Source organism: Hippopotamus amphibius, chromosome 1 (genome assembly GCF_030028045.1).
Source record: "Hippopotamus amphibius kiboko isolate mHipAmp2 chromosome 1, mHipAmp2.hap2, whole genome shotgun sequence".
Lineage (NCBI taxonomy): Eukaryota > Metazoa > Chordata > Mammalia > Artiodactyla > Hippopotamidae > Hippopotamus > Hippopotamus amphibius.
The window spans coordinates 6,783,308-6,925,284 of record NC_080186.1 but is presented as its reverse complement, the minus strand read 5'-3'; the positions used below and the strand labels follow the sequence as shown (position 1 = coordinate 6,925,284).

Genomic DNA, 141,977 nt, shown 5'->3' with positions numbered 1-141,977 from the left:
TCTTGAATCAGACCTGCTGATTTACGCAGGCCGGCTGAGAGCTGCCCAGATGCCCAGTGCCTGCTCTACAGCCAGGCTGTCCCAGAGAGGGGCCGGGGGATGCTCTGAGCAGGCCTAATTCTCCCCCATCTGCCCCTGGGGTGAAGGAGGAAGCGGTCCGGGGGAGGTGGAGAGGCAAGGAGGGTTACTCTGAGGAATTCCCTTTCCTGGCAACCTGCAGAGCTGGGAGTAGGGGTCCGTCCCCCTCCCCACATCTATAAACTTAAAACACTGTTAACGTGCATTGTGCTCTGGTCTGAGACAGAGCAAACAGCTAGGAGTCTAGACTCTTCTGCTCTTTTTATGGGTCTCCCCACACTGACTTCTCTGTCAGGTTCTCGCTATGCCTCGGTTTACTGATTATAACTAGAAGGATGATAGTAGCCCTCATGTTAATAGGGTTGATATAGAGGTTCTTATTTTTAATTAATTAATTTATTTATTTATTTATTTATTGGCTGTGTTAGGTCTTCGTTGCTGCACGCGGGCTTTCTCTAGTTGTGGAGAGTGGGAGCTACTCTTCCTTGTGGTGCACGGGCTCCTCATTGCCGTGGCTTCTCTTGTTGCGGAGCACAGGCTCTAGGCGTGTGGGCTTCAGTAGCTGTGGCACAAGGGCTCAATAGCTGTGGTTCACGGGCTCTAGAGCTCAGGCTCAGCAGTTGTGGCACAAGGGCTTAGTTGCTCCGCGGCATGTGGGATCTTCCTGGACCAGGACTCGAACCCATGTCCCCTGCATTGGCGGGTGGATTCTTAACCACTGTGCCACCAGGGAAGTCCTGAGGTAGTTCTATTTAAGCCAAGTGTTGCCTTTATCTTATCATAAATTTTATTCTTTTCTTTTGGGGTGGGGGGCTTGCCACGCCGCTTGTGGGATCTTAGTTCCCCGACCAGGGATCGAACCTGGGCCCCCAGCAGTGGAAGCACAGAGTCCTAACCACTGGACCACCAGGGAATAGATTTTACTCTAATACTAGTTATTAAAAACTTGTATCACCCCATTAAAAAATCTGGCTGCTTAAATATATATGAAAATGGCTACATCCAGACAATGGAATATTACTCAGCACTAAAAAGAAATGAACTATCAAGACATGCAAAGACATGGAGGAAACGTAAATGCATTACTAAGTGAAAGAGGCCAATCTGAAAAGGCTATATGATTCCAACTATAGAACTTTCTGGAAAAGGTAAGATTATGGGGACAGCAAGAAGATCAGTGGTTGCCAGGGGCTGGGGGCAGGGAGGGATGAATAGGGGAGCATAGAGGATTTTTAGGCCGTGAAAATGCTTTGTGTGAGACTACCACCGTGGATACACGTCCTTATGCATTTGTCAAAATCTGTAGAATATACAAAACACAGAGGGAACCCTAATGTGACGTATGGACTTTGGGTGACAATGAGGAGTCAGTGCAGGCTTGTTGAGTGTCACAAATGTACTGCTCTGGTGGGGGCTGTGCATGTGGGGGGAGGGGGTAGATGGGCGATCTCTGTACTTTCCACTCAATTTTGCTATATATCTAAAACTGCTCTAAAAAATAAAGTCTATGAAAATATATGTATATACTTGAAAATGGTTAATAGAGAGGCCTGGGTATATTTATTTTGAGAAGTCCAGCCCATTTCATTCCCAACGTCTGCCAACAAGTTCTTCCTCCATATTTGAAATGGATGTCATGTCCGGTGCGGGCAGAACACCCCCAATATCCTTCCATAAAGACATTTATTCAGGCGGCCTCACCTTCCTCCGTGCCCATCTCCCTCCATGCCGCTGTGCGGCTCCCGGTGCCTGCCCCGTGCACAGAGAACATTGCCAGGTCAGCAGTATACACCGTCCCTCAGACACAAGGAGTATTATTTAGTCTACAAACTCTCAAAGGAAATATCTGCTTGCACGTGAAAAATCTCTGGAATTTCTCTGTTCCTCTCTCAGTCCAACATCCCTGTATCTGTGAAACCGCCACGAAAAGCTTCTATACACACAAGTGGTGCCTTGTTCTGGGGCTGACTACCTCAGGCCCAGTTTCAGCACACTTCTGTCCTCACCCGTGTCACTCCAAGATGCTCCTGCCCCTCTGAGACTGGCTGTGCCCAGGAGGAAGAGGAGGAGGGAGGAGGGAGGACGGAGGAGGGAGAGGAGAAGGAGGAGGAAGATGAAGAGGAGGAGGAGGGAGAGGAGGAGGAGGAGGGAGGGAGGAGGAGGAGGGAGGGAGGAGGAGGAGGATGAAGATGAGGAGGGGGAGGAAGGAGGGATGAGGGAGGAAGGAGGGAGGGAAGAGGGAGGATGGAGTTGGAAGGAAGGAGAGGAGGACCCTCTGAAGATCAGAAGTGAGAAGTCTTACACGACTGGGGAAATATTGGAACAAAATCCACAGCCTTAAACCCCCGGTCCTTGAGTATCCGAGCCTCACCACTTTTCACTCCATAATTAAGGGGAAGATTAAGGGGACCTAAATGATGGTAAAGACTCTGGGCTCGGGTCCTGACACCCAGCTCATCCTCTGTCTTCGATTGCTGGTGCCGCAGATCCCTCCATTTCCTGCTCCCCTCCACTTCTAAATTCTCCTCTTCTTGAGTGTCCCCTGTCCCCCCACAGGCAACTGGTGTCGAAGGATCTGGAGTTTATTTAGATGAGGAGCCCTGGATCCCAGGGGCACCTGAGCCTTACTAGACGGGCTGTGAAGGATAAGTGCTGGGTGTCTGCCTTCGCCTCCTCTCTCACACAAAGCCAGGGAAACACGGCTTCCTCCCCTTCTCTGGCCGCTCTCCACCCCTCACCCTCCAGCACTGTCTCCAGGGCTGTGTTTGTCTCCATCTGAGCCCGGCTCCGGCAGCACAAGATCACAGCTTCCCAGCTCCTTTTATAAATGTCCTTGTCTTCACGCCTTTGGGTTGCGTTAAATCCAGCAGGTTGGGTTAAACCAGACTAGCGTGGAAAAGGGAAGGTGGAAAAAAATATCCGAGGGAGAGAGGGTATCCTTTGGAAAACAAGAAATAGTCAAGTACCAGGTGTGAACGTTTTAAATAGAAACCTGCTTATACTGCACAACAACAGCTGACCCTCAGAGGTCCTGGTTCTTCTCAGAAGACTAACATTTAACTTCCAGACGGTTCCGGAACAGTCTCACCATCACATGAGCACATGACAGCAAACGCCCAGTGGCCTGTCCTGTCTGTGCATCTCAGATTCCTGGTTCTAAGTTACAGGCTAAACCTCTCACATTCCGACACACACACAAGGACTCCGTTTTTCAAAATGCAGTCATACATGGGAATTTTATGACATCAAACCCTTAAAAATGTGGAAACTTCGGTTTCAAAATACTTCATAGGGGAAAATAATAAACCTCTTGATTTGCAATTTCTTTGCTCTGCTTATGGTTCATTTCTGAAACTGTGACTAGCTCAGGGCTTGGAAGGCATAATCGAGTATTCATATATGCCCGGGCTTGGCACTGCAGACCGCGCTCTCTGATCTGGAAATATTTTCCCTTCAGACAGGAATAGAGAGGTTACTTTGGGGTCACTTCCAATCTCACAAAAGGCTTTTCAAAAGGGAGGAAAGAAAAAAAGTTCTGATTTGTTGCGAGAAACCAATGAGCTTTCAAATGATCGAGATGCGGTGAGCCTCAGGGGCTGCAAACCTCTGGGGTGGGGAGGGGGTGAGAAAGGCAGGCTTACAGTGGGGCGGGAAGGGATGGAGGCCCCGCTTCCTCCAGGTGTCCTTTACACAGACTTTCCAGCAGGGCTGCTGGCTGCTGTGGGCTCTGTCCCCCTCCTGCGGCTGGGGCATCAGTTCCCCCGATCTCTCTGGAAATCTTGTGTAACAGTGGCGGCGGCGGTGGTGGCGGTCGCCTGCATGTGGCTGCCTCGCCCACCAGTCCCAGAGCTCTCTGCTAACAACCGGGGAGGTGACAACACGTCCCATGCATTTCCTCCTCAGGAGCTCATAAAAAGCAGGCCCGGTTGGCCCTGGCAGAGCAAACACCTGTGTTCCTAAATAGTAGAAAGTTCTGCCTTTCCTCTGGAATGAGCCCCCTTTCCTGTGTCTGTTAGGAGAGCAGAATATACAGAATCAAGGGGGCCGTGAGGGAGATGGAGAGAGAGCCAAGTATTTGCCCAGCTCCTCAAATCTCTGCGGGGAATCAGGAGACACACAGCTTCTTTCAGCTTATAGGACCTACCGAGTTCCTTAAAGGAGAGTCAATGCCTCAATCATTGGACAAACTTTTGCAAAAGAATTCAGTGTCTAGACTGGTGCCTGGTGTGCAGGGGACACTCAATAAGTAAATATGAGGGTGAGGGCTTCCTAGGTGGCTCAGTGGTTGAGAATCTGCCTGCCAATGCAGGGGACATGGGTTCGATCCCTGCTCCAGGAAGATCCCACATTCCATGGAGCAACTAAGCCCGTGCACCACAACTATTGAGCCTGCACTTTAGAGCCTGTGAGCCACAACTATTGAGCCCATGTGCTGCAACTACTGAAGCCCACGCACCTAGAGCCTGAGCTCCGCAACAAGAGAAGCCACAGCAATAAGGAGCCCGTGCATCACAACGACGAGTAGCTCCCACTCACCACAACTAAAGAAAGCCCGCGCACAGCAAAAAAGACCCAACACAGCCAATAAGATAAATAAATAAATAAATAAATAAATAAATAAATTTTGATAAATAAGTAAATAAATATGAGGGTGAGTCACAAATTATCCGCATTCCGGTTATATTAAAACTTCTATAAATTCTACAGCCAGAGTGCGGATAATTTGTGACTCACCCTGGTCTTTCAGGGTGGATACGCTGAGCCCTGTTACAGGTACAGGGCTGCGACAGTGGCCAAAAGAGTCAAAAAGCCCTGCCCGCATGGAGCTGGTGTTCCAATGGGGAGGCAGGTGGAGAACAGACAGGTCGTGGGGGCTGTCTGACACGGGAATGAAAGCTCCCGGGATGATCAAGTGTGGAAGGAGGACGCACATGGGAAGGTCTGTGGAGGAGGGCGGTTGGGAAGGTCTCGCTGGCCAGCAGGCATGTGGATGAAGACCTAAAGCATGGGACTGAAGGAGCCACGTGGACGACCTGGAGAGAGTGTTCCAGGCAGAGCAATCAGCGCACGCCAAGGCCCTGAGGTGCACGTATGTCTGGCGCGTTCAAGCATCAGCACGGCAGCCAGGGTGGCTGAAGCTGAGTGGACAGGAAGCCGGTGTGGTGAGGCCAGAGTGAATGAAGGAGTGAACTTTATTTAGGATCTCAACTTCAAAAACTTCCAGAAGCGTATTCAAGGGAAAAGATCATTTAGATTAGGAGGTGACATGACCGTGACCGTGACAGATAAAAAGGGCAAAGGAAGACAGCAAGTCACGGGGCTTTGGGTCACAGGGGCAGGTGGACGGAGCATCTTGGGGCTGAGACAGGTTGTGCTCTTGAGGGAGCACGTCAGGCAAGTGATCTGAATCCGACTTGACTCGAGCAGGCTCTTTAGACCCTTTGGTGGGCAGAGATGTTCTGAAATCTCCAGTGGCCATTGGACCGACCCTTTGGATGGGAGAGACAGTGGAGTCTTTATCCTAAAACACCCTCTGCTGAGGTCCAAGGAAGAGAGAGCTCACCTCTTCACATGTGGGACTGTGGCTCCTCCACGCTGTTCTCTCACATCTATGTTAGCAGCCACTCATCTCGTTGTCCTGTTAGGAGGTGAGAACGTGGGTCGTAGCACATACTCTGCCTTGTCAATATTGAGAAAGAGGAAGCTTCCTTGTTGGATCTGCCTTTCCCTCCAGCTCCTAAACCACCTCCTACTCCAGATCCCCACCCCCCAACCCCAGGTTTTAAGTGAAACTGTCTCAGCACATGATTCCCATGACCATTGTGGAATCCGAACCAAATTGCTATCTCTAAGCTTCCTATGACCTTATCTTGCTGAGATGAAGACATCCCCCCCAGAGCTGAGAAAGAGCCGCTTCAGACGCGGACCCCGCGCTTCAGACGCGGACCCCGCGCTTCATCGCTGCTGCCGTCACAAGGCTGTGGCTCAGGACACAGGGGAGCAGATCAATGACACTGAAGACCCCGCTGCTTCTGCAGTCGTCTGGAGCTGAGCCAGGCCCTGCCGTGGGCGTCACCTCTCCTCTCTGTCCTCAGCAGTTTTCCCGATCACCTCTGTGAACTTCGGGGATGTCACTCTGTAAACGAGTGTTTGGAGCCCTTGTGAGCTTTTGTTCTTGTTTTCACCAGTGTGGGGAGTTGGCCCAGAGGACGCTCTGGCCTGCGGGACATGGTTACCTCTGGAGGTGGCTTCCAAGGTATTCTGAGTCACTCTCACGCCATACAAGTGGAATCATCCTGGAATAAATAATTTTAAAAACCTACCCGGTTTCCTGGCAGTTCTGAAACTCACAAGGGGTGAGATGTTGCAACACCAGGGGGGCAGGTTGAAGAGTGAACCACGGGGCTGTGGGAAACTTGGACGTGATCTCATCGCGCCCAGGCTGCAGCCCGGGCTCCATCTGCTCCTATGGGGAACTGTCAGCAGAGCAGGGAGGGGAGCCAAGCCCCAGAAAATGTCAGAGAGAGTGGCTAATGTGGGTGAGCTGGGGGAAGGTGGCCCTGACATCCACAGTCAGATGCGAGTGGGAGCGCTGTCTGCTGACCAGCAGCTCTGGTTGCTTTGCTGAAACCCCAGCTGTGCTGGGAACTGACCTCATTCATGAAGTAAACACTGAATCAGATACCAGCAGGCCTAACCCCGGGTAAGTGGAAACAACATGGACATTTCCATAATTATGAAGCTGCCAATTGGATCTGGCGAGAGCAGCTCTCAATATGTCAATCGGAGTGAGTTCATTACCTGCTCTTGCCAACTTCATCAGAAGCCAGTTTGCCTCGTTGCGGTTGAAATTATTTGTATGAAAATGCTTTCCTTACATTTTAGTTTTTATATCCCAAATCATGTCCTGGAAAGCAGCGTCGTCTAGCAACTGGAAGACAATATTGGGAATCTGCCGATTGGCGCCCAGTCCTGGCCAGGTCTGCAGCCCTTCCTTCCCCTGTGCCAGCAGTCACTGCGCTCAGAATCCTGTTTCTGGAAGGCGGGGGCTGTGGAGTGAGGCCCCATCTCACAATTGGGCTTGGTTGCAATCCTGGGTCCTGGGGTTTGTGTGTCCCACGTCATGGTCACACTCACCGTCGGTTTACGCCGCCCACTTGGGATTCCGCAGAGCCTGTGCACCCACCCGACAGGTTATTCACGCCAGACTCCCCGTTTCCACCTGGCTCCTCCTTCCTGAAAAGGAAGCTCATTCAGGGGGTGAAAGTGTTGGTTTGTTCCTCCACAGCAGTTGAGACCACTGTTTGCAAGACATTCACAATTTGGGGGAGAAATAACTTTCACTAGCTATTCCATTTTTGTCCTGGTTTACTTATCTCTCCCGACTTGGGGAGCTGGACTGCCTGAGTCCTAAGCCCAGCTCTGCCCCTTCAGGGATGGGTGACCTCGGGCAGGTCGCTTTAACTCTGTTCTGTGTCTCCATCTCATCAGCTGTGAAAAAAAACAAGCGAAAGCAGCACCAACCCTTCAGGGGTGCTGTCAGGATTAAAGGGGAAGCACTTAGGACAGTGCTTGCTGCACACACAGGAGCGCTAAGTGCCAGCCTTTATCACCATTCTTATGCTTATTATTCATCTGATTGAGCAAGAACACACAGCAAGGGATGGCCATTTTTGCGTAAGTAAGTAGTAAATTTACAAGGTGAAAAGCAAAAACTACATTGCAGACATGGCTGTAAGAAGTCAGGTGGCCAGAGTTAGGATTGACTCATTATGTCACTTAAATCAGTGACCTAATTTCTCTTTTAGTTTCTTTATCTGTGACATGGGGGTGTTTACCATTCCTTCCTTAGGATAGTCTTGTCTGATTTCCGACACTGAAGTAACTCAAAAAGAAGTGCCATCGTGTGTCCTCATTTCATTTAGAGGTGATTCAGTTGATGCCTGTTTTCTTCGTTACGCCTGGAGCTGGATAACCAGAGGCCCCTCTCCCAGACCCACTGGGGCTGTTCCTTCAGCCAATGACAAGGTCAGCTGGCAAATGTTGGCCTCACAGAGACCCTTTCCCTTCAAACTATGCTGTTCTACCTGCTTCCTTGTCAAAACTGTCCAAGTTATTTATTTTTTTTTAACTTTTTAAAATAAATTTATTTATTTATTGAATTTATTTTTTTATTGGCTGTGTTGGGTCTTCGTTGCTGCACACGGGCTTTCTCTAGTTGCAGCAAGCAGGGGCTACTCTTCATTGTGGTGCACAGGCTCCTCATTGTGGTGGCTTCTCTTGTTGCGGAGCACGGGCTCTAGGTGCGTAGGTTTCAGTAGTTGTGGCACTCGGGCTCAGCAGTTGTGGCTCACAGGCTCTAGAGCACAGGCTCAGTAGCTGTGGTGCATGGGCTTAGTTGTTCCACGGCATGTGGGATCTTCCTGGGGGAGGGCTGGAACCCGTGTCCCCTGCATTGGCAGGCACATTCTTCACTACTGCGCCATCTAGGAAGTCCTGTCCAAGTTATTTCTTAACCTTCCTCATATACCCTGGACCTTCTGCCCTCGCTGGGAACAGAGGAGAGAATCCAGTGACTTGCTCCTTCAAGATGTGAAAGAAAACTGAACCAGGGCGGCAGAATGGACACATCTCACCAGGGAGCACGGAACACTTCCGATGCTCAGAGTGCTTTGAGGAATCATGGAGAATAGAGGCAAATGTCCCAAATTGAAAAATTACAAATTGGATAAATGGAAGGCCAATGAGCTTAGTGTTGATCCCGGGCAAAATTCTGGAGCAGATAATCACATGAATGGTTGACCAGTTTTAGATATGGCAAACAGCGGGTCAATGTTGATAAATGAAGGAGTGTCTTTCATTAGATTAATAAACCTGGTGAGCACTTTGCCAGAGAGTGATGACATATATATATATAGCTATTTCGTTTTTTTTTTCTTCTGGGCTGCACTGTGTGGCATGCATGGTCTTAGTTCCCTTCCAGGGATCAAATCAAACCTGTGCTGCCGGCAGTGCGGAGTCTTAATCATTGGACTGCCAGGGAAGTCATCCCAGAGTGATGGCTTTTGACAACTGTTTGAAAGTTTCTCATGAAATCTTTACAGACAGAACAATGACAAAAAGGCCACTAGAGCCTGAAGGGACAATAGATCACCATGTGTCACATCTCCCTTCAAGGAAACACCACTTGCTCAAGACCACACAGCTAATTAGTGTCCAGGCTGGAGTCTGTGCCTGGCCCTTGTCCCAGGTGAAGGCTCCACCAATCGGCCATGGCTCCCGGACGTGGTCGGGTGGCATCCTAACAGCGCATGGGACAGTGTCTTCCCAGGGCATTCTCCGGTGGCCTGCCAAACAGTTCTACCCTTGGCCCTAATTCTTTAACATTCTATGAACAACTTGGATGAAGCCAAAGATAACTGCTTATCAACCGTGCAAATAACACCAGGCTGTGTGGGAAGGCCAATATGTTGGAATCACAGGATCAGGATCCAAATTATCTCAACAGGAAGGAATGATTGGTGGAATCCAGCAAGATAAAATGTAGCTGGAATACATGTGAGCTCCTGCGGCTAGCTCCAAACTTGATTGCAAAAGTATAGGATGTGGTTGGAAAACATGTCCAGCTTCACCCGTAATCAAAGAAATGCAAATTAAAGTGATCATGAGATAATCACTCTCCCCAATCAGATTGGCAATGATTAAAAGAATGAAAACTCCCCAGTTTGGTGACGAGGGTGTGGGGAAATAGGTCCTCTTGTAAACCGATCGTGGCCGTATGGACAAAAATCACCCTTTCTGGAGGGTAATCTGGAAACACAGAGCAAAAACTATCAAATGTACCATTTGTCCCAGCAGTTTTGCTTATAGAAATGTATCCAAGACAGTTATGTTAAGATTTATGTACAAGGATATTCATAAAATTACTGTTAAGAAAAGAACACTTTTTTTGGGGGGGGGGGGAGGAGGTGTTTGGCTTGGGGACAGAAGACTTGGAGGCCTCAGAAGGGTACCACACAGCTATTGTCAAATACTTGACACTATAAAGAGGAAGGATCATGGTCTGTGTAGCTCCTCAAGGCCAGACCAGGACTTACAAGAGATAGATGTGACCTCATATTACAAAGCAGATTCTAACAGTTCATTCTGCCCCAAATTAGAATGGGCTGCCCTGTAGATTCCCAGGCACTAGCAGATGGAACTCTGTCCAGGTGTCACGGTGGACAGTTATTGCTCTTTAGCCACTGGGATGAAACGCTCTTCTTGGTTCCCTCCAACGCAAAGAGGCAATGAGTTTCTGGTGCATGAAGTCATCAAAGGGTAGACTCGCCACTCAAGTTGAAGGTGGGAGGGAAGTGACACTGGGTTTCGCTTCCTGATGTGAATTCTAGGAATGCAATGAGAACATGCCCCCCGCCCCACCCCGCTCCCTATCATTACTGACAGCCTGTGGGAGATGACCACCCCCCTTCACCCCAGATCTTTTAGGACTACCTGCTGTGTATCCATTCCCCAAAGGGAAAACCTAAGGGAAGTTTTAGCCGGACCTGAAAAAAATAATAGATGAGAGCTCCTTCTCACCAAATCATTTCCACTGTATTTTGGCTTCCAGGAGACAGACCTAGGGGGTAAGCGTTCGACTGCTCTTTCTACACCTTTTCTCTTTTTGTGTTAGTTTCATCTAAAACTTTCAGTTTTAATCACATATCGCATCTAAGCCGTATTATATCCAGCGCCCCCCAATGCGGAGATTCCATTCTTTTGGATACTTCTCCTTGGTGTGCTTGTGTGTTGGTGCTTCAGTTTATGAAGCCCCTGCCTGGTCTCTTTTTCATCAGTCTCCACATCAACTGTGTCGGGGGGCAGGGCATTATTAAAAACACTCACAGTTAACCCTTTATTGAGCCCCTGAGTGAGACACTCACCACCCCACAACCCTGGCGCCGGGGACAGCCTCCCCCCACCCATTGTGGTCAGAGGAATCTTTTCCTATGACAACACCTATCACATCACCAACCACAGGCCTAGGCGGCCTCCAGGGCCCTGTGTGGGCTGCTCCCCCAAAACCCCAGCATGTCTCCTACCAAGACCGCTCACTCGGAGCTCAAGCCACATGCGTCTGTCATTTCTTGCAGGTGCCACACCTCTTCCAGCTGTGGGGTTTCTGCATATATTCTTCCTTCTCCCTGGGGTTCCCCTTGCCCCATCTCTCCTTGCTATGCCTCCTTTGGATCTTAATTAATGCCATGAGCTGAATGGCTCCCCCTTACCCCACCCCCTGCCACATCAGACATTGAAGTTCTAACCCCGAGGACCTCTGAACGTGACTGCATTTGGAGATACAGCCTCTAACGAGGTTATTAAGTATTTTAAAATGAGGTCATGAGGGTGGGCCCTAATCTGATCTGGCTGGAGTCTTCCTAAGAAGAGATTAGGGCATCTGGAGAGACACCAGGGTTGCAAGTGCACACAGAAAAGACCACGTGAGGATGCAGGGAGAAGGCAGCCCTCTGTGAGCCAAGGAGAAAGGCCTCAGGAGGAACCAAACCTGTTAGCACCTTGATCTTGGACTTCCAGCCTCCAGAACTGTGAGAAAATAAATGTCTGTTATTTAAGCCACCTGTCCTGTGGTACTTTGTTGCCGCAGCCCCGAGCTGACTAATACAGCTAAGAAGCCACTCCCTCTGACAGAGGCTCCCCACCCCTCCCCCTTCAGCACTATATTGCTTTTCCTCTAAACTGTCACACTTAACACAGTTGGAGAAGTCACTTATTTGGGGGACTACAGGGATATTGTCTGTATCCCTTCCTGAGGATCTAGACTCCAGGGCAGTGAGGAAATGTGCATTTAGGGTCTCCATACAGTTCCCAGCAACTAGCACAGTGCTTGCTGGTAGGTGTTCCATATTGTTGAATGAAAGACTGAAGTATTATTTTGCTGACATTGAAAATGAGGAAATTGAGGCTCAGTTAAACCTCCTAAAGGTCTCAAAGCAGCTCAACGGCAAAGGGGGACTGGAACGCAAGCCCCTAAAGCTCTGGCTCGTAACCACTACGGATGGTGAAATGCATACGTTCTCTCAGCAGATACTCCCTGAGTTCCTATCACTTGCAGGCTTCTGTCTAGGAATTGGGGATGCAGCCATGACAAAACAAAATCTTTGCCTTCATGTGGAGAGGGATGTCAAATAAGATAAAGAAGTAAGTTATATGGTATACTGGGAGGTGACAAATGCCATGAAACCCAATGGGCATGTGGGATTACGGAGTCAGATTTGTAACTTAAAATCAGAGGTTAGAGAAGGTCTTTCTGAGTGAAGAATGTTTAAGTCAAGCCTATATGGAGGTGAAAGAGGGAGCCTTGGGGCTATTTGAGGACAAGGTCCATGTAGAGGGAAAAACAAGCTCAGTGTTCTGGGGGCAGAAGGAAGCCTGGCAAAGGGACCTACGTGGCTGGAGTAAAGGAAGTAAGGGAATCGAAGCTAGGAGAGGCGGCTCAGCAAGCTTCCAGGAGCCAGGTGGTGGAGGACATGTCTGGTCATGGTTAACCTTTGGCTTCTACTTGAGTGAGAGGGGAGTCTTTGGAAGGTTTTGTACAAAAAGAGCCACAGGGTACGACTTTTAACAGAATTACTCAGGCTGTTGTTATGTGAACACAGACTGAGGAAGAGAGGGGTAAAGGTAGAATCTGGGAGAACAGTTTGGAATCAATTGCAATAACCCATTTACAATAATTCGTGAGAGATGAGGGGCTGGGTCTAAGATGGTGTCAGTGGACGTAGGATCCTGGGTATACTTTAAAGAGAAAGCCAATAGGATTTGCGGACAGATTGGATGTGGGATTCAGAACACAAGGTTTGGAGCCTGAGAAGCTAGGACAGAGGTTCTATTCTCTGAGATGAGGAAGAGTATGGATGAAGCACCTTTTGGTGGAGAAGCTCAGGAGTTCCCTTGGGACATGATGAGTGTGAGCAGCTGACTAGGTATCCAAGTTCTGATGCCAAATAGGTAGTTGTATATTTAAGTATTGAGGTTCAGGGGAGAGGCTCTCATCAGCTTATAGATGGCCTTTAAAGTCATGAAATACATGAGGTCACCAACGTATATTAAACGAAGAGAGGTTGATCTAAGGATCCAGTCCTGCGGGCACTGCTACACTGAAAGGTCAGGGGAATGAGGGAGAACCGGCAACTGAGACTGAGAAGGAGGAGAAACCTGAGGGTGTGCAGTCCTGCAGGGCAAGTGAAGAACGTGTTTATCAGAGGAGAGCAGGCGAGAAGAGGACAGGAAGAAACTGAGTGTGCACGGAGAAGGTTCAACAAAGAGCGGGGAGAGCTGGAGACAGAGACTATAGGCTCCCTTTCAAGGAGCTCTGATACTCAGAGAAAGGGAGGAAGAGATGAGGTGTGAGCTGGAGGGAGAAGTGGAGTCAAGGAAAGGGTTTCTTGGGACTTCCCTGGCGGTCCAGTGGCTACCAACCTGCTTCCAATGCAAGGGACATGGGTTCAGTTCCTGGTGGGGATCCCACATGCTCGGGGAAACTACTGGGACAACTACTGAGCCCTTGTGCTCTGGAGCCTGGGCACTACAAACTAGAGAGAAGCCCCCCGCACCACAAACGGCAACTAAGACCCCAAAGAAATACATAAATAAAAATAAGGAAAGTGTTTCTTACGAAGGAAGAAATAATATAGTTACATGCTTATGGGAAAGACCTCGCCGAGAAGAAATTGAGGCTCAAAAAGGTTAGTTTACCCCTAGGACTGTCTTCTGGTCCAGACTCTTCTTCCCATTCCCTACGTTAAGTGATAAATTTAAGCCTTATCGGGGCTTCCTGCCCCACGCAGAATGGGATCTAGAGCAGTTTGAATTTTTACTTTACTTGGACCAGAGGTACATCCGAAATGTAGTACCGTAAGTTAAGAAGCCTCTCAAACAGAATTTCGGGCTCTGACCCTAACTTCCGAGGCTCCTGGAAATCGTCGGGCAGAACGGCGCGAAGGTATCCGAGTTGCCAGGGGAACCCGCAGAGACCGTCCCACAGCGCCTCCCGCGCGCTTTCGGAAACCTCACCAAAGTCAGATGACCAGCTCTCCTCCAATCCCGTCTCGGGGGCGGGAGCGACGCCCCGTCTCCACAGCAACACCTTTGTCAGTCGGAGCCCGGGCCTTCGGCACCGTGGGAGGCGCACTCGGATGACGTCACGCACCCGCGGCGCTCGCATGACGTCAGCCCCAGCTCAGAAGTGGGCTCTGCGGATCGGCAGGTATGAAAACGAGCGCTGCTTCGGACACTGCGCATGTGTCATCTCAGGTCGGCGCATGTGTGGCTCTCAAACACCAACTCGTGAGCGAGCGCAGTTGAGGTCTGGGTGCTCTCGTTGCTGTTCCTTTAATTTTGGCCAGAGAAATCGTCAGAGATGCTGTCGTTCCATCTGGCTTTCTCAGAGCTTAAGGGCAGATATCCGAGAATCAGTTTGTCTCGCCTCTTACCTCTCCTGGTGCGTTCCATCCATAATGCCACCTACAAAGTCTGAAAATTCTAGTTGAATTCCCAAATTGTGTCGCCACAAGCTTCCTCTAGCAGGCCATCTCCTTTTTCAGCCAATGCTCGTGAGGTCAGCAAGCAAACTTTGTAGCACTAGTTGTAAAGTGAGGGTAACCAGACTTTGACGGAAGGCCTGAGAAGTTCCCTGAGTCAAGTGTTTGAAGTTTTAAGGACTTGCGACTTCTGTTGACAGCTTGTAGTTCTTTCTCCTTTCTTTCAGATTTTTATCCAGGATCCAAGCAGTCAGCCTGACTAAGGAAATGACCTCCAGGTAAATGAAGTGTCACTGCTCTGGGCCTTAGGAAGCACACACTGGTTCTGAGCCCTGGGGATGCGGTGGTGAGGCCAGCCCCTACCATCCGTGACAGCTTATTTCATTGATTCATTCAAGAAACAGTAACTGAACACCAGGTGTGTGTGGGGCGTGATTGCTGTTCACTGAAAGAATGAAGTGAGATCCAGGACATATGGTGCAGCCAGGAGTCAGATTTGATCTTGAACTGTGGCCCTGCTCCTTCCTGCAGAATGCTCTTGGGTGAGCTATGAACCCCTTCTGCACCTCAATTTCATGATTTGTAAAAATCAGCACAATCCTACCTTCTAAAGATGACAGACATGAGAGTTACACCTCGTGTTATGGTTTTGCGGGGCGGGGGACGCTTTTCTTTCCACATCTCACATTTCTTCCCTTCTCTGTGCCTGTCTTTCTGAGGCCCTACACAGAGGACAACACCACTAGTGGGAAAACAGCTCCCTGACCAGCACACAGCCTCAGAGGTCATCCACAGATTCTCCTCAAATTGTTTTAAAAGCAGCTTTCATCCAGATGCTGCTTTTTGTGGGTCTGTAGGCTGAGGCCAAGTTAGATTTAAGCAGACCCACCTCATCCCCAGACAAGTTCCTCTAAAACCACTCAAATCCAAAAGGAAAAAAAAATCCTTTTCTTGAAGTGCGTGGTGACTTGAAGCTAGGTGTTGGAGGGTAGCCTGTGGGGGTGGGTCATATCCTAGGTCACTGTCTGCAGAGGGATGAGGCACCATAAGGGTTGGGGAGCGGGTGTCTGGCTCCCTTGTCACCACAAGGCCTGTGGTTTCCAACCCTGTCTGCATCCCTGTCCCACTAAACATCAGAGGGAGAGAAAACAGACATGCACACAGGCGGACACACACACACGCACACACACACAGACCCAGACTTGCACAGCCTTCAGAGGAAGTGGAGCACCAGATGTTCTGGGTTTCCTGTTCGATGCTTCCACAGCTGGTCGGGTCTGTGGTTGTGGTTTGTCTGTCTCGGGCTCATGTGAGAGACAAAAGCTGGGCTGACGGGAAACCTCCCCCCGCCCCAGCTCTAACTGATCGGTCACACGGAAACCTGGCAGGTCAGACATTTCCTGAAACACCCAGAGCCTGGATTCTCCCAGGAGGGAGAGCAACCCCCTAGTCCTGCAAAGCAACCCCCGGGCTGATGGTCGGCCCTCACAGTTCCTGGGAACAATAGAAATCTCTCCAAATATACTATTAATATAGACCTGCATCCCTGCTGAATAGAAATGAAGCTGAGGTTGGGTTGCCACGGTCGCTAAGCTGGTGCCTGGCGTAAAGCAGCCATTCAAACACACTCGGCACACGGAGGAATGAATGTGGAGCGGGGAACTTCATCTTCAGGGGTTGGACCTAAAGCCCCGGCTCACCATCACTTCTCATAAGTGGCTCTGGATTCAAACTGGCAGAGGTTTGAGGCAGCTCTGTGCTACTGATTCGCTGCAAGTCATTTAACCTCTCTAGGCCCACTTTCCTCCTCTGTAAAATGGAGACAGTAATATCTGTTTCACGAAATCGTGAGGCCCAGTGAGACACATGGATTCCCTTGATATGCAGTCTTGCCCATAGTAACTGCTCAATAGATGCTGGTTCCCTTTTCTGCTTGCAACACTGCAGTTTATCTAAGGAGATGCTCTAAAAAAGAAAAAGAAAACAACAACCAAAACATTGTTCCCAGGACACTGCGTGGTGGGGCGGCAGAGCAAAAGTGCTGGTATTTGTGTCGGTGGCCATTGTGGGGGGGATGCTGGGTGGAGGGGCTGGGGCCATCCTGGGGTCTCCAGGCTGTGGAAGGGAGCACCAGGGTCTTCCTCTGGGTGTGGAGTAGGGTGGTGGAGGGGAGAACAGGCAGAGCGCTCCTTCACCCCTTTGCTGGGTAGTGATATTAATAATTATGCCTGTGATGCAGTCTGCATTTTGGATGTGGGCAACAGGGACCCCTGCCCCGAGCCCCAGCCTTCAACAGGCTCCACTCCAGCCCTCCTCCAGCTGCATCCCTCCCTTCAAGATGAGGCTTCCACAGCTAAGTGTAGCCATCAGGGTCATCACCTCTTTTTTGTTTTTTTGTGGTTTTTTTGGCTGCACTTCACAGCATGTGGGATCTTAGTTCCTCGGCCGACTAGGGATCGAACCCATGCTCCCTGCATTGGGAGCATGGAGTCTTAACCATTGGACCACCAGGGAAGTCCCCAGGGTCATTGCCTCTGAAGCCTGACCAACTAGTTTCAGATGTTGACTCTGACACTTATGAGCTCCGCAGCCTTGGGCAAGTTACTTCACCTCTCTGTGCTTCTGTTGCCTCATTTATAAACTGTGTAAAGCAACAACCCCATCATAGGGTAGTTGTGATGTTTAAGTGAGTTAATATATGTAAATCACTTAGACCGGCTGCTGGTAGTTGGTAAGGGATGGATAAACGTTGTCTCTTATAAATGCGCAAATGCATTTGATTCTTTCAACAGCCTAACTACAGGTAGGTTCTTTGAGTAGTTCCATTTCACAGATGAGGAAACTGAAGCTCAGAGAGATGAAGTAACTCTTGCAAATTCAACCAGGTAGTGAATAGTAAGGCTGAGACTTTACTCCAGTACTCTCCGACTCTTTCTACTGCGTGAGGTTTTAGTCATCTTCTGCAGGTGCATTTTTTCTCCTCCTCTGAGTCCTCCTTCCACCCCCACCGCATAAGGCTCGGCCTCTTCCTGCTGTCCAGGACCTCCCCGCCTGCAGCCTCCAGCTGGATGCATGCTTTCAGACAAAGGTCTTGTTTCCCTCAAAAACTTACCTTGCAGAGTGACGTCTTACAGACGGTTGTTCCTAGCTGGGCATAATCTAGGTTAATTCATGAGAAAGTCTCAAGTGTTTCTAGGACTACTTCTATTTGAACTCAAAGAAAGGGCTCTTTGGGGAGAATTTCACAAAGAGCAGTCTGGTAGGGGAGACATTTTGTTGTTGTCGTTGTTGTTTAATAATTCATATATATACCATACAATTCACATTTATTTATTTATTGGCTGCACGCCGTGGCATGTGGGATCTTCCCTGACCAGGGATCGAACCCACACTCCCTGCAGTGGACATGTGGAGCCTAACCACTGGACCACCAGGAAAGTCCTGTTGTTTTAGTTGGGGTGGTGGTCATTTGCTGCACCCCTCAAATCCCACCTTTCTGGTGGTGGTTTCGTCTGATGGAAGAGGCAGCACAGATGTGATGTGGTGTAAAGGTTCTTAGACTTCCCGAGCATCATTATTGCCCGGGGAGCTTTGGAAGTGCATATTCCCAGGCCCCATCTGAGTCTATGAGCTACATTTTGAGAAATACTGGTGCTGTGGCAAGAGGCACAGCCCTAGGTTCAAGTTCCTTAATTAGCTTTGTGACCTCAGGAGGACATTAACTCCCTCTGAGTTTCAGTGTTCTCATCTTTAAAATAGGAATTAAGCCAATCCCATCCTCCTCATGGGGGATCACCAGTGAAAGTACTTCATTTCCTGTTCAGTGAGAGAATGTGAAGATGCCCGTCTCTATGCTCGTCTTCAACCAAGTGCAGGAGAGAAATTCAAAGGAAGGCGTAGACCCAGGCCCATGCCTCAGAGAAGTTCCTTAAATCTTTGGTGAGACAGGGAACCATGGGCCCCTGAATGGAAGCAACCTTTGGGTGAAGGCTGTTGGCCAGAAGGGGAGGAAGGATGGTTTTCCCCTCTTGCATGCTGGGCTCTCCCAGTGAACCACATGGCAAAGTCCACCAGAGCTTGAATCAGTCAGGGCCTGCCAGGTAATGCTGCAGTTAGAAACCAGCCCTGGCTCTCAGTGGCCGGACACAACAAGGGTTTGATCGCGCTGAACATCAGCAGGCAGTTCTGCTCCACCGACCCACTCAGGGACCCAGGTGGGCAGAAGCTCCATCATCTTGTAGCTGTACCACCTGGAACACAAGGTTTCCACAGTCAGAGTGGTTGGGAAAGAGAAACTAGAGGTCGGGGCCTGGGCTTTTCACTGCCTCAGCCTGGCAATGACACACATCACTTCCGCTCAGTTTCATCAGCCGAAACTAGTCACACAGCACAGCTGGGAAAGGCAGGGGAGCAAATGGCATCTTTGGGGAGCACCATTGTTTCTGCTGCAGGGTACTTCCTGTGTAGAGAAGGGAGATCTGAAAACTCCTGCCCCAGATTTCCAGCGGGGGCAAAGGGACTGATGTCTCTCAGAGAGAAAAGGAAAGAAGATTTCTCTGTTGAGTGGCTCCTGCAACCTATGTGCTGAGGAGCTCAGCTTTCCTGTCTGGTAGAGCTGAGTTTTATTTGTTTGAGAATGTGGTTGTTGGTTTTTTTTTTTTTTTTCTCTTCTTCCTTTTTCTCATTCTTGCCTACCCTCAAAACATGGGAAGAGAAGCCGTCTGCCTCAAACAGCCAGCAGTCTGGCCCGGCTCCCTTGGCTGGAGGGGAGCCATCTCCCAGCAGGCCAAGAAATACCCCGGAGCTCCCAGGGTCCTGTGGGCACTAGGGGGGAGGCTGACACAGCCTAGCGGCAGTGTGCCCGGCCGCCAGCCCCACCCTCAGTCCGAGTGCTCTGCGCAGAGCACAGCCGAAAGCAACCCAAATATCTTCGGAAATGGAGAACGCTGGACTGGAACCCAGCAATTTGGAGCAGCAGTTTTTCTGGAGCTCGTAGCTGGGGAATTTGCCTTAAGAAATCTCTCATTCCTAGAGTGTCGGTGGATTAAATGGCACTTATTTGTTTAACCTCAAATCAAGCCACAGCCCCCATTTCTGGGCTGCTTTGAAAGGGTTGTTTTAAAATAGCTGAACAAGCTGAAAATCATGGCTCTGGTCTCTGGAACGGCTTTGCAGAAAGTGGCGGGCTCAGAAAGTTCCTGAATTTTCTGTAGAATGCGACTGGCAGTTGGGGGGGGGGGGTAGGGTGGAGAACAAAGCCTAGACCCTTCTCCTGCACATTGGCTGGACTGTTTCTGCGGCGGGGTCAGCCTTGGCCTGGTCAGTGTTCTTTTGAGGATTTTGGGTGGGAGGAAACCCTGGAAGATTCCTTTCTGAAATCTGCTCTAGGCAGCTTTGCATGAGTGAAGTGGAGTGTTTCTGTTGTTGCTGTCAGACCAGCCTCTACTTCCCCTCTTTTGGCAACAGAATGCGTCTTTCCCAGGAGAACCTGTTTCATTGGTTTAGGAGGGCCGACTTGGTGGTGTTGTGTGTTTATCAGCGGGCTCCGAGAGTGGAGTGGGGAAGCCCTGATTCCTATAGTTTGCCAGTTTCCATGGGGTGAATACAGGCACACCTCCTCTTATTGAGCTTTGCTTTGTTGCACTTAGATACTGTGTTGCTATACTTTTTTTTTTTTTTAACAAATTGAAGTTTTGTGGCAACCTGGTGTTGTCAGAAGATGGTTAGTATTTTTTGGCAGTACAAGATTTTAAAATTAAGCTCTGTACATTGTTTTTAAAGACATAATGCTATTGCACCTGTAATAGACTACAGTATAATGCAAACAACTTTTATATGCATAGGGAAGCCAAAAAATCACGTGACCCACTGTATTGTGATATTTGCTATATTGCGGTGGTCTGGAACCCAACCTGCCTGTACTCCCACCATGGCCAGTTTCAAGCTACAAACATCACTGAACCTTCACAGCACATCGCTGGTGCTGCTTCTGCCCCATCCAGGGATGCACACGTGACCCAGAGGCACCTGTCAGAGTCCTTAGGGCTCTCAGAGAAGACCATTTCTTTACCTTGGCATTGATAAAGAGATAGGATGTTATTCCGGGGCTTTCAGCAGCCATCTTGCCAGCCACAGGGAAAGAATTTCTTAGAGAGCAAGTGAGCAAAGGGACACTCATGATGTAACTTGAACTCCTGAATCCAGCTGTACCTGAAGCTGGTATATTCCTGAATGTTCCAGTTACACAAATCAATATTCCCCTTTCTTTGCCCAGGTAGTGTGAGTTGAGTTCCTGCCAGAAGAATGCCATGAATAATACAAATGGGCCACCCCTAGCCAATTAAATAGATTTGGTTTTTATCTTGGTGGTAGTGTTTTCACAGGCATATTCATCTGCTAAAACTCATTGAATTGTATACTTAAAGTGGATGCAGCTTACTGTAAGTAAATTATACCTCAATTAAGATGTTAAAAATTTTTTAAAGATTGGGGGGGGAGTGTGTATGTGTGGTGGGCAGGAGTGGCTTTCTCATATCTAATTCTGCCGGGCAAAGGCTCAGATAGGAACAGAAGATGAAACTAGAAGGATGGTTCCACTACTCACATCAACCAGTTCCTGCTTCCACCTGTGGTGTGATTTCTATCCACCCACCTGTTTACCATCTGGGACCTCTTGGCGAAGAAACGGATCAAGGAAGGGTGGAAGGAAACAGCCCTCTCGGAAATAGGAGAAGCACAGCTGACGCTGGGTGTTATCTCCCCCCGAAAGCCCTGGAAACCAGCCGAGTCACTGTGATCCTTCACCCAGTGACCACAGCCTTACAGAGCAGCAACGCTGACCAAAGCAAACGGGCAGCCCAGCGGAGCCTGGCCTGCTGTTCCTTTGAGAGGGAGTTGAAACAGGCCTGGTATGGACTCACCCTCCCTTTTCATCTCTGGGATGTGGGAGACGGTGGGCTCCAGGTTGCAAAGAAGGGGAAAGCCTGGGTCAGGCCTCGTGCTCAGATCCCACCGTTGGGTCCTGACGCGGGGCTGTGAGGCTGCTGTCCGCGCCTGGGAGCTTGGGACAACGCCTCATTTCCTACACTCGGAGCTGAGAAGTCATGTCCGTGGCAGCAGCTACTGCTACTTGTTTCCTGGGAGACATGTGAGTGCCCACCCTGTGCCCGGCTTTACAAGCACGAGCTGATTGCACTTTCCAAATCCTAGAGGCACGTTCTCTGACGATCGCCATTATATGGATGAGGAAGCCGATGCTCAGAGAGGTTAAGTAGCTTGCTGGGGTCACACAGCTAAGAAGAGACATTGCTGGGCCTCAAACTCAAGTCTGTCTGGTCCCAAACCTGGCTTTCATGCTGTACAGAGTGCAAACCAGAGTGAACGGTGTTTGTCTTTCTCACCTGCTGGCACCGAATTCATAATAAGCAGCCCCACATGAGGTGAGCTATCCAGGCATTCAAATGTCTGCCGCCAGTGCAGCGCACCCGGGGCACCATGGCCGGGGTAGAGTTTCCGTAGCCCTGGCACGGATACCCACTGCAGCCCACAGGAAGGTCCTGGGGAGATCGCTGGGGGCAGAGCTGGGCTTCCTAGCTGCCATGGGCCAGATCAGCCTGCGGCGGGCTCACGGCTCTGCAGGAGTGGCTGGGCGCTCCTGCTGTCCCTGGCTGTGGGCATCTCTCCAAGTGTGGCAGGAGCGCTATTCCAGGACAGGCCGAAGGACTTAGCCTAGTCTGCCCCAACATGTGCATCTCAGATGACCATGGGCCCCAGAGAGAGGGAGGGCAGAGCCAACGAGAGCTCCACAGCCATCCGGGGCTTCTGGCAGGATGGACACAGGTGTGGCCCGAGTGCTCGGTTCACACTGGTCACGCCCGTTTCTGGTCTCTTGACGCTCCCATTGGAATCACCTCCTTCCCCACTGCAGCCCTCATCTGCAGAGAGACTGCTCCAAGGAAAGGATTCTCTTGGGCTGCAATTTTGGCCAGGTTCCAGGGAGCTAGCTTAGTCTGATTGGGTGGTGAGGATGGACAGCCATGAGGGGGGAGGGGGAGGAGGTCATGGGAAGAAGCTGCAGGTGTGGAGGGAGGAGGAGGACGGGAGAAGAGGAGGGGATGGGTGCAAGGTGGCAAGGCGGTTGGGGGGTGGGATGTGGACAGAGAGGACAGGGAAAGATGGAGCGGAAAGGGGCCCTGAGGCCAGAAAAAGGGGAGGGGGCAGCGCGCTCCTCAGGGCTGGGGGAAGGAAAGCACCAGAGTAATCAGAGCAAAGAGGAAGCGCCGAGGGGAGTTATGAAGCTGTTATAAAACGGTTACTGATCAAAGCCCTTGGGCAGGAGGGGCCGAGGGGTCCCCAGATCAAGGGCGGAGTTGCCCCAGTTTGGGGATGAGTGCTGTCTGGGTGTGTCTGGCTGGCAGGAAGCTGGGCAGAGCCTGGGCAGCTGGGTTTGGGCTTCAACGTCTGTGGGGCACAGAGAGCAGCTGCAGGGCGCTAAGCCCCAGGGTCCCGAGGCTGACGTGGTAGCTAGACGTCTGAGGTGTTCTAATGATGGTGGCAATGAACTCTGCCTCTTACAAGCCATGTGACTCAAATAGCGCTTGGCACGCTCAGCCCTTAGCTCACATTGTGTCAGGTAATCGCCCAAGCCTCCTGCAGACAGGGAAGCGGGCTCTGAGCCCAGTCTCCTACCAGGTAACAAGTGGTGGGACCAGGGTTGGGCCCTGGGTTCCTCTGGGCATATCCCGCTCTGTCCATGGAGGGGGCAGGAGCCGAGGTGGGGGCTGCAGCTGCTGTGGGCAGTGGACCCCAGCCAGCTGGTCCCGTTGACCAGGACCCTCCTCCTCTCATGGGGCAGCAGGGCAAGGTGTTCTGAGCCACCGGGAAGGTGGAGAGGGAGTGTGCGAGTGTGTGAAAGTGGGAGTGAGTGTGTGTGGGTGGCTGTGAGCGTGCCACTGTGAGAGTGTGGGTGCGGGGCTGCCCTCTCTTCTGGGGCTGGGCCAGCCAGGAGACAGGAGCCCCTGTGGAGTCTGGCTGGGACAGGAAGTCGCTCACCCTCAGTGTATGCAGCAGCCCTCCTGGGCTGAGACAGGATGCTGTGGTCTCCACAGAAAAACGGGAACCGGGGAGGGAGCCGAGGGAGGCAGTGGCTGAGAGGGTGGGGTGGGAGATAGGCCTGGAGCAGGGTGGGGGAGACCAGGGGCTGGGATGCTGGAAAGGTGAAGACACTTTGGAAATGCTCCAAGACACTGGGGGGCGGGGGCGGTGCGCTTTGCCTTACATCCGCAGGGATGCACTGGGGGACAAGTGAAGTACGTGCCCACCTGGAACTTAATTGCCCCACCGTCAGCCTGGCCTCTCAATGCTTTCTTACCCCCTGGGTTGCTCTCCATGGGCCCTAACTGCCAACCCAGGGCCCCGGGGCCCCAGCCCTGGGAGTGCCCCTTCCTCAGGTATGTCAGCAGGAACCCTGCCCATCTTGGGGGATGTAGCTGGTGCTTCATGTCTGAGAAATCTTCCCACTTGTGGCACAAGGAGTTTCTCTCTTGTGGTGCAAGCTGCTCATTCCCAAGACCTTGGCTCCCCAACTCTGCTGGGGAGTCTTTCAATTCTCTTCACTCCTTGCAGCATCCTGTTGAATGTGGCAGGGCTGGGCTCACAGCTGACACCACTGCTAACGGTAAAAGTCATGAGTGTTTGGTGGATGGGGCTGGGAGGTGGCACGGGGGAGGCAGGAGAGATCCCACCCCTGCCCTGTCCCCAGAGGAGCCTCATGCCCATTTTTCTTTCAATACCATTTGTTAAGTTGGGGAGTTGGGAGAGTGAGACTAGCTTGGTTAAGGTTCACCCTGTTGCTTCATGTGTGGCCACCTTTCATACCGTAATCCCACATCTGGAAATGTGAGAATTTGAAGACAGTAATCTCCAAAAAATGAAAGACTTTTTCCATATGAAGATGTTCACAGCAGTGTTATTTATAACTGCAAAGAACTGGAAACCACCTATATATGCTAACATGGGAGAATGGCTAAATGAACAATGGTATTACCTACTGCATAAATATTAGATGGACATTTTGAAAGATAGTTTTGATGATTTTGTGGTCACATGGAAAAGCTTGGTAATAATGTGAGATGATCATGGCTACGTGAAACAAACAACAACCTTATACCCAAAATGTCTGCACAGGAGAAACAGTGAAAGAAAACACAGTGAGACGTTAATGGTTGACAGTGCTGGGGGGTGATTTGTAATTTCTCCTTTCTACTTTTCTATAACAAGCATGAGTACTTATATCAAGATTAATAATATTTAAAAAAATCTTTTTTCTTATCTTGAGAGTCTTTTTTTAAAATTTATAACACAGCACCAAAAAAAGACAAAGAAAAGAAAAAAGAAAAAGAAAACAAGCATGTTAACATTTTATATATTTCCTTCCAGTCCTTTCTCCACGCATATTTCCACGTCTATAAATAGACACTCAGTTGACTAGAAAAGAAAAATCCCAAGGAATTTTGGAGGCGTTCTCTGGACTTGGAGGTCTCAGTTCCCTGGAAGTTTCCTGCGGCTGTGGGAAGACTTAGGACATTGGCCCAGGCTTCTGAGGTGAGAGCTGCTCCCGGAGAGGAGTCTCAGGCCAGGGTGAGCCCACCACCCTCAACCTGAGAGCTACACCCGGCCCCACGAACCCGCTTGCTGATGGACCGCCCCCAGGCCCACCTTCTCCATTCTGGCCTCTAGGTCCTGGTCCTGCCCCCTCCACTGCCTTTCTAAGGACATCTAAGCAACCCATTCGCTAATTAATCCTGACCTTTCCAAAATCTGAAGTTTCTAACCAGTGGGAGACTTTCCCTTTTCAAGTGGTTTTAGCAGTTGTCAGCCACAGGTGGGGGGTTTCCATCTCAGTTCCACGGGTTGGCCAATCAGCGGCAGGTCTGGCCCCAGAGGTTTGGGGGGGCCCGGGCCTGCTGGGCCTCGCCCTGCCTCGCCCTGCTCAGGTGGGGACGTTGGCTCCAGGCCTCTGCCAAGGCCACCACCCCGGTCCCCTGGGAATCTGGTAGCAGGATTCAGGTGACTGCTGACTCATTCACCCCCGCAGACTGGGCCAGCTCACCCCTCCCAGGCCTGGGACCATCTCCACGCCCTTGATCTTGGGGAGAGTTGCTGCCTCCACTCTTCCTAGGAAATGCCGTGCACTCGGGGTGGGGAGGGGGGCAGGCGGAATGAGGGGGATGTGGAAGCCCTGTTCTGTGCAGCCTGCCCTCAGCATAGGACTCCGACTCCTCACCCTCGCCCCATCCCGTCCGGGCCACATCTGCCCGGTGAATAAGATCCTGTGATTCAGAACTTCGCTATCCCCCCAACATCCCTCCTCATACCCCTCCTCCTCCTTCTGCCCCCCACCCCCACTCCCAGCCTCTCGGTTGCTTTCTGATAACCACAGCTGGGTTTCTGTCTTGGTCAGAGGTGAACATGAACCAAGAGTCACCGGGTTCTGCCCTGAGCTGACTTTCTTTTTCAGCAGCCTGTTTCCACTTAGAAGGCAAAACAGGTCAGGCTAGCCAGGCCCTGCTTGCTGGGTCAGAATGAGGACAGGGTGGGGAGGCTGGGCTTGGCACCAGGGACCAGGGCAGGCATGGGAGCGGGGACACAGTGCCCAGGAACTGCCTTCTGCACTGCCCTCCAGAGCCTGGCACGTGGAGGAACTTGAGAGTACTTCTGTAGAAGAGATGTTCTTCCCCAAGGCCCGAGGGGACGTGGCACAGGATATGGCCGTGTTTTTATTTTTCAATGATGGGAATTATTTTGGTTCCATTCTCTAACAGCCTACATCCATCAAAAAAAAATCTGTTAATCACCCACTGGGTGCAGAATATATGGTTTGTTTTCAAAGGAAACCTCTGTCATCCCACTGCTCACCTCCAGCCCAGACTTGGAGCGATGCTGTCTCTCATGTCTTAGGCTCTTCGGGGGACGGAGGGATGCTCTGTAGACCCAGCCTCCCGTCTAGGCCTGGTGCATTGGAATTTAAGTGAAACTTCTTGGCAACATTTCCTTTGATCCATTAGACATTTATTTTAGATTGAGATTGTACATCTAATATCTCTGTGGGTGGTACGAAGGGGCCTCAGACACCAAGGTGTCCCAGAATCAATGGCAGAACCCACAAGGCGGCTGCTCACCCAGGACAAGGTGGTGACTTGGGGGGCAGAGGAAAGAGGCCTGAACCACCCTATGTGCTGTGATCTTCTGGTTTCAGGGACAGAAATGTCCTCACAGACTCCCGGGGTGGGGGGGGAGGGTGGTCCACTGGAAGGATAACTGCGGAACTAAAGCTGGGAGGGTCCTCAACTAGGCCACTGCAACCAGGGAGCACTGCCGTTTCTGCAGGACCAGCACCCCTCCCCTCCCCTGCTAGCAGCACCCCACTATCTCGTGAGAGGCTGTTCCCAGCATTTCCAAGACGCCACCTTCCTCTCCTGAGGGGTGGGCCCATGACTCAGAGCCTGCCTATCTGCCTATCAGAGTACCCATTCACACCTCTGACTGCAGTGACTGGCTTAGGCATAAGCACATGCCCCAAGCTGGCCAATCAGAGCCCTCCCAGGCATTTCCTGGTGGACAGGAGCTCTCCTTCCTGCCGGTGAGGACAGGTGAATTGGAAAAACGGCAAGTTTTAGGTTTCAGGTGACCCCCCCCCCCCAATCTACTCCTAGAGGAGACTTTATCTTGGAGAAAGATGGAGACCTGATGACATCATTTCACCTCGTAGATCTTGTTGTACGCGAAGCAGAAGCTGGCTCATCGTGAAGTTTTCAGATCAAAGCTCATAGGTTTTTGCCCCTTAAACTAGAATGAATTGGGTTTCTGGTACTGTTACATAAGAGAGAAAACCGTAGGGGTCATTGTTGCTGCTCCATCCTGCTGGGTATGGCTTGGGTGTCCTCAGTGGAACCAATGCAAATTGATCTGTTAACTAGACCTCGTCACAAAGGCTTGACCCAAATTTTTTCTGTGTCCTCATGGCCCCCCAGTCCCCAACACACACACACAAGCTTCTCTTTGACTGCAGTGTGGTAGGCAGAATAAGGGCCCTCCAAAGATGTCCACATCCCAGCCCCCAGAACCTATGACTCTGTGCCATCATGTGGCAAAAGGAATTTTGCAGATGTGATTAGAGTTAAGGACCTCGAGTCAGGGAGGTTATCCTGGATTATTCTGATGGGCCCCCAGCAATCTCAAGGATCTTTATCAGAGGGAAGCAAGAGGGTCAGAGTCAGAGAACGAGATGTGACAATAGGAACAGAGGCTGGAGCAAATTGAGGAAGAGGCCACGAGGCCAGGAATGCAGGTGCCCTTAGAAGCTGGGAAAGGCAAGGCAACGGATTCTCCCCTAGTTCTCCAGAAGGAACAGCCCTCCTGACACCTTGCTTTTAGACCTGTATGTAGTCTACTGGGTAAGCCATATCAAAATACCACAGTCTAGGTGGTTTAAATGACAGAAATTTATTTTCTCACAATTCTGGTGGCTGGAAGTCCAAGATCAAGGTGCCAGAAAATTTGATTTGGGGGACTTCCCTGGTGGTCCAGTGGTAAAGAATCTGTCCTGCCATGCAGGGGATGCAGGTTTGATCCCTGTTTGGGGAACTAAGATCCCACACGCCACGGGGCAACTAAGCCCGAGTGCCGCAACTACTGAGCCCATGCACCTCAGCTGGAGAGCCTGTGTGCTGCAAACTACAGAGCCCATGCGCCCTGGAGCCCATGCCCTGGAGCCCACACGCCACAACTAGAGAGAAGCCTGTGTGATGCAGTGAAAATCCCACTTGCCGCAATGAAGACCTGGAGCAGCCAAAAATAAAAATAAATAGATAAATAAATTTAAAAAAAGGAAAAGAGAATTTGATTTTTGGTGAGGGCTCTCTTCCCAGCTTGTAGATGACTGCCTTCTTGCTGTGCCCTCACCTGACCTTTTTTCTGTGCTTAAGGAGAAAGAGTGCGAGAGCTCTCTGGTGTCTCTTCCTTTTCTTATAAGGACACCAGTCCTGGGACTTCCCTGGTGGTCCAGTGGTTAGGACTCTGCGCTTTCATTGCCAAGGGCCCAGGTTCAATCCCTGGTCGGGGAACTAAGATCTCTCAAGTCGTGCAGCATGCAGCTGGAAAAAAAGGACACCAGTCCTATCGGATTAGGGCCCCACCCTTATGACCTCATTTAACTTTATCTCCTTAAAGACCCTCTCTCTAAATACAGTCACATTGGTGGTTAGGGCTTCAATATATGAATTTGGGAGGAGGAACACAATTAATCTCTGACACTCAGCGAGACTGATGTTAGACTTCCGACCTCCAGAACTACAAGAGAATAAACTTCTGTTGTTTTAAGTGACTAAATTTGTGGTAATTTGTTACAGCAGCAGTAGGAAACTAATACATGCAGCCAGCAATGCTCTGTCTCTGTCTCTCCCCTTCACATCTTCCCATGTGCTGTGCCTTCTGCCTGGCACTCGTAGCTGGCTGACTTCTTCCAGTGCTTCCTGATTCAGCTTAGGGGTCTACAAAGTTTTCCTTGGCTCCGTATAACTATCCGTTTATATATCTGTCCCCTGGCTAGGCAGAAAACTCCCATCTCCTGTTCCTCCATTCAGCAGGTGTATATTGAACACCTACAATGGGTTCTGCAAAACCCAACATTCTTGTCCCCGTGGAGCTTTTGTTCCAGCAGGGGAGCAAGGGCAGGGTCTCCTCCCCTCTCAGCTGTGTATCCCTGGCAGTGTCAGGCACATGGTGGACTCCATAGCTCTTAAATTAATCAGAGACACCGTGGGTGAGTCTGAAAGGAGTCCACTGTTCCAGGCCTTGCCCTCACATAAATCCCTATGGCCAGGACTTCCCTGGTGGTGCAATGGTTAAGAATCCACCTGCCAATGCAGGGGACACGGATTTGAGCCCTGGCCCAGGAAGATCCCACATGCTGCGGAGCAACTAAGCCCATGTGCCACAACTACTGAGCCCTCATACTGCAGCTACTGAAGCCTGCGCACCTAGAGCCTGTGCTCTGCAACAGGAGAAGCCACCTCAGTGAGAAGCCCGCGCATGGCAACAAAGAGTAGCCCCCGCTCACAGTAATGGAGAAATTTAGTGTGCAGCGATGAAGACCCAACACAGCCAATAAATAAATAAATAAAATCCCTGTGACTGCCAATCTGGAAAATGCCCAGACTTCAAGACTCAAGGCTGGCAGATCCTTCCGAGTGGGTTTTGCTGGCTCCTCCCACTTCTCGTTGCTCAGCCAGCAGTGTCCAAGGCCAACTCTGGGGCTCAGGACACATGTAGCCCACTCATCAGTCTGTGCCCTCAAGGTGTCCACTCTGAGCTGGGCTCTCTCTGCCCCTGCTTTCCCAAGCCCGACGGTTCTCATCATGGGGGCGATTCTTCCCTCCTCTCCCCCGCCCCCTGCCCCAGGGACATCTGGCAAGGACTGGAGGCACTTTCGGTTGTGGTCATAATTCTGGGTGGGGAGGGGTGCTAGGGCATCTGGTGGGCCTCTGATGCACAGGACAGCTCCCTTCCAAAACAACGAAGAAATGACCAGCCCCAAATTTCAGTAGTCCTGAGCTTGAGGAACCCTGAGGCCTGACCCCACGCTTTTGAACTATTCAATATTTCGGGGTTTCAGCATTTGGATTATGAGATTTGACCCTTCTTTTTAAAAGTAGGTGGGCTAAGCTCTCCTGTATTGTGTTATGGAAAGGAAAAATCTGCCACTGTTATCTTCTTTTGAAAGCCTCCTGTGATGAAGTTTGTTCTAGTGAATTCTACGTGCTGAGGCTGTGCTGTCTGGGGGTCACACCAGAAAGAGAGAAGTGTGTTCTGGATTCCTGATGCAACAGTAAACCCCCCAAACACACCTGTGGTTCAGTCCCTGCTCACGTCAGCCCCGCTGAGAGACAGGTGCATGTCAGATGTCACCTTGGCATCACACTGTCCTGGGCACAAGCCCTTGCCCTGTGGCCTCTGAGCCCCAGCTTCCTGATTTGTGAACCAGGGAGAGTAAATCCTATCCTAGAACGCTGTAGGGGAATGAGCTGTGCATTCACTGGATTGTTGGAGCCGGTTTATACCGGCTCATGTGAATGGAATGGTCAGTTTTCGGGAATTTCGTGAGCCAGTGGTTAAATATGGCCATCATTATGATTCAGTTGCACAAACTTAGAATTCAATAAATTATATTAAAAACAAAGCAAATACTCAAAACTCATCACTTCCTCATTATTTTTACTACATTTTACTATTGTCTATGCTCTGAGGGTTATTTATGTCTGTCGCATCTTCGCAGTGGAAATACTGTACAACAGCGGCTGCTGTGTGTCTCTTCTCGACTCCACGGTCAGTGACGCCACCTTGGCGGCTTGGAATCGGCCATGCTGGAAGACTTACACCAGGGAAGTTGGTAAACACTATTAGCCAGGGCTTGTTTTGTTGTTTTGTTGATTTTCTAGGTTTAAGAAAGCGGTGGAAGGAATCTGTCTGCCAATGCAGGGGACACGGGTTCCATCCCTGGGCCGGGAGGATCCCATATGCTGCAGAGCAGCTAAGCCCGTGCACCACAACTACTGGTCCTGCCCTATAGAGCCCGCATGCCATAACTACTGAACCTGCATGCCACAACGACTGAGTCTGTGTGCTGCAACTACTGAAGCCCACACGCCACAACTACTGATCCCTGCGTGCCTAGAGCCCGTCCCCCACAACAAGAGAAGCCACAGCAATGAGAAACGCGTGCACTGCAGTGAAGACCCAACGCAGACAAAAAAAAAAGTTATGGAGAAAATGCTACTAATGTAGGTTAAACTTGAAAGTGAGTCTTGTCTCTGGTCATTGCATTGTGAATAGCACAAAAAAATCAAGAACACATTCTTCCCGTGTTCAAACACTGTGTGTGATGCAATTCAACAAGGAAGTAGATGTACATCTTCACTGTTTCACTCTTCCTCATGTGTTAAATAAATGGAAATATTAATCAACCTTCATGTCAGAATGGCACTCGCTCTTCAATGACACGAGTAATTTCTTTTGTTGAGGTGGGTAGTAATCAAGTGTTTATTTGTAGTAAAGTTTACACTAAACTTATGTACATATGTTTATGGGCACACCTCCCCCCAGAGAGCTGGTTGTTAAACATTTACCAGCACAGCACGGAATGCGAGCGTGGATGTCAAAATTCTTTACGCAGAGACAGTGTTGCATCCACAGTGCCAGTTCAGCCGATGGCCCTGCAGCCAGAGCCCTGAGGGAAGGTGACATATGTCTGAGCCGAGGTGGGGACTGGTTTTTGTGACCAGGGCCTGCAGGGTCCTCTCCCTGCCCATTAAGGCACGTTGCCTGGGCATCTTTGTGGCTTCCCGGCACACACGCAGGCTGTGTCCTGGGTGCAGGTGAGGCATCTGAGAAGCCAAGGTGGGAGCCTCCTGGTTTGGGCGAGTCCAGTGCCCACCCATCCTGGGAGATGGCCCAGAGACCCCGCGGTGAACCTGGGCTGAGCTGGTGGGTAGGCAGGATGTGGGCCAAGGTGACCTTTGGGGATGGAGTGGAGGGGGTGACCTCGAGGGGCACACTCAGGATGAGTCCAGCCCAGCAGGCACAATATTGGGCACCAGGCCCTTCACACTGAGTCATTCATTTATTCAAACACCATTCAGGAAACATCCTGTCTGTGCTGGCCCTGGGCTGGGTGCTAGTCATCCAGCTCATTTATCTTTCTCTCTCCTGGGGAGACAGTGTTCCAGGCAGAAGGGACAGGCCCTGGCAGCTCTAGAGCATGGCTGGAATTGGTGGGGGGGTGGCAGCATGTGCAGGGCTAGATGGAGAAGAAATGTCATGGTGACCGTTGTAAATAGCAAGCTCTAAGCTAGGCTCACATGTCACTCTTTTACTGGTAAAGCTCATAAGCAAATGTCGATTGACAAAACCATCAGGAGACAGGAAGCTCACATCTGAACTTCTAGGCAGCAGGAAGGAAAGGTTCTCAAATGTCTGAGAATCTGCGTGAGCATCATTCTGAGAGGGTAAGCCAGGTGGGAGTTTCGAAGCCTTCAAGGACCCCCACCTGACCAGGCAGAAGCTAAAAGCACATCCCCCGTGGCAGGACCAGTCTGCCTGGGAGGATGATGGGTGCAGTGGGTCCTTGGCTAAGATCACGCACCTCCTGCCTGGAGGGACTGATGCCAGGGGACTGGCGAGGTCAGCAGGTGGCCGAGCGAGCATCTCAGACTTTATATAAAAGGCCCGAAGGTGGGAGGAGGGATAAATTGGGAGTATGGGATTAACAGATGCACACTACCGCATATAAAATAGATAAACGGCAAGGATTTATTGTATAACACAGGGAACTATATTCAATATCTTGTAATAAACTATAACGGAAAAGAATTGCGAAAAAGACTATAGATATATACATATATATATGTATCACTGAATCACTTTGCTGTACACCTGAAACTAACACAATATTGTAAATCGACTAGATTTTAATTGGAAACAAATAAATAAATATATAAATAGCAGGGCCAAAGGTGAATCTTCCTGGGATATTTCATCCAAAACCCCTTCCCATACCCGCCCCTGCTGGGAACCCCCACATTGCTCTGCAACCCCTCCTCTAAGAGAGCCAGATTTAGCAAGTGAAATGACTCCCAGTTAAATTAGAATTTCAGATACACAACAAATAACAAAAAAAAATTTATTTATTTTTGTTTATTGGTTGTGTTGGGTCTTTGGGGCTATGCGTGGGCTTTTTCTAGTTGTGGTTAGCAGGGGCTACTCTTTGCTGCAGTGCACAGGCTTCTCATTTTGGTGACTTCTCTTGTGCAACACGGGCTCTAGGCATGCAGGCTTCAGTAGTTGTGGCACATGGGCTCAGTAGTTGTGGCTTTCAGGCTCTGGAGCGCAGGCACAGTAAGGCACAGTAATTGTGGCACATGGGCTTAGTTGCTCTGCAGCATGTGGGATCTTCCTGGGCCAGGGATCGAACCCGTGTCCCCTGCATTGGCAGATGAATTCTTAAGCGCTGTGCCACCAAGGAAGTCCCCACAACAAATAACATTTTAGTCTAAGTACATCCCTTGCAATGTTTGGCAACTCTATGTCACCCGCACCTACCGGAACCGGCCCCCGGGTCCTCTTCCCCACCCACCTCTGGGTGGGGTGGCTACCGAGCAAGGTGGTCAGATCCAGACATGAGGAGGAGCCCAGGAGCTGGAGGACGCAGAGAAGCAAGGTGTCAGGCTGGACCTCTGAGGGAAGACCTGGACCCGAACCAGGATCGGGTCTGAAACTTCTTAACTCCCACCTGCTATAGGGCAGGCAGGCAGCTGGCTTCTCTGAGCCTGTGTTATCCCATCTATCAAATCAGGATACTAATACGACACAATAGGTGGTTGCGAAGGTTACAGGGGATGGTGGGCGCTGGGCACAGTGCCTGGTGTATACTGAGTTCTCAGTAAATAGTAGCCATGACCATATACTTACCCATTATTATCTATATTAAATTAATTATTTGCCACAATAAAAATGATTATTACTATAAATCAGTCTCTTGTTTGCCTGCTGTTCTGTTGTCAGCATCTAGAATGATGCCTGGAACAAGGTAGGTGCTCAGTAATTACTTGCTGAGTGACTAAATAGTGGGGGAAAGGTCTTTGCCTCCAGGTAGCTGGGAAGGGCCCAGGCAAGCAGTATGATCCCTGAGGTTGGCCCAGCCCGCCCCCAGCTGATCAAGCCACCCAGCATTGCCCTGGCAATAAAAAACCAAGACACGTGGGAATGTAGAAAATCCTGGCTGAAATGTGTGGCTTTGTTTCCACTGAGTTCTGGGAGATCAAACCTGCAACAGGAGTCAGGTGGCCTCTGGGTGCGTCTCAGAATCCTGGCTCCCATCGAGGGCCCTGTGGGGTTGAAGGATGGCACGGGCCCAGCCCCACCTGTCCCTCCCAGCCGATGGAGAGGCACCTGGGAAAACAGATGCGGGATGGGTAGCCACACAGTTTCTGTTCTAGACGTCCCTCTGTCTGTCCTCATCAGGCCCCAGCTCTCCAGCGTCCAGCCTGCCTGCCTAGCGTTGCTGAAGGACACAGCATCCCACGGCCCGTGCCTGAGGTCAGAGTTCCGGTTTCACGGTTATTTGGGCAGAGGCACTTTCAAATTCCTGGGACTCTAAATAAGCTGCCCTACAAGCCCCAAACTTGGCCGGTCTGAACTGAGCTCTGACCTTCTCCCACTCTGAATCTGCACCTCCCGGGTCTCCGCCCCTGACAGTGGCACCTCCATTGTCCTGGATCTTATGTCAGAAACCAGGTCTCTCGATCTTTCCGCACCCTCTCTCCCCACATACAAGCCAGCACCCAGCCCTGTGAATTCCACCTCCCAGGTAGCTCCTGCTTCTCTCCACACCCACCGCCAGCATCCCTGTGCCGCCATCCTGCTGCTTCCTGCCCGCCACGTCCTAAGATTCCCAGCTCCCAACCTGTTCTCCTTGCAGCCACCCCTGAGTGCTGGCCTCTGCCAGGCTGCCCTCTGCCAGGCTGCCCTCTGTCCTGTGCACCTTCTCCCTGCTTTTCTCAGCTAATTCCCACTGAGCCTGCAGGTACCTGCCTCCTCAGCGAAGACCTAAATATTCAAACTGATCACAGACACAAGGACCCTCACTTCTGAATATTTAAACACGCACCGTCTAAGATCAAGGCCAGTCTCCTGCATGACCCAAATTCCATTTTCATGCCCAGGGATTTAACTTTGATGCAGGAATATTATCTAATATGAGATCCATAATTCGATTCTCCAATAGTCCCTAAAGTTAGTGACTGGCCTAATTTGCCTTAATCCAGGATCCAAGAATTATACATGGCGTCTGGTCGCAGGTCCTTTTCACCTTCGTCATCCCTCTGGCAGCACCCAAACATGCCCATCGAAGCCCTCATCCTTCTCTACAGAGTGACTTCTTCAACCATCTTCTTTGCCAGCTCTCTGAGGGCAGGGCCGAGACTGTCTTGGGTTTGGTTGTGTTCCCTGGAGTTCCTCACATATAGAAAGCAGGCAATCAATATTTTTTGAGGTTGAATCTGGAGACCACAGTTAATTCTGTGTGCTCACAACTGTCCTTTCCTTTCCTGGTAAAATCTGTACCCTGTAAAGGGGGCGCAGTTGAGGAAACACCGTGAATTCAAACTGTCAGTCTAAACCGTGAAAAGTGTGAACCTTGACAACAACAAGCGCAGCTTGTCTCTGCCCGGTGGGTGGTGTCCGTCTGAGACATGATATTGTCCTTTTATAGCAAAGAGGGAGGCAAGGGACACCCAGGCAGCGGTGTGGGGGGAAGGGCACGGTCAAAATTGAGCATCTTTCTGGGTCTTCCTGAGTCTGGGGCCTCCCAGTGTCTCCCATCCCTCTGTACCCAGGTTCACGAATTCCCAGAAGGTCTGGGCAGTTCTGGGTACGTGAAAGTGTGAATCTGGGACGTAGCACGTGCTGCCTGGATCACCAGCTCACTGGGGTCATTCACTTTCCAAGACCCTCTCACTGGCAAGAAGAAGAGTTACACACTGGCTGCGATAACAATGGCCTGGCCTGGATCTTTGGAGGGGCAGGAAGGCCCAAACAGCCCTGCGAGACGGAGAGGTCATTCAGAGTCACCAATATTTATTGACACAGCCATGACTGTTCCTGGGACAGCTGTGAATCAGAGGAACTGCCGGGAATAGCACTCAAAGGCCAGACTCACACTGTCTGACCAGCTGCCTGCCGGCGTCTCCCCCGTCCCCACCCCCAGCAGCGGGGCAGGAACCTCGCTGGGGCCAGTCCTGCCCCTGCTCGGGCACTGTGGGTGCGGGGAGGGTGGGGCCAGGGGGCACAGCGGGCTACCTACTTCTTTTCTTTGTTCAACACATGTATATTGAGCTCCTACTATATGCCAGGCAAAGTTCTGAGCACTGGATTTGGCTACTCGGGCTACATTTCTTGAGCACCTACTGTGTGCTCACATTGTCTGACTACAGGGTTCCGAATATTTGTCCTTCATTTTTATGAACAACTATTATGTGTGTGCCAGGTGTGGTCTTAGAATGCTTGCTTGGGACAACCCAAGGCAATAAAGAAATCCCAGAACCAGGCCCTGCCCTTATCTCTTTGGGTCCTGGCAGGGATGCCCTGGGCGGGAGAGAGCCGTTTTCTCTCAGCCCAACAGGGCTCTCTGCTCCCCAAAGTCAGCCCCTCAAGGAGGTGGCAAGAGAGGGAGGCCCAGCTCCAGCCTAGGGCATCCAGGCCTGGCCGCTCACAGGCCATGCAGCAGGCTGGCCTCGGCTCCCACTGGCTCCTGGGGTGCCCCCCCATCAGGGTGGGCCCCGTTACTGGGAGACACCGGTACAAAACAGTGCTGGCCATTCTGTAAACCTGGCGTCGCCCCCAGCCCCGAGGGCTGCTGCAAGGAGCCCAATCCCCTAATTAGAACCGGCCGGCTTGGCCCGCGCCCGGCCCAGGCCCGAGCTGACTTCAGTGGCCGTAAAACTTGCAAACTCTTTCCTGTGGGCTCCCCCGGGATGCAGCCTGCGGGAGCATGGGAGGCGAGTCACTTCCCCTGGCTGCCGGCCGGGCAGGTGCAGCTGCGGCCTCCGGCCTCCTGGACGGCAGAGGCTCCAGGGTGCGGGGCCTCGCACTGGCTCGCGCCTCCCAGGGCCTGGCACACTGTGGGCACTGGGAAGGGGTGGCTGAACAAATGAGCCCCGGCCCCCTCACCCCTGCAGAGGCCTCTCTCCAGCATCCTCACCTCTTCCTGCGGACCCAGTCTACCCGTTGGGAGAGGCCCAGCTCGGGGGCGCTTCTCGGGTGGTTTGCAGGAGGCTTCTCCAGGCTTCTGTGCAGGCATAACGTGATGCCTTTATGCCACCTGTCTGCCGGGAATTCCTCTAGGATGGGGACTGGTTTTGTCTGTCTCCACATCTCACCACCAACCACGGAGAGAGCAGGGTTCCGGGACATTTGTTGGCGGGTGAATTGGAGGCTCAGCTGCTGGTCCCCAAACCTCTCTTGGGTCCTGGCAGGAAAGACCCCACCCCTCTCCTCCAGGGGCAGAGACAGCAGAGCCAAACCCCTTCTCCCTACAGACCCCCAGAGGCTGGCATGGCCTGGGCCACGGGTGTCTCCAGCCAGGTGGACCGGGCTGATTCCAGCTCATAAGCCAACTCCTGGCCAAGCCTGGGCTGAGGTTTTCACTTGGAGACGATCCCCATGGTTGGGCTGGCTGGGGACCCAGCTCGGAATCTCTGACTAATCCCAGCGGCCCGGCCTCTGGTCCCCGGTACGAGGCAGCAGCTGGCACGATACTCCCCCCCCGCCAGGTTCCCCTCAGCCCTGCCCGTGCGCGAGGAGGCCGGGACGGGGCTGCGCGCGGCATCCTGGGGTCTTCTGGGTCCCCTTTGCCCCCGAAAGCCCACGTCAGTTTGCGGTGAGCCACGGCCCCCCACGGTCCCAGCCCCGAGAACTGCCTGCAGGGGCTTCCAGCAGCCCCAGGCTGGCTGCATGTTTTCTGGAAAGACGGCCGCTCTTATCTGAGCTCTGGGGGTGTTCGTCCACCCCAGAGGCAGTGGGGTCCCCTGGGGTGAGGCCAGAGGGAAGGGCTGTCAGCAGAGACAAGGACTTCAAAGGGCTCCTCTGGGCTCCCCGCTTGGGCCTCCAGTTGCAGGATGGGCTGAGCAGCCAGCCCAGCAGCTGGCAAAACAGGGCTCTGCTTGCTCGAAGGACCAAATGGCAAACAAGGATGGGGCCCAGAGGCAGCCTGCGGATCGGAGTGACAGCGGGATCCTCCCAGGGAGTGGGGCTTGAGGGCGGCTCCGGTTACAGGCCCAGGCAGGGGCTCCGCCAGCGTCTCCCTGGGGCAGGGCTGGGGAGGGGCGGGGGGTGGGGGGGGAACCCAGGCGGGTCCTCAGTCATCTCTTCCGGGGGGCAGGCAAGCCCGCTCTTGCTGATTATTTACTCTCTAATTTGTGAGGGACCCCACTGGGGCAAGGCAAGGGGTCGAGAGACTGTGGTGATGCTGAGGAGGAGGGGAGGCTGGCGTTTACTGCCCCCACGCCCCAGCTGACTCTGCCTGCCCGGCTTGGTGCCGGATTGCTGGATGTTAGGGGTAGAATGAAGGAGGAGAAGCCCACAGGGTGGGAGAGATCCGGGGGATGTGAGTCCAGGCTGTGGGCTGCCCTGGGATCTGCTGGGAATGGGGAGGCCTGCCCCCTGTCCTTGTGGGTGGGGCCTGACAGTGTGTCCAGAGAATGAGGTCTTTGGTGGGCCACGTCCCTGGAAAGGAGGGAGGGGTGGAGGAGAGGAAGTGGTGAATAGGCTGAAGCTGCAGCTGGACCCTCTTCCCAGCCTCTTCCCAGCTTCCCTGGCTGGCTCCAGACCCCCTCTCCTCCTGTCCCCACGGTGATCCTAGCAGGGGCTGTGAAACGCCGCCCCCCAGCCACCTGCCTCCTGGTGTCAAACGTTCCCGTGTGACTCAGGAGGGTGGAGAAGCAGCCTGGAAGCATCTCAGCATCCTCTCCCACCCCCTCCCCGGCTGCAGTCCAGAATTCCCCACCTTTCCTACGGGACCCGGATGGCCTGCCTGGCTCTTGGGTCCTGCAGAGCACATGGGATTTGAACCCTGCTTCCACTCAGGAAAAACCTGGTACATTCCACTCAGGAAAAACCTGGCTTGTCCAAGGGTGTGGCCGGCTGGCTTTGGCCAGGGGCCCTGTGCCAGCTGAGCAGCCGCCGCGGTGCCCGAGCTCGTCCACCCCAAACAAGGGCGCTGCTCGGCCTCACTGACTTCACTGAAGAGTCCTTTAAATCTCTCCGGCTGCTGGTCACTGAGGGCTGAACAGGAGATTCTGGGCTCTGGAGTCCATCCCAGGGGACAAGCCTGCTGGGTCCAGGAGAGCGTCCAGCCCCCAGCCCCACAGGACCTGTTCCTCCCCAGGAAAGAAATGGCAGGGCCCTGCCCCAGCCTGGGGACGTAAGCTGTGGAGGCCTCCGCCCCCTGGAGTCCAGCTTGACAGGACCCGGCCTGGGGGGTGGGGTGGGGCTGGGCTTTCACAGAGTGGCCCGAGGGTGGCAGAAAGCAGCAGGGCACCAGCCACGGCCCCGACGCCCTCTTGGGGGGCCCTCTCCCTTCCTTCCCTTCCTGGGGTTCGCGGAGACCAGGACGCTTCAGCAGGGCCCAGCCCTTGTCCACAAACACTGCTGCTGTGGCCCTAATGGCCGAGTGGGGGCCGCCAGGGTCCTGCTGAGTGTGTGAGCCCATCCCGGAGGTGCCAGCTTGGGGAAGAGTGACCATTTCGAAATCCACACCCCTCTCCTCATAAATCACTCACTGTTTTTCTTTTTTCGGCGTCGTGAAGCTCTTTATTGGGTTTGGAATTCTGCCCTGAGTGCACGTAGGTGGGTCTGAGAAAGTGCAGGGAGCAACTGGGTTCCTCCCTCCTTCCAGAGGGTCCTTCCCCACCGGCTTTACCTTCCTGTGACTTCCTGGGGAGCTGGAGACAGTGACACACCAGGCACCGTGTCCTCTTGGCTTTCAGCAGCATTGGGCCTCTGCTCCTCCGCCCCCGAGGTGTTTTTGGAGAAGGTTCTCTGTCTGCCCCTGGATGGAGTGCTGGGCCCCATTTGCGCAGGTCAGAGGTCAGGGGCAGGATCTAACAGGCAGGATGGTTCTTGGAGGCAAGAACGAATAGTTGGTGACAGGTAGGAGTTAGGGCTTGAACACTAGGGTGGATACGAGGCTAATCTTTGCAGGGGATGTGGTAGAGCATGGGCTGCCCAGAGGTGTCTGCTTCCAAATCCCCGGAACCTGGGGCATGTGACCTTCCTGGCAAAAGGGACTTTACAGATGTGATTAAGGACCTTGAGATGGGAGCTTAGCCTGTATTATCCAGGTGGGCCCCATGTGATCACAGGGGTCCTTACAAGGAAGAGGCAGGAGGGTTAGAAAGAGAGAGAGGCAGTTATGGACTGAGCGTTTGTGTCCCCCCAAAATCCACATGTTGAAGCCCTAACAACACCCACCCCCAACTCCAGTGTGACTGTATTTGTAGATGGGGCATCTAAGGAACTAACTGAGATTAAATAAGATCATAAGGGTGGGGCCCTGATTGTGTAGGATTGGTGTCTTTATAAGATGAGACACTGGAGAGGTTGTATTCTCTCTCCTCCCCCCTTCCCCTCCCCCTCCCATCCCCCCTCTTCCTCCTCCCCTTCTTCCCCTTCTTCCTCTTTCTCCTCTTCTTCCTCCTCTTTCCCTTCCCCTCCTCCTCCCCTCCCCCTCTCCCTCTTCTTCTTCTTCTTCTTCTTCCTCTTCTTCTTCTCCTCCTTCTCCTCCTCCTCTTTCTCCTCCTCCTCCTCCCCTCCTCCTCCCCTTCCTCCTCCCCTTCCTCCTCCTCATCCTTCTTCTTCCTCTTCTCTCTTCCCTCCTCCCCCAACATGTGCACACACTAAGGAAAGGCCATGTGGGGACGAAGTGAGAAGGTGACCATCTGCAAGCCAGGAAGAGAGTTAGTTCTCACTAGGAGTTAAATCGGCCAGCACCTTGGTCTTGGACTTCTCAGCCTTCACAACTGTGAGACATAAATTTCTATTGTTTAAGGCATCCAGCCAGCGCATTTTGTACGGCAGTCTGAGCAGAGAGAGAGAGAGAGAAGATGGAGGGAGGGGCCATGAGCCAAGGAGTGCAGGCGCCTCTAGAAACCGGAAAAGGCAAAGAAACAGATTCTTCCCTAGAGCCACCAGAACGCAGCCCTGCTGACACCTTGATTTCAGGACTTCTGGCCTCCAGACTGTAAGATCATAAATTTGTGTTGTTTTAGGTCGTTTGGCGGCAGTTCGTTGTAGCAGCACAGGAAACAAACACGGGGCCATCCGAGGTCTGCCCTGCCCTGTCTGGCCTTCCTTCCCCATCTCCTGGTGGCAGCTCATGGACCTTCCTCTGCGACCCTCCCCTCCCTCCTCTCCCTCCCTCCCTGTGTTGGGTGGAAGAGACCCCAGCTGCCAGCCCCTGAGTGGAGCGGGTGACCAGAAAATGAAAACATCACAACAGTGCATCTCCCTGGCCCCAGGGCAGGTGGCCCGAGTCAACAAATCTCTGTCCTGGGACTTTTGCAGAAACTGCGGAGGAGAGAGGATCACTGAGGATGGATGGGAGCCGGGAGGGCTGGCGGCCATTGGCCACTGTGGGGTGACGGCTGCTTCGAGATGGATCCCACGCAAGGAAGCAGGGACCCAGAACTGAGAGTGGGGTCCAGGAGGCTCCTGCCTCCCGGTCAAGCCCTGAGCAACCCCATCCTGAACTTGCTGGCACATGAACCGCTAGAACTCCTGATTGGCTTAACCCAGTTTGAGGTGGGATTCTGTCACTTGCAATAATGATGTCAGCCCCTGCCATTTGTATTGAGGTCCATTTTCTCAGGTGGGAGAGAAAGGGCTGGAGTCACAGCCTCAGTGCGGGAAGTCCTCCCCACCCTCGTCCTGTTTCATCTCAGCGGCGGCCACTTTGGTGCTTGTCATGGGTAATCGAGTAGTATCGCGCTGCTCCTTGGACGGTTTGACTCCAGAGCTTCCGCAGTGGTCTGAATGCTCCCTGCTTGGATGTCCTCACCCATCACTGCATTGCTTGGAATGAAACAAACAGAGAACTACCCCTCCCCAGGTGGCCCCTCCCTCAGTCCTCCCAGACCCCCTCCTGCAGAGGGAGGCCCTCTTTGCTGATGTTTTATTCCACGATGATCTGGAACCACGGGCTTGGGCCTGAGGCATGGGAAAGAAAGTACGTGGTGGCTCTCTGGCAAATCACATGGATGCCCAGGTGATAACGGGCAGAGAGTGATGTGTGCAGATACCGACATTATCGTCATCAGCCCAGACACGGGTGACAGGACTCCCCACGCCCTCGACAGGCTGGGGTCCATCGAGGTCCCTGGGGCTTCTGTTTCCTCATCCCTGGGGACAGAAGAACCACAGCTCTCCCTTTGGGATTGGGGTGGGATGTCCTGTAACAATAACTATCTAGTATCTTCTGCTTGCCCCTCCAGATCCTACCCCTGCATTCCTGGCGCAGAGGCTGCCTGTGCGAACCACAGCAGGTCCTGTGCCCTCCACCTTCAGGTTGGGGAGCCCTACAGCAGGCTAGAGGGAGGGAGGAGGCTGAGGCCCAGGCCCCTCCCTTCAAGGCGTGTGTTAGTTTCCTGGGGCGGTCATTACAGGCACCACAGCCTGGGTGGCTGAAAACATTTATTCTCTCGCAGTTCAGGAGGTCATTAGCTTGAAATCAAGGTGTCCGTCGGGCCACGGTCTCTAAGGGGTCTAGGGGAGGATCCACCTGGCCTCCCCCAGCTTCTGGGGGCTCCAGCTGTTCCTTGGCGTGTGGCAGCATCATCATATCTGCCTTCGTCTCCACACGGCCTCTCCTCCATGTGTCTCTTTGTGTGTCTTCTCTTCTCATTAGGAAGCCAGGTAGAGGTTGAGGATCACCCGAAATCCAGGGTGATCTCATCTCGAGATCCTTAGCAGAGTATATTCGCAAAGACCCTATTTCCCAATCAGGTCACATTCTGAGGTTCGGGGGGACATAAGTTTTGGGGGGTAAGCCCTCTTAGGCTGGTGGGGCCCCTGCCTGAAGGTCACTGCCCCTCAAGGTGTCCTGCTCTGCACGCCTCTCTCCCATCATTGTCCTCTTGGACCTTGGGTGGTGACGGTTCTCCTGGTGCCAACCCTGGTTCCCACCTTCTCCTTTTCTCCCTTGAGGTCCCCACCTTGTAAATAAGCCCTCCCTGAAGGATCCAAAGGAACCAGGTGCTTCCCGTTGGATGCTGATGACAGACACTGGGCACCTACTCCACCTCCTCCCATCCCTACAATTAGTGTCATCTCCACTCGAGTGACGGAACAGGCTGCACGAGGCTAAGTTACTTGCCCAAAGCCATGCGGCTGAGATGGGGGGCTGCAGGGCTTCTCTGGGCTTCACAGTCACGGGCAATCCCATCTCTCAGGATCCCAGGAAAAGCCAGGTCTGCCTCCGAGAGGGGCCTTCAGGGTATAGAGATGCAGGAAGGGTTGGATCTGACCTCCTGGACTGCTCCAGACTCTCGTCGCTGCAGGGGATAGAAACCCAGCGCTCACTGGCTTCCCCAAGAGAGAATGTACTGGCTCGTGTGCCTTCAAGTCCCCAGGGATGGCCTGGCCTCAGGCGCATCTGGATTCGGGTGTGGAAATGATGGCTCGGAACAGGTGTGTTTGCCTCCCTTCTCTCGGCGCTGCGGCCCTCTGTGCTGGCTGCAGCCTCCGGCAGCCCTGCCTGGGGAGGCCCAAGGTGGCCCTCGTGCTCCCAGCTTCAGGTTCTCAGCGGAGACTTTCTGCCCCAACAGAGCCTGCAGGAGTCCCAGGGAAGGCAGTGGTGGATTGGGTTATGTGCCGGGCAGACACCTCCCCCGCAAAGGGAAGTCAGGGTACCACAGAGACTTTTGGAAAGGACAGCTGCAACGTCCTCCAGCTTGGTGAGGTAACAGGCCGAGGTTTTATCCATCACCTGCAGCATCGGGGAAGGGGAGGCCAGACGTGGACTGGGGCTTCTTCTTCCTTAGCACAGGGGTCCTCCCTGGCCAGAGATCTGGGGAGCAGGAGGTGGGCCGTCTGTTGGGAGGGGGCGTAGGTGCAAGCACCTGGGTGCTGGGTGGACAGGACTTCAATACTATAAACCCTCCCGAGGGTCAGGGCTGCTACTTCAAAATCTGCCCTTGCAGCTCCAGACACTCTGGGCCCCTAGAGCTTGCCGGCTGCGCCTCACAAAGGCTCTGATGTAGTGAGACAGCAGGCGGGCGCCCCGTCTGCCACATCCTCGCTGTGTGACCTTGGGTTGGCCCCTTTGCCGTCTGGGCCTCAGCTTCCTTTGCTGTAAAAAGGAGGCCTGCTCCCTCTCTTGGGAGGACCCAGCAGGACATTTTAGATGAAAGAAAGTTGCCAGGGGCCTCCGCAGATATCCACAAGTGCCCTGTCCCTGCCTGAGTCTGAGATCCCGACCTCCGAGTCCCGTCTCCAGGCCTGTGATGGGCTGGTGCTCTGCAGCTGAGGCCTCCTCTGTGTCCCTTCTGTTCACTGTGTGCCCAGCCAGGCCCATAGAGGCTGGGCTGCTGGTCCTCTGCTGTCGCTGCCACCCCCAGCATCTTCATACGTGCTTGTTGGAAGGCTGATGTGTGGGGAGCTGGGCAGAGAGGGCTCTGTTTTCTCTGGGTCGGGAGTTGAATAAACATGTCTTATTCCGACCCGGTGCCAGGTGGCGGGGGACACGGGAGGCGGAGAGGCCGGGCCGCCTGAAATCAGAGCCGCCTCTGTCTGAACCCAGGCCCCACCTCCTCCCAGCTGCGAGTCTCGCTTTGGGCCAAACTTCGCACCTCTCCCCGCCCCCGCCCCCCTACACACACCGGGCCTCAGTTTCCTCCTCTGTAAAATGAGGACAGACAGCTGAGCTCCTGGAAGTGCTGTGGGCACACTAAGTGAGACAGAATGTTCTGATGCCTTACAGGGGCCTGGTCCCCAAGCTGCAGGCTTTGAGGCTGGGTCATCGAACAGCCTGGAGTGGTTGGACTGGACTTTGCACCAGTCACTGGCCTCCCAGCTGTGCACCGTCAAACCGCTCCTTCCTGGCCTTGACTCACAGATGTTCAATCACTTTCAATTTTACAAAGCGAAGGGCTGTGCATGTGAATTCTCTGGTCTCCTCCTTTGCTCTTCCCCTCCTGCTTAGCCGGCATGGACAGGTTGGAGGTGTGAGAATCACCCAGTGGGGAGGTACGAGTGGCCAGTCTCCCCTTCTTTGTTTCCCTCCCCAGAATTTCCCTGGACCCCCTTCCTCGTAGCTGGAGAAGGAAGATGCCTGGGGGCTGGCCTCCCGGTAAGGTAAGGGGACTCTGGCCGCGGTGGTCAGGTCTGGGTGACTGGAGGCGGGTGTAATTTGGGGCAACAGGAAGCGTCTCACTCGCTCTCCCCTTATCACACGGTGTTACTCCTGAATGCTTGGGCCAGAAATACCCTTGTTTCATGCACGCTGTTGGTGTGAGGGGAGAGAGAAGGGGAGGAGAGAAAAACCTGTCAGGAGTGTGCAGTCTCTTTCCCGAAGGCACGCAGGGCCCCCTTTGCAGAGGCCTGTCTGCAGCCAGAGGGGTGAGGGGGATGGTCCCTCGGCGTGGCGGAGATGCTTGGCATGGCTGGGGAGTTGCTCACAGAACATCCTGGCCTAAAGATGCCATTTAGATCAGATGGACCAGAGAGACCCCACAGGGCAGACCCCTGCGGCCCCCCCAGCTGTTGCTCTGGGGACCTGGGAGACAGCCTAGGGGCATGAATCTCAGGGTGTTGAGCCTTCCCATTCTACATGCGGCCCCCATTTCCCTCTGTCTCAGCTCCCAGAGGCCCTGCCCTGTGTGGATGGGGAGGCAGGGTTTGGAAAAGCAAGTGAGCGCAGGTCTGCTGAATCCCACCCAAGGAAGTCCTCGCCTCCTGGATGAGCTGGAGCACCAGGTTAGGAGCCTGAAGGGCAGGGTCTAGTGCCCAGCTCCCCCGTAATGAAAGCAGAAGCTGCACTCTATCCACAGGGAGAGTCCTGTGTGCCTGGCACTTATGTGCATGTCCTCGATGAATCCAGTTCACAACCCCCTGAGGCCAGGGTCCATCTCAAAGCATCTGCCTCTTGCTTCTGTATGACTCTTTCTTCTGCTCACCTACGGATGCTCAGGAATCCCCTAGCCCACACCAGAGGCCACACTGATCATGGAGGAGCTAGATTTTCTGTTATAGAGACTCAATCTGGCTGGGCCTGGGGGAAGAGAGAGGAGGTGGCACAGGGCTGCCTTGTACAGATGTTCAGGTTGTGTACTGCACAAGGGAGCCTGGTCTGTAAGGGCAGTTGTCAGTGCAGACATAAACTGACCTATATGAGACCATGTGGACAAGTGTGAGGATCCAGGTCTGTGCCTGTGGGAAGCCAGGTGAGCCCCCTTTGTGTGACCCCCACACTGACCTGGACACCCTCAGAAAGGTACCTGCACACTCCTGTCACACATGCACACACACGTACAGCTGTGCCATCCCCGCTGAGCTGGGGGGATGCCCCAAGGTCCCTCTACCTGCCTGCTGCTCTCAGGACTCCCCAAGGGCAGACCTGAGTCAGAGTTTGAGGAACAAGCAAAGACCAAATACATGAACAAATGAATGAAGGAGGGGGCAAGTGACAGTGGGGCAAATGGATAACAAGGGGGGGGGGGTGAGTGGCTGAAAATTCTGACCTTGTGCCTTGACTTCCTGGGCTGAGCAGAGCTCTGGACCCTGGTCAGCTTCGGGGTCTGTGCTGGGTGGAGGGAGTGCCCTTTCTCTCAGTTTAACCCCAAGTGTTTCTGGGCTGGGGTCTGTAGCCTCTCCCAGCCCAGACCTGGGCCCAGGGACCAGTGGGTGGAGCACTGACCTTGGAGTCCGAAGGTAAAGCCTCCAACGGCCACCTGGGTGTCCACTGCTCCAGCAGTGGAAGGGAGAGTACCGGGCTCCCAGGGGGCCCCTCCAGGGGTGCCTGGCCTCCTTCCTGCCTCCCATAGGCTGTGTGGGCTCATCAGCCCCCCAGGTGCGGGGCTGGGGTCTGGAGGCGGGGGCAGAGGCAGACAGGGCGACGGGGAGCTGTATCCCAGCCAGCCCGCAGGGAGTCTGCTCACCCCTCCCCAGGCTCCAGCGAGCGGCTGGAAGACAAAGCTATTTTTATTTATGACAGTGTCAGTGGGCTGGCCTCCGTCTAGACAGCTGGTGTTATCATTCGAGGCCATCCTGGAATGCGCAGCCCCATTTATTGAGAACAGAAGACAGTTTGCAGATTAAACAGCTCATAAAAATAAGCTGGGAACAGTGCTGGGCTGGGAAGACCAAGGTAACCCAGCTAGGTCAGTGGTCCTCGTTTGTTTTGGACACGGGGATGCTTTCAGAGAAAACAAGGAGTGATGCAGCCCCGGGGAAGCTCTGCTGGTGCCCCGCGACAGAGATCATGGAGGAAGCCTGCCGAGTCTCTCCCTCAGGGGCAGGAGGGGACAAAGGACTGCCTCCTGGCCTGGGAGCAGCTGGGACTCTGCAGAAACCTTTGCCTCCCCAGCACTGCCAAGCACCCAGCTGCTGTCTCTGGGGGCTTCCACACACAGCACAGAGGCCTTTGCTTAACACCCCAGTTATTTGGGCTCCAAGAAAGAGCCAGGCTGCAGGGGACTGATCAAGGAGACACGTGTCTGGGGCATACGCCATATGCTCAGTCATTCATTCATTCACTTATCCATTCATTTGTTCATTGATTCAAACAATTCACAAATATGTACCGAGCATTTCCAACAGGCCAGGCAGCCACTCAGGTCTTGCCTTCAAGATGCTTCCAGGGGGACGTGAGGGGAAACAGACGTGAACACACAGATTTGTGTCCTGGAGTGAAATGTTGGAGGCCCCCCTGGGATCTGGTCTCACCACTCCCTTAGTTAAAGGGCTACCTGGTACCCATGAGGGAGAGGCGGGCACCCCCGCCCAGCCTTCCTCACTACCAGCCCCATCGCTCCCCAGTCCCCGCCTCCCGCCTGCCTGTCTCCTACACTGGCATCCCACCCTCCGCAGGGCCCCCCTTCTCCTCCTCGGAGTCTATCCACGGGCTGCTCACTCTGATCTGGACAGTGTTTCCCCAGTTCCCACCTGGAGCACCCATCCCAGACACGCCCACCTCGAGACCCTGGCAGCCCCCACTCCCCAGGCAAGAGTCCTCAGGGCCACCTCTGTGGGCAGAAAAGACTTGGCCGCCTCTCCTCCAGACCTTCAAGAGCTGAGCCTCCGCACCCCGGGCTTTTCTCTGGTTCACCACATGTGTGTTTGCTGAACACCTACTATGTGCCAGGTTCAAGTAGGGAGCCAGACAGACACGATTCCTGGGGCAGGTCAAGTCCACTCCATGCCCACAGGCCACACTCAAGGACCAACACAGTGTCCTGCACAGAGGAAGGGCTTGGTGGACACCTGCTGAATGAATGGGAGCGTGGCTGCAGGGTGGCCGAAAGCTCTCGACTGCCTGAGGGAGGTGACAGAGAATGGGGTCAAGAGCTCAAGGTTTGGTGTCAGGGAGGCCTGGTTTTGAATTCTGGCCTCACCACTTCAGCTGTGTGATCTTGGGCAAGCGAATAAGCCTCTCTGAGCATCCGAGGTCATGGCAGCACCTGCCAGAGAGGGACGCTGATGGGATCGCACATGTTACTGTGAGCAAAGCAAGTCTTCTGGCGCACAGCGAGTTCTCAGGATTGGTTTTTGGTTAGATGTAGACATTGTGATCACACCCGCTTTGGAGGGTGGCTGCAGAGGCTCAGAGAGGTGGACTATGTCCCTAGGATCACCAACCAGGGGAGAAGCTACGGCTGGAGCCCAGGTCTCCACTCTGAGTCCTTTTTTGAGCCCACAACCCTCAGGAGAGGCAGATCCCAGCTCCTCCTGGACTCCTGCCCGGGAACGACTTGAGAGGGAAGGTAGCCTTGATTTACCTGGAGATGCTGGGCCCTGTTCCTCTGACCATGCCCCAGGGCATGCAGCGACGTCCCTGGGGGCTGACCCACGGGCCCCTGCCCCGAGTGCCCGAGGGGACAGTCACCTTGCTCAGGAGAGGCCTGGGAGTACAGGACGTGCCTTCCTGGGACAGTCCGCACTGCGCTGAGTGGGCTCCACGAAGCCACTGTGATGCTCCCAGACAAACTAGAGACCAAAGGGTGGGGCTCGAGGAGCCACACAGATAGGCCCCGACTCGTCTCAGGAGTGTAGACTCTGGTGGATCTTGAGACTGGAGCACCCAGGGGAATTCAGAGCCAGAACCTGGACCGGGAGCTGAGCAAAGCTGGAAGAACTTCTGTACGCAAGCAGTGTAAATGACCCTGGATTCCTGAAGCTCTGGGTTTGAATGAGGTTCCTTCAGGGGGCTGCCGGTGGGAGGCAGAGAGGCTGTGAGCTTAGACAGCATTATTATTACTGACAGTAGTATTACTGTTTCTACCCAGCCTGAAAATGGCACTCACTATGTGCCAGACACTGAATCCTGTATGTTTCAAAGAGCCATTCAGTGAGGCAGGTGCTATCACCATCTCTATTTTACAGAGGAACCTACACAAATGGACTCACTTCCCTCTCCCTGCACCCCCGCCCCGGAAACCTCCTATTCATCCTTCAAAACCCTGCTGGGGGATCCCTGGCCTGATCACCTGGTGGAGTCCGTCAGTCCTCACTCTGTATCACTTGGATGTAGAGCCCCATCTCCCACGTCTGCTGGTCTGTGTCCTCCCACTGAGCTCCTCGTTAGAAGCCTGGTTTTCTGAGTCTGGCTCCCTGGTGTCCCCATGTGTCTGGCACAGACAAGGGGTCAAGCTGTGCTTGTCTAATGGGACAACAGAGGCTGTGGCACCTCTTGTCCTCACTCCCATAGGCCCTCCTGCAGGAAGAGGTTGCTTTTCTTCCTCCTAGGTGGCCAGGATGACCTCAAGGGCCTGTCCTCCAGAGGTGAGTCTGGGCAGGGTGCTGCTTCAGCTCATCTCCAGCTCACCCTTTCGGGAAGCTAGGGGTGGGGTATACTCGGAGGGGATCCCCAGCTTCCAGGGATAGCTGCAGGGTGCATGAGGAGAAGCCATAGGACCAGAAGGACCAGTGCTTTCTGGGAGGGGCAGGCTTATCTAAGATGCTTATCTTCCCCACTTTCCCATAAACAGAGATTATAATAATTAGACCTTGGGCATGCTTGGGCTTTGCAGCTTCTCCAGGCTTTGCCCTAACACCCAGGCCTCATTTGATCTTTGCAACACTGCTAGTTTGGCTAGAGGGTCTCATTACTCCCACTTCACAGAAGAGGAAATTGAGGCTCCCGTAGGTGGTGTCCAAAGTCACAGGGTTGGCAACAGATATTCTGAGTCTAAATCTCAAACCCCAGCCCTTCCACCCCCTTGCCTGAGTCTCTCTGCGCTTCTGTAGGCTGTTTCGGGGTTCGCCCTGCGGCGGGCGGGCCTGGGGACTTCCTAAATTCCGCCGCCATTTCTAGACTGGGAACACGGGCTCTTGGGAGAGGGCGCCCTGATCACGATCTCTCTCTGGTTCTCTGGAAGATTCAGAAGTTAAAGGGGAGCAGGGCTGGGAATGGGTGGTGCAGAGGTGGGTCCCTGAGAAATGCCAGAAAAGGCAGGCTTGGGGGGGTCTCCCCTTGTACCCCAGGGAGGCAGCTCCCCCCAGGGCCTGGCGAGCTGCTCCCCCAGCCCTGCAGCCCCTGCCCCGTTCCTCCCAGGGTGGCCCTCGGAGGCATTTCATTCAAGGGCGAGCCAGATGTGGGCACACGAGCAGAGGATGCTTTCCTGCCCGGTGGACAAAACATTTCTGGCACTTTCAGGAGGGGACTGAACACTCTGTCCACTTTGGCAGCCTTCGGGATTCCTGGACGGACACAAGTGTGCTTTCACATGTAACAAGATTAATTGCAAAACCTCCCTCCCTCCCGGCGCCCCACCCTTCATCCCCACCCTTTGCCCTGGTTGCCTGCTCTGCTTCAGAGCAAACTTCTGAGAAGTCATTCCAAGAGGCCTCAGGAAGTGAACACTTGAATCATGTGACTGCCCTCACAGGCCTCCTGAGAAACACCCCCAGCCCGGAGTCCTGTGGACCCCAACAATCTCATGCTGGGATATCTTGGCCCTCTCGATGGGGTTGGCCTCTGGTTTGACACCGTGGCCTCCACCTAAAGGTTGGTCTTACTGGTGGCTCCCTGGAACTTCCCTGGTTCACTGGGGTTCCCAGAGGCTTGGGAACCTTCCAGAACCTCCCAAATGAACTGTGGTCTCAGCCCTGGTCCCTTGCGGCTTCCGTGCTGCATTCCAAGAGGCTGGCATAGGTGGCCAAAGTGGGACCAGGATGGAAGAGCAGGGAAGAAAGGGTGAGGTCTGTGTCCACGCCTCCCAGGGGACAGCCCTGTCACGTAGGGCCTGCTCCAAGGGGCGCTCATGGCAAAGCTGTAGGTGGAGGTCTCAGGGCTGGTTTCAGACCCTGCCTGTCCCAGGGGAACATGCCACACGCTTTGGGTACCTGCAGGATGCCCCGAAGTCAGGACCACGCTGCCACCCCAGGTGGGTTGGATGCTTTGGAAATTGCGCTCCCACCCCGGCTCCACTCAACGCGGAGCTGGCCTGGGCTGTGCTGGAGGGAGTGGCAGGGCCGCTGAACAAAGGCCCGTGGGCCAGTGCCAGGGCCCCGAACCCGCTGGGGCAAGATGAACTCCAGCGGGAGGCAGGCTGCTAACCAGTAAGCGAGTTGTAAAAACCCAGCTCAGACACAACATCTGGCAGCTGCTTCAAATAGTTCTCTGTCTGAAGTTGGAGGTGCTCGCAGCCCTCCAGTAAATCAAACCATGTGCAAAGAGGAGCCCTGGGCCGACCTGAGGCACCCTGCTTGGCCGGGTCCCAGCCGCGCCTCCGTCTCTTGTGCTCTTTAAATAGCCCGGGGTTCGCATTCCATTTCCTTGTAGGATCAGCGCGAGCGGGCCTGGCTGGAGAGGCTGCAGGGAGGCGAGCTGCCTCCGTCTGTCCCAGAGAAAGATGGAGGGAGGTGGGCAGAGAGACCCCACGGGGAACTTGCGCTTGGGCCTCCTGCCCCTGGCGCAGCCTTGCTTTCCGATGACCTCTGAGCAATGCCCACACCTTTCCAGGCGGTGTGACCCACTCACCATAGCTGGTCAGAGGGAGCCTCAGTCCTCCGTCTGTGCTCAAGTTTCAAGGGCTCGGCACGTCCCGGTCTGAGTCTGGCCCTGTGGCTTCCGTGCGCAGCCTGGGCGCCCACCTCACAGAAGACACCCGTCGACTGCAGAGCAGATATGCGCTCATGTGACTGGCTGTCAGAGGCTGGGGCAGGAGGCCGTGGTCCCATAGCTAATAGCTCTAGGAAGTTTCGCCTTTTTGGAAGCGCCCATCACAGATCTGGCACCGGGCTATGTTTTCCACCTTCATCATTTCCTAAACCCTCATGGTCGCCCTGTGAGTGGGTATCATTACGAACTCTGTTCTAAAGATGTGTGTAGAGGGTTGAATGGTGGCTCTTGGAAAGACAGGTCTGTGTCTCAACCCTGGAACCTGTGAATGTGACCTTATTTGGATAAAGGGCCTTAGATGCCATCGAGTTAAGGCCCTGGAGATGATTTCATCCTGTATAATCTGGGCAGGCTCTACATTCGGTGACAGTTGTCCTTATAAGACAGACACCGAGACACAGAGGGGAGAAGCCCATGTGACATTGTGGGGAGAGGTTGGAGGGAGGTGGCCACAAGTCAGGGAATGCCTGGAGCCACCAGAAGCTGGAAGAGGCCAGGAAGGATTCTCCCTGAGAGCCTCCAGAAGGAGCACGGCTCTGTCCACACCTTGATTTTAGACTTCTGGCTTCCAGAACTGCAAAAGAATAAGTGTGTGTTGTTTTAAACCATCCAGTGTGTGGTATGTCACTGCAGCAGCCACTGGAAACTAATACAACGTAGAGACTGGGGGTCAGAGAGACTGAATAAGACCGCACAGCTCTTAACTGCTGGCTCCTCTGCCGCTCTGATGATGAGACTGATTTTTAGAAAAGTGACCTAACTTCCATCCAGAAGGACAGAAGCTCCCAGGCCCAGGCAGTGTCCCGGCAAGATGCCCTCTTGGGAAAGTCTCGTTTCCGACACAGCAGCTTTGGGGGATTTTGTAGCACAGACAAGAATCTCTGGGCGCCCCAGGTGGTGTGCGAATAATCACATCGGTTGCTTTTATTGAGCACTGACTATGGGCCAGGCACTGATCTAAGTTTTTTACAGACACACTTTAAAATGGTGAATTTGATGTTATGTGTATCTCACCTCAGTTTTTAAAAAGAGCCAGTTGGAAAGCAGTGAGGAAGGGATGTCTTGTACCGGATACCCTGATGTGACCTGCCCTAAGCGCCGTGTCTCAGTGGACTCCCCGGGAGGAAAGCGTCGTCCTCGCTTCACAGATGGGGACGACAAGGCTCTTGAGGTTCTTATTCCCCTTCAGGCAGTAAGGAGGGAAGCTGGGCAGAAATCCTGGGTTCTCCCAGCTCCGGAGTCCAGGCCTGTTCCCTTGTCCACACACGGACCAGCGGGAAGGCGAGGTTTTTTGCTGTTTGGCTGAAGTTCAATCGACCCGAGGCCATCAGCAGTCTCATGGCAGCTTTGCGTAACTGAAATCATCGGGAAGGTGCTTCATAAACTTTTGAAGATTTTTTCGAAAGGTGGGGCCTGGGGGTGCAGGTGGGTGGGGGAGTGGAACGTCTGTTCCTTATGCTGTGAAGAGACAGGGTGGGCGTGGGGCGACGCGGTCCTGGGTGGGTGCTGAGGTTGTGGGAAGTAGCCGCGAGCAGCTCCAGCGTGGCCGGCACTGGTGGCCAGCACTGATGGGCGGCACGTGGGCAGTGGCGCCTCTCCGTTCTTCGTTCAGCATTCCGCGGGCTAATTTCCCTGGGGTAAGAGGAGCTCAGGGGAAGAGCCCGAGCCTGAGGTTTCCCTGCCCCCCACTCCAATCTTCCCCCTCGGACCCACCCTGATAACCCCTCCAAGACAAGTACTTCTGTGCCTGAGCAAGTCGCTGGCATTGCAGCCCCAGTGCTCTGGGGCTGTTGCTCACACTGTGAAACAGAGTGGGTGGAGCTGATTCCCGTGGAACCTTCCGCAGCAGTGCTCGCCAAACTCCTCTGGGTCACAGCCCCTTGCAGGTCTCTGAAGGAAATGAGGACCAGCAGCGGTGTCTGCATGGGTAAAACTCTGCATGTAATTCTGGGGCCCCAGGGGTCAATGTCTACAAATCTGCAACGGGTGTTTCAGGATGCAGATTCCCAGGCCCCACCTACAGCATCAAAGTTCCTGAGATGTTGCTTTTCCCCCAAGGTCACCTGGTGACTCAGATGTAGGAGGTACTTGAACTTCAAGTTAAAGCCCCCAAACTAGGTCCTGTTACTCCTGTGCTTCTATAAGACACATTCTTAGGGGCGGCTGGAAGGTCCACCCTCAGAAGAGCCAGGGAAGGGATATATGAGACCTTTGCTTTTTCTGCTAAGAAAGGAGATCCAGAAGAGGCTGCCGCCGGGCTGGGTGGGAAGAGAGACCTGGGGCAAGGTCAGTGCCACCTTCCAACAAGCCAGCTGCCCTCGGCCTGGGCTTTTCCAGCAGGAACATCCCCTCTGCCTAGAAATAGCATCATCAGACCAGCAGCTGTTCTCCAGCCCAGGAAGAAAGGTTCCAGACAAGTGTTAGCGTTCTCTTTTCTTTAAAAAGAAAGAAAGAACGAAAGAAAGAAAGAAAAAGAAAGGGAAAGAAAGAAAGAAAGAAAAAGAAAGAAAAGTCAGAGCCCCATGGAGGACACAGAGGGCCAAAGCTGGGACAGGATTCCGCCGAGTACACCAGGAGGATGTTCGGGCGGTCGGCCGCTGAACCCCAAGAAGCTCTCAGAGTGCCCTGAGCGGTTTCCTCCGGGCTTGCTCGGCCAGGACATCATTTGTTGATTCTAGAGCCCAATCCCTAGCTCATGATTTCCTCCTTGGTTGCCATGGCCCCGCACAGAAAACACAGCAAACTCCTGGCCCCAGGCAGCTCATTTATTTCAAATATTCCTTGCAGCTGGCCTCCAACCATGTTTGGGTGTCTGGACTGGAGCATGAACTAATTGCCCTGTCTTCGGCCCCCTCCCCAGCTCCCCCGGCATACTCTATGGTTCAGTAAACCCACATTCCTCATCTCGCCGCTGAGGAGGAGCGGGACGGAGGGCGGGTGGGAAGCCGCGTGCAGGGATGGATGGCAGAGGGAGGAGGAGGCTCTTCCCATCTAGGGCCAAGCCGATAGCCTGCTACCTGCTCGAAGGCAGGGTATTAATTACAACCACATGGGCCAGCCTGCATGATGGTTTTATTAAGACTGCTCCCTTCAGCACGAAACCCTGCTCCCCTAGAAGTCTCCAGGCAGCACAAAGGCTGTTATTTTGTTATTTTCCCTGTGCTTCTACAGCCTCCACCCCCACCCCACCCCCCCCCCCCCCCGCCGCCGCAACCCACCCCCCCCTCGCCCCCCCGCCCCCGCCTGGCCCTTCTCTTCCCCCTGCCATTCCCTTGTAAGCAAGCTGGAGTTCCAACCCAGACATGAACTCCCACCTAAAAATAATTTCAGCCCTCCCTTTTCCTCTAACTGCATCTGGGCAAGGCATCTAGGGGTCCCTTTTCCCAAGACCCACCTTGATCTTTGGAGACTTTACCTGGGAGGAAAGAATATTTGTCAGGAAGTTGGATGAGGAATGTTTGGTCCATTCTCAGAGACCAATTCCAATCCAGGAACTGCCATTTTCCAGAAGAGAAGTGCAGGAGCTAAGAAAGCATTTGTTTGCACCTTGCTAATAGACCCGGCCCTGTTCCAAAGCCTTATTTCACTCTTGCAACCCTCCTCCTCCGAGGTGCGCACTGTGGTGACTACCGTTTTGCAGAGGCTCACCCAAGGTCACAGAGCTGATGACGCTCAGAGCAACACTGGAACCCAGGTCTGACTCAGGAGGCCATGTGCTCCTTGCTAGGCCAACCCAGCCACACACCGAAAGAATTTCCCTCTACCCTGCAACCTTTCCAGAGGCAGAGCTGACAGAGTCGCCAACTGTGGTCTCCAAACTCTCTTAGACAAGGTCGCTTGGGAGTTGGAGAAAACTGCACATTCCTGGGCCTGGCCCCAGAAATGTTGATTCAGTCCCTCTCAGGCAGGGCCCTGAGAGGAGCATCTTAACAAACACATCCCAGCTGGCGCTGATGCAGGTGGTCTGAGGAACGCTGGCTCGGAGGCTCTTGGAGAAAGGGAAAGGGGACCTTGGTCCCAGGGGTCTTGGGCCCTCAGACCAGGGCAGTTTTCCCAGCACCACCAGATCCCGACATGCCTGTAGAATTCAAAGTGTCCACAGGGAGCTGAAGGCACTCTTGTTAATTCCTCGGATACTAGTCATGGATCATATCTCGTAAACTTCTTGACCCTTCACTTTATCACTCACCAGTCCTCTAAGCCACAGTTTCCTGTCTTCTCTGCTGGCGAGTGGAGCGGGGGAACCCTGCCCACAGCAGCTGGCAGGACGGGTCCACTCAGCACCCCTGTGCACTTGGCTCTGGGGACACAAAGACGGATGAAGGCCCAGCTCCTTCCGCCGAGTGCCCAGCGCTTGGGCTCCGAGCCCACATCTGGGCTCCAAGAAGCCCACAGTCAACTCAACGACAGGCCAGAGGCACTTGCTGATGTGCAGAATCCTTTCTACTAGGTCAGCAAGTCCCTCCCTCTGAGCTGCAGGCTCACGAACTTCTGAAAAAGGACTGGGATGTTCTAGGATCGCCCCTCCTGGATTCTCTTCCTCCGTCTGGGGCTCCAGCTGGCATCCCACCCTCTGCCAAGGGGTCGGGGCCGGGGTCACCCCATTATCTGTTGAAAACCATGGAGCCGGGAGGAGTCCGTCCCACCCCCTTTCCCTTCCCCCAAAGCACAAAGAGGGACTCTAAAACAGCTTGTATTTTAATAAATTTTCCTTTATTAGGTTACTGACTATTATCAACCATCATAAAACAGAACGGGAGTTTCAAAACTGTACAGGCCACAAGGCTCTGGGCTGGAAGGAAAGAAGGGAGGGGTCGAGGTTCGGGGAGCTGCGGGTGGGAGGGGCAGGGAGATGACAAGGAGCCTGGTGATTTGTCCAGCGTCTGCAGGAGACGGCTGGGTCGAGGCCATAAGGCTGGGATCTGTATAAGTGAGACCCTTCCATGTGTAACATTCATCAGAACATGACCCACCCTGAAACAGGAGTGAGGAAATATCTTTAAAGGTCTTACAGGTTAGATTCCCCGCCCCGCCCTCTGGGGGGAAAAAAAAACCTCAAAATAACACAGGGGTAATTTACAGTCCTCACCCAGTCTTGGCACCAATTTTGTGCTTTAAAAAATATACTCCACTGGAAGACTTTTTTTTTTTTTTTAAAAAGGTACTCTACAGCAGCTGTTTAAAACATAATTCATACGGACAAATATATATGCATATATATTAAACATTTTAAACAAATAAAGTCATCTATTGTACCTGTACAGAAATGAACAGAAGGCAGATTCTAAGAAAGTTGACTTCAAGACATAAGACATGGTGACCATGGCGGCAGGTGCTGGGGTCTGCTACGTGGGGGAGTTGTGCAGGGGAGGGTGCGACCCTCTCCTGTTGGCTGCCTGCCCTGCCCCGCCCTGCCCCACCCCGCGGCTCTGGGGCACCGTGATGAACTGGGGTTGCTCCACTTTGGCCCAGAGCCCGGACAGGGGCACCAAGCGGAGACCTGCACTGGCTTCTGGGACACACGGCTCTGCTCCGGTCTCCCCCGCCCCGTCCTGCCCCCCGCCTCTCAGGGGATGGAGACCCACCCATCCTCCTGTCTCGGTTCGGGGGGTCCTCGGGGAAGCCAGAGCTTCTGAGGATGCACGTGGCAAATCTCAGGTAGGAAAGCAAAAACAAAACCAAACCCACACCAAAAAACCCCACGGAAGACTAAAGAAATAAAACCACATGCAAAGATGGATGACCCGAGTGCTAAGTGCTGCCCGGAGAGACACGGGGAGCTGCCCCTGCCCGTGCAGACGGGTCCCCCAAGACTCATATTGCACATGAGGCGGAAGCTCCCTCAGGGGCCCGCCTGGGCACTCGCAGCCCCCTGGAAACTGTAGGTCAAGGCACCCAAACAAAGACATCCCTGTGTCCACGTGGGGACACATGACAGACACGACCCAGCGGAAAGGCCAGGTGAGGCACACACATCCCAGGGAGGGGCAGGTGGAGGAAAAGCAACGGAACCCTCCATAGAGAGGTGACCCGAACAAGGTGTCCTTTCTAAATGGAATAAATAAATGGCTTTTGTTATTGTTAGAAGAATAAATACAGGGCACGGGGGGCACCCACAGCCAGGACTGACGCTGGGTGCGCATGCGCCTGGGGAAGGTCCAGTTTTGGTTTCCGCGTTGGTGGCCACAGTGAGCTTCTGACGTCCTGAGCTTCGTCCGCCGCGGCTGCCCTACTAAGCAGGCACCGGCTCTCATCTAAGCACCTCTTAGCACCCCCAGGATCTGCTCTTGGTGCCGTGGGACCCGGCAGGTGGGGGAGTACCCAGGCCACCCTGAGAGCAGATCAGAGCTCAGCGTAGGAGTTTATCCTCTGTGTCCTTTTCCAAGGAGGGGCTGTGATACGGCATGCAGGGGACTTCCGCCAACGTCCGGAAGGGGAACCGAGGGGCCCGTGTCCAGAGCAGGCTGTGTCCGGCGGGGCAGCCGGGGAGGATGAAGAGGAAGAGTAGGACTTCCTCCCACGCCGCGGACGCCGGTCCAAGGCGCGAGGCGCGGCAGTGGCTCAGTGAGTTGGCACCGGGGGGTGGTCGTGCTGGCGGTCCCGGGTGGAGCATCACTGGTACAGGAGGTAGCCCTTGAGGGAGGCGGGCAGCGGCAGCGCGTGGATCTCCCCCAGACGCTCCTTCCCCAGGGCCAGGCGCACCGAGCGGCGGCACAGGTCCATGAGCGGCAGGGGCTCCGCTGCGGAAACCAAGGAGAGACAGAGGAGGTGGGGTTAGCACAGCTCTGGGTGGGTCTGGAGCAAACAACGCTAACAAGAGCAGCAACAGCATCCTTAATACTAGTTTTAATACCCAGATGACTACAGATGAACTCATCCTACCTTTTCAATGAGTTATTAATCGCTAACACGGAGAACTCACTGGACCAGGCCCCTTCGTAAGCCCTCATTTAATCCTCACGACGGTGTATGATGAATGATTTAATAATCGCAGGGAGATGTACCGTGATCATCCCCATTTTACAGATAAGGAAACTGAGGGCTAGAGTTGCCCAGGGCCTCACTGCTGGTGGGACATGTGCAAGGATTCTGACCCAGGCCGTACCTGCTCTGACCCACCAAACTAGCAGCCCCCTCAATGCACACAGGACGGACTCCCCTGCACACACCCCCAGCACCAGACCCCACGCGGACTTTTAGGAGGAGAATCATTTTGCGTTAACCCAGCTGCTCACGGGGACTGTTCTCTTCTCCGTCCTACAGCTGAGGGCGCTCAGGCACAGAGGGGATTGAACGGCCAGGGTCACAGGCTGGGACCCAAATTCCAGCAGTCTGGGCCCAGCTCATGGCTGAACTGCCTCAGGAACCTGGATTCGAGGGTAGCTTCTAGCTGCAGCCTGCGGGGACACCTCTGTCCTGTGTCCCTGGAGGGCCAGGGGCCTAGCTTCCTGCAAGAGAGGCTCCCTGCAGCCTGCATCTCAGATACATTCTCAGCTCCAGAAGGCACCAGAAAGTCATGCCCTCCAAGGCCCCAGAGGCTGCTGTGGGCACAGGGGGCCCTGCTCACCCCAGACCCTCCGGAGCTGACTCCTCCTGGCTCTCATCCACGCAACCAGATACAGGTGAGCACACCTGAACAGCTCGGGGTCCCCCCCACGGTGTCGTGGACTAGCAAAGAGCTGACATGAAGGGATGTGTGGCCTCATCCATGGTCCCCCCCAACTCCTCTGTGAACAAAATAAAAGTCAGACCAATAAGTTGAGAAACGCACCCCAGCATTTCCCTTCAGATCTCATTCCACTAGTTCTTTAATATTCACCGATGCGTCTCAGAAGATTAAGAATAACATTTAAAAATTCAGTTTTGGGGAATTCCCTGGTCGTCCAGTGGTTAGAACTCGGTGCTTTCATTGCTGAGGGCTTGGGTTCAATCCCTGGTCAGGGAACTAAGATCCTGCAAGCTGCACACACGTGGCCAAAAATAAAAATAAAAATACAAATAAAAAAATACATATTCAGTTATTGAAGACCAAATCCTAAGGCTGGGGGTGGGCACTGGGGAAAATCAGGAGTGACTGAGTAGGGGTTCCCTTTGGGGTGATGAAAGTGTTCCAAGGTAGCCCACAGCGATGGCTGCACCGTTGTGAGTGTGTTAAAGACTGTATCACACACTTCAGTGGGTGAATTGTATGCCATGTGAATTATATCCCAATAAAGCTGTTACTTTTTAAAAAAGAATACATCTCAGGCTGGATAGCGGATTTACAAAATTCCAGGCTTTGAAAGAAGACAAACAATGGATCTTCATCCCCAGTGGGCAGTCACAGGAGACGGGATGGAAGTGGCAAATGTTTTCATGGAAAGCTTTGAAGCGGAGCCTTTCCTGGAGGCAGGAGGATGACTAAGGGGAGCTCGGCCTGGAGGCAAGAGGATGAACTAAATGACCTTCCACCTTTGCAGGTCAAGGATTCCACAGGCTCCTGGTGGGTTGGGCTGGGATCCTCCCACCTGCCAGCTTGCAGAGACTTGGGTCTCCTTCACTGGACCTCGACCTGCCTCGGTGGCCCCAGATCTGGCCCCTCACTTTCACCCTGCACAGCAGCCTGACCTCGAGCAGACTGCTCCCTCCAACCAGGCCTCAGTTTCCCCAGCTGGAAGATGAGGGATCTGGACCAGAGGCTCCCCAGAGTCCCACGGGCTGAGCGTCTGAAGGCCAGTGACGCCTCACAGCAGCCCTCAGCCGGACCTGCCGTTGAGGAGTGAGTGGTCCTCCGAGCGATCGAGTGGGGGAAGTCGGCTCCTCTCCTCCACTCAGAAGCTCTCTTCCGTCCTCAGAAACCTCCTCCCGCAAGGACGTGGCTCAGCCCCGACTGGGAGGCAGAGGGGCTTCCCCTGGTGGCCGAAGGCACTTGAGAAAACTTCAAGAGCCATTGACTGTGGGCCGAGAGCCCTGCGGGCTGTGGGGGAGGGCCGAGAGAGAGTTCCCATCACTACCTCTTCGCGAAATGGGTTTCAGGTCAACTCATCAACACCCTCAGGAAGAAACCTCAGGATGACCCTCAGGTCATTCTCGCCTCCACCCCACCCCCACCGATCTTGCAGGAGGCAAAACAATGATGCCCAGGGTCATGGTCTGATTGCAGAGCCCAAGCACGAGGCTACAGAAACGGACATGGGCACCGTGCCAGGGAAAACATTTGTCCCACAGATTTTGGTTGGTTGTTAACAGGACCCAGAAGGCCTCCCTGACCTCAGTCCTTTTGCCTGGGGGCTGCAGGTTCTGCATCCAGCTCCATCCACAAAGCCGGTGCCCACAGATCTTCCACGAGGCGGGAGGGGCCCCTGGCCGCCATGCCCACCTCCGGGAAGTCTGGCGCCTGCTCATTTGCATGCTTTATATGAATGAGAGGGCGTGGCGCTCAGAGTGAGGCTCAGGAATCAGGAAGTGAGGCCGGCACTATTTATGGGAGCAGAAGGTCCAGGAATTGGATGAGGCCATGCGCCCATGTCCACGTCTCCAGGAGAAGCGCCCACCTGGTGGCCTATTTGAACATGCACGGCCAGGACCACCTCCCAGTTCTCCAAGAGACTGCAGCCCAGCTGGAGCTCCAGGGCCCGGCCCTGTGTCCAGTTCATGGGCTGTGGATGAACGTCGGGTCTCTGAGGTCAAGGATGAATGTTTCAAGTCAGGAAGTGCCTGGTTCAGCGACGTTCCCACATGCTGCCTTCACGGCTCCCGGGACTGGCCCTGCACGTCCTCCTGCAAGTAGCTTGCCATGAAAATGCTCCAGAGACGGATGCTAGAAAGTCGTGGGTGGGGGATGACCACCCCAGGACACGTGTGCATTTTTCCTTTACATTAAACAGTTTTTACAAAAGAGAAGCAAAACAAAACACCAACCCCTTGTCTTTGTCAACTGGGGAAGGATGCCTGACACCTGGTCAGGTAACTCAGGCACGCTTGGTTCTGAGAACCTGCTGTCCTCATATGACCCCCTGCTCCCCACATGGCCTCTCTGCCTGAGAAGGAAGCCCTTACAGGGGGTGGTGATCGGTCTCCCCGACGAGGAGCTCCCCCAGAGCCCAGCTGGAATGGGGAGGCGTTGTCAGGTGAGGACATCCCAGGAGGCTGGGAGGACACCAGCAGGAGGTCACCAAGGTGAAAGCAGGAAAAGAACTGGGCCTTTCCTGATCCCACGATCACGACAAACCACACCAGATTTACCTGGGAGCCAAAAAAGGGGGAATTTGAAAATGCTGAACTGCAGGGAAATGCTTCCTTAGTGGGCGGTGCCACGAAAAGCAGTGGGGGCAGGGAGGACCCACAGGTCAGGGACTCTCCCTTGGGTGACAGCCGGTCTGCTGCTTGCAAAGAGGCCTTTCCCTTGTGCATCTCTAGGGAGAGTGGCGGGCAGCCTAGTGGCCAAGCTGGGCCCTGTCTCCTCCCTGCAATGGCCATTGCGGCCCTTTTGCCCCAGAGAAGAGCAAGATGACACAGCAGCTGCTCTGGCTACGGCCTCAGCCCTGGCAGTCTCGAGCCCCAAGGAAGAGTCAGAACAAGTAGCCTGAGGTCAGAGGTGGCTGGACAGCGGTGGAGGTCATGTAGGAACACACGGCCTTTGCTCTAGCCCTGGCCAGCTCAGCCCGTCGCCCCAGCACTGGGGCAGAGACTCTGCTGGGAAGGGCCCACCTGGCGTCCCAGGGAAGGCAGCATGGTGTGTGTGTGTTGCGGGGGCAGGGGAGTTATCGCACACACACCCTCTGGCGACTGGCGACTCTGGCTGACCCGCTCTGCAAACAGCTGCTTCCTGCTGAGGTCAGGCCCTGGCGGCCGGGGTGGGGCGGGGCGGGGCGGGGAAGGAGGGAGCAGACTTTCCAGATAACCCAAGGAGCAGTAACAGGTCAGAAGCACCTCCAAGACTGTGAGAGCAAAGCCCAGCACAGGCCTGACACCACAAAGATGTATCTGGCCAGACGAGGCCAGAGCGTCTGCCTGTCATGCCCTGCTCCTTGAGTGGACCCTGACAGTCCTCCTTCTTCAGCTGCCACGGAAAGTAAAGCAAACCTTCCTGGGCAGAGGACTTGGATGCCCTTTGACCTCACCTGACAGACACTCCACCATCTGAGCGCTGGGCTCTGTCTGTCACTATCTCGGCTCCCCCGCAGGCAGTTGCACAGATAGGGGCAGGTGCTGTGGGTGGGATAGGACCCCCCCACCCCCCACCAAATTCAGGACCATCTGGAACCTCAGAATGTGACCGTATTTGAAACAGGATCTTTGTGGGTGTAATTAGTTAAGATGAGGTCATACTGGAGTAGGATGAGCCCTGTCCTTATAAGAAGAGGACAGACATAGAGGAGGTCACGTGAAGATGGAGGCAGAGACGGAGTGATGCATCTACAAGCCAAGACATGCTGGTGTGGGACAGACTCTCCCAGAACCCTCAGAAGGCACTGACCCTGCCCACACCTTGGTTTCGGACACCTGGCTTCCTGAACTGGGACAATACACATTTCTGTGGCTTTAAGCTGCCCAGTTGGTGGTCATTTGTTCCTGTGGCCCCAGGAAATGAACACACCATCCTCCTCTCTACCCCAGCCCCTCCCTCAGGCTTTTGAACCCACCCCATCCAGACGACCCTTGTCAAGGTCACCAGTGATCGCCTCATTGCCAAAACTGATGGACAAGTCTCAGCGCTGAGTGTACTTGACCTGGCATCACTGTGTCCTTCTTGAAGTATCCTTTCTTCACCGAGTTCTCAGAACACTACTGTCCCCTCCAGCCCCACAGCTACTCCCTACCTCTCCTTCCCCGCCGTCCACCTGACCTTAACAATGGCGTGCCCCAGGGCTCAGCCCCGGCCCTCTCCTCCTTCCCTTCCTTGTGATCCAGGGGTCACAGCTTTCAGCTCTATCCCCACTGACCACTGTCCCAGACCCTGTCTCCAGACCTGCAGAGCTACCAGGATGTGTCAGGTGAGCATCTCAAATTCCACTTCCCACGTCCACGGCACCACCCTGGCCCTCACCCTCATCACCTGTCCCCTGGACAACCGTCACGGCTTCTTCCGACCTCCTGGGGGCCACTCTTGCCCCCACCATCCATTGCTACACAGCAGCCAGAGTGGCCCTTCTAGGACACGAGATCTGACATCTTGCGGCAGCTGGGGATGCTGCCCTACCCTCACCCTAATGGGGTTTCCCATCCGGGTCCTCCAAACTCAGCCAGCAGTGCAGAGCAGGGCCCATTCATCTCTGACCGAGCAGCGGGGGAGAGAAGCCAAGGGGCCCTGGCACCGCCTGGCCTTATAACGGGAAGGGAGAGGTGTCTTCATCAGTAACCAAGTGTCGAGGGGGCCCAAGCCTCTGGGCACTTCCGGTCTCCCCTCTGCTCAGGGGTGGGCTCTTGCAGTGCCTGTCCATGCTACCCCATTCCCCTTCAACCCCTTTTAAGTTTCCCAAACAAGAAAAATTGCGAAAGCATCTACGATCCCATCTGAGGCAGAGCTGACAGGGCATCTACCGATCACGCCAGTCTGGGCTTCTGGGACAGTTTCAGCAGAACCGCTGCCGAGCTGTGTCCTGACTACACGCGGGAACCGTTCTGCTTGCTCGTGCCCTGACTTGCCACGGGTGAACGGGCTCCAGTCCCCTCCTGGCCGCTCTGCAGTCTGTGTTCTGTCTTGGAGCCTGGCACGCGAACAGTGAAGCTGTGCAAACCCCTGGCACTGGTGGACCTGGGCTGAGGGGACAGGGCTGCCCCGTTCTTGTGGGGGCCGACAGTCTCAGAGGCCGGGCAACAATGCAGCAGACCCCACAATTCACTCATCTGCCTGCACACAATGGGCATTCAACTCTCCGGGCCCGTGGTCACTCTCTGCTAGGAAGAGGCAGGCAGGGCTGCAGGCCACGGTCCCCTAAGACCCTAGGTCCCGGGACTTCCCATCCCTGCCCATCCCCGCCCAGAGCAGTTGTAGCTGTGGACTTTCTACTCTGTCACCTGGGGAGACAGACTCGCGGCACTTGCCCTGCTGCTTCCCTAGACCAGGTCTGAGGTTACTTCCTCAGAGAGGTTACCTGTTGGATGTACACCTGGCCGCCCCTGCCAGGAGTCCCAGGACCTAGGGTGCTGGGCTGCACAGGTAAAGCGGACAGTTCCAAAGAGAGTCATTTGAAGAGTTCCCTCTGCCTCATGGCCTTGGATGTTTTCTAGGGCATCTTCCAAAGACGGCAGTAGGGAAGAGGAGGCGTGGGGGAACCTCGAGTTTTGGAGGCTGCAAGACCAGAGGAAGCATCTGTGCTCCTGACCCTCGGACTCTCCCACAGCTCACCTGGCCCGCCGGTGGGGTCAGAGCTCAGGTGCCAGGCCACATCTGCCCCTTAAAGAGGTCAGTGCGTGGGTGGCAGAAGCTTTCCAGCCCACGCCCTTTCCAAGATGAGATTTTCAGATGGTAGACGGGACCCATGAAGGAGTGAGGGTCGAGCATGGGTATGGACAGTGCTGGAACCCTGGGGCCTCCTGCCACCATGGACTCTCAGCCATACGGCCACAGAGCCTTCCACGTCCCAAACCGGGACAGTGCTGCCACAGGTAGGCCATTTTCACACGTGGTCTGAGAAAGGCCATTCCCTTTTCCAAAGGGACAGGTGGAAACTGCCGCTGACTCAGCCTGTTTCTGATCCACGTTCTCCTCTCCAAGGGCCTCCTGACATCATGACTGAACAAGCCTCTCCCAGGGGACTGTATCCCAAAGAAGCCCACTCAGAAGCCTCCAGCACCAGGAAAGATCCTAAACCTGTTTAATGAATGAGAGGCCATTGGCTTTCATTTACGTGAGAGGCCCTAGTACACCCAAGGCTGCAAAACCCAGCAAAATAAAACGCTGGTTACTGTCCTAGAACATGGGCAACTGCAGATCAAATCTGGAGGCAGGTCAACCAGAAACAAACCACATCTATCAAAGACCATCCAACCACCCACCGACCCGTCCACTCCTTTGGTCATCCATCCACTCATCCATCCATTCACCCATCTATCTATCCACTGTTCCATCCATCCGTCCATCCGTCCATCCATCTATCTGTCTGTCCGTCCATCCATCCATCCATACATCCATTCATCCATCCATCCACAAGATACTGCCATGTAAGCTGCAGACTCTGGCTAGAAGCCCTCATTTAACCAGAGGCAGGCAAGAGTCACCTCTGAGGATCTGAATGCTGGGATGCCTACTTAAAGACATTTAAATTTCAGCAACTGTAAACTTTTAGCTGGGCCCAGCGAGGACCAGGGGGACATGGGGAGTCCAGGGACATTGCCACCTCAGACGGCGCAGAGGACACTTACGGTCAAGTCCGTTCAAGTAGCGCATGCGGATCTCACAGTGGCCCCAGACGGCACTCACTACAGGATACAGTTTTTTGCCCTTGAGTCCCCGAAAAGCTACTCCCATGTACTGTCCGTCCACAATGAAGCTCAGGGTCCCGTCGTCCATATCCAGGGCCACCAGGAAGGAGTCAGGGACAATGAATGTCTCGTCCGGCTCCAGAAAGGCCGGGTAGGTTTTGCTGGGCTGGTTTTTGCCGTCGTGGTAGAGCCGGTTGCGCCCCAAGTCCCAGCCCCAGGACTCGTGGTTATTCCCCACGAGCGTCGTGTACCCCACGGAGTGCAGGGGGGCATCTGCCGTCGCCACCCCCACCACGGCGTGGGTGCCCCGCTGCCTCATGGCCCACGTGATCTGCCACACGTGCAGCCCGCGCGTGTACCCGACTTTGCCCCTGATGGCGTCCGTGCTCTGGGCCACCGGATGCCGGTGAAAGATCAGCTTGTCGTCCTCCTTCACGAAGACGTTGAGCGAGCGGTCGTTATTGTTCCAGGAGTGGAGCAGCTGGATGTCGTAGGACACGGGGGGCATGTCCAGCAGCAGGTCCAGGCGGGTGGGCTTGCAGTAGTCCAGACCCTGGAGCTCCTGCTTCAAGGGCCGGTACGTGGGGTCCCTCATGTCCACCGTCTTGATCCCTCCAGTGACCTTCTGACCCATGTCGGCCTCCCGTTTCACCTGGTCACCGACGCCCAAGGCAAACTCATCAATCACAGGGCCTCTTCTCTAGTTTTCCAATCAGGCCCGGGTGGCACTCCTAAGGGAGGTTGCTAGGCGGCCTCTGCCCGGTGTGGAGCATCCGGAACTGCCTAGTGGATGGAAGGAGAAACAGGAGGACGGTGAGCAGGGGGTGCGGAGGGAAGGGGAGACATTCACTAGGTTCATGTCACACCGGCACATCCCAGCAGCCTGCCTGTCGGGCTCCTGTCACACCGGATTCCGGGCGGGCCAGAGCTTGGGCAGATTCCCTCTGTCCCCGCAGCTAGGTTGGCATAAAGGAGGGAGGCCATCCACCCGACAGTCTGTGTGGATAGATGGGCTTGGGGGGGGGGGGGGGGGCGGGCGGGCGTTACACTTAACTGTGCCGGGTGCCCAGCCTGAGGCTCACCAAATACCTCGTTATGGTTTCTCAGGGCAGAAGGCCAAGTTGGCCCAATCTCCAAATCATCCCAGTGCCGTGGGCATCTCTCCCGGTCAAAGCAAGGGGAAGCTCACTCCCTGTGCCTGCTGTTTGGAGGGAGGGTGAATCCCTGAGTGCAGCAGAAGCTGTGTGAGAACTCCCAGTCCCTCCTCTCTTTCCCAGCACAGCCACCTCCAAAGACACACCACCGGTTCACACTAGGGAAGGGAACCCCAGAGCGTAAAGCTCCTGGCTCGGCGGTCCCTGAGACCACAGCACCTCTCGCCCACAGCTGGCCCCGAGTCAGGTGGGCACAGAGGCTCTCACCCCACCCCCCCGGTAGTTCTGGACCAACACTTAGACAGCCACCCCTTCCCACCCACTCTTCAACTAGCAGCTAATGTTTGGCTCCTCAAGTCCCCACAGCCCATCTGGTGAGGAAGTCCGACTCCAAGACGCCTCATTCCCACCCTGGCTACGCTGTCTCTTGGCCCCTGTAAGGCAGATTGCAGCCATGGGTTGGAGGAGAGATCTCACTGCATCCGTCCATCCTCTCCATTGGCAGCACCAGGAGGAGGGGGGCTGAAACGTGGATGGACAGGACTCTGGCCACCCCTGCCGCTCCTGTCCCCGGTGTCTGCCTTGGAGAAGGGAAATCACGAGCTATTTTGGTTTCCTGAGCCTCCAAGAGAGAAGGTGTTTCCTGCCATCACAACCCCCGCCCCCTGGCCTGTGGAAGGGAGTCCTGGCTGCCTGGTTTGGGGGACGGGCTCCCAGGACTGACCAGACAAGGGAGCAGGCAGGCTCCTGGCTACATAAACACGACTAAACGAGGACACGGAGGAGCTGGGCGAAAGGCCACGAGCGCCTGGCTGCTGGAGAAGCATCACGGGGTCACTTGTTCCAAGGAGCACGATGGTGCCTGGGACAAGGAGAACACAAAGAAGTGCAGTGTGGGGGCTGAGTGGGCGTGCCATTTCCCCGGTGTGGCAGAAGACACAGCACCTGCCAGGGGATGAGGGCAGGGACCGGCCGCAGGAAATCTGGGGACCTGGGACCACAGGCCTCCCTCTTGGGCACCCAGGGTCCAGCAGGGCCAGGAGGAGGGGCTGGATGCCAGTCCAGTCTCCGGCTGCCCTGGAGCTGCCTCCCTCTCAGCTGGGAAGAGACCCCGTGAGATGCTGTCTTCAGAGCAGCCAGGGCTCCTGGAGGCTGGCTCTCGGCAAACACCCGTGTGGGAGCGCTTGGCCCCAGAACCCCCTACCTCAGTGGGCAGGTCATCCTTTTCACCCTCCCCTTTCTGGTGTGGCACAAGGGGCTCCCGCATGGGCATTGCTTCACAGATGGGCTGGGACCCCTCGTGTCAAACGTTTGCAAAGCTGGTGCAGAGCTGAGGGTCCCTCTGCAGCCAGGGGACCACCCCGGTTCTGGAAAGTTCTGTGGATATCACGACCTCATGACCTAGAACTCCCAGGACAACCCCAATTTCAAGCTTTCAGTCCCATCAATTCTCAAGAGCCATCAAAACATCCAGGAGTCCCCCCTAGGGTCCTGCCGAGCGGGTACCTGTGGCTTTGGGGTTCGATTACCAGGGTAGGGAGGGCCTGGGTTTTGCTGTGGAAACATGGTCCTGGGAACTGCAGGACTGGCCGCTTGGCTTGGCCTTCCCTGACCCCTGACTTCCACGCCTCCCCAGCAGCATCTTTCTGAGCCAGGAGAGGGCTGGTCCGAGGCAGATCTCAAAGTCAGAAGCACCCACAGACCTCTCTGTGCAGGACCCCTTGCGGACACAGGTCAGCTCTCTGGGAGGACAAGGAGGGAATTAATTTCTGAACAGAGTTCATTTTACTGCTTCCTGGAGTGAAGGAGCCTGTTGCCCTCCTGTCGGCTGGCTCTAACCTCTCTCCCAGAATCTCATGGCGCTAAAGGTCCCGCCCCATCCCCGCCCATGGGAACAGGTGGGAAGAGTGAGGGGGAGGCTGGGGCTGGGGGGAGAGGAGACCCTGGGCAGGTGGACCACGTAGGAAGGGAAGGTGGTGGGGAAAAGTCCTTCCAACACATTAAAATACTTGGAAAGGGACTTCCCTGGTGGTCCAGTGGTAAAGAATACACCTTCCAATGCAGGGGACCAGGGTTCAATCCCTGGTCAGGGAACTAAGATCTCACATGCCGAGGAGCAACTAAGCCTGAGTGTCACAACTATGGAGCTCGCACGCTTCAACTACAGAGCCCACGCACCCTGGAGCCCGTGCGCCACAACTAGAGACGAGAAAAACCTGCACTCCACAGCTAGAGAGAAGCCCAAACGCCGCGACAAAGAGCCTGCGTGCTGCAAAAAAGATCTCGCGTCCTCAACGAAGATCCTGCGTGCCGCAAAAAAAAGACCCGATGTGGCCAAAAATAAATAAATAAATAAACAAATCTTTAAAAAAAGAAAGACTATGTAGAACAGAACACATGAATGGAAAAAAAGAATTCACATTATTTAAAAAATAAATAAAATACTTGGAAAGGAATGGGTGGGAACGGAGAAGGACCACAAGGAGGCTGAGGACAAGTCAGAGGTGGGGGGAACAGGATGATGGGGAGGGGGGAGGGGAGGGGAGAGAGGGAGGGAGGAGCTCACGGGCCAGTAAGTCCAGGCCTGTGCACACACGTAACTCCTACTTCAGCTGGACCAGGGTCAGCAAACTTTCCGTCCAGAGCTTGCCACTGAATGTCTTAGGCTTTGTGAGCCACCAGTCTCTGTGCAACTACTCATCTCTGCCTGTAGTACGAGAGCAGCCCCAGACAACACACAAATAAATGAGCCTGGCTGAGTTCCAATAAAACTTTATTTACAAGAACAGACCAGCATGTAATCGGCCAAACCCTGAGCCAGACTAAGGGCCCTGCACGGGGATCCCTGCGGTAGGAAAGCACAAGACGGAGGCGGGAAGGAATCTCATGGCAGCAAGGTCTGTCCAGCCCGGAACGAGGGGTCAGAAAAGACAGTGTAAGCTCACGGGGGCTTGTTGGCTGTCTGTCCAGGGCAGCTCCACCCGTTCTTCCCTTTCTGAGAGTCTGCCTCCTGACTGCTAAGCAAGTTTATTTACCCGGCCCTGTGGTAAGCTCCTACCCTCCTGGGCCCCCACGCTGGGAACCATCGGCAGTGGGGTGGGGGTACAGGAGGCTTCCGGCCCCTGGACCACGGGGCCCCCTGGGAGGAAGAGGCTGGGGAGAGCAGGCGGAGAGGGCAGGCAAAAGTGTCTGCAGCATCTCGGGACCTCTCCCACACAAGGGCACCCCGGGGCCTAGCTAGGGATGTGAGCCACCCCTTGTGCTCTTTCTGGGCCCCCCGGCCATCTGAGTCAGCTCCTAGGTGGTCAGTCACTCTGGCTACCCTAAGGCTACTCCTGACTCACCTGTCACCTGCCCAACCCCACCCTGTGTCCAGGCCAACACTTCCTGTTGTCCATACACAGCCACCTCCTTGCCACGCAAGGCCACCAAAGCCATCCAGCTGCCCTCAAATGTGGCTACAGAGATCCACTAGCTGTCTTTCGGGGACCGTGGCCTGGCAGGGCGCTCCCTCCCACCCCCGGGCCCTGCCCCATCCTCACCTCCCCACTCTGCATCATTCACCCGCCAGCCCTGCTCCCCCAGCTTCCCATCCCCTGCCCTCTGCCTAGGACTTGTCTTTAGCTTTTCCAAACCTCAGTTTGCTCCTCTGTAAGATGGGTGTCCCACACTTACCTAAGACTCAAGTGAGACAATGTTCCAGAGAGGACCTGGAAAACAGGCATTTTCATTTTTTTGTTTTTGTTTTTATTTTCAGACCGTGCTCTGTACACTGAACAAAGATCACTGTTAGCCATCTTCTTGGCCACTGTACTTGGTCCTACAGATGGACACTGTCATTAGGCTAAGACCCAAGTGCTTGGAATACTGAGCTACAGCAGATCAAGTTTAAGGTCCCTTCTAAGCCAGGGGCCAGCAAATAAGGGGCCAGATGGCAAATATTCTTGGTTTTCTAGACAATATGTAAGTGAATGGGTGTGACTATGTTCCAATAAAACTTTATTTATAAAAACAGACAGTGGGCCCGATTTGGCTCAGGGGCCATAACTTGCTGACCCCTGTTGTAAACCCAAGCAAAACTGCTGACACTATCGCTAAAATACCTGAACATGAAGGTGGTGGGGAGAGGGGAAGCAGGTTGCCTCACCCAGAGGTGCCAAATGATGGAGACGCTGTTTTGGCCCGTGCAGTTCCTGCTAATGCCGGGCCAAGGAGGGAGTCCCTGGTGGGCACCAAACTTCAGGTAGGAAGTGGCAGAAGCAATCCAGACCCCAGATCCAGGACCAGCCCCCTTTTCTGCATCTGAGACGCGAATGCTGATGTCCAGGCCTTGCAGCGGCTAGAGTTGCCACCGGAGTGTCAGGGCCTGGGCTGACTCAGCAAGTCCTTGGTGAACCTCCAGGAGGTGGGAGGACCCAGCCCTCGTCCCCACCGGGAGAAGCAAAGCCATAGAGGGTGTGGAGGGGGTGGCCGTGTGTTGCCCTGTGGGGCTGGAAGAGAGAAGTGGGGGACAGAGATGACCTCGCTGCTGCAGCCACTCCCCACCAGTCACAAGCAGACACACACACACACACACACACACACACACACACGCACACTTAGAGCTCCAGCAACTGCGGTGGCATCAGGGCTAAAGAGCACAACGGAGGCGAGGATGTCCAGGCAGTGCCACGGCCGGTGGCCCCCACTCCTCTTCAATCCCTTGGTGGGAGCGCTCGTTCTCACAAAGCATCGCACATTAGCCACATGTTCCTAAGACCACATCCGCCCCAAAGTCCTGCCCCCAGCCACCCTCTGCTCGTCTCCAATGAGACACTGCTCCTACTGTCATCAGTCCCTGGAGCTGCAGCAGCAGGTTGTTGCAAACCAGGTTCCAGCGCCTGGTGCTTCCCAAAAACCAATGACACGCCCGGAAAGAGGTGAGAAGAGCCACCAGCATGACCCAGGCTCCGGTGGGGACAGAGGACTCTTGTGCTCAGTGGGCGGGTCGTTACCCTTGCTAAATACAGCAGGGTGAGTATCTCAACCAGGACGAAGAATACATGTGTACATATGAAAACACACACACACACACACTCTAGAAACCTGGCAAGACTTCTTGGATTTTGCATTTACTTTCAGCAGAGTGAATGAGATCAAAAGCTCTGGGACAGACACAGATGTAGAGAACAAACATATGGACACCAAGTGGGGAAAGCGGGGAGGGTTGGTGGGGGATGAATTGGGAGATTGGGATACCAAATTGTACACTCTAAATATATGCAGTTAATTGTAAAAAATAAAAAAAAAAAAAGTTAAAAAAAAAAAAAAAAAGCTCTGGGACAGAGGGGGAGGGACGTCTTCAAAGCCCTATGGCTTGACCTAGTCGGACACTTTCCGCCTACTGAGAATGCCCTTCCCCTCCAACGCCACATACGTCATCCTCATTGGGTCAAGAGTCAGTTCACGGTTCACTGTGAAAGGGGATGCCTCTCAGACTCTCTAACCGGCAAAAGCCTTCCACGCAGTGTCCCCAAGAACCCACCAGAGCCACCCGTCCTCAATGGCATTCCAGGTGGACCCCGGGCTCTAAGTGGATGAACCTCCTCCCACTGCCGTCACCGGCAGCCAATCAAGTGCTCTCTGCTCAGGGTCCGGGGACCAGTGCTCCTGCCCCAAAGCCCTGCTTCAGAGGGGATTTGCTGGGGACCACAGCTCTCCACGGGAAGGAAGACCAAAGCCTCACAAACCACCTTCCCTCTAGTCTCTTGGGCTCCTCCAGGTGGGCTCTCTGTGCCCTCAGAGGGAGGGTCAACCAGATCCAGAATTGGTAGACAAGCAAGGAAGGAAGCCCAGACTGGACAGTGACCCCCAGGGCTGGGGAGGAATGAGAAGCAGCCCTGAAGCGCACTGTTTGGGGGTCCGAACAGTGGGCTGGGCAAAGGGCACCCCAGGCTTTAGGCAGCGATTCTCTCTATGGGGGAAGGAACAGGCACGCTCATATCCATGTCTCCTGGACACACACGGTGGAGAATGCTTATTGGATACACCCATGGTTTTCACTATGCAAGACACAGAGAGAGGTGATGCTGTCTGGGTTCTATGGGTGGCAGGGGGACCAGCGAGCCTTGTGAGATGCACAGGGTTAACAAAGGTTAAAGGAACCGGAAAGGATGTTGTGAAAAGGCCATTTGTGTACAGGTGTGGGTGTGTACCCCAGCCAGCCAGACCTCAACTGGGACATGCTTCACGGAGTGCAGGTGCCATGTGGCGGTCCTCATCCAGGTGTAAAGTATGCAACGATCACCCACGGATCAGCTTTCCAGCGTCTCACCTACAAAACCCTACAGCCCTGCACAGGGACACGTGGCCAAAGACTTGCACCGCACTATGAACTCCAGCAGCCTTGGAGAGAGGGAGGCGGTCCCTCAGATGTGCTGATTTAACATAAAATGTAACATGATGCTGTAACATTTTAAAAAGCAAATTGCAGAATACCATGCAGAGCGTGATCCTATGTCTGTAAGAACAGAATTGTTAAAAGATGCTGTCTATGCGTGTTTATCGGTCTGAGGGATAGAGAAAGGTCTGGAAGAATAAACACCAAACATTTCACGACCGTTAACCCTGGAGGGTGGGGCAGGAGGAAGATGCATTCACTTTAAGGACTTTTTGAATTGAAAAAAAAAAATTTAATACATATTCCCTTTTGCAATGAAAATGTTTAAGTACACAACAAAGAGTAAAAAGCTATAAAACTGATTTAACATACTACAGTCACGAGAACAAGTTGTCCCCAAAGCAATTGTTCCTACAGGCGCTCCACGTGTGTCACTTATAAAGCAAGCACAGGATAAATGTTTAATTTACCCAAGAAGATACACATGGAGACAGTTGGGCATTTAAAATAAAGGACAAGAATTCCCAGCTATGGCTCTGGAACCATCCCCAAGGGGGACAGTATTTCTATAAGGAATTCTGTTAAGACTTCCAATTACACTGTTTTCACATCACAAATTTTAATTTTCCCAGCAAAAATGGGGTCGCTATCTGTCTCTGTGGGCCCCAAACAAGAAAAGATCTGCTCCATGCTCAGACAGGAAACCCAGCCCTGGCGGCTGTACATGGTTCTGTGCTCCGCCAAGGCCAGGTGGGGAGGTGAGGAAGGAGGACTGGGGGGGTGGGGGGACGTTGGAGGGGGCAAGAATGCCAATCTTGGCTCAGCTGGGGCAGCTCACTCAACACCTGCCCGGAACTTGACGCTGTCCCTTCAATTAAAGCCACAGCTCCGCAGTTCCGCCTTCCAAAAAACCACTTTCAGATCAATTGGCCCTGGAACTACTAAAAATTATCTTTTTGTTCTGTTGTTTTAAAAAAAAAGGTTTGTTGAACGAGCAACACCCTCTGTTGGAGACACGTCCGAGGTGACAGGTGACAAATGGATGGAACGGGGTGGGGGGCAGGGGACACACAGAGGCCGCCACTGTGGAGCGGCAGACACACACTCACCCCCTTTCAGCTCAGTTCCCCCTCGGTGCGTCCGACTGACCCCAGAACAGTAAAACCATTGTTTCAACCCAAGATGGGGAAAGAATAAAATTCAGGATGTGGAACAAGGTGACCTATTTATAAAGCCTCCTTTCACCTGCAGATCAAATAAGCTCTCTCCGCCTCCCCGCCTCACACATCACTGGTTGCAGCCCAGGATTTTGCAAGAGAAGCAGGCCTGAGTTGATAGGTTATTAGATCAGGATGCAACTTCTGCAGCCGGGCCGAGGGGCTGCCCGGCTCTGCCTGCTTATTAGTTAGGGTTTCGTGCTTCGTGGGCCGGGGCTCCGGAACACGCTTCGGTGGTGGGGGCGCCCAGGGAGGGCGTGCTCCGCGCAAGCCTGGCCACGGAGCCCCGGCCAAGGTGCCACCAACCAGAGGACAAGAGGTATGTGGGTCCCCTAGCCTTAAGCCTAACCCTGCCCCACCCCACCTGCAACCTTGAGGAGGGATGCCCCCGAAGACCCAGGAAAGCTGTCTTGTTCAAGCAGGGATATAAAAGTCAGTGTCCGCCCCCAGAATCAACAAAAAGTATTGGACCTTTCTGGAAAATTCTGATGAGCGATTCTGGAGAGAAAATCCCACACGGGCCAGAGCTCTAGCCTCTGACCTCAAAAGACCAAAAAATGCACCTGCCGCAACACCTACGGAAGGTCCCAGATTACTCATGGCGCTTTCAGAAAGGGCTCGAATCAGTTGAGCCTTGCCCCTGGGAAATAGCATCAACATTCATTCAGAGACTAAAAATTAAAAAAAAAAAGTCACGGCTGCCGCCGAGTCAAGGTTATGACGGCAATGGCCTGTGCTTCACAAAGATGAGACGCTCTGCTCTTTGGGGGGAGCTGAGTGACACACAATGACACACGGTGACCTTCCTGAAAGTTTCCTGGGACAGCTGCAGATGTGCGGTGGGGATGAAGTCTAGGTGGTGGGCCCCCCACGTTGCTCAGGCTGGGTGGTCCACCCAGTGGGGCCTGCCTGGTCCACGCAGGAGCTGGGGGCCCCATGGGAAGGGGACAGGAAGGCGGCTTGGAGGACACGGCCAAGGCCACCTCTGCGGGGAGAGCCCATGGGCGCCCAAGGGGCAAGGCTGGGGGATGCAGGCCCCTCCTCGCCCCACCTGGCTGGTGGTAGAAGCCTACAACCCCCGGGTAGACTTGGGGCCCGGCTGAGCTCATTCCTGCCCCGAGAAAAGTGGGGCTCGTCTTCCCTGAGGTGGGTGCCCAGAGAAGGCTCCACAGGGAGACAAGGGTTCTCTCTGGAGGCCCCGGCCTCCTGCAGAAGGGGCGCTCACCGGCTCACCCCACTGGTCACTGGCCTCCATCGGGGCCCCTGGAATGAAGTCTGGCCACGTCCAGGCTTTAGGGCTTGGAGGCCTGAGTGGGAATGGGCCTCTTCCAGCGGGATGTGCCCACTGGGAAAGGTCACCTCTGAGAGTGGTCCCTTGGGTCACCCCATGTCTCTTCAGGAAGAATGAGCAGGAGGGAGGCCAGGGAGAGATGTAAGGCTTTGAGAGGAATCGGCTCACAGAGAGGTTCAAGGGGTTGGCTGCCTAGAGAGGTAGAGGGGCCCGGGTCCCCTTATCCCATCCTGCAGACCCGGGTGATGCTCTCACACCCCCTGGGGGTGTAAAAGAAGGGGGAAGGGCAGCATTCAGTGTAGCTAAAGCACTCAACAAAACAGCATGAGGTGTATACAGTAGGTGCTTAATACATGCCACTCCCTGCCCCCTCCTGCCTCCCTTTAACATCAGGGGACATTTTAAAGGACAGGATCTTGAATGCCAAGTGCAGGAGAGCACTCAGGCAGGGAATACCAAGGCAGGTCCCATTGTGTGAGACCACCACTCCAGCAAAGCCACCTGTGGTTGTCTGACCTCAAAAACCCCATTGAATAATGTAAACCCTTTAGGTCAAGAGCAGGGGCAGAAATCCTGTAAAGTTTCTATAGTGGGGAGAGGCTGTAGGGATGCTCTCTTGCAAATAGGTTCACAGGAATGGTTCTCAAAGTGGGGTCCCCCGATCAGCAGAGACGCAAATGCTTGGCTCCCACTCCTGACCTCGTGAATCGGGGATGCTGGGGGTGGGGTTCAGCAGTCTGCACTCTGATGAGGCCTCCAGGGGACTAGGACGCTGCTGGTTTAAAGGAATTATAGCTCAACATTTTGGAATCTCAACTCCACATTCAGTGAGAACTGACAGGCTTAGATTGATGACCACAATTTTTAAGAGTTTCTTGTTCTATCTTGATCTGAAATATTTAAAATGTTATACATGCTCATAAGAAATCGCCAAGAATTGTACACAGTATAAATTAAAGCATCCCCTTTCACTCTAGTGCAGATACAGAGACTGTCCACCTATAGCAAAGCACCACAGCACACACACTACCCCCAAGATCAATTTTGTGTGTTAGTAGCTGCATAATATTCTATTATCACAATTTTGGTAACTTTCCCTTCTAGATGGACATCCAGGTTGTTTGACTGTAGTGATGGTTGTGTATGGAAGGTTACAGAATTTCTCCCTAACAGGCTGGCCTTAGAGCAGCTTCTCTCTCTTTTTTTTTCGTTTTTTTCTTTTCTTCTTTTTTTGGCCACACCACTTGGCTTACGGGATCTTAGTTCCCTGACCAGGGATCAAACCCATGCCCCCTGCAATGGAAGCTCGGAGTCCTAACCACTGGACCTCCAGGGAATTCTCGTGTCTCTTTTCATTTAGTTCACGGTCACCTCTGCTCTCTTCACCCTCAAAATCATGGGCCCTCAGAACCCCCCACCTCACTGTCCATCTTTAGAAGAAGAAAATGGAATAGGAAAGTAACCTACCATCAGGCTTCCTGATCTTGGAACTGACCGTGGGGTCTGAAGGAGCTCAGGAGTTTCTGCACAAGTAGTTGAGCTGAAGGTTTGTCAACTGGACCTTGAATGGACCTCAGCCAATGAACTTGGACAGGATTCTAAGAGGAATGGGGCAGTGCGTCTCCTGGTGCAACCTAATCACCATACCCTGGGTGGGATTTCACGGAACTCAACAGGATGCCAAGCAAGGTGCAAATCCCTGGGCCTCACAGGCCAGTTGGTGAAAACAGGACTCAAATATCCTTTAAAGCCACAATAGCCTGCAGGAACTTCCTCTTTTAGGTTGTTGGTCTTCCTTTTCCAATCTTGTCAACCTGGAAAGTCCTGAACCCCTGGGCTGATAACTCAACAAGGGGGTGGGAGACTCAGCAAGCACACAGGCGGCAGATAAATTCATCCCGAACTTCCAGGCAAGTGGAAGGGTGGGGGTGCCAGATTCCCGTGACACCAGCTGGTCACATGGGGGGTCAGGTGGGGAGGCAGGAAGGGGCCTCCCCAGCCATATCTATGGAGAGGGACACAGCCATCCAAGATGCTAGCTGAAAGGATCACTCCTGAGAGGCACAGAAAAAGGTTTGCTATCTTAAGTGAAAGGAAGGACACAACTGCATCTGCCTTAAGAATAAAATCTAGAAAAAATTATACAGGCACACGCGGGAAAAGAGATGAAAAGGAAGCTGGGAAAATGATGTTTCTCTGTTTAGAGCGATGAGCTTGTGAGTTTCGCTTTCTTTCAGATTTCCTTATTGTTGTCTTATTGTTGTTGCAAAACCATAAATGGATGAATCCAAATGTCTATCAACGGATGATTGGATAAACAAATTGTGGGATATATATACAGTGGAATATTATTCAGCCATAAACAGGAATAAAGGACTGACACCTGCCACACCATGGATGGACCTCAAATATTTGATGCTGGTGAAAGAAGGAAGATATAGAAGGTCACATAGTGAGGTTCCCACTTCTATGAAATAGCCAGAATAGGTAAACCCATAGAGATGGAAAGCAAATTGGTGGTTGCCAGGGGCCAGGGTATGGGCAATGGGGAGTGACAGCTAAAGGGTCAGGGTCTCTTTTGTGCGGGGGTGGGTGGGAATGAAAATATTTTGGAACTGGATGGAAGCGGTAGGTGCACAACACTGTGAATGTACTAGAGGCCACGGAATTGTCCTCTTTAAAAATATGATTACTGTTATGTGAATTTCACAACAAATAAAACATAAATGGATGAAAACCATGCACTTCTCCAAAACCCACAGGGCAGGAGGCAGGTGTGGAAAGGGGCTGCAGAGCAGAGAGGAACCCAGAGCTTGCAGAGACCTGGCGGGTGTACCAGGCCTGTCAGCCAGGGTTACACACAGGGACATGGCGAACGATATTCATCCGTGGGAAGTGTGGAGCCTTGTAGAGCTGAGTTCTCTGCTCCCCACCCCACCCCCCTTGTCTTTCCTCCGAAAGAAAAAGCGCAGAGCTGTGGTTTGGCAACCCCGCTGCCTCGAGACAGCACCTGTAGATCGAGTTTCTCCGGAGGAATCCGGAATGCGTGCCTGCACCCTCGTGCCTGCACCCGAAACGTGGTGCAGGAGGGACTGACCAATACATGTACAGGCGCCGCTGGTCTGAGGATGAGGATGCGAGAGAACCGAGGTCACGGAGGACCGCTCGTCTGCACATCCCCCACTCTGGGAACGGGGTGGGGCTGGAGTTCCCAGGTCCTGGCTTTTTCATAGAACAGGTCAACACCCCGAGGCCACTGCAAACTGGCAAGGGCCTCGCTTTGTGTTATCAGGAAACCATCCCAGCCACTCAGCCCCCACTCACTCCCTGTCGATGACTTTGGTGCCTGCCTGCCAGCTACATGCTGCACCCCGGGGCTCTGGCCCAGGCCAGGCAGGCCCCAGGCAAACGCACAGCGTGACCGGACCTGTTGCCACGTGCAAACCTGTTCTAATGGGTGGAGTGTCTGCGTTCTCGTGAGGATCGTGGCTCACAGACCTGGAGAGACCCCAGCTTCTCACGCTACCAACTCCCACAGGCCATTTCCAGCCAGACTCGCTCATGGAAAACACAGAAAGCGGGCCCAAAAGGGCCAGGCTCAAGGCCTACATGTATACAGTAGGTGCTAATAAATACCTGAGTTGCTTACTCACCTGTCCCACGAGCACCTGCTAAACCCCAATGCGGGAGCGTGGGCTTCTGAGACCCTTTCTTTGTTCCTTTCTCCCCGAGAACCTCAATAAAGTGGATGATTCAAAACTGTGGGCCACACATGGTCGGTGTCAGGGAAAGGAGGAGAATGTTCCACTTATACTGCCAGAAAGCATCTTCCCCAGGTGGAAACTGGCAAAAGCTGACAAAACCTACAAGAGGAGATCCAACTTGAGAGGTGGTCGGTAAACGTTCAGCTGGTGAGTGCTTGGAAAACAGCCAAGTCCAAACAAATGCTTTGGGGCTGGAATTCATTCCAAAAATATTTACTAGGCACCTAGTATATACCTTACACATCTACATACTATATAGGTAGGGATCATTGCCCCCGAGGAGCTTACAGTCTAATGGGGGAGGACAGACGGCCATCATAACAATCATTTGAACAATCGACCCAAGCTTCAGGGCAGAGATTTTTATCTGCTCTGTTCACTGTGGGAGCCCCCATGCCTGGAACAAAGCAGGTGCTCAACAAACAAGTGTCGACTAAATAAATGTCTAACATAGGGCCGGGTAGTACGTGTCAAAAAAAAATGAAGCAGAGTAGCAAGGATAGAGCAAGGGATGGGAGCCCGTGGTGAGGGAAGGCTTCTCTAATACAGAGATATGTGGACAGAGACCAGGAGGAAGGGAGGGAGAAAAGCATGTGACTATTCAAAGGGAAGTGTGTTCTGGGCAGAGGGAATAGGACGTGCAAAGGCCCTGAGGTCTGAGCATGCCAGGGGAACAATAGAGATGCAGTGTGGCTGAAGCTGAGGGAAGAAGAGGCTGTGGAAGCAGCCGGGGCAAAGTGTACAGAGGGCAGGCACACTAGGCCTTCAGGGCCACAAGGAAGGACTTTGGATTTTGTCTTCAGTGTGATGAGAAGCCAGCAGAGGGCTTTGTGCAGGCAGAGGGCGCAGTCCTTCTCTTCTAACAGAATCCCTCTTGGCTGCTGGGTTGAGAAGAGGCTGTTGGCAGCCGGAGACCAGCTAGGGAGTCAATGCAGGAATGCAGCTTGGACCAGGGGCTGGTGGAAGTGGTAGGATACAGAACATAACCCCAACTAGCTCTAATCCCATAGGTGATATCATACCTTGTCTAAGCAAAGGGCTGCTTAAGCTTAAAAGGTGGCAGTGAGTGAGGACAAAGACACAGAGCCCAGGAAGATGGTGGCCTAGTCCACGGCCCAAGGCCTCAAGCTCTTGTTCCGTCTACTCCTGCAGTGACAACAGGGACATCGGGCTACAAAGCTTGAAACACAAGTCCTGAGGGCCTTTTGCCAGTTTCCCTGAGCTTGGTTCGGTGCCTCCCATTTGCCCCCTTCAGAGGCAAGCACAAATCTTCAGCACACCTGAGTGTCCTACCTCAGGTTTATATATCAGTCTCTTGTGAGTTTGGTAGCTATCTCTAACCTGTATCAATATTGGATTCACTGGGGGGAAAAATTCAGTTCTTAGACCAGCAGAAAACATGTGAGCCATAATGACCCCAAGGGCCGAGCCCATCCCTTCGGTTTCCTCATCTGAGTAGCCCTGTGGCCTCTATCCAAGACATCTTGGAACTGAAACAGGGCAGATCAAGGACCAACAAAGGTGGAGAAGACTGCAATCTGGAGCTGGGCTGCCTGAACTTAACCTTCAGCTCCACAAGCTGGGTGACATTGGACAAGTGCTCCAGCCTCTCTGAGCCTCAGCTTCCTCATCCATTGAAATGGGGACAATGACTGTGCAACCCTACTGGTTTGCTTTAAGGATTAAATGAGGGTCCCATGAAAAGCTTAGCCCTTAATAGCCACACTGGCCAAGTATTTGTAGTTTAGTGGTCTGAGGAGAAGAAAGGAAGGCAGAGAGGAGGGAGGGCTTCTTAAGGAGGCATCTCTGGTAGATCCCTAGCAGTAGAAGGCAGCCACACAAATCCTGACACCTGTTTCCCACCACAGACTCCACAATCTCCCAAAGAACAGCCACCTCGGGGTGTCCGTGACCCAGCTCTGCCTCTCACCATCTCAGGCTCACTAATGGCAACAGAGAGATCTCCACAGGAAGCCCTCAGGTGCCCCTGAGCTGAGGCCGGCAGTGGTTTTGTCTGCCTCTGCCGAGCTCTCCCAACGCCTCCCCCTTGTTGCCGCCGTGTCCTCCATGTAGGGGGTGGCAGGGGTGGCGGTGGGTGTGCCACGCCTCTGTGCCCTCCGAGGCCAGGTGGCTGGGACAAACACATCCGGGGAAATTTCTTGGGAAAGCAGCTTGGATCTGGGGTGAGTCTAGTCCACTCATCACATTTGGGGACCCAAAAGGAAGAAAGGGGAAGTGGAAAAAAGGGAAATTGGTCCAATATCCATGTATTGGGCTAGTCCGGGAGGGCAATCAGCGCAGAGGGAAGAAGCCAGACAGAGGCACTTGCTTGTCCAGCAAACTTGTCAGCCCCACGTTGGAACCAAGCCAGCCCAGGATGGGCCATTCGAGCTGGACCAGGGCCCTGGTACCCAGTGGGAGTCAAGCACTTGCCTCCGCAGGGCTGCTCTGCGACTCCAGACAGACCGCGCTCAGAAAGGCATTTCCTCTGCAAGCTGGACTTTTCATAAAATCACAACAGTGGCGTGTCTGTCACCTTCACAGGCGACATGGGGAGCAGGGGACCTGTTCCCTGCTCCTCAGTGTCGAGGAAGGCCAGCCTCCTCACAGCCTCGGGGCGCACAGACCACAGCCCCAGGCGCGGGGACCCCTCCCCAGCCCCACGTGGGGCAGCCCGGCAGCACCCTCCCGTAACTGGAGGAGGACCACGGTCCCCTCCCGCCCGACACACTGGAGTGTTTCTAACGCTGTCCCAAGTTTCCGTTCCCATATCAAAAGCGCCTCTTTTCTGCTGAGGCGGCAAGACCTGCCAACAAAACAAGCCGCTGGGACCCGCGTTTCTGTAACACAACGCCTTCCCTTGAAACACACTTCAATGAATCACTGAGGTTAAATAGTATCCGCAGCTGGGCTGGTGGAAGGAATCCGTGTGAAAGTCGGACAGAGGCGCTCAGGCCCGTCCCCCTGTGCCGCGCCCCCAGCCCCCACCCCAGATAGCCCTGGTCCTGATTGACAGCACCCCGCCCCACCCCGCCCCGCCCAGACCCCCAAACGGAAAACCAGATGCGCCTGACATGCTGCGCGCCGAGCAGTAGGATTCCTTCCTTGGGAAGTGATCCCTTTAGGAGCGAGGGAGCCAGTCACCCCGTGTGCCCTGAATCTGGTCACTCCCGGGGAGCCCATGGGCCCGCAGCGGGGGCATCGCTTGGGAACCTGTTGGAAATGCAGAGTCTCAGGCCTGGCCCCGGCTGACTGCCTCCCAATGGCCCTATCACAGGTGCTCCGTGTGCCCAGGTGGGTGGGGGCCGTGGTGTGGGTCCTCCCCAAGGCAGAGGCTGGGAGGAAACACATCAGAAAGAAAGAAAATGGAGGCCCGTCCATCCCTCTCCAGGAAGCCTGAAACATATCTGACCCCCAACAAACCAAATCTAGAAGCTTCTAGTTCAACAGAAGTCACGGGCAGAGGCTGTCAGGGCCCCGTCCTTCCGCCAGACCCGTAAAAGTGGGGGCACACAAAACACGCTGTGGGTTCCCTGGCCCAGACGTTCCAGAAGCCCTCGGTCACTCGGGCTCTGGGAAGACCAAGGTGGCAGCAACACCACTTCCAGGCCCCCCTCCCCACACCCCGAGCTCCTTACAAGCCCCCTCAGCTCTCTCTGCTCCTCCAAATATCCCCGACTCCTCGGCTAGCCAAGCCAGCCCCCGCCGCCTCCAGGAACTTCATGCTTTCTTGCAGCCACACCTGTTATAACGCCTTTCCTTTCACTTCAAACAACCCCACCCGACCAGAATCCCGGCCATCCAAGATCGGTCCCGGCCTTCTCGGCCACAGAGCCCCCCTCCCCGGCTGGCCTCCACGACCTAGGCTGTTTCACAGCACACCTCCATCTCCCTGCAAAATCTCCCTAGAACTAGCTCAGGACCCTGGGTCCTGCCAGAATCTAGAATGAAGGTCACCCCTGGCCCCAAGCAGCATCCCAGCTGAGTCCACAGCCTGCCCATGAGCCATCCCCACATGGCCTGCCGGCGAGTGGCCTCATGGTCTCCCAGACACCTACCGGAGGATCGGAGGATCGGAGTTCTGGAATGCTTCGGGCCAGTGCCCGGGGTGGGGGAGTGGGGATGGGGTGGGGTGGGGGTGGAAGGGGAAGGGGGAAGCCCCAGGAGGGAAGCCCTCGGTCCCCAGGCCAGGGAGATGGAAGCGGAGTGCAGGCAGCTCGCTGGTGCCCAGGGAGCAGGGTGCCTTCCTGCCAATGGCCGGGCCCTGCAGGTCCCCAGGCCTCCCTCGCCTAGGCTGGATCAGCCCTGGCCTGAGTGAGCTCCGCCGTCACCAAGGGGAAGCGGCCCTTGGTTACCGCTGGCTGGGAGAACACAGAAGGCAAAACAAACACTGGACTCGCTCCTCACTGCTGGGAACAATTACAAGGTAATCGGCCAGTTTTTAAAAGCCCTCCAGAAGGGAGGCTGCAGGCCCAATGTGGAGGCTGGTTTGTAACCCGTTCCCTTCCTCCTGCTGCTGCTGCATCCTCCCTGAGACTCAGGGACACCCAGCAAAGCAAGGCTGGAATCACAGAGGAAGCGGCGCAAAGAGCCAAGGGCAGGCAGTGCGCCGTTTCAGCGCCCAAGGCAGGTTCCAGAAGGGCAGGTGGGCCCAGCCTGGCAGGTGTGGGCCCTGGCCGGCCTGTAGGGGCAGATTCATGGCAGTACTTCCCCCTTCCCAGATCCTCTTCCAGCACCGACCAGGTCTCTTGTCCCCAAGCAACTTGTTATGAAATGGACAGAAACTCACCAGCAAAGAATACCGTGCCCGCTTACCAGGCTCCAGTTGGGGCTGGTGGGCCATCTGCCAGGACTGCCCCCGGGCCACGGCCACCCCCCAAGGGCAGTCCCCAGGGAGGGGGCTTCAGGTATCACCTGGGCGCTGATCCGCAACTGCCACCTATCAGCAGACCTAGGACCCCCAGCCAGTCACGCACCTCCTCCTGGGAACAGAGGTGGCCCCTGCAGCTGGGGCCTTGGCTGTGTCCCCAGACCCAGAAGCAGAAACCATGGGGAGGCCCCAGTGGAAACAGGGGAGGGGGAGAGCTGAGTGACACCGCAGCCTGGTCTCCAGGTCTCCCCCAGGTGGGGGGCACATGCAGGAAGAGGTTTTCTTCCCCTCACCGTGGATCTACACCTGAGCTTCAGTGTCTTCCAGGCACTGGTTTCAAGGCTCCCTCTCTTCCCTGCTCCCTCACTAGGAAGGTGGGACACCTTTTCTGGGGCCAGACTGCTGACCTTGGGTGGGGAATGTGGCACCAGGTCCAAACCCCCGACAAACAGGACCTGTCTCACCCTCTTGAATCCCCCACCCCACCCCACAGGGCACACCGGTCATCTCTCCCCACCCTGCTGAGGTCATGCTGGTCTCAGCGAGAAGAACCCACCCTGGCTTCACGGGCCTCCCAGGGAACAGACAGAGACAGAGAGAAAGAGAGGGACAGAGACAGAGAAAGACAAAGACAGGGACACACAGAAAGACAGAGAGACAGAGTCAGAGACAGAGACACATAGACAGAGAAAGAAGTGGAGAGGAAGCAAAGGAATGGGAAGCAGGAGGGCGGAGGCCCTGCAGCCTCAACAGACTTGGGCTCCGCACCGCAGCTGGCCCGGTGGCCCCATCAGGAGGGCGGGGCTGAGACGGAGTGAGAGCCGCCCCCTGTGGTGCCGAGCGGGGGGCGGGGGGGGGGGACCCTTCCCCAGCAAGGCAGGAGGGTCACCGCCGGAGGGGTGGGGCTGGTGGGGAGCTGGGGGCAGGGCAGGAGGTTGGGGTGCTCCTCTGCCTACCGCCAGCCTCGCACTGCTCCCCCACACCCCCAAAGAGGGTTTCCTGTCTCCAAACCAGGGAGGTCTTGAAGTTAAAACAAGTCAAAAACCTCACGGACCAGGCAGGCCAGTGGCTCCAGGGCAGACACCTGGGCTCCTGTGGGTGCAAGGACCCACCTGGGCTGTGCTCCGAACGGGGAGGGGGGCCCACGGTGGCTGCAACGGCAGTGGCAGCTGCACTGGGCAGGCCAGGCACCTTGAGGGGTCCACCTTTTTAAAAAAGATCAAATCAGTGCCTTTGGCGGTAAAGACCCGGCTCACCTGAGTATCAGGTCCCCCTGGCCCGTTGGCCAAGTCTCTGCTTGTCTCAGAGGGACCTGGGGGCCAGCCCCTGCCCCCACGTGCCCCAGACACAGAGAGCTGTTCTTTGGTGGGTGTTGAGCGGCGGGAGTTAATACCGGGGTTAGAGTCTCAGACCGCGGCTCTGACATGCTGGGAATTGAAATGGGGCATTTCTAGGACAACTGGACAGAAACTACCAGAAAGGCTCCCTCCACCTCTCACTTGAGTTGATGAAGAAATTTCTTCCAGACCTTCAGATATCAACTTTGATCTCGGAGGAGGAAGAGGAAGGGGCCAAGAATCACTGGACTAAGATGCCAGACCCTCCTTGGTGTCCCCTCCGCATCGCTGCCTCCCTTTGAGGACCTTGGCAGGGCAACCACTGCTGCTTTATCCACCAGGAGCCTAGCTAGGGAAGAAGTCGGTGCTATTTTCTGTTCAAACATCCACAAACTGGCTTTCTCTCCCCTCCCCCCTCTTTTTGGCCACACTGTGCTCCATGCAGGATCTTAGTTCCCCGACCAGGGATCGAACCCATGTCCCCTGCAGTGGGAGCTCGGACGCCTGACCACTGGACTGCCAGGGAAGTCCCCCACAAATGGGCTTTCTCCTTGTAGTCCTTCTCCTCACATGGTGAAAGAAAATTTAAACCATCCGGAAAAAGTAAAAAGCTTCCTGACACAGCCTTGCTCTTCTCTAACTACTCGCAATCCATTCATCAAATTCGAGGTCCTGTCCCACAAGGCAGAGTCTGGTTGGGGGTGGGGGTGGGGACAGGCCAGCAAGTTGCCTGGTACCCACGGCCTCACAGGAGAGATGATGTCTTCAAAGAGCCACCGTAGAAGCAGGATGCAAGACCTGGGGGGCTGCTGAGATGCGTGGGGGTGGAGGAATGGTGGGACCCTCAGGGACATCTCCTTTGAGGGGTCCTGACCAAGGCTGGGGTTTCAATAGCAGAGATGAGCTGAGGAAGGAAGCAGGCAGGACCCCTCCCTCCCTCCAGTGCTGTGAGAGAGTCCCCCCCCCCCGCCCCAATCAGAGGTGGGAGGTGTCTTTGGAACCCAAAGGGTGGTCAAGTGATTAGAATGCCATTTGGAAAATTTGAGCGGTAACTGGAGAGAGAGCATGGTCTGGATGGCAGGGGCCTTGAATGTCACAAGAGGGATTCAGGACTCAGCCACCAGAACCAGGTGGGTAGGCAACAGATCAGAAAGCCTGCTCCTAAGTTCAACCAGCCCCTCCATCCCCGGGTTTCCAGATGGAACCAGAAAGCACGCGAAGTGGAGACATGAGGTCCCCTCCTTCCACAGAGCAGCCACCCTTGTGCTGCTTATTGAAAAGTGCTGTGAGGGGCAGCTGCTGCATGGATACTTTGGGGGAGGCAGGCTAAGAACCAGGAAGAAAGAATTAGAACATTTCTTTTAGGTAAACAAAAAATTTGAAGTGTGTTAATAACCCGAGAAATACCACTTCAAACCAACATCATGAGAAAGCATCGCAAATTTTTCACCCGCAAGAATGAGAGAGATAGGGACTTCCCTGGTGGTCCAGTGGTTATGACTCTGCGCTTCCACTGCTAGGGGTCATGGGTTTCATCCCTGGTTGGGGAACTGAGATCACGTATGCCGCAAGGTGCAGCCCCCCCAAAAAAAGAATGAGAAAGATAATAAATACCTACTGTGCAAAGAAAATGAATATACTCGAAGAGGCCAAAAAGTCCAACATAGTACATCCTCAGACAATACTGGATGCCGACACGGCCCTCAATACGTATGGGGCACTTTTGGGCACCTTGTCTTTCACATGTATTAATAGGTTAGGTGGTAGCTGTAATTCTTACTGCTACATGACGTTCCAGTGAGCAAATCTTAACTCCAAAGATCACCTTCCAGCCACTGACCACAGAACCAGAGAACCACAACCTTCTCTTAAAGTGCAAAGATATCTTAAAGGTCACCCATAACAAAGCTTCATTTTATAAAACAGTGCAGGTGCCGCTGCACGTAGTACAGCAAATCCTCAAAAAACTAAACACAGAATTACCATCACCATGTGCTCCAGCAATTCCACTTCTGGGTATAGACCCAAAAGATTTGGAAGCAGGGTCCTGAACAGATATTTGTACACCCGTGTTCACAGCAGCGTATTCACAATAGCCAAAAGGAGGAAGTAGCGCAAGCTTGCATCCACCGACAGATGATTGGTTAAGCGGTGTGGAGGGTACACACACGCTGGAAAGTCATTCAGCCTTAAAAAGGAAGGAAATTCCCAGCAACGTGGATGCACCTTGAGGCTAAGTGAACTAAGCCAATCACAAAAAGACGAAGATTCCACTCACATGAGGTACGAGAGTAGTCAAATTCATACAAAGTGGAAGGCTGGGGGCCATGGGGAAAGGGAATGGGGAGTTAGTATTTAATGGGGACAGAGTTTCACTTTAGGAAGATGAAGAAGTTCTGGAAATGGATTGTACAACAATGTACATAATGCCACTGGACTGTACTCTTAAAAATGGTTAAAATGGTAAATTTCATGTATATTCTACCACAATAAAAAATGCTTCATTTTATACGAAAATTAGGAAGAAAAATCTGAGGCATAGAAAGTAATGGGGGGGGGGGGTTCCTCTATCCTGACCCCATGGGAACAAATGCTGAACAAAGCTAAGGCATTCGGCCGCCACTCCCGGCCCCGCCCCATCTGCATCTTTAAGCCAATGGCCAAGGTTGGCCAGGCGAGGAGCTGTTTTCCCAGGAAAGAAAAATCAGCTGGAGAGAAAAATCAGCAGAGACAGAATGTCACCATTTACTTGTGTTCCTTAAACCTCCTGGCCAATCTCTCTTCTTTTCATTTGGAAGAAGAAAAAGAAGGGCTTGAATATTCGTGGGTGTGCTCACATGCTGTTTCTCACTGCAGGTGCTTCACAGACCTAACCTAAAGGAGACAGAACTGGCAGGAAATAGAGGTGGACTTGAAAAGGAAGACAAATTTATGAAAGGCCAAGCCCAAAATGGCTATGAAGCTGGGACAGGTTGCTGTCCAGGAAATGACTCATGTCTCCCCTGGTCCCTCAGGGCTGCTCTGGGAACAGACACTGAACAGCGTAGACCGAGGTTCTCAAGAGGAACGAGGCTTCTGTGGATTCCCCCAAGGACCCCAAGCCTGTCAAGCCCGTCTTGGACACCTGGGGTGGCAGGTGCCTATACGGCCCCCAACGGCAGCTCAATCCACACTTGTGGGTGAAGAGCATTGAAACCAAGCCAGAATGCCACAGAGCCCGGTGCTGGGGCACTCTCCTGTAGCCACCCACACTTCCTGTGACCTCGGTCACCCTCTAAGCACTCAGGCTGCAGAATCCAGCAGGCTGACTCCAGGCCCCAGCCACTTTAGGAAATGTGCTCTTCCAAGTTACAACCTCCTAATCGATAAATTGAACGGCCTAAAAAAGCATCTTCTCTACCTTGCAATGCATTTGAAAACCCTCACCAGGACCTTGACCTTGAAACACTGGTTTCCGTGACGGTGTACTCCCTGTTCTGTAAGGCTCCCACCCAGCTCCTTCACCAGTTTTTCCTCCTCCCCTTAAACACAGATGTTCTTGAGGTGCCCCCTCCACAGGCTTCTCTGCTTTCGTGGCTCCAAGGAGCATCTCTTCTTGAACTTGACACATCACCCTTATGGCAACCACATCATTGAACAGCATCACTCTGAAGGCAACCCTGCCTCCCACTCCCACACAGCTCCCCACCAGACTCAGACACAGCCCCCTCCCAGCCTCTGCATCTCTGCCAGGTTCTGTCCTCGTTCCCCTGGTTGGTCACCAGATTCAAACCCCTCACCTTCCTGGATTCCTCCTCTTCTTGGCTTCCCACATTATCATTATATTGGTATAAATTCCCCCATAACTGCCCAAATCTGTCCCCACTCTCACGGTTCAAGTAATCATCACCTGCAAAGTTATTGCAAGAATCTCCAAATTGGTCTCCCTGCCCACAGCACCTCTCTGACCCCGACCGATCTTCCTAAACCACTCTCATTTAGATATTGGTCTTTTTTTCATTTCGAAAATTTGTAATTCAAACTTGTACAACAGAGACACAGATTTTCAGCACCTAAAATGAACTGCTGTCAACAGTTTGTCACATTTGCTTTTGGTCCTTTTATTGCACAATAGTCAAACGGCCAGAGGACTTGAAGAGGCAACTCAGAGGAAAAAAGTAAATGCAAATGGCAAATAAACTTGTACCAAAAGACACTCAACCTGCCCACTAAACAGGGAAACAAAAAATTAAGTACTAATGAGCTATCGCCTTGCGCCCCCCAGATTACTACACAGTCAGTAGAGAGATGGCGCCTGCTGCTGGCGGGTAGGGGAGGAAGTGTGCACCCACGTGGCTGGTGGAATCTGAATCTTGCAGCTTTGGGGAAAGGAACTGGGGATGGGACTGACCCAGCAATTCCACTCCTGGGGCTTGTGTCACAAGAATGAAAGCACCTGTCCTGAGGATATCTTACAGGTGTTTATCACAGCAGCGCTGCCATTTTCTGCCTGTCCAAATTAAGCCATCATGCTCAACTGATCAGGGGAACAACTCTGGTGCATCTGTACCACGAACCATTTATCACACAGTAATTAAAAGACAAGGTAGGGACTTCCCTGGTGGCACAGTGGTTAAGAATCCGCCTGCCAATGCAGGCGACATGGATTCAATCCCTGCTCCAGAAAGATCCCACATGCTGCAGAGCAACTAAGCCTGTGCGCCACAAGTACTGAGCCTGTGCTCTAGAGCTGGTGAGCCACAGCTATTGAGCCCATGTGCTATAACTACTGAAGCCCACACTAGAGCCTGTGCTCTGCAACAAGAGAAGCCACCGCAATGAGAAGCCCAAGCACCGCCATGAAGAGTAGCCCCCACTCGCCGCAACTAGAGAAAGCCCATGCACAGCAACAAAGACCCAACCCAGCCAATAAATAGTTTATTTATTTATTTTTGTTTGTTTGTTTGTTTTTTTGGCACACGGGCTTAGTTGCTCCGTGGCATGTGGGATCTTCCTGGAGCAGGGATCGAACCTGTGTCCCCTGCATTGGCAGGCGGATTCTTAACCACTGTGCCACCTAGGAAGCCCCCAGCCAATAAATAAATAAATTAGTTAATTAAAATTTTAAAATGTACAAAATAAGATACAAATGAACTTATTTGCAAAACAGAAACAGATTCACAGACATAGAAAACAAATTTATGGTTACCAAAGGGGAAAGGTAGGGGGAGAGATAAATTAGGAGTTTGGGATTAACATATACACCCTACTGTATATAAAATAGATAAGCAACAAGGATCGATTGCATAGCACAGGGAACTATATTCAACATCCTGTAATAACCTACAATGGAAAAGAATCTAAGAAAGAATATATATATTATATATCCATATATATCTGAATCACTTTGCTGTACACCTGAAACTAACACAATAATGTAAATCAACTATACTTCAATTGAGATTAAAAAAAGGAAAAAAAAAGATGTTAAGGACTGAATGTGTCCCCCCAAAACTCATATATTGAAATGCTAACCCCCAAAGTGATGGTTTTTGGAGGTGGGTCTTTGAGACATAATTAGATCATGAGGGTGGCGCCCTTACGAATGTAATTAGTGCCCTTATAGAAGAAACACGAGAGAGATGATCTCTTTTTCTTGCTGCCATGTGACTACACAGAAAGACAGCTGTCTGCAAACCAGGAAGAGGGCTCCCATCAGACACCAACTCTACCAGCTCCCTGATCTTGGACTTCTCAGCTCCAGAACTGTAAGAAGTGTCTGCTGTTTAAGCCACCTTATCTATAGTACTCTGTTTTGACAGCCCAAGATCATGAAGGCAAACTTCGGAGGCGGGCACCAAAGACTGTTCCCACACTGACCTAGTCCACTTTGTCACAGACTGGCTTTCTCAAACTGTTCATGTGCTCCTGCAGCTGCTCCTGTCCCCCAGTTTGGCTCACATACGTGTCCACGTGACTCCACGCCATCCAGCCACCAGGAGGGCTGTCACTACAGAGCCAGGCAGACCCTCTGGAGCCCTCTGCACATCCTCCATCACCTTAAAAACCTAACTAACCGTCCACGGGGTGCAGTCCCTTTCCTTTCCATAAACTCACATTAGATTTGAAACAAACCCTCCCCATGTGTCTGGCACCCTAACGCAGACACCTAGCAACAGATTAAAAACTTTGGTGAAAAAGGATGCCCTGTGTCCGCCAACTGGTCGTCCGAGACCCACGCAACCCAACAGGTTTCTCTTTTTCTCTGAACAGATGTATGGCCACCTGCTTCTGGGCCACGCTGAACCAGCTATCCATCATCCTGGGCAATTTTCCTCCCTGGACTCCAAGGCATCAGGCCTGGAAGAAACTCTAAAAGCTCCACGGCATCAAAGTTTCAAGAATAAAATATCTGTAGATGACACCAGACGACATCCCCTGCAGAATGTTCTCCGCACCCCTCCCACTGCACACGTCCACGCCTAAGCCCACCGTCCTCCAAGGCCGAGATCTGGGAGGTGGTCTGGACTCTGGTCTGACTTCTGGTTGGCTGTCAGGCTCACCTCTTGAAACAATCTCCACCCCATTGCCTTCTGCACCCCCTCACCTGTCCCCTCCACCACCCCCATCACCTTTCTAGAACACGCCCGCCCCCAGGGTCGTTCTCCTCCTGAGCTGGTGTGAAGTCCTCTGACCATAGGGAACACACCCTCCATCCATTCAGGATCTCACCTGTGCCTCCCTCTCCAGCTGCACCCCCCCTCGCCCTGGGAACCCCTCAACTGGGGCCACCCGACCCTAACGCAGAACTGAACCACCTCTGATTCCCCCTGACCTGCTTCACACCCTTGGAACTCTTCCGAGGGTGCCCCGTGCCCCTCAGAGAACTATCCTGCACTCCGTCAGCGCTTGGTCAAGTCTTTCTACCATTTACCAACAACTCCAGCAAATGCAGGCTCCACACGTGTTAACTTAAGATAGAATAGTGGTTCCAAGTGGGGTGATTTTACCCCAGGGGACATTTGGCCAGGTCTGGGGACATTTCTGGTGGTCACAACTGGGGTGGCATCTAGTGGGTGGAGGCCTGGGATGCTGCTAAAAAATTATCCTGCCCGTAAGCTCAACAGTGCAAGGTTGAGAAACGCAGAGAAAGAGTGGGCTTCGGATGAAAGGATGCGGTGCACCCCTGGGACAAAACCACCTTCGTATGACACCCATATCTGTGACTCCATGTCAGGGCAAAGCCACACCTGGAGGGAGGTGGCTGAGTAGGAAGTGTCCCAGCCGAGTAGTAGTGTCCCAACACTGTTACCAGCCTCCTGTGTCACCCTGAGCAAGACATTCGGCCTCTCTGGGCATTAGGTTTCCATGTCTATGAAAAGAAGGGTCAAAGGAGATCAGCTCGTCCCCAGAGTGGCCTGGACAGATCCTTAAGCACCTGAAAAACTGTTTCTGAGTTTGGGGAAATATTATATCCCCTTCTAGAGAGTCACAGAGCCCATCTGCATCTTAAAGGCTCTGAGAAGTCCTGCAGGGGAGGAGCTTGGCGGGTTTCAACTCTAGTGGTTCCCATCCTGGAAGAGAAGGGGACGTTCTTCCCACACATTTCCCAGCCACATCCTGAGGGACAGCAGGTTGGAGTGCCTCCACATCTCTCTTGGCTCTGCTGCTTCTCGCTTCTACAGCGAGCAGGGCCCCGCCTCCTCCCACAGCCACGCTTCTCTGGCTCTAAAGGAGGCGTGAAAGTGTGCTGCCTAGCTGCGCGTATGATGTAAGGGGCTGCTTCCTGCTTCGCCAACTCTCAGCAGGGCCACACCCTGCCCCCACCCCCTCCATGCCCCCACTGAGGGTAGGTCTGGTGGAACAAGGTCAGGGGCTTGCTTTTTGGTGGGTAATCTTGGCTGGTTCTGCGCCCTGTTAAGCCTGTCCTCTTAATCTAGACCAGGATTTGGCAAACGATGACGCCATGGGCCAATCTGGCCCACTGCCTGTTTTTGTAAATAAAGTTTTATTGGCACACAGCCACTCCCTTTGGTTTACAGGCTGCCTCTGGCATTCCCATTCACCACTTGAAAGCAGAATCAAGTAGTTGCAACAGGCCTAAATATTTACCATCTGGCCCTTAGAGTTTGTGAACCCTTGATGCAGACCTTAAGAAATGGTGTCTACAGGGGCCAAACGTCTCCCCCAAACTCCTCCAAGAGCCTGTTCTACCATTCTACCAGGCCCAGGCCCCTGTGTCCACGCGTACCTGGATGACACACAGTGACTAAAGCACGAAAAAGTGCCAGGATCCTACTGTCTGCCCACCCCCCCGCCCACACCCTCCATCCCTTGCACCCTGCACGTCCCCCGCCACAGCCTTCCCTGGACCCCAGTGATGCCCCACTCCCTTCACAAACCAGAGCTCATTTACAGCAGAATGTATCAGGCTTGTTTTGGTTCTGCACCCTGTTTGCAAACTTGTAAGCATGTATCCGCCAAAAGACATATATTGTGCATGTATTATACTCACATGCTTCTGTATCGATAGATGACATACATTATGAAACACACACCAAAAAAATAAAAATCAAAATTAAACAGGAGGAGGGCCTCCCTGGTGGCACGGTCGTTAAGAATCCGCCTGCCAGTGCTGGGGACACAGATTCCATCCCTGGTCCGGGAAGCTCCCACATGCCGTGGAGCAACTAAGCCCGTGCACCACAACTACTGAGCCTGTGCTCTAGAGCCCAAAAGCCACAACTATTGAGCCCACGTGTCACAACTGTGAAAGCCTGCGTGCCTAGAGCCCGTGCTCCGCAGCAAGAGAAGCCACCGCAATGAGAAGCATGCGTACGGCAATGAAGAGTAGCCCCCGCTCACCACAACTAGAGAAAGCCTGTGCACAGCAATGAAGGCCCAGCTCAGCCAATTAATTAATTAATTAATTAAAAAAGAAATTAAACGGGAGGGGATAAAAGTAAAAATAAAGCCACAAATTTCTGCCCGCACCCAGGCAGACCACCTTAGACGTGGCCTCCCTGGGGGCGGTGGGCTCACCTCGTCACCCTCGTCACCCAGCAGCCCCACGCGCTCAGCACACAGACAAAGGGGGCTGTGGTTATCCCCCACCAGCAGCAGCAGGCGAGGATGAAGGCTCACCCTGACACCCGGCCCTGAGCATCTGCTCCAGAAGACCCGGGTGGGGAGGCCTGGGATCCTGGGACCCGGGAGCCTCGCCCACCTGGCTGCGGCAGGAAAGGGAAGGATTAGGGACCCCCCAGAGAAGGCGCCAGCTGCTCCCAAGGCAGCGAACACCACGGCGCATCCAGGGGGATTTTTATGTTTTGACTCAGAGGCAATAAGTCTTTCAAATTAAACCAACGCAGACTAAACTGCAGTAACGAGGAAAGCCCCTTCCAAACAGTCGGCCGGGGGTTACCACTGCCAGGCGAGTGGGAGGGAAGACGGCTGCCAGCGGGGCTGGTGAGCCGGGGGCGGGGGAGCGAGGGTGACCTTGCCCAGCGGGTTCTTTCTGGAAGGCAGCTTTGGGGTCCTCAGACTCGCTGCCCCCTCAGTTCCCGGGCTGGGCCTCCCCCCCACCCCTCATACCCATTCTTTCGGGCCAGCTTGCCCACCAGGAAAACACTGGGCCAGAGCCAGGCAGTGACCCCAGGGAAGGGAGGTCCTATCTCACCTTCTTAGCCACTGATCGGGGGCCGCTGGGGCCACCATTTGGACCCCACCCACTGACTTTCTGCAGGCACTTCGGGTGGCTCCTGGGGTGATGCTTCGTTACCCAAGAAATCTCACAAGCACCAAAGGCCCGCCCAGCCAACCAAAGGCAGGCAGAGCAAACTCAGCCCCACGGAGAATATTCCAGCAGACCGCTCCAATGCCAGCTGCCAGCCCAGCCACACTCCCAGGGATGGACGGGACACCAAAGGTGCAGGATGGGGCGGGCGGGTTACTCTGACCTCACGGACCTCAGACTCCTTGCAGCATCTTCTCTGCCCCTGGGAGGAGTCAGGGCAGACGAGGGGACCCGGATACATCTTCCCTAGAGTTTTTATGGAGAAAAAAAATTCAACCACAGGGAGTTTTGTGCCAGCCCAGGAAGCCAGGCCACCCAAGTGAAAAGGCGGCCTCACCGGGCAGCCGGCTGCTTTTAGAAACACACCCTGCTCATCCGCCACAAACATTAGCCGGCAGCTAAAAGAGGGAAGTGAACAAAACAGCTCTCCGGATAAGACGAGGGCTGAGAGGATGCTAGGGGCAAAGCTAATGATAGGATCCAACTCCACCACCCAAATTTGTCCAGACGGCCTCATATGGAGAGGGGCGTGGGGGCGGGCATGACCGGCTGCCGCAGGAGGAAGCGGGAGGGGGGTGGGGGAGGGGACTCCCCCCCTCCCCCACCCCCACTCCGGGGCCAGGCTCTGTGCTGAGCCCGCCTGAGGTCCTGGCCGCACCACCCCCCCGCCAGCCCACCTCCAGCCCAGTCCAGCCCAGCCCAGCCCAGGCCCTGCTCGCGGTCTTCTCAAATGCTTACAATTGTGCTGCTTCCCTGATTAAAACCACCTGGGGGGCACCCACGAGACAGACAGGTCACCCAGGCCCGTTTACCAAGTGCCTTCTATGTACCAGGCACAGGGCCACCTCAAGGACGATGTCAAGCTCTCGCATACAAAAGTGTTTTATGACCCGTTTCTGACTGCCTTCCTGGCCTCATCCAGGCCCCCTTCCCTGCCTCTGTCCTTCCCGAACACCCACCAGAAGGAAATATACACACTGCCCTGAACAGGCTGGGGTGAGCAGCTGAGCCCTCTACCCAGCACCAGGCTTCTCTTGTTCTGGTGATATAGCTCAATCGTCTCGGACTCCCTGACCCCACTCCTGGCCCTGGGCTCTAGGGGTGGGTACACAGCCTCAGTCTGCTGCATGGGGACATCACCCACCCCTGTGACAGTGAGTATGCGGGCCAGTCAGAGTCAATCCTGAAACTTTTGATTAAATGACCTTCTGAGAATGAGGTCAAAAAGAAAGAAAGCAGATGCTTCAATAGAGAGAGAGGTAATTGCTGATGCCAGGGTTTGAGCTTCTGGATCCAGCTGTGCCTGAAACCCATTGACTTTTTAGCTGCTTATACAGTTCAGCAAACCACTTGCCTTTTGCTTAAGCCTGTGAGGACTGGTTTTTTATCTCTTGCAACTGAAAAATTCTAACCAACCCAACAAGGCAAGCTTTTCAAAGACCCCACTTTTTTGCTTGTGCTGTTTCTTCTACCTGGAAAGTCCAGGCTTTCTTATCAGGCTTTTTTCCCCACATGGACTTAGAGATTAGATTTAGGCTCCCTCTAGAAAGCTTTCCCGAACTCTCCCCAGTGTCATTTTGATGCCCCTAGGCTGTGTCTTACGCTGTCATACCTATGTGTTCTTTCCATTCATTCACGCGTTGCTCAAATATGTGCCGGAAGCCAAGCGCTGGCCCTTGGTGAGCGTGGTCCAGGTGGAGAGATGCTGTGACTATTTTCTCACCTGTCCCGCCCTCCTTTCAGGCGGGGACCAGGCTGCTCTCATGGGGCACAGGGCAGGATGATGCCTGCAGAGGGAGGGAGCAACCCTGCCTCTGGGCGAGGCATCTTATCCGCGGCCACATCGTGTGCGACCATGGCACAGAAATCCAAGCCCGTCCAGGAGCAAACCCCGGACCGTCCATCTATCCAGAACCCGGCCACCTGCACCACCTCGCGGCTCCCTCCCAGGCCCCAGCACCTGCCTCCTCTGGCCTGACTGCTCTGTGTTTCCACTCAGGGAAAAGCAGGTGCCTCACAACCCGGCCTCCTGAACCTCCGTGCTCCTCCCCCTCCTCCCTCCCACACTCTGTCCTGCCTCACTGGCCTTCTGGCTGCTCCTGGCACGTGCCGAGCTCCTATCTCAGGGCCTCTGCACTTCCCACGCCCTCTGCCTAGTACACGGAGCCAGGGTACCCAGGTGGCTATTCCCTCACTTCCATTCAGGCTCTGCTCAAATGCTGCTTCATCACAGAGGTCTTTTCCAGCCACCCTACTTTACGTGGCCACTGTTCTCTGCCCCCAGAACTCCTGCCCCCACACTTTCCAATGACATCCACTTGGTCACCTGCTCAGGACCTGTCCCCCTATAAGAACATGTACGCCTCATGAGGACAGGTGTCTCGTTCCTCGCTGTGGCCCAGGGCCCGGAGCAACACCTGGCCATGGTAGGTGCTCAGGGAACACCCACTGAATGCTTGAGTGGCCGCGTCCTCTTGTCCACACCACTATGCTCTGCAGAAGCAGGGTCTAGGGTCCCCTCCTCCATCCTGTTCCTATAGGGGTGGCCAGGCATCCATATGTCTGCCCCCGACCTGCTCTGGAACCTGCCCCCCACGGATCTGCAGACCCCTTATTGCTTGAGAACTCCGTCCCCGAACGTGGCAAGAGCTCACTCCTACATAGCCCAAAGCATCCTTAGTGTGCCTGCAGCTGGTACCCAGAGACGGGGGCGGCCTTGGCCCCTTCCCTGCTCCTGCACCGGCTACGCTTTGCTGGGAAACCCAGGGGCAAAAGCAGCTCCACCAGCTACTACATCCAGAGCCCCGGAGCCCACCTTCCAGGGTCCATACAAGCCCTCCATTCAGGGGGCAGCAGCTGGCGGGGCGGGGGCTTCCAGACGGGGCTCCCGCGGCCCCCCACTGCCCGTGGGCACAGACTGGCTCCCGAGGTGCCTCCCCTCACAGCCCTATCCCTGCTGCCCCCACCCACTCGGTTTTCCAAGAAAGAATGTGTCTGGTCTGGCCCCGCCAGTGCCGGCCCCGAGACACGGAGAACAGACTGGTTGTCCCAAACACGACTGTCTGGACATCGTCTGGCCTGACGGCGGCTCTAAGAGGTCAAGGGTCACAGGAGTTATCATTGCAGTGAGCTGTGGCTCCGAGGCGGTCACGCCCGTTCCCAGGGAGCGTCTGGGCGCCGGGCGATGCTGGCTGCCTCCTCTTCCGCCCGGAGCCACACACAAAGTTCCCTTTATAGGAACGAGGCGGGCCTGGGCACTGGCAGTTTGGGCCTCAGGGAAACCCAGGTTTGGGTTTTCTCCGAGGGCACAACTGGGCCTTTGTCTTAACTTTGCCCATCCCCACCCGGGCTGGCCTCCTTGCCGGGTACATGGCGTCCAGGACCCAAGTCCTTCCAAGCCGACCCTTCCACGGCTGGGCACCAAGACACACCACCGAAGACAGCAAGCGATGTTCCGCCCCAGAAACTCACCGAAGACCTACTACGAGCTGAGCAATGGAATTGCAATGGAACCTGCCACGGGGGAGGGTGGCAGATGGGACGAAGCTAATTAGGCCACAATCCACCAACGCCAGAAATTAAGAGCCCCAGTACATGCTGGTGCTGTGCTTGCGGTAGGGCCACGGCAAAGCGCCGTCCGCCTGGAGCCCGTTCCAGCTGCAGCCCGTTCCAGCTGCATCCCGTGCACCACTTAGCTAAGAAAAGCATGAATGTGCGATTATCCAGCAGAGATTCAGTTCTCTACTTTGGCACACAAAAAACATACAGCCTAGGACTTGCCCGGTGGCACAGTGGTAAAGAATCTGGCTGCCAATGCTGGGGACACGGGTTCGATCCCTGGTCTGGGAAGATCCCACATGCAGCAGAGCACCTAAGCCCGTGAGCCACAACTACTGAGCCTGCACTCTAGAGCCCACAAGCCACAACTGTTGAGCCCACGTGCCACAACTACTGAAGCCCGCGTGCCTAGAGCCTGTGCTCCGCAACAAGAGAAGCCACTGCAATGTGAAGCCCAAGCACCACAACGAAGAGTAGCCCCCACTTTCCGCAACTGGAGAAAGCCTGCGTGCCGTAACAAAGACCCAATGCAGCCAATAAATACATAAATAAATTAATTTATTTTTTAAAAAATTAGGCTTAAAAAAAACTAGGAAAAACACCTAGGAACTGTGACCGAATGGAGCAACCAGGATGCCCTGAGGAGGGATTCAGGTGGCCAAGGGGAGCTGGTACACATCAAGCCTGCACGTGCCCCTCCTCTTTGGGGTCTGTATCACGGTTCTCCTTCCTGCAGGAAAAGTCCCCCTGAATTTCCCACTGGCCACAGGGAGGGAGGCTGCATCTGAGAGGAGGGAGGGAAGAGGCCCATCGGCCCATAGTCCCATGGTTCCAGTCCCACGGTTCCCAGGTGCCATCTGCGAGCATCACAGCAGAAAGGCCTACTGCTCGTCACCACGGGAGCCCAGCAGCGGGATGTCGATGGTGTGGACGTCATCCATCGTCTCGCTGAGGCCCAGGAGGCCTTAAGGATCTGCAAAGGCCGCTTCCCCAGAATCTCCCCAGCTTGGGCTCCTGGTGCCCAAGGGCAGACCAGGTGTGAGAAAGAAACCACCTCCTTGGAGGGAGATGGGCCTGGTGCTCTCCCTTCTCTCTTTGGTGCACATCTGGGTTCCCTGAAACTTAAAAATTAAGCCCCAGTTAAGCCCTCCATGGCAGACAGGGCTCTAGGCCCGGGTGAGGGACACGGCTGCCCAGCACGGACTCCAGGCACCGGGCAGCGTCGAAGCGTGGACCTTGGGGTCAGCCTAGCGCCTGGGCCACACAGCAAGCCTCTTCTGAGATCCACCACGATCTCCGCCAACAGGCCGTGAGGGATGGCTCCCCAGGCCAGCCAGGGGGAAAAATGGAAAAACCCCAGCGATTCTGCAGAAGGAGCCTTCACTCCTGAGCCAGGCAGAGGGACCGGGGGGGGCCGGAGAGGGGCCAAGTGGAGCCGCCATCCCCCTCGGCTCCGGCCCGGCAGGAATTAGTCTGTTCCATCTAGACAGTCAAAGCCGCCAGCCCAGCCAGGGCGCTTCAGGGAGCGGAAAAGGTCGGCTGCTCAGACAGAGGGTCCGGAGCGTGGATTTCCCCTTTCTGATATGGCCAAGGGAAGGAGGGCCGCAGGCAGGCGCGTCCGGCAGGCGCTCCTGCAGGGGCGGCGAAGTCCTCGAAGGCCAGAGCGGGGAGGGGCGGCCACCCTGCCCCCACACATTCACCGCCCCTCCACAGACAGCATCAAAGAGTGACAGCCAGACACTGTCACCGCGGGGAAGGTCACATGTGGGTCAGAGCCGGCGGCACGGGAAGGGAGTGACCTATCTCCGAGGCCCATTCAGGAACCTCCCTGCAAACCCAGACGTCTGATGCAGCCAGACAACAAAGCACAGGGGGCTGGCGGGAGGGCTGGAGGTGTCTGATGGTCCAACGCGGCACTCCCCTCCGTCACGGGGGCCTCCCCACCGCCACACCTCGGCCTCCTGCTGCCCATCGGGGTGGCCAGACCGGATGCGCGCCCCCGCCTGCACTAACTCTCCTGAGCCTCTGGATCATTCTCAATTTTCACCCTCCGTGGAACCAGAGGTGGTCCCGGCCTCTCCAGAATTCAGCCCAGGACCCCATCACCACATCTCTCCCCGACAATTATACCACTTCTCACAAGGCTGTGAGAAAAACTTGTCACCCTGCGTCTTATTCATAGAAACCCCTTCTCAATCAATCATTAAGTCGGGACTTGGAAATCTCACTTGCCAACAGGTCAAGTCACGATACAGACTGGGGAAGAAAAACCAGTGGGAATCTGTCAACAACTTGTGAAAGTGAGAGACGGGCATGGGTGTTGGAGTTGACGACCCAGAGTTGAAATCCCAGCTCTGACCCTTCCCCAGCCATGACCCGAGATGTTCTGGGCCTCAGTTTCCCCAACTGCAAAACGAGGACAATAACCATGTGTCTCACAGGGATGGTTTGACGGTTAGATGGTGCCAGGGCACACACGTCCCAGTGCCTGGCACACACCAAGCACGCGCTGAAGACAAGCTACAGAGATGAGGCCAAGACAAAGAAGAAGGAGCCCAGGCACCAGGGACTAAGTCCCAGGGGCTTGTGTCATTAATAAAGAGTTACTCAAGGGGTGGCAAGGGATAAATCGGTAGACTGGGATTGACATATACACACTACTATATATAAAATAAATAACTAATAAGGACCTACTGTATAGCACAGGGAACTCTACTCAATACTCTGTAATGACCTATATGGGAAAAGAATCTAAAACAGGGTGGATATATGAGCGGTATAACTGATTCACTTTGCTGTACACCTGACACTAACACAACATTGTAAATCAACTATACCTCCAATAAAAATCAATTTAAAAAAATAATCAGGGATATTTAATCCAGAAAAAGAAAATCCAAAGACTGAAAACTATTTGAAAAGGAAAAAAAAAAGGCCATCACAGGATGGGAGTTCAGGAAGAGCAGGTACTGAAATCCCCCGCCTAACGCTATTCCCAGGTGTAAGCTACCTGGGACGGCCTTTGCCCACCTGTACAACAGACACCTTGTGGCTTCTCCCCCAGAGGGTGAGAGGCTGTAGTTGATAAATGGACAGCGCGGGCCCAGAATGGGGCCACACGCAGCGAGCCACTAGGTCAGCCACACCCACTGGCATTGACCTTGCTGCCGCTGCTGCTGCATCTCCAGCCGCACTCTGCCCAGACACTGGCCGCTTCCCCTCCCCACCCCCCCTCAAGGTACCCGCTGCAGCTGAATGAACCTCTCCCAGGAAATTGGCAATGCCCCGAGCCAGCCCAATGTCCCATCCTGACCCTCGGGACGCAGCACGGTTCACATGGTAGCATCGCTGAAATCGGGCTGGTGCTGGAGTCCGAGGCTCATTACGGCAACAGCAGGAAGCTCGTTACAGAACGGGGAACCTTCCTCTCGATGGGCCATAGAGGTGATGAAATACAGCATCCACAGGCTGCCCGTGTGTCTCCCACGCTGGGCCACGAGCTTCTGGAACAGCTCTCTTACACATTTTCGGCTGAACAGTAAGTGTTCACTAAACGTCTGAGAATTGAACTGCAGAAGCACCTCTCTCTCTCGGGTACCAAGGTGATGCCTAATAGGTTGGGGCAAGTTTAGATCAAGGGCAGGGCCTGCTGTCCCCTGAGAAAGGGTCCCGGTACTTGGAGGCCATTCTGTGCCATCCAGGATACTTGGAATTCCACACACACACACACACACACACACACACGCTTTCTTTGTCAAGACTTCTGGCTGCACCTCCACGTACCACTAACCCAGAAACTTAACACTCCACAGAATCGGCTAAGCCCGAGGAATGCAGATGTTTAAGGCCCACCGCCGGCGATGCCTCCGCAGACTAAACTGAGGAGGTTTAAGAGCTTTCTTCAGCTGTGTGTGCGTGCGTGCGTGCGTGCGTGCGTGTAGAAGGAGAAGGTTCAAGAGGAAACAGGACTATTTCCAGGACCTGTGATTATACTGCTGCCAGCCTCGCCGTCTTGGCCTGGGGAGGGGGTCAGGGACTCAGGGATCGAGATGTGAACAGAGCAGAGGAGAAGCAAGATGACTGTTTTTAAAGGGGGGAGGGCCTTCCCCTGGAGCCTGGGGAGTGACCCCTCCTGGTCACGCCAATCTTTCATGAGCAGAGCTTCCTGTAATTCCGTTCCACGAAAACCAGCCATGGTGAGAGGTGTGGCTTCAAAAACACCAGTGACGTAAATGAAAAGTCCCCACAGGGAAGCAAGAGACACGGAGCCCACCCTCCAGGACGCTGTCCAAAGGAAGGACGCGATCGGTGGGAGTTGGGGGCAGCCCCTCGGGGTGCCGACAGCACCCTCTACAGCTGGGATAAAGTCATAGCTGGAAAAGAATCGGCTGACTCAGCCCCACCGTGTTCCAGGCACTGTCTCAGGTTAGGTGCCGGGGCTGCTGAACTAGGTAGATGGAGCCCCTGCCCTCGTGGAGACAGACAGTCCACAGACAATCGCGGAATATGAGCTGATCAGATCAAAGATGCTAACTTTCCCACGGTCAGTGAAGAGGTTGGCCAGCTCCTTCACTCATTTACTCATTCCTCCAACAAGTTCCCACTGAGCCCCTACCGGGTCCCAGCCAGCGTGCTAGGCGGGCATCAGAGCTGACCATGACACCCAAGATCTCACCCTGGAGGGTGTTTCGGTGACTCCCACCACATCTGCTAAGACTCCTCTAGGTTCCTTATGAGCCCCAGGCCAGGCACTGAGCACAGGGACCAGACCCCAGGCTCTGTATCACCAGTTCCCAGGGTGATGTGGGGTGAATCCACCCGGCTGGCTGGGGGTGGGGGGGGGGGGGAAGGGAGGAGGTTTCAGGAGTGGACCCTGAAGACAGTGACGCACCCAGCACACAGAGGGCGGTCCTGGCCTGGGAGGCAATAGAGATTAATTATCACCTTCCAATCTATCTTGTTGCTGCTATAACCCCCCTGCCTAGAACAATGGCCAGGACAGGACATAGTGGGTGCTCAGTAAATATTTATAGAAGGAGGTTTTTGCTATGTAAATTTACGAAGGAGGCAGAGAGAAACCAAAGATGGGGGGAGGGTGTCCAGAAACAGTGAGAAACAGACACCAACCTGGACATCGGGAGGCCTTGGCAGAGAACTCTGGCCCTGTCCTGAGCAGACACGTCCGGCCGCCACAACAGAAGTCACCTGACCCAATGGGCCTGAAGTATGGATTCCTCTCCACCCTTCTGAGGGTCCCACCTCTGACCCCAGGACTGGGCAGGCAGGTGGCCAGTCCAGGGCCAGGCCCAGCCAGGGTCCTCCCGGGAGGTCTGGGGCTGGGTGCTTGGGGACAGGAAAGTCAGGGAGGGAGCAGCTCGGGTGGCCACAGGACCAGTGGGCATGGACTGGGGCGCTTACTTCAGCTGGGCTGTCCTGTCTCCACCCACCAGGCTGAACAGTGCTGTCAAGCCCTGCCCTTCGAGAGGTAGCCCTACTAACATTGCCCCCACCCAAACCACACCAGACACACCTGGGTCTGGGAGGAGCCTACACGTCCTAGCCACAGAAAAACCATCACCCGCTGCTGCTGCAATCCAATCTCACTCTGCCCCTTCCCAGCCCCTGGGACCCCCCCTCTCTGATCTGGGTGGACACCTGGGGCTGCTGCACGGTGAGGCCTTCTCCCCACTCCCCATCAGCCCTGCAGGCCAGGACTTCACCAAGCCCCTCACCCCAGGCGGCCCACATTTCCTCCTCAGCTTCAGAGGGGAACAGCATCGGGGTCCCGGGGAGGACGGGGTGGAGCAGCAGGGCCCCCAGCACGGTCCTCGTCCTTCCAGACGGCCTCCTCTCCTGCCTCTGCACCTCACGTCCCCAGGTGAGGAGTCGCCATCGGGGATGAAGCCCTGCCCTGAGGGGGCGGGGCGTGTCCCACGGGCAGGGTGAACGGCACGTGGCCGTGGTGGCTCCATCCGCTTCTCTCGCCAGCCTGCCGCGTCCACCCTCTGCCTGCAGGCCACAGGATGCTGCCGCTCGGGGCCCTCCCGGTGCTGTCCCCTCGGCTCCCACCTCCCGGTCCCCACCTAACCTCCAGGACTTACTGCAGCCTCCGCCCCCAAGGTGGGGCTCCTGGGTGAGGGGTCCCTCGTCGGACTGTCCCCTGCACCAGTCACGCTGTGTTATGATTACAGCTCACATGACTGTCCCCACCACGCACGGAAAATCCTTGGGGGGTGTGTCCAGAGCCCGGCAGATATACTGACCTGGGCGAGCCACTGGAATTGCTAGGTGACCAAAGATCAAGTCTCTGATTGAAGGAAACAGCTGCCTCCGAGGCACCAGCCACACGTCATTGAGTCCTTCGTTAGTCCTTGTGGTGCTCCCCACGCCCATTCTTATGGACGTGGAGACTGAGGTGCAAAGAGGCTAAGTCATCTGTCCAGGATCCAGGTCAAAAGCCAGAATCAATGAGAAGTTGTTGTATAACAAAGGGAATCCAACTCGAGGATGGAAGATGCCTTAGAGGACTGGGGCGGGGAGGGTGGGGGGGACTCGAGGGGGGGGGAATCAAGGAAGGGAGGGAATACGGGGATATGTGTATAAAAACAGATGACTGAACTTGGTGTACCCCCCAAAAATAATAAATAAATAAATAAATAAATAAATAAATAAATAAAAAAGCCAGAATCAAAACTCATGGTCCCGGGGGGCTTCCCTGGTGGCGCAGTGGTTAAGAATCCACCTGCCAATGCAAGGGACACGGGTTCGAGCCCTGGGCCGGGAAGATCCCACATGCCACGGAGCAACTAAGCCCGTGCGCCACAACTACTGAAGCCCGTGTGCGTAGAGCCCGGGCTGCACAACAAGAGAAGCCACCGTAATGAGAAGCCCACGCACAACGAAGAGTAGCCCCCACTCACCACAACTAGAGAAAGCCCGCACACAGTAAGGAAGACCCAACACAGCCAATACATAAATAAATAAATAAATAAATAAATAAATAAATAAATTGTAAAAAATAAAATCAAATCAGGTTGTTTGTAAGAAAAAAAGATGAAAGAAAGAAAAAAAAAAGAAAAACAACTCACGCTCCCCCCAGGCTACTAGAAGCCTGAGAGTGGAGGCGGGGGTGGCCTCAGGGACATGGCTGGAGGCCCTGGCGTCCTGCCTCCTGTCCCCCAGCTGCCTGGAGATGCTGTGTCTCAGGCAGGGCCCGGTCTGCTGGGGAGGGAGCACAAAGAGGAGGCAGGGGCCAGAGGCAATGGACAGCACAGGCAGCGCAGACCAGGAGGGACCAGACTCGGGGAGGCAGGAGAGGCTACCTCCCCAGCCAAGGACCCAGGGGCCTCAGCCCAGACCCCTTGGCCCCGCCCTCACCAGCCCACAGGAACCCCAGCCCACACCCCCCACGCAGCATCTTCCCGGAAAGAGGGAAGAGCAGTGGCTTCCTGTGGCCCCCACCTGGCTGTCAGGGGCGCGACCGTCCACAGCATCCCCTGGCTCCCGGGGGACGCTCGGTCAGACCCTCGCACTCGCCCGGATGCTCCAGGGCAGGCCTGGGGCACCGGGAAGTTCCAGAAGAGCCTGGGCGCAAAAACCCAACAACGGTCGGGACTCCCCTCAGGCCTTTGCCTGTGTCCCCGCTTCCTGTCTGTGCGACCAGGGCAGCGGAGCCCGGAACACGGATGGAGGCCGGAAGGTCAACAGAGAATAAAAAGCATCCACCCAAGAAGCCCACGGAACTGTGGGGGCTCAAAAAAAAAATCGGTCCCCTCATCACAGGAAATCAGCTGCACGCGGCTTTGAACCTATCTTTTCCCACCTGGTGGAATGAAAATCTCTACCCCACACCCATGCACGAGCACACACGCACACACAACACACTTCACACCTTCACCTCTTGACTTGGGAAGGCCGTGAGACCTGGATCCTGGACAAATTACTCAGCTTCTTTGAGCCTCCGTTCCCACATCTATAAAAACAGGTTCCCAGACACCTAAACTGAAAACCCTGGAGTCCTGTTGATTTTGATGATGGTATCTATTAAGCACTTACTACACTCTGGGGACCATCTAAGCTCCTAAGCGTATGCACATCCCCTGCCACCAGTGAAACATCGCTTCCCTTCTTCCCCTTCCCCCCCCCCCCCCCCCCAGTTCTTACACATGCTAAGGTCCAGCTTCAGTGTCACCTCCTCTAGGAAGCCTTCCTGGATTCACCTTCTGAACCTCATCAAAATCCTTCAGAACTCCACTGGCCTCTCATTGCCTTTATTACCCACTGCCTAACACGATATTGTTTGAGAGTTTTCAGTATATCTGCCCTTCTTCCCTTCCAGAAAGCACATGAAGCAAGCTCTCAAAGGCCAGGATTAAGGATCGTAAGTTCCAAGGCACATTCCCTCCTCGGAGCAGGAAGGCGGCCTTGGAGCCAGTTATGGGAAGGACAGCACCTGGCAGCTCACCCACGTCAACCCATCCCATCCATGGGGTCCTCTGACACCTCATTTCACACATGGGAAACTGAGGCCCAGGTCACAGAGGCAGGAAGTACCAGAGCAGGACTCCGGCCACCTCTATCTGACTCCGAAGACAGGTTCGTAACTGCTCCAGCCCCCAAACCCAGACTAGACACAGCATCCTCCGGAGAAGAAACCCTGGACCAGAGACGCCATCCAGCAGAGCACGTGCATGTGTGCTGAGGCAACACATGGGCTCTGAGATCCCCAGACACTCCCAGACCCGTTGGTAAATAGCGACTTCTCCATGCCCCTGGGTGCCCACTCCCCATGGATCAGCCCCTTTGCCACAACCCACGGCCCCTCATCATTCGCCAACTAAAGGGGTCATGCCTGGCATGGCAGAAACCCCAGGACCCAACCTCAATGTCAAGTCTGCTCTGCTTGGCCAGTGCCCATGCCAAAACAGCATGCAGACATTACCTGTGTATGTGAACACACACACACACCCCTCCCTTGCCCCCGGGGGCTGCCTCTCTGTGCCCGGGCACACCACCAACTCCAACTCACCTGAAGCAGGTGGCCCGGCCAGCTGGGTAGTGTCTCTTTCCCAGGCCCAGTCTCTTGGGAGGTGCAGCCAGCCCCAGGGCAGGTGAGGCCGTTGGTCTCACCTGGCACCTTCCCCAGGTCCCCCCTGCCCCGCCCCGTGGGACAGGGCTGAACCAGGAAGAGCCTGGGGCCCCCGTTCCCTCTGCAGGACCCGGTGGCCGCTGCACCTCCCTGGCTTCCCGCACCTGGCCCCCGCTGGTCAATGACTAAGCGATTTCCACCTCGGAGCCTGCCTGGCAGAGGCCCCGTTGGCTGCGGATCGGCACCAGGATGCCCGGAGCCGCACACAGTAAAACCCATAATTGGCGAGTCCTCTTCTTGGGAAAGAAAACCCCCTCCATGTTTTGTTTTGTTTTGTTTTCCCCTTAAATGAAACAAATCCACCCACGTAGTTACTGGAAACTCAAGCATGTGAAACTGAACCGTTTGCAAAGAGAATTAGTCAGCAACCTTGTGAGCAGAGGAGCCGTCCCTCTGTGGGTGGAGCTGCCTGTGCTCTCGGGGTTCCCGTCCAGGAGGGGAGCAGGGCGGCACTGACCCCCACGCCAGGTTCCCCAAAGTCCAGGTGATGTTCTGGGGCTGGGTCAGCACGAGACGGCATCGCCATCCGAGGGCGAGTCCACCGGCACCAGGTGGAGGGGACGTGCACGTCTCCCTACTGCACACGGTGATGGTGCTAAGCCCAGGCTCAGGGTCAGGCTCATGTTCAAATCCCACCCCCTCTGGTGAGGTGACAGTCCAGATCTCAGTTTCCTCCTCTGCAGAATGAGGATTACAGAACCCGCCAGGTGCTCAGTCAGATCACCAGAGACAACCTAGGGGAAGTTCTTTGTGCCTGGTGCCAGGGAGGCGGCCATAAATGCTGACTCTTGAGAAGGTGCCTCTCCTAGGGGAGCTAAGGAGATGCCTGGCTTCTCTTAGGGGTGAAAGAAGTGGACACTATAGGGCCGTGGCTCCACATCTCTGGGTAGGAGAGGCCACCTCCTTCTACAGGACACATGCCTACTCTTAGCCGCAGTCCACACTCGGCCCTAGAGCCTTCCACTGGCTGCTTCATTTGCACCTCCTTCCTGGCCCCTGGGGGCACATGAGTTTGTGACCCAGTTTAAAACCATAATATTATGTAGGAGCACAACCGTAGCCACTTGTCACTCGAAATAATCACAGGAAGTGTCTTTCAGGAATGTAAGTAAAGTCTGATGCTTAAGGCTGATTTTTCTCAGAGAAAAACATGACGATGTAAGAAGACCTATGCCCCACTCTTGCTGAGGGAAACCCAGGGTGGGGGGCGGGCAGTAGTTTTCTGAAATTCTTTAAGGGATTTACAGAAGCAAGTGTCCAGCGTTCTGCCCTTCATTGCCCAAACTTCCTTCCTCCACCTCCTTTGGCTTCTGTACCCAAAGAGGGCCTTGCTCTTTGGATCTCACCCCTCTGGACGTGCAGAAGGTGGGCAGTGGGTCAAGACGCTGACAAGCGGGGCCTTCAAGAGGATTCCAGGACGGCTGCTCGCAGGACGGGGAGCCCCCAGCTTTCCCAGTTGGCCGGCTGTTTTGTTTATTTAAGGGGGCAGGGGAGATAGGATTCAAGAGACACGGCTGAGCCTACTCACAGCTCAGCAGAGATGCTGAAACTGTCCAGTGGACGTTTGAGGACCTTTCCAAGTTGTCTTAGTCCCTCCTGAAGGGAAAAAGTCAAGACTCAAGATCTCCCGTTTTCCTGCCTCACCAATGACACTTGGCATATTTAGCAAAGGAGCCAGCCACGGCGACACAGCAGGGCCAGGCTGGACCCACCTGGACCCCGCAGTACCGCATCACGTGACCCTGTTCTCCCCTCCTTGTCTTAGCTCTCATGCCTCCTCCACCTAGGCACCCCTCCTGGGCCCTCTCCCTTGCTTGACTAAGGCGTCTCTCCTCCAGAAAGTTTTCTCCCCCACCATCCCCCCAAGCACCCCAGGTACACCCTATCATAGAACTTCCAGGGGGCGGTCTCCCAGCGACTGCAGCCTCCCCACCCACTCCCCATCCACGCCCACTCATGAGCCTCCTCACGCCCTGAGGCCGTGTGGGGCAGTGATTCAGAGCACAGGCTGTGTCTGTGTCCAGCTTGACTTCCTGGCTGTGTGTGATCCCAGGCAAATGATTTGAATTTTTGTGCTTCAGTTTTCCCATCTGTAAAATGGGCATAACAACCCCCACTCAACGGGATTCTTGGGAGCAGTATAAGTTAATGCACGGAAAGTGCCGAGAGCGGTGCCTGGAACATAGCAGATGCTCAATGAACATTAAGTGAACTGGTCTAAACACAGGAGGAAAGAGTGGTCCACCTATGCAGATCTGCTAAGGATACACACAGCCTCGAGCCCGGTTTGAACAACTGGCACTCACTGTCCCTGGTCACCTCACCTTTGCATCCTCCACAGAGTCCAAAACTCTACCTGGGCAGCCTTCAGTAGGTGCTTTCCAAAACCACGCTGCTTCCCGGAGATGACAAGACGTGAGGTCATCCAGTCCTCAAAATTCAGCTCTTGAGCTGCTTGCCCAAGAAACCTCCATGATCATACCTGCCTATATCCTACCAGCATTTACTGGACTCAGGAAAACTGCAATCCCGCTAACCCAGTTCCCACCTGCAGAGAAATGAATCCTGCATTAGCTCCTACTGTTTACACTCTGAGCCTTGAAGAGACAGCCTCACACTGCTATAACATGCAGAGAGGTCAGGTACTACCTGCTTTGTCTTATAAAAAATTCAGGGGAAGCAGTTACACCAAAACTAGGTCCTCAAGGGGCTTCCTGTAACTCAAGGAGGGAAAGCCAGCCCCACTTTTCCACTTTATCTAAACACAGCTATTTTGTCTGGCTAAGAGTGAAGCATGGTTCAATCCAAGGAGAAAAGTCCCCATGGATGCTCCAAACCCACTTTCCCGGGAAGAAAACAAAGATCACATCCTAGACCCATAATACAGTGGATAAAACCACATCTTACAGGACTTCCCTGGTGGCTCAGTGGATAAGACTCTATGTTCCCAATGCAGGGGACATGGGTTTGATCCCTGGTTAGGGAACTAGATCCCACATGTATGCTGCAACTAAGAGTTCACGTGCCACAACTAAGGAGCCCGCCGGCCACAACTAAGAACCCGCTGGCCACAACTAAGAAGCCCACCTGCTGCAACTAAGACCCAGAGCAACCACATAAATAAATAAATATTTTTAAAAAACCAAACAAACCACATCTTGCGTCTGACACCCGGTAGCTCGGGTAGAAGCATCTTGGGTGCTGCAGCTCACCCTGGTCCTGACCTTTCTCTATTCCTACAGGTTTACTGAAGCATGTCGGAGGGAGGGCAGAGGCAGGAGTGAATGGGAGAAGACCCCTGTTAATCTGCCTCTAGGAGAGTATCCCCCCAAATTATTTTCAACAGCTGCAGTGATTCCCCCTCCCCAAATTAAGCCTTGTACAAAACCCTGCCCTGCTCAAGAAAAAAGAAAAGAAAAAAGTTGAAGTGCTCTGTTCCAATGGCCTGTCTTCCCACGCTTCGTGGCATCCCTGAGGCTCTGTGGGAAATCGGGGACTGCGGAGGTGGTGTCCACACACCCATGGGACAGAGTCCCTCACAACCTTCCAAGCAGGGGGTCCAGGACGCCCAGTGCCCCCTTGTCAGAGCCTCCTAGGAAATAAGAACACAGTTTTAACCCTCCAAAGCACACGAGCCCCATCTGACCCTTCTGGGACTTCACTGTCACCCCTAACCCCGATCTGTCTGGAAGGAGGACGTCCCCTGCGTGTGGTCGAGCCACGTGGTTGGGTGGTGCCCGCTGCCAGCGTGCTGCAGACGTGGGGCTCCCGACACCGGCCTCTGCTCTTGCCTGTGTTCAAATTTTTCCATTAAAAGACACATGTAAACACTGACTGCAAAGCAAAACCTCAGCAGAGTGAGACACCCCTGGGGGTGGGTGGGTGTGTCGGGGGAGACACCCCAGTCACGGCTTCGGACTCGGCTCAGACAGGGCTTCTGGGTCGAAGCTGTCTGGGCACCTCTCAGTGTGGGCACCGTGGCAGCCGAGACAGCGCTGGCATTCAGGGAATACTGGCTGAATGATGAAGGAATTTAAAAAACCCTTTATCACGAGCTGTCTAGACACCCCTGAGGGTGACACAGTGGTGAGGAAGATGGGCTTTCTGAGGGCCTGGAGAGCACGAGGCAGGCGGTGGGGGGCAAGGAGACAAAGATATAATAAAATATACAAAACAGCTCAACACTGGCCCACTAGGCTGGAACTGGAAGGAGGGGGCGCGGGGGAGGAAGCCCTATCTTTTGAACCTCACACTCCTCCAAAGATGAGCAACATTTTTTAAAAGGATCTTGGCATTTATATATAATTTATACATAATTAGAACAGATTTCACACTGGTGTCGCCCCTTAAGATGATCCTGCCAAGCTTCACCAAGGCAGGGCGACCGGTCTCGTTACAGCTTCTTAAGAGCTCCAAACGGAGACCTTGAGAGGAGCAAGAACCCTCCCTCCCCCAGTAAATCCACAGAGGTGCCCCCAGCACTTGGCAGGGCCCCTCCCCTCCACAAAAACGGCCTTCCTCTGACTCCGCTGTTTAATCTCAGGGTTGCGTGAGGCACCTTGGAATCCACCAGGAAATCGACAGGCGGATCCACCATCGTGGCCCGTTTCCCACGGCGGGTGTGGGAGCTCTCAGGGTCTCCCCATCAGCCCCCACTCCCGAGGAAGTGCAGGGCCACCGAGCAGCAGCACCGCCCCAGCCAGAAACCCCAGCCTCGGTCAGACCTGCACCCAAATCACCAAGCAGATGGTTATAATGATCTGCTCGGCGAGCGCCAAGCACATCCAGGCAAACAGACCCAGGAGCTGAAGTGATGCTCCCAAGAGGCACTGGTCCGAGCGCTGACCGCACAGCAAATGGAGACAAAGTGTCCTGTTTACGCACACATCATAGGAGCAACGTTTGGGGCAAACAGGGGCGGGATGCAAGGTCACCCTATACCCACCAACAACCCCTGGACCCGGCATTCAGGGCTCTCTGCCACACAGCAGCCTTCCCTCCTCCTCAGGGTCACTCTACGAGACCCCCAGCCTTGACAGCCACAGGAGGCCTCCTGTGCCCACTCAGCACACCCGGCAATTAGCTAGTGTTTCTTGCACACAGCTGTCGTCATCTCTACCTGCTTGACTCCAGACTCTTGAGGGCGGGCTGCTTCTCACACCTCCAGAGTGACGTCTAGCAAATAGTAAGCTCCCAATAAACGATGCCATGGGTTCAGCAGTCACAACAGAAAGGACACAGCTGTGGATCAGGCCAACCTTCTATCATCCTGGAGCCATTTCTTCTCCAGAGGCACAGAAAAAGTCTCTGATACTCACTCTTTTCGTCCGTAAATGGGGAGGTCATACCTCCTCACGGGTTGTTTGAAGGATGAAATCCGTCTACAGCAGCAGAGCACCGTGCCTGGCACACGGGGTGCATTCGATACAAGCTAAAACCACTTCTGGCGGAGTCATACACAGCGCAGACGGCGGTCAAGATACCCTCAACTGCCCAAGAATGGGAGGAGAACGCAGGAAAACGTTGTCAGAGGGCTCCTAGGACTACGGGGCCGGTGTGCTCAGGTCAGGTATCCCTGGTGCCCAACCCCATGCATGTCTACGAATGGTCCTCCCACCCGCGGTCACGGCACCATGGCCGGTGACCCAGTCAAGAGTGGCCCTAGAGCAAATGGCCCCAGTGGACACTGGTCAAGGCATCACCGCCCCAGAGCAGGGCAGGAAGCTCTCGATCACACTGCAAATGAGACAGAAGACAGCCAGGTCTCAGAAAACTGGGAGGAAAGGGGAAGAGAAAGAGCCAGCTAAAGCTGAAGCTCTGCTCCCAGACGGGCCAACAGGATTTGAAAGTGGCACCAAATGGCAACGCTGTCAGAGACCAGCCCTGGAAACAGCTCCCACCCCGGACGGCTGGGGGAGAAGGAGCGCCACGACCCCCAGCCTCTGCGCTGGTCCACAAAGACACATGTGGCATCGCTGCCGGAGGGTGGGCTGCACAAAGTGAGCTTGAGACCAGGTCACGCCCTGAAGGCCACGTCACGGGTTTGGGAATTCACCCTAAGCGCCACAGATGCTGCTGACGGGCTTTAAGAAGAGAGGTGACATTGTCAGGCGCTCACTTTTAAAAGATCACCGGAAAAAACAAGGAGCGGTGAGAAAGTTCACTGGCTGCTCAAGAGGTCAGTGGCTGGGTCCTCGGTGGCTAGGGATACGGAGGGAAAGGCAGGTGTCTACAGTTTCCTGCTTTTTCCAGGTGAATATTTTAGACAAGCTCTTGTTTCCACCTTTGAGTGGCACTCAAGTGAGCCAGGAGGGGAAATCCAGCTTCCTTCTAGGAAGCACTTCGATGTGCTGTGCCCAACATCATTAGCCAGAAGCCAGACACAAAAGGTCTGGGAGTGGGTGATTCCATTTATAGGAAATGTCTGGGATCGGCAAATCCATAGAGACGGAAGGCAGACGGGTGCTTGCCAGGGACTGGGGGAGGGGGCACGGGAAGTGACTGCTTAATGGGTACAAGGTTTCCATTTGGAGTGAGGAAAACGTTCTGGAACTAGATGGAGGTGGTTGCACAACGTGGTGAATGTACTAAAGGCCACTGAATAGCTCACTTGAAAATGATGAATTTTATGTTATACGGACTTCACCTCGATTAAAAAACAAAACAGAACAGGGACTTCCCTGGCGGTCCAGAGGCGGTCCAGACTTCCTGCTTCCCATGCAGGGCGTGCAGATTTGATCCCTGGTCAGGGAACTAAGATCCTGCGTGCTGCATGACGTGGCCAGAAATTTTTCTTTTTAAATGTAAAACAAAATTAAAAAAAAAACCCAAACCATAATCGGCCAATATGACAGAGCACATCAGCATATGGAGACCTCCTGGAGTCAGGAGCCACCAATGCCATTTCTGTTGTGGGGGGAGGTGCCACCATTTCCCCTCAAACCTGGGGCCACTTCAGACTCTCATCAGCCCCCTACACCCCATGTATCAGGCCACAGGTGACATCTGACCCTCTGGTCTGCCTCTCAGCTCACTCGCTTCTGCTGCCTTCCTTGTTTGTGACAGAGTTTGATGATGAATAGTGTTGACCTGGGAGAGCCGGGCTGCAGGGCTCAGCTCCCTGCTCCCGGGTGGCCCTGAACTGGTCTCAGTTGCCTCATCTGTAAAATGGGGCAGCACCTACCTGCCCTACAGGCCTCACTGACATTATGAAGACTGAGCGACTGCATGCACACACAGCCCCTGGGAGCGCGCCTGGACAAGTCAGCCTCCATGAAGTGGCTGTTGTGACCATGCTCCAAACCCAGCCTGTGCCTGCATTCACGCTGCCCCTTCTCCACCCGATCGCTTGTGTGCGGCTCTTCTTCCTACATCGGTGACTCCACCCGTCCAAAGTGTCCAGCCTGGTGTTCAAGCGCCCCTGAGCCCATCCTGCCCATCCACCTACCCCCACGTCCCCCACACTCCCTCCCACCTCCACTTCCGTGTCTGGGCTGGAGGGTAAGAGGCATCTGGCAGGAAAACGGGTTCTCTCCTGCCACACACACCCGTTCTGCTGTGCCCAGAGTGCTCTCCATGGTCAAAATGTGCCTATTTAGAGTGAAGATATAGTGAGCAAACGGGAGCAGGAAGCAGCATCCACCATGAGGGAGGCCCGGGGACTCAGCCATCCCGCTGCAGAGACCTATGGCCAAGAAGGTGAAGATGGCCAGCAAGAACCAGTCATTGCCCTGAGGCGCTCAGCCACTGACTTGAGGAGTTCGAGTCAGAGCACACCCTCCAGGTGCATTCCTGTGCCCCGCCCCTCTCCATGAGAGCATCCCCCAATATCCTCCCCCTCCTTGTGTGACTATCCCCCAATGTCCTCCCCCTGCCCATAAGAGCATCCCCCAATGTCGTCCCCCTCTCCATAAGAGCATCCCCCAATGTCCTTGCCCTCCCCATGGGAGCAACCCCTAATGTCCTGGCCCCTCTCCCCATAGGCCCATCCCCTGCTCTCCAGCCTCTCTGCCTCATTCAGCCCCACTCCAGCCACACACTGGCCCAAGTTCACCTTCCACACCTGCCATCCTTCCACCTAAAATGCCCACTTGCCTCCCTGCCACCTTCTCTCTATCAGCATCTTCCTAGACCCCAGGTAAGGTCATCACGGGAGACAGGCCTGCACCTCCCACTAGACAGACAGGTCTCTGAGAGCGAGGCACCCGCCTCCAGCCTGTGTATCCTCAGCTCCAGCAGACTGGCTGCACACTGTAGCTGCTCAGATCACGTCTGAATGAAAGAATGAACACCAGCAGTTCAATAACAGCTCACGAGAAGAAATTTGTCCTGGAGTTCCTGACCTGCCACGGAGCTGTGGGGGAAATTCTGGTCTGTGAACTGAAAACTTGAGAGTCACGTCCTGTGACAAGAGTCCCAGGAGGGGTGGGTCAACAGGACACAGACGCAGGTGATGAAGCTAGGAGGAAGGGGGCGAGAGGGACCTGCGTGAGGAGGTGGGCGGCCTGAGAGAGATGGGAGGAGGGGGCGTGGGTGGGCGTGGAGGGGTTCGTGGGGGAGACACTGCAGAAAGGGCCAGGAGGCGCCGGCACAAGCAGGAGGGGGTGCAGCAGTGGCCCAGGGGGCGGGAAGGGCGCTGTCTATGCAGGAAAGAGTGGCAACAGCACCAAAGCAGCAGGGACCGTGAGTGAATGTGAACTAAAAGGTCCTCGAGAGCGGAAACCAGCTGTGCATTGCCCTGGGAATGAGAAGCTGGACAGTAGTTGGAGGGGTCGCTTCTCCCGCCCTGACAGCACCTCTGGGGGCTCGTGGCCAAGTGAAACCTGAGACCTGGGGCCCCTCCCTGCTGCACCCTGGCTTCCTGGTCCCTGCAAGTCCCCACAAGTGGCCTCACCTTACTTCTGACCGGCTGGAGGGGGCAGCAGGCTGTGAGGCTGGGCCAGTCACATCAGGGTGGCAAGGAGCCCCAAAGCCCACCATCAGAGCCCCCTTCCTCCTCATCCCCACGGGGACCCCAAAGGCGCACAATGAGGCCCCTCCCTGGAGAGTGTAACTCTCAGGAAGAGTGATGAAAAACCAGAGACCAAGCGTCCACCCACAGACGCGTGGATAAGCAAGATGTAGTCCGGTCCATCCAGACAGTGGAATGATATCCAGCCTTAAAAAGGAAGGAGATTCTGACACGGGCTACAGCACGGATGAACCTTGAAGGCATCATGCTAATTGAAGTAAGCCAATCACAGAAGGGCAATCCTGTATGATTCAGGTTACATGGTGGACCTAGGGTAGTGAAATTCAGAGACAGAAAGTAGAACGGTGGTTGCCAGGGGCTGGAGAGAGAGGGGAGGATGGGGAGTCCGTGTTTAATGGGTACAGCGTTTTAGTTTTGCACGATGATGAAGAAGTTCTGGAGGTGGAGGTGGTGATGGTTGCAGAACAAAGTGAATGTACTTAATCCCACGGAACTTACACCTCAAAGTGGTTAAGATGTCATGTCGATGTTATGTGTATTTAACCACGATTAAGAAAAGAGAGAAGAATCAAACCCTTAAGCCAAGAGAAGGCTTCCCAGATGGCCTTTGGGCACCCATGCACCCACCGTGGAGACCCCAGCACCCACCCTCTTTGTCAGAGGTAGACTCTCCCAGGACACACAGGCCCAGGCTGGAGCACTAGGCCGAGGGCTCTAGTGCCCGGGTCTCTTTCCCGCTTCTAGGTGAAAATGCCAGGAATGAGGGTTCCATGCCCTGGGCACACCTCATCTCATGCCAAACACTCTGTTGCTGATGGCAAAGAAGGTTCCAAAGTTTCTGTCTCCAGCCCAGGCCTCTCTCTTGAGCCCCAGGCCTAGCTGCCATCTGGACACATCCTTGTAGACCACTTGCACCTGGGACAGGTTTAAGGCACGTCCATGTCCTTAGCCTCTAGCTCTCCCTATAGGGTCACCATCCACTCTGACCACCCCCCGCAACAGACATCTGCAATCCTTCCCCCTTCTTCACAACCCACGTCCAACTTGTTAAAAAACCTGTCAATTCCACCCTGAAATTGCTGCCACCTCCATCCCGCCCGGCAGGAAACAGATGCAAGGTAACCCAAGGAAATATTTTTAACACTCAGAGGCCCTGAAAGCACAGTCAGCAGCTGTGTGTGGCCACAAGCAGCTTGTCTGGCCACAAGCAGCTTGTCTGGCGAGGCCTGTTCACAGCTAGGGCAGCCGTCGAGACACAGCAGTGTCACCAGGTCGACCCTAGATTCCTGCTCCGTGCGCTGTTGACATCCCACACGCCCTCAGCCTCGGCCCCACATCCCCAGCGCCTCCCGCATGCGTGTCCCCAGACGCACCTGGCAGCCAAGGGGGCCGGGGTAGGGGGATGGCACGTCCTGGGGCAGCTTCTCCAAGGGAGGCCCAGGGAGACTGCGTGCTCTGTCTCCCCACCAGCAGACACATTTATTTGTTACGTTGGGCAACACACAGAACTTTTAAAACACAAAACAGCAGGAAGCTTCCCAAAGGCTTTGGGGGGGCCGGGGGAGGATGGGGAGGTGGGGGAGGTGGCAAAAAGACAGATGCCCTGCCGTGAGCCATCCTCCCCCCGGCACAGCTAGGAAGGACCCTCAGCTCCAAGTCCAGAAGAGTACCCTTATCCCGATTTGCCCTCCAACGTCTACCTCTTGGACACTTAACGCTTCCCCTAAATGTTTAGAAAGTACTTACAGGTGACTGACATCACGTTTGAGATTTGCTTCCAGATACTCCAGGATGAGTGTGTGCATGTGTGTTTATGTGTGGGCGTGGGCGTGCGTGCATGTACGTGCTGACACTTGAAGCTGGTGAGGGAACCTTCTATTTCCTCACAACTTTGGTGTAGGCTTGAGACTTTCCACAATAATAACAATCTTTCATTTAAAAAAAATTTAACATACGCTTCCTGAAGAAAAGGCTAAGGCGATGGCGGTGGGAGGTGGTACTGGTTAAGGGCTTGGATGCGAAAATTAGGCTCAGGGTTTTCCTCTATCAAACAGTAGCAAGATTCTAACCTTGGCCGAGTCACGTGGCCGTTCCAGCCTCAGTAGAAGGTGGACAACCAGAAGACCCACTTGCTGCCCTGCGTTCTTAGGACGAGGACAAGGGTTAAGGACTCAGATCAGAGCCTGCTACTAGTGGGGGCTGTGACCGTTCGCCTCCGTCATTAGTATTATTAGTGATATTGTTACCATCACCATCAGCATCACCATCAGCATCACTGTCAGCATCACCATCAGCATCATCATCAAACAAGGTTGTGCTCATAAAGGCACTTAGCAGCACAGTGCCTGGCACCTACTAAAGCAGAATTTTTACTCTTAGATTGGGAGGGATGCTATCAGATAACCGGGCAATAGGAGAGCACTTGGCTGAAAGTCCAAAATAAGTGTCCTTTTAAGTCTGGATTTCATGGGTCAGCCTTGTAGGGGAAGGACAAGGTCCACCCCTAGGTGGACCGAGGCACACCTATACCTGCCCTGTGCTTCTGTCTGATAAAGATGCCCATTCTCAAACTTTTGAGGAACTGAAAGATAAACCAATCATGGACAATCACCACAACCTATTTCTTGGGAAGAATTGTTGCAAAATTCCCAGACTAAGCCCATGACACAGTAAGAATCAGAGGTTTCGCCGAACGTGAAAACGCACGCGCAGGCAAGTCTCTGCTCACCCGGGAGAAGGAGGAAGGTGCGAGCAAGGACCATGCGCAGCACGGAGGAGCACAGCATCCCTCATCCTCAGCGAGCTGTGGGCAGTGCGGGCCTCCGCCAGCTGGACGCCCACCATGCTCCCCCCACCCATAGGAAGAAGATTCCCCAGGGAGTGTCAGAGTTTTACCAGGCAGCTCAAGGGAGCCCACTGAAGGGTGGTTTCAGCCTTACTGGAGCTGCCCAAGGAACGCAGGCTCGCCCAGCTCCACAGTGACATCACACGGGGGACCCTGGGCAGGACCACTCCTCCCTAAGAGGCCTGGAACCCCCAGAACCCACAGACTCTCCCTAGAGCCCCCACCTCCCTGAAGCCAGGCCTGCCCCTGCAGCTGCAGTCAACGTGCCACTGCTTTTATTCTCTCTGCTTCGCTGGTGGTAGCCAGACTGGGAAAGGAAAGGAAGTTTGTAAAGTTATTGCATTAGGCCACTCCACACCTCCCCATCCATCTCTCTCGCTCTCTGTCTCTCTCTCTCTCCATCTGCTGGGTAAAGCACTCCCTGCAGAAGAGAAAGCAGTAAGAGAACAAGAGAAGTATTTAAAATGATCTAACCTAACCCATCACTTTACAGCTGGAAAGACATTAAGTGCCTGGCCCATAACCTCAGCACTGGTGACAGTAACCAATAGCAACAACTTAGGGCTCTGGAGACTTGGTCCACAGTCCCTGGCTGTACAATATGGATAAGCCAGCCACCCTCTCTGGGCCTCTGCTGGGAACCAAAGGGCTCGCTCAGATGGATGCTCTATAAGTAACATAGGGCTTCCCTAGCTCTGTGATTCCTCAGTGGGGGAGAAGTCTGCCTACACTCCTAATGCTTAATCTAGCACTTTCCACTGGGGTGGGGGAAGGTCAGGAAGGGGTGCAGCAAAGAAGGGAGGGGCAGCCCCACCCCCATCCCTGCCTGCTGTCCTTAAACCCAAACCAAGGTTAGAGGTCCGCCTCCCCCTAAATGTTCCACCCAGGAGAGAATTCTTTCAAGGACACCAAGCTTTAGTCACCAGAAATGGCATTTTTACCACCAACACCTGTTAAAACTCAACTCATGACCCGTTTCTGATGCTACTGGCTGGAGCATTTAATTAAATATTACTCACTCAGGAAGCAGCCCCTGCCAACTCACCCCCAAACTGTACAGTTCATTTTCAGAGAAAAAGAGACAGGGAGGGAGGAGCCTGTGCCCTCCTCAGCTGGCACCAGCAGAACTGCCGGAGTCCCCTGTACCCCGCTCCAGCGCAGACCTCTTTTTGAGAACCAAGCAGAGAAAGTCTGGTTAGGCAGATCTTAGGAGCCAGCAGGCCCACTGCCAGGTTACCATGGATGACACACACACACTCACTCAGACACACACACACACTCACAGAGACATACACCGACGCACTCAGAGGTGCACACTCACACAAGGACGCTGTTGCACATGCACTTAGAGACACACAGATACACGCACACACTCACGCAGAAACACTCACACACTACACATTCACGCACGTATTCACGCACAGACACACTCACACAGCCCTCTCACACACAGAGTACGCAGCACACCTCACACACACGCAACACTCACTCTCTCCCCGCTGGCCAAGCCACCGCGTCCCCGGGGCCGTGAGCATTCCGAGGAGCCTTTGCCTTGAACTTGAACAGGACAATGACCACAGACGGACCCAGGCTGCTCTGGTTTTTCTGTTTTAATCGATTTCCTGACATAACTCTCCCATGGTTGCCGGGAGAAGCCGCGGCGGCTCCGGGACGGCGGGGAGGGCGGCGCCGCCCGGGGTGTTGCCCGGCGGGCTCCCCGGGGGAGGCGCTGCGGGCAGAGCTGGGGGAGCCCCGAGGGGGCTGGTCGGGCTGCGCTGCGACCCGGGGTGGCGGGAAAAGTGAAAGTAACTTCGTGGAGCGGGGTCGCGCTGCCCCCGCGCGGAAGGGGCAGGTCGGCGCCCCCGCCTCGGCCGCAGGGATGGTCCCGGGAACAGAGGCCCCCGGGAGTCCGGGCACCTAGAAGTCTGCGGGGGCCGCCGCGCGACCCGGACCCCTTCCCGGTCTGCAACCGCCGAGGCTCCATCCCGGGTGCGACGGTCGCCGGGGCCGCCGGGACCCCCGCCCCGTGTCGTCCCCGCAGGTGGGACCCGGGGCCGCGCGACCTCCCCACGCCTGCAGCGGCAGCGGCGCTGGGCGGCGCCCCGGGCCCTTCTCCTGGGACCCGCGGCGAGAGAAGGGCGCCCCGCGCACCCCTACCGAGTCCCCAGCCGGGACCCCAGCCGGTCCCCACTGCCCGGCCCCGCGCCCGGGTGCCCACTCGGTCCCCAAGTGCCGCGATCCCCGCGCGCACCCGGCCCGGACCCGCACCCACCCGGTCCCGGTGCCCGACCCTGCCTACCGCTCCGGGGAGGCCACCGCCGCCGCCGCCGCCGCCGCCGCCCGCTCTCCGGGGCCGAGGAGGCTCCCGCCGCCGGGAAAGAAGTCGCCTCCTCCCCGCGGCCCCGGCGCCAGCGCCTGGAGCCTGGTTCCTGCTGCTGCGAGCGCGCGGGCTACCCGAGCGCGACTTGTGTGCAAAGAAGAAAAAGCAAGCGAAGGCTTTAAAGTGAGAAAAGGGAAAGAGCTGGGGGGCGGGGCCGACCCGCCCTTGCCCCGCCCCTGCCCCGCCCCCGGCTCCTGCTCCCGCTCCGGCTCCGGCTCAGGCTCGGGCTGCGGCGCGCGGGGCGCGGGGCGCGGCTGGGGCGGCGGCGGGGGCGCGGGGCGGGCGGTGTGTCACGTGCCCGGCGCTCGCTCGGCCGCCCCCGCCGCCGCCCCACCCGGAGGCCATCGGGGCGCGCGGGGCAGGCGCCGAAGCTGTGGTCCCTCCGGATGCGTCTTTGGGAAACGCCGGGCAGCCTCCGCTGGGCGAGAGGCCGGGGTTGCAACACCCCGCGGGCCGCGGCGGTGTTGGGCCCGGAGTGGGGGCGGGGGGCTTACTAATAATAATTTTTGTAATCTCTTGGGAGGGTCAGGGTTGTTTCCGTAACCTCCGGAGCAAGGCCTTGCTTGCCTCATCTCAAATTCCCAGCAGTTTATAAAGTTCCGTAATTCTAAGGCACAGGAGAGGAATCCGTGGGCCGGCAGATGACCCAGGGACTCCCCGTCCTGATGGAGCCCACCCCCACGCCCCCGACGCATTTCCGTTTGGGTACCCACAGGACCGGGGTCTTGGGGCTCCCAGACCCTAGGGGCCTGGCACCTTGGCATCCCCAGCTCCTTGATGGTTGGAGCATACAGCAGGCGGCTCCCCATAAATGTTTATTGAATGAATGAATGAGAATGAGATCGCCGGGTAGGTACTCACCATCCCCCACCCTGCCAAGACTTCTCTATGTAGAGTATCCTTTGGCTCTAGGTCACCAAAGAAATTTTCCTCCCTGCCCTCAACAGAGCAGTCACTTGCGCCTAGAACTGGGAAGATTTTAAAGAAACAACTTTTTAAAGAGCAAAATCTCTTTACATTCCTCTGCCTCTCCTTGTGTGTAGTGTCCATTGAAGGCCATGGGGAATTAACATTGTTGGAGAATCTGTTAAGAGGCACGTGGTTCTTTAGTTAGTTCATAACTCTAAGTGCGGGACTGATACACAGATGGTGAAGATGAGGCAGCGAAACCCAGCAGGACCCTGTAGGGGCTCCTGGGCAGGGGAGGCTTGCTGTTCAGCCTCCATGACCTCCCTGAGTTCCAAATAGCAGATTTGAATAGTTGCTAATCCCGGAAGAGAAGGGATGCAGAGTCAAAAGAGGAACAGCAGAGAAACAATAGCACAGCCTTGGGGCAGGGTCCTGGTTCCACCTCAAGAAAGACACAGAAAATATCTTTAAGCCCTTTTTATAAAACTAAAACCCAGTACACAGAAGTTGTCAGCATTCTCCATACCAGAGAAGACCACCTGAGGCCAGACTAAAGGAGCCAGAGAAGCTCATCAAGAAGGTTACATGAAGGACTTCCCTGGTGGTGCAGTGGTTAAGACTCCATGCTCCCAATACAGGGGGCCGGGTTCGATCCCTGATTGGGGAACTACATCCACATGCATGCTGCAACTAAGAGCTCGCATACCTGCAACTAAGACCCAGTGCAGCCAAATAAATACATAAGGAAGATTACCTGAGACCAAATTAAAAGAGTTCAGGCCCTGTGCACACCCTAGTCTTATCAGCAACCCCACCTTTGAACTACTGCTATACAACTCATCAAATCCTCCCAGGTTGGGACACAGAGTTTTCGAGGGCAGGAGTCCGCTGTGTCCCGCTTTGCCTGGCAAAGCAATAAAGATTTTCTTTTCTACTTTGCTCATAACTCTGTCTCTGAGATTCAGTTCAGCACCAGTGCACAGAGCCTGCGCTTTTGGCATCAGCCCTGCCCGGGGCCCCACTGGACTCTGTGAGATCCCAGGGTTTGTTATCTTCTCACCTCACTGTGCTGAAAATCAGTTTTGTTCTGTTTTGAATTTTGTGTTCTTGCCTGGGTTATCACTCTGGTCTGAGTCAGCAGACAGCCATTGCCGGCACCTCAGGGGTGCTTTGCATTTAAAAAGAGCACTGGACTCCCTTTAGCCGCTGGCAATTTGAGACCTGTTAGTTGTCCCAGGGTGAAATGGGACTTGGGAGAACTGTGAAAATGAAACTGCGTAACTCAGATTGGGACGTGAACCCACAGCTTTTTAACTGAGGTCTCAGGACTTAAGGAAGCTCAGGTTCTTGATGTCTCATCACAGAAAGAACTCAGGGAGAGACAAACTGATAGGTAGGAAGTGGATTTATTTAGAGAGAAACACACTCAACAAAGCGGAGGCCATCACAGAAGGCAAGAGCAGCCCCAGGCTTTGACAGGGGTGGGTCAGTTCACAGGCTAATGAGTGAGAGGAGTAGTCCAGCTCTTTGGGGGAAGGGGTGGGGATTTGCAGAAATCAGCCCGTGCCCACTTTTTGACCTTCATGGTCAGCGTTGGAACAGTCATGGCACCTGCGGGCGTGTCATCTAGCTGATGTGTTACAATGAGCGTGTACTGAGGTTCAAGGTCTAGTGGCAGTTGACTCATCCACCATCTTGGACCTAATTGTTTCTAACCAGTTTATATCGCGTCCTGTGGCTATGTCATTCCTTTAAAGGTTGTGCCCTGCCTCTCTTCCCTCCTGTTTCAAAAACATGCAGGGTGGCAGGATTTTCTGGTGTACCCCAGAGTAGCCCAATCCCTGGAAAGTACAGCTGCCTCTGTGGCCTCTGTGCTTCATTTCTGTCCCTCTGAAGAAACACCATAGTCAGTGTGTTATGCAGGAAGTGGGCGCCCCTCACGAGGAGCTGTCCTGGCCGGGGCAGGGGGTCGGGGGGAGGCTGGTGCTGCAGCCCCATGGCCTAGGACCATGATGCTGTTGCCTTTCTGAGGGGAGCCCCTCCAGGCCTCGCCCCTATCCTGGAGGATAGTTAGATATTATTATTATTGACCTTCCAGGGCAGGCTGGGGCAGACCAAGTGTAATTCAAGTGTCAGAGTCTGTCCATTTGGGACCAGAGACCCCACCTTTGATGTGAGGGCCCTGAAACAGACTGTTCCCAATTAGAAGTCCGCAGCACTCCCACCCAACCCTCCTTCAGCATTTATCTTAACATCTCAGCACTGATCTAGTTGGGTAATTAGATCCTGCTGGCCCAAATTTCCCAGAGGAATCCCTGGGGAGGGAGCCTTCCTCTCCTCCAGGACATGGGCAGGTAGGCCAACCGATTGCTGGGAAGCTGGTCATCTGGCAGTGACTTGGAACAGTGTTGAGCAATTGTAGAGACCAGATTGTGTGAAAGGGGTGTTATACCCATCCTATCAGCACTGATACTATTGTTTGTTAAAAAGATACATGAACTTGTCATACTGTGAACTTGTCATACCGTGACATCAGCTGATAAACGCCATCCAGGAATTTGAAGACTGACTCAAGTCTTAAACCAAGTATCTGTGTTCCACAGGGGTGAGTGGGGAGGGGGATGGCTCTGGGCTCCTGGTGGTGTCATCCCCACCCCCCAACTCCACTTCCATCCCCCACTCACATTGCATCACTTGCATCAGCACAGTTTGCTCCCTTCTCTAATCTGTTTCAGGAAAATGATGGGGAGAAATTATTAGATAGCCAGTTCGCTATCAGCTGCTTTTTCTGATGATGAAAATCTGTCCAGAGATGTCTCGGACACGCTTTGAGCCTTTAGAGCAGAATCCTGCTGCCTTCACAAGTTCCTGCCTCCTAGGGGCTCCCATTGTCTGTGAGTCCCTTTTGCGGATTGGAGTGAACAGATGAGGGATTTGGGATTAGACAAGCCTGATGCAAACCCCGGTGCTGCCATTCACCAGCTGTGTGACTTTGGGCAAGCTACTTAATCCTTCTGGGACCCTGGTTCCTCAACTGTAGAATAGCTCTACGTGTTTTCCAGGATTTGGTGGGGGGGGGGGGGGAAGGTAGCAGTCATTCATTCCACACATATTAATTGAACACAACATTTGCAAGGTAAATTGTGTTGAAATGAAATCCAGAGGGTTTTGAGGAATGTCAAGATAATACACACATTTTAGGTATTATTATTGACAATCAGAAAAAGAGGTTTCCTAGAAAAGCGTGGGATCCGTAACACAAAATTGTGGCAAGATCCACCAGAACAGAAAGAACACTGAAGCCTGTTTTTAAAAATTTAGGCCTCTTCTGCATCCCTAACACAAGATATACTTATCTCATGAAGTGAAACTGAAGTAGAGTAGACCTTATCTTGCAGAACTTTGATCTTAAAGCATTCATGAGTTAGGACACGGATTCTTTTCTTACACTCTTTGACCTTAAAGGTCGGCAGGGTGGGGGAGGGGTGCAGTGACGCGGCATCACATAATTAGTAGACACTGACACCTGCTGGCAGAGTGTGATATTGCAGTGTAGCTCTACCAGACACTGCTGGTCATCAGGACAAAGGGACGCTGCTGACCAAAGTTTCAGAGGCTTTAAATGAGACACTGGGTGCCAGCCAGGCTTGAGGATAGTTCCTATGATCTTGAGAAGACATTAATAAAGAGATGACCTTGGGCTTGTGACAGTAATTATTGTAAAGTTCTCCAAAAACACTTTCAGTGACTTAAAAGTGAGCTGGCTGAGACCTTGTTGCCTGTCTGGGTTCTTCACCGGATGTTTTCAATTGTCCTTCAGTGTATTTTTTTCCCATGGGCGCATCTTCAATATATAGTAAAACTCCAGTACAAGTGGCGCACCCCCAAGTATTTCTTTTCTTTCTTTCTTTTTCTTTCTTTCCTTCTTTCTTTCTTTTTCTTTCTTTCTTTCTTTCTTTCTTTCTTTCTTTCTTTCTTTCTTTCTTTCTTTCTTTCTTTCTTTCTTTCTTTCTCTCTCTCTCACTCTCTCTCTCTCTCTCTCTCTCTCTCTCTCTCTTTCTTTCTTTCTTTCTTTCTTTCTTTCTTTTACTAGATATTGAGGAGCTGAATGAATGAATATTGAACAGCACTATTCTGCAGGCTGGAGAGAAAGCAGGAAACAAACTGGACAAGGCTCCTGGCCTTAGAGAGTTTCCATTTAAGCAGGAGAGGTAGTAACAAGTGATAATAAAGAATCAGCTTATATAAATCTGCTTTGTGGTCTATTTTTCTTTAGAAAGAGACATATACTCAAGTAGACCCAGTTCAAATGTTAAGACTCTATATAAAGTTTCTATTGGGACATTTGTAGAGACATGGATGGACCTACAGACTGTCATACAGAGTGAAGTGAGTCAGAAAGAGAAAAACAAATATTGTATATTAATGCACACATGTGGAATCTAGAAAAATGGTACAGATCAACCGATTTGCAAGGCAGAAATAGAGTCACAGATGCAGAGAACAAACATATGGACCCCAAGGGGGGAAAAGTGGTGGGGGGTTGGGGTGGGATGAATTGGGAGATTGGGATTGCCATATATACATTACCAATAAGAAAAAAAAATCAAATTGTACACTTTAAATGTATATAATTTATTGTATGTCAATTATATCTCAATACAATTCTTTAATAAATTAAAAAATAAATCTAAAAAAAAAGACTCTATATAAAGTCTCTAGAAAGGTCACCCTTCTGTCCCAAATGACAGATCAGAGACCTCTGATAATCAGGGACTCATATCTCCTTCCTGATCCCCCACAGCAATTTGCCGTGTTTGGTAGACCCCTTGAAAATGAGTCCACCCTCACAGGTCTGGACTCTCTGTTCCATCGTCATCTCAGGATGCCCCGTCTTCCAGCCAGGGGGTCAGATGCCACATTCATTAAGCAAGCACTTAGCGGGAGTGAGCTCCCATTCTGTGCTGGGAGCTTCTAAGGTTAGCATGGATCCCACAAGGGACCAGTTTGGAGAGTGAGATGAATCAGTTCCCATTTTGCCTCACTCCTGGAAAAATACCTCCAAGAACTTAGAGCATCAGTCCTTCTACCCTTCTGCACAAAGCCTGGCACTTTCTGCCTGGGAGTTGGTGATGCTGGTTCTGGGTGGACTGTTTCCTCACCGGGGATGTCCTGAATATGTCTCTCCAGGAGAGATCAGCTTGGGAGAAGAAAGAATGAAGGTATCCAAAGCTGTAGTATGATCATACAGGAGGATTCTGAGAGCAGAAGGCTGCCCAGCTGAAGTTCCAGGCTGAGCAGGAAAATGTCGGTTGGCCTCCTGCCTGTTTCTGGGGACTTCCAGACACAGGGACATGCTCCCATCGGTCACTGCAAGGAGGCAGGGGAGAGCAGGGCACTGCTGTGTGTGGCCGCCAGGGCAGCATGTTCTCTGGGGACGTGCACCCAGGCTGATCGCTGGCCGGCTGTAGGCTATGAGGCTTCAGCAGGGCCAGTGTAATGAGAGGAGAGACCACTGGAGAAGAGAGAGTCCACTCCCAGGGTCTCCCTCTGTGGCCATCCCATGAGGAAGTTGGACTGGCATCTCTACACTCTTCCACAGGATCTTAACGCTGACCTTTGCAGGGTCTCCCAGAGGCACTCTCCTGAAGACCAGCACTGGGCACGTCAAACTTGCAAAGCATCCAGGACCCTCCCGGAATTCTGCATCCCTTTATTTCCACACGACTAATCTTGCTCAAGTAAATATATTTCATCAACAAATATTGATTGAAAACTGCAGGAGAGAAATATTTATTGTCCTCCACTCCAGACATTGGAGACAGTCCTTCTGCACCCTGTGACTTGGTGCTTGACTTGTTTTGGCCAATGGGAAGTGAGCAGAAGTGTGATTCAAACAGACTAAAACGAGCTTGCACCATTGGGATTTCTGTCTTGGCACCTCTGTGATCACCAAGAGAAGAGCTTCCCAGGGGCTTCCCCTACCCCTTCTTCCCCAGGATGAATGCACAGAACAGAGCTGTGGGCTGCAACAGGGGGCCCTAGAACCCAAAGAAGGGTCACCCAGTCAAGCCTGGTGGGACCAGGTGGCTCCCAGCCACCATGCAGAAATATGAGTGAGAAAAATGGTTGTGGCTTGAAGCCACTGTGTTTTGGGGTGGTTTGTTACTCAGCAAAGGCTGACTGATACAAGAGCCTATGGTGTACCAAGTTCTGAGATAAGTAAGAGTGAAACTAACTCCTGTGACAAGTGTACAGAGGAAGGGGTACATGGAAGAGTATGCAATGGGAAGATAGGATCAGGCCAGATAGGAAGGGAGCTGGAGGCTGGAGGAGAAGGGGATGACAATGAGAAGTGGGCAAGGGAGGGAATCCAGGCAGAGAGGCCTTGGGGCAATGCTTCATGGCAGGAGGGATCATGGCACTTGGAGGAGCTATAGAAGGGAGGAGCCAAGAGAGGTAGGAGGGAGTCCACGTGGGCTAAAGGGACAGGCAGAGGCAGACTGCCTGGAGACTTTTGGACCCGTTAAGAATTCTGATATGCATTTTGCAAATATCACTTCCACTGCCGCGTGGGTATCAGATTGGAGGAAAACAGTTATGCAAGACAAAATAATAATAGTTTAGCCATTAAACAAAGGCAAGGACTTTATTTGCTACTCAAGAACTATACATAATATTCTGAGCCATGTCCTTTGAGCTGTTTTGCAGATACTGAAACCCCTTCCAGGTGGAGAAGTTAACTGTAACCTGCCCAGAAGCATGCAGACCCCAGACTGGCTGGAACCAAAATGTTGATGATGTTGACTCCCATTTACCTACCAGCAATCAATCAGAAGAATGTCCACGAGCTGATCACATACCCCACAACCCCTTCCCTCATCCTGTCTTTAAAAACGTTTCCCTGCAAGTTTTCAGGGAGTTTGATCCATTTAAGCACCAGCTGTCTGGACTCCTTGCTTGACGCCTGCAATAAACGCTGCACTTTCCTTCACCACAACCCAGTGTCAGTAGATTGGCTTTACTGAGAGAAGGTGAGCAAACCCAAGTTTGGTTTGATAACAGTGGGACCCCTGCCCTCCTCACCAGCTCCCAGGGCACTCATGACCAAACTTTTCCCCCAAAGACAAGAGAGTAGAGGAATCTTTTGGGGGGAAGCTAACCCATCCAAGAGCAAAGACCTACAGATTCTCACATTTAAGGGCCCTCAACAAACAAGTGTACTCCACCGGTCGATAAGCATTACCCCCACCCTCCCATCCCCCCAACCCTCCACACCCACCGAGTTTCCATCAGCTTTCTAGCCTCATGGTGATGGGGAGCCAAGGATGTCAGACATTTGAGCAGAGCCTCTGAGTCGGTCAGGAGAGGCGAGATTATGATGGTACCCAGCTCGCCAAAGCTCAGAGCCTTGCTTTCTCGTCCACACTCCCTGTACATCTCACTGTACAGAAGCTCTGCTCCAAGTTGTCCCCACTAAGGGACCCAGACCAGCTATGCCTCCATCATCTATAGGCTGCTGTAGCAAAGAGAAGGCGCGATCACTTTCGTAATGACTCTCTACCTTTATTAATAATTTTTGTTGTTGTTTTTCAATGACCTGAAACTTACAGAAAAGTTGTAAGAACAAAGTAAATAATTTTTTTTCTTGAATCGCTTGAGAGTTCTGACATGATGTCTCATTGCCCCCCAAAACAAGGCTACTCCCTACCTAACTATAACACATTCACCCAAATCAGGAACCTCACTTTGGGATGTGAGCACATCTAAGCCTCAGACCCTACGAGTTCTGCCAGTTGTCCCAATAATGGCCTTCAGAGCAGAAATCACATTTCAGAAATACACGTCACCTTTAGTGGTGGCATCTCTTCGGGTTCCTTAGATCTCTCCTCGATTCTCATGACCTGGCCCCTTTGGAAGACGACAGTTATTTTGTGGCTGTCCCTCCTTCTGGGTTTGTCTGTTTCCTCACGGCTAGATTCAGGTTGGGCCTCTTTGTCAGGAAGATCACAGAAGTGATGCTGACTTCCTCTCATGGCCTCCATCAGGTCAGGCTTGATTTTTATTTGTCCCACTCCTGGTGACCCTGACTTTGACCACGCAGTTAAGATAGTATCTGCCAGACTTTTCTGTTATAAAGTTTTCCCCTTTGGAATTAATATATATTTTGTGGGTAATTGCTTTGAGACAATGTAAAGATTCCATTTCTGATCAAACTTTCACTTTATTTATTTGTTTATATGGACACGTGGATTCCCATTTCAAAGGATTACAATCCATTATTATCATGATTTATTTTAATGCTCAAATTGTGCCTGATTTAGCCAGTGGGACCCCCGTCAAGCTGTCTTCTGTGAGGTTCATTTGACAAATCTCCACTATAATCTGAACATTTCCTTTCCTACACAGTCAGATGCTCCAGGCTTATTTTATGCTTAGCCTGCAACCAGCCATTTCTCCCAGGAGCCCTGATTCCTTTTGCAGGAGAGGGATATTTAAAACCCAAGATCAGGGGTTCATTCTCATGGGCCCTTGCCCACACTGGACCCCTGCTCACCAAGCTACCATGCTGGGTTGGAGCCGAGACCAGAAGGCTCCAGAAGTGGAACTGCTGGATGCTGTATTGAGAGAAGAGTCATGGTTCTCTCAGAGATTTGGGGGGAAGAATTAGTGTTAGGAAGTTAAAAGACAAGGCAAGGGACTTCTCTGGTGGCACAGTGGTTAAGAATTCACCTGCCAATGCAGGGGACACGGGTTCGATCCCTGGGCCGAGAAGATCCCACATGCCGAGGAACAACCAAGCCCGTGCACTACAACTACTGAGCCTGTGCTCTGGAGCCTTTGAGCCACAGTTGCTGAGCCCACGCACTATTGAAGCCTGCATGCCTAGAGCCCATGCTCCACAACAAGATAAGCCACCACAATGAGAAGCCCACACACCACAACTAGAGAAAGCTCCACACAGCAATGAAGACCCAATGCAGCCAAAAATAAATAAATATAAATAAACAAACCATAAAAGGTTATTAGGGGTGGGATGAATTGGGAGACTGGGATTGCCATATACACATTACTAATAAGAAAAAAAAATCGAATTGTACACTTCAAAAAAAGTTATTAGGAAAAAATAAATAAAGACAAGGCAATAAATAACTACAGGAAAAACATAACAAAAATATATACCAGAAAGGGAATTTAAAATAGTATACTATGTGGCTCAGCTGTAAATGACATTTAGTCACTACAATAGATACGATAAATGTTTATTTAATCAAGATGGTGATGTAACTATATTATGAAGTTGGAAAGAGGGAGTGTGGATTCTCATCTCTCACAGATGGGAGATAATAATAATAGTAAAAATAATGACAGTGTCGACAGCTAACATTTATTGAGAGATTATTACATGCCAGGCCTATTAACACATGTATGTGTTAATCCATTTCTCCTCATGTGAGCCCCATGGGGTAGGTACTACTATCCCACATTCTAGATAAGGAAACCGAGGCATGATGAGATAAATAACTTGTTCATGGTTGTTCTACTAGTAAGCGCAGAGCCTGGGTTTGAACCAGGTAATCTGGCTCAAAAGTCAGCATCTTAACCACTATTCTATGTAGTGTCTTAGATTTTAGACTTTTGGGTGATGTCATAAGTGAAAAAAGAAATGAAACAATAGTATTAGCAAGCTGTTGAGAAATACAGCTGTAGATATCAGAAGAAACAGCTAAAAAGAATTGCAAGAAGACACCTCTTGGGTGTAGCAAGTGGGCGTGGGAGGGGTGGGACAGGAAATTGCTGGGGTTTTTTGTTTTACTTGTTTTACTTTACTCTGATATTCTAAAAACTATCTGCATGCATTATTTTGATGAAAATACAAATCAAGTCCAAAAAAGGAGCTTCAAAGAGTACAGAAAGGATCCCCAGCCCCCTCCCCCAAGGCAACCCTCGGACCAGCTTCCTGTGTGCCACCCAGACCTGCCTGTGCTCTAACCTGGGGGCGGCACACCACACCACACAAGGCTCTCCCTTTGCTTCTCTCTCGGAGATGGTCTGGTCCAGGCACAAGTGTCTCTCCATTGTGCCTCAGAATCAACACAGGTGTCCTGGCTGGAGAGGGGCCCTGGGAGAGCTCTTCCCCTGAGGACCCACGTGAAACAGCCACCCAGACATGGGGACAGGGCTGTCAGGCCCAGGCAGAGCTCAGAGCCCCGCCTCCTGACCCAGAGGGAGAGCTCCTGACAGGCCTCCAGGCCCATGGAGGATCTAGGGGAGGCGAGGTCCTTAAGCCAGGTGGCCGGGGGCATCAGAGCCCCCTCCTCATTTTAGGGGTTGTCTGGTTGCTTTTGTCCTCTGATTTCTAGATGCCACAGAGATGCCCAGGGCCTCTCTGGACAGATGGTGCTCTGGGACACTGGGTCTGTCAGATGCCAGCCGGGGCCCTCCCGCCCTGCCCCAGGAATCTGCCCTCAGGAGTAGGCGAGCCCCTCCCTGTCCCCCACCCTGTCCTTGCTCCAGCCCCCTGACTGCTCCGTGGTGGGGAAGCTGAGTCTAGGTGAGGTCCCCAGAGTGCCCCCTCACTACTCAGCAGGAGGAGGACTGGGGTGGAGTGAGCTGAATTTCCTTTCTATTTAAAGAAAAAAAAACCAAGTCAATATTTTTAGGTGCCTGCTAAGAAGTTGCTTCCTCTGAACAGGCTCTTCATCTGCTGTGTTGTGGGGAGGTGGCTGACCCAGTCTGCAGAGGTGGGATGGGGAGAGGAAAGGTGGGGGGTGTCCGGCTTCCTGGGCTGGTTCAGGACAGATGCTGACATCTGGTTTTAAGTGAAAGGTCTGTTTTTTTCCCCACTCAGCCAGTGGGTTTGCCTGGAGCTCCAGAAGGAACTTTCAGGAAATTGGTGGCAATCTGAACCCAGGCTCCTTCTGGCCTCTGGATTTCATTCTGATACCAGACCACCCAGGCAGCTGGCACGTACCAAGAGTGGGCTGAGCTGCCAGGAAGCCACATCTGGGAGGCTCTCTGCTGCGGATGCCTGAAGCCAGGGCCACCTGCAGCCTGTCAACCTGCGTTTCTCTGTGCCCAGCAGGGCCAGTTGCAAGCAGGTTCTCCAATGACTCTGTAGCTTGTGCATGTGTGGAGGTCCCTCCTGTCCCCCAAGGCAGCTGGGAAGGACACAGGGACTACAGCCAAGGCCCAAGAGAGAAGATGGGTCTCCCCTTAAGGGCTTACGGGCTCTGGGTGCCCCTGGGGTGAGGGGGTGGTGGAGGTGAGGCCTGGGTACAGGGGTGACGCAGGTGCAGACGGGAGGGCTGGGCGGCTCCCGCCGGGCTGGGCTGATGGATGGACAGCTTTGCTGGTAAATCGGCCTCCACAGCCACACCCTGCCAAGGCCCTGAGCTTTCCAAGGGCTTTCGCGTCCTAAGTAGGAAGTAGGTCCTCCAGGGCCCTGGGGAGGCTTGGGAGTTACAACCCATCAGGGCTGCCAGGACCCGAGAGAGAACCATTCTCTGGGGTTCTGGCAGCTCCAGCACCCTCGGCTCGTGGATTATGGGACCGAGGCCCAGAGACACAGTGGCCTTTCCTCTCCTCGGCTGCCAGCGCCTGTGACACCCCCCGGGGTGGGTAGGCACCCCTACCGGGCACCCCCGCGACTCCCAGCCAGGCTGCTGTCCCCCGGGCATCGTCTCCCTCACAGGGAGACGGGGAGTCCCGGGGAGGGTCTGCCTCGCCTGGTGCCCCGTTCATCCAATACCACACACAGTGCCTGGCACACAGTAGGTGCTCCGCAAATGTGGGTGGGTGACTCTAATGCCGTTGGCAGTGTTTCCTGAACACCTAATTTGCAAGCCCCCAACTCGTGGAGCTGTTTCCTGACTCCTGCTCCCCAGATCCCCGGAACTGCCGTCTTTCCCGGAGCCCTGCGGCTCCAGCCTGAGTTCAGCACCTGAGAGCCTGCTTTGCGTAAGATGGGGGCCCCCGGCACCCGAGAGACCCCAACTGTCCAATGAGCAGGTGTGGCGGGGGACACACTACCTGCTCTTGCTGGAGCCCGTGCCTGTGGGCCAGGGGCCTCTCCTAACGAGGGCCGCGCTGTATCTCTGGCTCTGTGCCTCCTCCCCACAAAGCCAGATTCATTCCCCCCCACCCCACCCCCACTCCCCCGCCGGTAAGCAGAGGCGGAGACTGAAGTTCTTTGTGGAAAAACTGGGCTGTCACTCTGCAGCTAAGCAGCAGGGCCAGGATTTGAACCCAGATATGTCTGACTCCAGGGCCTAACTCTTTTTTTTAATAAATTTATTTATTTTATTGGCTGTGTTGGGTCTTCGTTGTTGCACATGGGCTTTCTCTAGTTGCAGTGAGCGGGGGCTACTCTTCCTTGTGGTGCGTGGGCTTCTCATTGCGGTGGCCTCTCCTGTTGCAGAGCACAGGCTCCAGGTGCATGGGCTTCAGTAGTTGCGGCACATGGGCTCCACAGTTGTGGCTCACGGGCTCTAGAGCACAGGCTCAATAGTTGCGGCACACGGGCTTAGTTGCTCCATGGCATGTGGTATCTTCCTGGGGCAGGGATCGAACCCGTGTCCCCTGCATTGGCAGGCAGATTCTTATCCACTGCGCCACCTAGGAAGTCCCCAGGGCCTAACTCTTAACCCCACAAAGCGCTGTCTTCTTCCAGGAATCCTGGAGAGGCCAGGATGGCAGTATCCCCATCCTTGCTCCCAACATCCTACAGAGGGGTGGAAACTGTGCCACAGGCTAGTTGAGCATCCTCGCTGCTTGGACAGGCCTCAGGCCTGAAAGGAAATCGTTCTTGGCAGGAGCCCCTCTGGAGTGGGAGCTGCTGTGTGGGCAGAGCTGGAGCCGGGACCTCGTGGAGCCAGCAAACGCGGCCTCTCTGCTGATCCAGAACCCACGGCAACACAACCTGACGCACCGGTCCTGAGTGCTGACTCAGTGGGCAAGAACTTACTAAGAACCGACTGGCTACAAGGTCAGAGAGACGAGTAGCTGGCCCTTGCTGGCTAGTGGGGAGGGTACGTCACAGGACAAATCACAGGTTAGTACGGAAGGGGCGACCCTGCCTGCCTTGTCTGTGGTTCTGTCCCCAGCAGTCACCAAAGTGATGAGTTATTTGTGGAATGGATGGATGGATGGATGGATGGATGGATGGATGGATGGAGTGGATGGAGTGGATGGAGTGGATGGATGGATGGGTGGGTGGATGGGTGGATGGGTGGATGGATGGATGCATGTGTGGATGGATGGATGGATGGATGGATGGATGGATGGATGGATGGATGAATGGATGGATGAGTGGATGGATGGATGGATGCATGTGTGGATGGATGGATGGATGGATGACTCCAGGGGTTGGCAATTTGGCTGACCCTGTCTTGCTGAGCCCTCACACCACAGAAAGACCTGGCTGGACCCCTCCTTAGTTAGCAGCCTCCTTGATGACCCCACCATCCCAGGAAGTGATGCTCCAGCTTTCCCCCCAAACCATCCTAATCCATCTTAGTGGGAATATCTTTGGAGTCTTGTGTTTTATGTTGGAAAGGGATAGAATTTTACTTTCTGTTGTTTTAGCATAAAAATATTTTCCTTCAACTCTTGGAGCACAGATTTTGTCCTAGGAGGTGGTGCTTTGTTTGTCCTGTGGCTTCAGGTCCCCCCTACTCTGTATAGTGAAGTTTTTGAGAAGTTAAGAAGCTGGGACCGAGCTGGGGTAACGTCCACACTCCTTGGCTGGCCCTCAAGGTCCTGGGGTCTGGCTTCTGTTGCCTCTGCTGCCCACAACGGTCACTTGGAGTGTCCCCCCCTGCAGCACAGGACTCTGTGTGCCCCCCCTCCCCACCATCCAATACAGGCTGTTCCGGGCCCCCAACCTCCTCTCCTGGCCGATGTCCACTCACCCTCAGGACTCAACACAGCACCTTTTCCTCCAGGAAGCCCTCCTGGCCCCCCGGGGGGGGGGGGCTCAGTGCTCTGTCATGTCCTCCATCACACCCTCTCGTACGGGACGTCCCGTGTAGCGCCAGAACGATGCCCCCCATCTGTCCACTGCGCAGTTCAGCGGACAACAAACATTCAATCCCAATTATTTTAAGTTGGAAAAAGAGGTGAGGTGGGTTGGTTCACAACACTGGGAAGGCATGGATGGGGCAAGCCTGGGGGTGATGGGGATGGTTGGAATCTCTGTGCCTCTTGTCTAAGTGGCTTCTCTCTCTGGGACAGGAGGCCTGGCTGCCTTTTCCCCGGGCAAACACATGAACAGGTCTGAGTCAAAGGAAAAACACTCTTTTCCACCAGTTCCAGGTAGAAAATTCCAGGGAAGGTGTATCGGTCCAGGCCCCAAACTGTTGGCTCACACAAATTAGACTCATCTGAAGAGAGCTGCAACGGGGGCTCTTGACAGAGGCTTCAGCCCATTAGGGAGACCAGGGGGCACAGCACAGCCCTCAGGACAGGGTGGGAGGGCCGTTCCTACCCCCAGGTCTGAAGGGCCCGTGCAGAGGAACAAGCACTGGAACCCCAAGGAGGAGACACACAGAGAGTCTGGCTTCACAAGCGCTGTGACCTTCCTGCAAGGACGCGGCCAGCCCAGGGGACCCATCACAGCCGGGGTAATAAGCCACCATCCTCACTCTCGTCCCATCCACGGATCCAGCTGGAGCCGGGGGCCAAGAAGCCTGAGATGCAGCCCATGGAGACTAACCTCCTGGGGCCCAGGTTTTGGGGGCGGGGGGCAGGATGCAGAGGGGAGCAAACGGAAGACACCTATGCATCACCCTTTCTCCGTGGACCTCTCTGGGGCCGGGGAAGGAGCCTGGCCAGCCCAGCCTCGGGCGTCCGCCCTCCTCACGGAGAGGGGCAGGCAGGACAGCGTGTGGGAAGGTGAACCCCACAGCTGCGACACCCGCTCAGCATCCCGGGCCCCGGGGGTCGGGGCTTGCGATGGGCCTCCTCTCTCCAGGGCTCAACACTGATAAATAGATGTTGAAACGCATGAAAGAGGCTGTTGCGAAGTCTGGTCCTCAGGGGCTGCTGGGCACGGACGTGTTCAGCTGCCTCCCGGGAAGTGAGCAGTGAGGATCCCAGCCTGGGGAGCAGGCTGCAGGGACATCAGGAGGACACGCTTTGGGATTCTTCCCTGCCACCCTCATGCCACACAAGTGGCTTCTCCTGGGCGTGGTGGGCAGGCCGGGTGTCATGAAGATGGGGCCCGGGAAGAGGTCCGGAGGAGCGGCCTCCCTACTGGGCTGAGCGGGTGCAGCGGGCATCCCTGATGGGAGCTCCTGGGTGGATTCTGGGAGGCTGGAGCCGGTGAGGGGACAGGGAGGCCTGGAGAGTGCGGAGGGGAGAAGGGACAGGCTACGAGTCCCCTTTTAGGAAAAACGGAGCCTATTTGTGAAAGAGTGGCCAGGGTAGCCGTCCCAGGATGGGAATGGGTAGACTGGACCCTCAGAGGGGAGGCTGCAGGAGGACCCCAGCCCAAAACTGCTTCTGGGTCACCTGAGGTCCAGCCCAGGGAACGTCCAACCTCAAGTGACTGGCACACGGCACCTACAGCCGCTCACAGCCCGTCTGCGGGGTTCAACCGGCTTGGAACGTCACTCAAATTCAAGAGATGGGCAACGGCGCCTCTGCCGTCCCTGGCCGTCTACCCCACCTTCTAGGGTCCCTGGCCGTCCACCCCACCTTTTAGGATGTTGTGAAAACCCTCCACAGCAGCATATTAAGTCATAATATTTGCAAGGCACCAAACCACGGCTACGATGGGAGAGGCTGTGGTAGCCCTGGAATGTTTGAGGCACTGGGAGTAATTCTGGCATTTGCTGTGGGGGAGGCAAGTAAAGGACTTCTGTTGTGTTTATTTTCAAGAGCATAGGGACACCCGTGGACTCTCCCTCCTGCCTCACCTTCTAACTTTGCTCCCGAGCATGGGTGGGCGTCAGAGCGGATGGCCTGCAAAACTGGTTGTAAACACAATCTTTGGCTCGGGTTTCTTGGGGGATGACTTGCTTCTGAAACAGCTTTCTGATTAGAAAAACTTTTGAGTGGATGTTCCCTTCTCCGGAACACGGAATAACAACTGCTAAAATGGTTATTTCTGTTCACTAGACGGCCCTGATGGCTAAAGACCCGGAGGCACTGAGTGAAATGTTTGAAGCTCTCCAGTGCGTGTTCTGCCCGAGCAGTGGGTCCACGTGGGTCTGGGCACAGCTGCTTCTGCTTTTGGGAGTCACCCACCTGAAGATCATGACACCCCAGGGATGGACAGGCACCCCCCCATCCCATCCAGTGATCGATTCAGAGACAGGTGCTACTGGAATTCCCATGAGGAGGGGCTTTAGGGCGGGAATCTGGTTAAAAAGGGGAGCCCAGTACTTGCCGTGGGGCTGCACTGATTGTACAGCACTTGACAAAGATGCAGAAAACCTCAACTGTTCATATCCAAGAATTTGCAGGGAGAGGGCTTCTCTGGGCACCTCCCAGTGCTGCCACCACAGTGACCCTTGCTGGACCCAACAAAGTCCCCTCCAGGGTGTCCCAGGCAGAGCCTTGAGACTGAGGCCCTCTCTCCCTGGGGCATCTGGGGCCATCGAGATGCCGTGAGCTGCTGGCAGCCACGATCCCTCCCAGTAAAGGCCACTACAGGAGGCAGGAAGGAGGCCAGCGCACACAGGAGGGTCGCCAGATGAAACACAGGACACCTAGGTAAATTTGCATTTCAAATAAACAACACATAATGTTTTAGCCTAAGTCTGTCCCAAGTGTTGCCTGGGACATAACTGCTACCAAAATCGTATTTGTTCGTTCCCTGACACTCAACCTTACCTGGGCATCCTGTGGATTTATTTGCTACATCTGGCAGCCCCAATGCAAGGGGAGCCTAACTCAGCTTCCTGGAGACCCTGGCTGACTTCCCCGAGTCCAGCCTGGCCAAAGCTGCTCCCATCCTGTGCCTTTCAAGAAGAGGAGCCGGGCAGTTCCTTCTTTCAGATCTAGTCTGAGTTGGTTTCTGTCACTTGCAACCAAAGGAGTCTGGGTTAAAATAGCAAGTGATGGCCACCCTTTAGGAGCAAAGCACCACGTGGCCTGGGAATCCAGGGGCTTGGAAACCCCACAGTGTAGAACCGGGGACTCGAGAGCTCTTGAAGGAGGGTTTCTGGGCCTGGCGCCCTGGTCTGCAGCCTCTTCTCACGTCTCTTTCAGGGGTCATCCTTCTGACACCGTCTGTGACCTTGCTGTCCCTGTGGGTCCCTCCTCTCGCTCCTGACCTAGAGATTGCAGCCTCCTCCTGTGTCTTCAGTTCTCCCCTCTTTTCCTTCCTAGGCCATTGATTTTTTTATTATTATTTATTTATTTATTTATTTTTATTTATTTTTTTGTTTATTGGCTGCTTTGG

At 54.1% G+C, this 141,977-nt stretch overlaps 1 protein-coding gene and 1 long non-coding RNA gene across 8 annotated transcripts; both read right to left on the bottom strand.

Moving 5' to 3' along the window:
- Positions 1-33,592: 33,592 nt before the first annotated feature.
- On the bottom strand, positions 33,593-40,143 carry LOC130832713 (uncharacterized). The gene is made up of 3 exons (XR_009048386.1): positions 40,010-40,143; positions 33,774-33,869; positions 33,593-33,654 (listed from the first exon to the last, which is right to left on the bottom strand). It is a non-coding gene; the product is annotated as an uncharacterized LOC130832713 (long non-coding RNA).
- A 17,120-nt stretch (positions 40,144-57,263) lies between these two features.
- SPSB1 (splA/ryanodine receptor domain and SOCS box containing 1) lies at positions 57,264-123,776 on the bottom strand. Of its 7 annotated transcripts, none has more exons than XM_057703421.1 (4): positions 123,578-123,776; positions 68,059-68,170; positions 66,910-67,752; positions 59,043-59,303 (listed from the first exon to the last, which is right to left on the bottom strand). In XM_057703421.1, the coding sequence occupies exons 3-4, from the start codon at positions 67,601-67,603 to the stop codon at positions 59,176-59,178; spliced, it is 822 nt and encodes a 273-aa protein (XP_057559404.1). In that variant the 5' UTR covers positions 67,604-67,752; positions 68,059-68,170; positions 123,578-123,776; the 3' UTR covers positions 59,043-59,175. The 7 variants fall into 7 exon arrangements, with proteins under 7 accessions (XP_057559388.1, XP_057559404.1, XP_057559397.1 ...); XM_057703414.1 differs by lacking the exon at positions 123,578-123,776 and adding an exon at positions 68,848-68,972; XM_057703405.1 differs by lacking the exon at positions 68,059-68,170 and having other exon boundaries at positions 57,264-59,303.
- Positions 123,777-141,977: the final 18,201 nt, after the last annotated feature.

Coding starts and splice junctions, on each gene's coding strand:
- SPSB1 (XM_057703405.1), bottom strand. CDS start 67,603: ATGGGTCAGAAGGTCACTGGAGGGATCAAGACGGTGGACATGAGGGAC. Junction 59,304..66,909: donor CTACTTGAACGGACTTGACC/GTAAGTGTCCTC, acceptor TGGTTTCCGCAG/CGGAGCCCCTGCCGCTCATG.